This window comes from Lynx canadensis, chromosome D1, assembly GCF_007474595.2.
Source record: "Lynx canadensis isolate LIC74 chromosome D1, mLynCan4.pri.v2, whole genome shotgun sequence".
NCBI classification, from domain to species: Eukaryota; Metazoa; Chordata; class Mammalia; order Carnivora; family Felidae; genus Lynx; species Lynx canadensis.
Window position 1 is genome coordinate 88,599,949 of NC_044312.2, and position 111,863 is coordinate 88,711,811.

The following is a 111,863-nucleotide window of genomic DNA, read 5'->3' on the forward strand; positions in this document are numbered from 1 at the left end:
GGGGCTCGTGCTTACCCAGTGTGGGACTTGAACTCAACAACTGTGAGATCATGACCTGAGTTGAAGTCGGATGCTTAATGACTGAGCCACCCAGGCATCCTAGGAGGTTACTTAGTCTTTCTATATCTCAGTGTCATATGTAGAGTGAAGATAATAAGAGTTCATCCTTTATGGGGTTGTTGTAAGGATTAGATAGGTTAACATTGGGAAACACCTTTACAGTGGAGACTGGGACATAGTAGGGATGATGTAAATGCTTACTAAATAAATAAATAAATAAAATAAGTTTGAGGTGATGGCTATGTGGAACAAGAAGGTTTGGTTTAGGGCAGTGTTCTAAATATTCATCACAATGTGAACCCAGAGTTACACCTGCAGTGGTCAGAGGCAGTCTCTTCACTATAGCACACTCTATAGGGGTGGCTATAATATAATATGCTAATGCAAAGTTTGCTGTATTTCCTCAACAGCTGTAGCAGTCCATCAAAGAGGCATGTGGCGCTCAAGAGCAATAATGAGAAATACTGATCTAACACCCACTGTATACGCCATCTCTCTTTCTCCTTGCGACAACCCAATGAGGCCGGTTGTAGCAGATGCTCCCAGTTGACCACCAATATCCATTTTCCCTTTCTTCTTTTATCATAGAATGCCTGAGTTTTGTCAAGCACATGATTGCACAGCCAGTGACTACATTTCCCAGCTTCTTGTACAGCTAAGCATGGTCATGTGACCAAATTCTGACCAAGGGAATGTGAGCAGAAATCAAGTGTGCCATTTGATGTGAGCAGAAATCAAGGTTGTGCCTTCAAAACGGACAGATGTGTGCTCCATTTGCTCCTTTGCTTCCCTTCTCATGGTTGGCATGCAGTCATGACCAAGTGAGGGGGGACAACCGCCTTAGACTCAGAGATGAAGGCCTCATTTTTGAGGATGGCTTAGTTGCCTAACCAGTCGTGCCATCTAGGTCTGAGATGTTTTGTGTGAGAGCAATAAACTTTTACATTGTTGAAGCCACGGTATTTGGGGAGGTTCTTTTCATTATGGCTGCTTAGACTATACATACTACAGAAGGTATTGATAGCTAATTGTCTAATATCTTATTAATATCTAGAAGCTTCAAAGACTTGGTGGAGGTCACACAGTTTGTAAGAAGCCATAGTGGGATTCAAATCCCACTGCTCTGATGCTAGAGTTGAGACCTTTAACTGTGCATCATGTTGTTTTGCCCCTTGAAGCCCTGCTGGTCTATGATCTGGGTTTTAGGAAACAAGATAAGAGAGAGACCCTCCTCCTGGTCTACAGCCCCAGCTACAACCAGTAGTTCCACTCAGCATGTATAATTTATAACTATTCACTTCTCCATAGATACGTAAGTGTGTGGTCTCAAGCTATATTGAATTCATTGATTTATCTATGAGGATTTGTCATTTTTTTTGAATTGTCGGACTTTAAGAACCCATGTCTGGTTTCTGCATACAGACTTAAGCCCGGAGTCAAGCACAAATACAACACTTAACAGCACATACAAAGGAGGCAGTCAAAATATCTCAAAGACAGCAGCCCTGGAAAACAACTCAAGCCAGGCATAGCAATCCCAGTAGTTAACATGACAGATTTGCACAGGCCATGCAGGATCCCAGATGAGGAGGAAAAGTGGGTGAGCAGCAGAAGTCAAAGCCAGTCTGAGTCAGATACAGAGGCCAGCGTGCTTGGGCAAACTTCGAAAAGGCTGAACTCCAGCCGCAAATGTTTGCTTGCTCTCCCTATACTATTCAAGGTATCACAATACCATCAGTGATGATGTCAGACTTTCGAGAAAGAATGGAAGAAATCTCTTCGGCTTTCTGTGGTCGCAGTGGGGCTAAGATAATGCTTATTCTTGGCACTATACCTAACACCTGTTCATCCTTCAAGGTTCATTTGGCCTTTATTTCTTGAGGAAGCCTCTCACGACCTCTCAAGTTCAGGTTAGGTGACCTTCTCTGATACCACTGCAGCAGCTGTATTTTCTTCCTCAGAGCACTCTTCACATCATGTTATTTCCTGGCTTTTTGCTTGTTTTTGCCTATCCCCATCTCTTCACTACTATGTTCCCAAAGTCAAGCACACAGAGTGCATAGGACATTGTAGCCACTCACCAGATAGAATGAATCTCATGGGAGTAGGTGGAAATGGCTGAATATAATGCGAGAGGTGTTGTCCTTTCTGAACAATCTAATAAAATATGCAATGTATAGGTACCTAGAATCTAACAACTTATCCATCTTTAAAATTTTATTTCCAGTCCTTACTCTCAGTGCTGGTGAATGTCAACTATTTCAAGTTTTGCAGAAAAAACTGACCGTATGTCACAAGGGACTTCAAATATGCATATGATTTGAACCAAAAATTACTTCTAGAAGTGGGTCCTAAGGAAGTAAGTACAAATACAAATAGAGGAAGGATGTTCACTATACTGTTATTTACAGTAGGAAAAAATTAAATGTTTCCAGTAAGGGAATGTGTAAATAAGGGATCGGTCCTTTGATTGCACATTGTGCAGGCATGAGGGAAAAAAAAAAAAACCACTTTGGAAGAATATTTAAAGACTCAGGAACAATTTCATTCCATAATATTAAGTAAAAGAAGCAGGACTTTGGACATGGTTGATGTGCCACGGTGCCAGAGAGGTGGCAACAAGGTGGTGGACAGGGAGTTTGGGGATGTGTGGCAAAGGAGTTTTCCATCAGGAATAAGAAATTTAAACAAAGGATGTGGTGACCTAACCATTCGCTTTCTTTTGCAGGGAGCATTCCTGATGGACAGGCTTTGCATTTCAAGAAAACTGGAGATTCCGCAAAATTACAAGAAATTGCTACGGTAGGAAAAGAAGGCTCAAACCTCATAGGAATCCCAATTCACAGATGGATGCCTTGATAATCTGAAACATCTCTAGTGAGATGAAGAGGAAAGCTCAGGAAGCAATTTAGAAAAGCTAATCAGCTTTTGTCAGAAGAACAAGTTGATCAGCCATTGCCAGAACTATCTAGCACTGACCAGGCTTTGTCTGAAGAACATTGCAGAGGTGACCAGCTCAGCCAGAACAGCATAGCAAAAGAGTAAACCTCATTACTATTCTTAAAAAAAAAAAAAAAAAAGAGAAAAAGCATCAAATGGAAAAGCAGAAGAAAAACATGAATGAGTACAAGCTAAGTGTGCTGCTAAGAAACAAGAATTTGAGAGTAGAAAACGGGAGAGACAAAGTTCAAAGGCTCTACAAAATGAAAAAAAATGGAAGCGTTCAAAATGTTGAGCAAAAAGATTAAAAAGGGCCAACCAAACTTGAATTTACAAATGTAGTATCTTTAAAAAAAAAATACAAGAAAAGAAACCTGTCAGATATTTTGTCCTTAATCAAGAGTTAACCTATCAGCTGTCTATTGAGTTCTTCTGCATATGTCATGTACCTCCAAACAATTAACTGAAGTTATCACCATAAACTGGAACGCTAAGCTACACTAAATATAACATGTCTAAGTATTTTTGTTCTTGTAAAGGAAAACTTTCTATATACGATCTACAGAATATACTTTTGTTTCTTATTTATTTGCCTGTGAAGAAAGTTGGCCTGAAGAATGGAAAGAGCCTTCTATCTGGGTGACAGGTTTAAGCATGTAATGCTTTTGTATCACATGAAATTTGGGCCAAATCAAGTGTTTTGAAAGTTGAAAAAAAAAAATCAGCTTGTGGGCAAAGGCAGCACTACTTTTGTGGTCCTGCAAATTTCCACCGTGGTCTGTTGGGTGGGTAGGATGTCCCGACTCTGGTCCTTCCCCATCAGCCTCTTCACCCCCTTCCCGAACAACTTCACTTCCTGTGTCCAGGCCAGTGAGGAGAGGGCAGGGAGGGCAGGGAGACCCTCCCCCAGTATTAGCGGACCACGTAAGGAGAAGTCCTTTGTGCCATGGTCTTTTGGGGGCAGGGGGTGGCAGTAATCCTTCAGCTTTCATCTCCCTCAGAGGCAAGGTGGTGGAAAAGCACCCAGGCTCTTCTCTGGGCGTGGGGGAAGGGCTCCAGAGTGCCTGCAGTGCCTCCCCGTCTCTGATGGTGTGTCCAGCGCTCAGACTGTTGTCAACTGTTGTTGTTTGTATGAGCAAAATTATCTTTACTAAACAGATTTAATAGTTGGGAAAAAAAAGCGCACACAACAAATTACACATTCTGTATGATCCGTTATTAATCTCTCTCTCTCTCACACACACAAACACGCACACACACACATTGCATACACAAGAGAAAATATTGGTGGGAAAGATATCTATTTATTACTACCTGTGGATAATTGTTTATTTTATATACTATTTTGTATTTCCAAGCCCTCGTTAGGAGGCATACATTACTTTTAAAATCAGAAAAAAAAAAGTTAGGGTAATAACAAAATCCAAATTCTTATTTCTGTTTCCTTTTTTCAAACACCCATGGGGCGCCTGGGTGGCGCAGTCGGTTAAGCGTCCGACTTCAGCCAGGTCACGATCTCCCGGTCCGTGAGTTCGAGCCCCGCGTCAGGCTCTGGGCTGATGGCTCAGAGCCTGGAGCCTGTTTCCGATTCTGTGTCTCCCTCTCTCTCTGCCCCTCCCCCGTTCATGCTCTGTCTCTCTCTGTCCCAGAAATAAATAAACGTTGAAAAAAAAAAAAAAAAAAAAAAAAAAAAAAAAAAAAAGAAAAAGCAAACACCCAGATAAATAACATGGAACATGTAGCCTGGAAGAGAAAAAGCACATGGCTTTTTTCTCTCAGGATGTTCCAACTATGGCCATTAACAGACCTCAAAGGAGGTCTGGGCTACTTCCTCTTAAGTAATTGTTTTATTTATTTGTTTGTTTGTTTGTTTATTTATTTATTTATTTTAATGTTTATTTTTGAGAGAGAGAGACAGAGTGTGAGCAGGGGAGGGACTGAGAGAGAGAGAGAGAGAGAGAGAGAGAGAGAGAGAAAGAATCTGAAGCAGGCTCCAGGCTCTGAGCTGTCAGCACAGAGCCTGATGTGGGGCTCAAACGCATGAACTGTGAGATCATGACCTGAGCTGAAGTTGGACACTTAACCGACTGAGCCACCCAGGGGCCCCAAGTAATTGTTCTTATTAGAGCAGAAGTAATGTGTGGAAAAGCAAAATAGGCAAAGTAGAAGGTATGTGCCTGTTTTACACATATAAACCCATATAGCACCATTGTCACTTTCTGCAAATTGGCTTTCCCTCTCCTGTCTGCTCAGGACTAGTCCACAGTGGGTTGAAAACACATACCATTCTGTGGTAGTGTTCACTGTCCTTCCCTCACAGGGCATTCTGGGTTGTGACACATCTCTTCTCTTTTACACTCTTCCTTTTTTCTACCTCTCTCTCTATCCCCAGGTTACTCCACAAGGCTATTGCGAAAAGAATGAAATCAAAATATGTGGAACATTCTCAGTCCCTCAGAGGGTGGGTGGAATTAGAATAGAAATAATTATCTCAGTTTCCATTACTTTTCATGCTGCGCTATATTATATATCCGTCATCCAACAAGACACAGTTTCTCCTCTATTTCAAATACCTATGGAAGAAAGTTTGTCAATAAAGGTTCCTAGTTGAGTGCCCAGACTTTTGTCTTCAACATTTACTGTATGGCCTACTTTGTAAGTTTGGTTTTAGATTTGGTGAGCTCAGGAACAATAACATTATGTTTTGTGCCAGTATATTTTATTTCACTGGGTTCTGAATAATCAGAGAACAGTATTTTCTAAATAACAATTGTATTCAATACCAATGAAAATATTCACGTGTTTGTATTAATAAAATATAAAAATCTGGGGCCAAATTTGTTTACTGAACCAATCATTTGGGATTACCTAGGAGTCAAATAGATTCAGTTTAATGTATTTTTAAACTAGGGCTGGTTTTTAGGAGTGTTTTCACTTAAACTATAATTAGGTTATAGTTGTAAAGCCAATGAATATAATGCTACCAGTGTAGCTAATATAAATTCATGGCCATTACTTGTAAGCACATACCTTATTTTAATGTACAAGATTTGACATGATCTGAAAGTGTCTTGTCTCTCCATTTCTCTTTCACTGGAAATTCGTTAGGAATCCAAACCAACACTAAAGGAAACACAGAGAAAAAAAAAAAAACAGGACAATGTTCATGTAGAGATCAAGGGTTAACACATGACTCCAGGCCTCTTTTCATTTACTTGGTTCAAATTTATCCTAGTCAACACAGAAAATGATTAGTTTGATCTTTTCAACATTTATTTATTCAACAAGCCATGAGCCCAGGAGATGAACGGGGCTAGAATCCTGGCTCTATCCTTTAATAGTTGTGTAATCTTGGACAAGTTACTTATTTAACCTCTCCATGCCTCAGTCTCCTAAACTGTAAAATGAGGATAATATTAGTATCTTATACTATAACTTATAGGGTTGTTGGGAGGGTGAAGTAAGCAGGTGCACACAAAAATCTTAGAAGACTCCTTGGCATGGAGTAAGTACTCAATAAATTCTAGGTGTGCAGAATACAACACAGAGCAAGATGTGGCCCCTGCCCTCATGGAGTTTATACTCTGGTGGCAGTAGGAATGAAGTGGGTAGCAAAAGACACCACACAAATCACACAGCTAATAGCATCTTTGCAGTTGTGTTAGGTGTAATGAAGGAAAAATAACAGGGCACTGAAGATCAATTTTGGGAGCTGCTCTTTCAATGAACTGCAAAAGTTAAACTTGTAGGACTGAGATTCTTGATATCACACTTTTGTAAAATCAAGAACACCTGAAAGTTCCACTATCCTATATCTACCCATTATATGTAGCTTTATTGAAAAATATCAAATGTAAAAGTTGAGCACCCTTAATTTGAAGATCGTATGCATCAAGGTAATATTTAAAGAGAAATCGTAGCACCTGAAGGGGGAAAATCATTCAATCCATTTGATAACAATGACAAATTAGTCAATAACTCAAGATTTAATTTTCCAATATGGCTCTTTAAAGACATAGAATTCTAAAATTCTTAGAGTTTTTCAAAATTCTTATTCTTAGAAAGGCAGGATAGCATAGTGGTTCAGGACCCAGGCCCCCAAGGATCTAGGTTCTGACATTTTGCTGGCTTTTAAGCTCCATTAGGTAAGTTCCTTCACCTCTCTTAAGCCTCAGATTCGTCATATTTCAAGCGGGGGATAATAAAACTTTCATCACGAGATTGAAAAATTAAACGATATAGTCTGGCAAACATCTAGCAGCATCTGGCACACAGCAGATAGTCCAAAACGGGGAACTTCTAAGCCGAAAGGGAACCTAAAAGGCTGAACTTCCTTCCTAAGGATTTTAGACCATGAAGACCCTTAAGAACTTGTCAATGTTTCATTTTTTCCGTGGAAATAGTCTGTGATCCAGGAAAACTAACGTGACATTTGAGATTACTGGAATTCATCCCAGGATTTCTGACTTATTAAAATGAGCTGAGATCGTGTTTACGCCTCTAAGCCCCACCCCGCAGCGCCTAAGCGTTTCCTCAGCAAAACAGGCAGGCCACCAACCGTCGCTTCGCGTGGCAGCCTGAAGGATGCTGATAACCGAGGGGCAAGATTGAGGGCCCCCTAAACGGGGCCCAGCCCCGGGTTCACAAATCCCGCCGTTTGGGGGGCGCAAGGGCGGGGCTCCCCCGCTTTTCACACACCTCTCCGGCCTTTCCCAGCCCCCTGGTTGCGTCTCCCTCCGGGAGGCCCAGCGCCTGGCCCCTCTTCTCCCGCCCATATTTGGCTTCCAATCCCATCCTGCCTGGCGCTCGAGCGGCCAATCAGGAGGCGGCCCTCCCTCGGGGGACGGGGCGAGGGGCGGAGCTGAGTGGCGGAGCCTGTGGTCGCCTACTTCAGTGGAGCGGCGGTAGACTGGTTCTCCAGCGGAGGGTGGAGACGCGTCGCCGAGGCTGCCAGCAACGTTCTGCGAAGCCAGTCGGACACCATGGCGGACAGCCGGGATCCAGCCAGCGACCAGATGAAGCTCTGGAAGGAGCAGCGGGCCTCGCAGGTATACCCTGCGTCCCTCGAGCCGGCCTGAAGGTTTGCGCAGAGAGCTGGGCGTGGGCAAGTAACGGCCCGGCTTCTCCTGCGCTGCGGTGCGGAGAGGGGCAGTACCACAGATCACGGGCCGGGGTGGGCGCTGCTTGGGCGCTGCTTTCCTGTTTCGAAGGACTGTTCCATTCGTGGGGAGAAGGGGAGAGGTTTCTGGGGCTGGGCACACGCCTGCAGGATTTGTCGTCGGCCGCAGGGCGTAAGTGATTGGCTCCGATTTTTGCAATTCTGCCAGCTGGGACAGAGGTCGCAGCTTGAGGGAGGAATGAAGGCTCATGGGGAAAGAGGCAGAGAGCCACAGCAAGAAAGGAAGTGGGGGCGGGGGTGGGGGAGTGGGAACGGGGCTCCAGCCTTGACCTTGATCTGGCAATAACTACAAGCTTCCATATTTGACGTGGGGGCAGGGATCGTGTTTTATCATCTCGATGTCCCAACACTGCTCACGATACCAGATACTCGGTACGCACTGCATTGAACGACTAAACACTCCTAACATCCATTATCCATTTGCATTTTAAAAAAACACCATGCCTAACTTTGTAGAGCTAGAAGCGACAGTAGGGATTAATGGCGTTTATTCACACGTATTCTTTGAGAGCCTGCGTAATCACTGAGCCGAGACAAGGTGTACAAATGCCAGTGAGGCAAGAACTGTAGCATGGAGAAGCTCAAAGTCTAGTCAGGGAGACAACACAGAGAAACAAATGATTAACATACAGGGAGCGTGGTGAGGGCTCTAATATAGGTTGTCTGTAAAGTGTAAAGGGAATGACCGGACTTGGCTGGAAAATTTCCCAAAGCACGTGACATCTGAACGAGAGCTGTAAAGATGAAAAAGGCTTTCAGCTCAGTGGTGGTGGGTGAGGCATTCCTGGCCAGTATCCACAGGCGCAGTCTAAAGAGCATCTTTGAGCAGGTTGGATCAGTTGAGAGTGCATCTGATCCGAGTCTTGTCATATTGGCCCAGAGAGTCTGAGGGACTTGCCTAGTTCGCATGGCAGTTGGTTAATGGCAGAGGACGAGAGCCATGCTTTTTTCTCATCTTAATGCTCTTTCTCAAAAATAGGTTAGTATTCATGAACTGGGGTATTAATGCTAAATGTCCATGGGTTGCTTTATTGTTCCCTGCTCTTGAGAAGGCTGTCTGTCATTCTCCTCTAAGGGCCTGGAACATCTCTCTTCTCATTTTGTCCTTTATTATATGCCAGGAGGGTAGTTCAGTTTTTTATGAGTTCCTGAAGTGAACCAGAGGGACTTAGAGTCTAATTAAGGACAGGCAGCTAGTGGCAGAGTCAAGATTAGAACGTAGCTGGTGGGGCCAGGATTCCCTCCATATCCAGTGGTCACTAAATCCTGGTTCACACTGAAGTTTTCATGATACTCTGTGAATTGAGAAAAATATGGACTATATAGTGAGTTTTTCATAAGGCACAATTTATTCATTTTTAAAGGACCCCCCACCCCCCTTTTTTCTGAGACTAGCTTACCTCTTCGTTTGGAGAATCAGTAACTGTTGTTAAGTCATTAAGACCCTACTGGTGATTTTCTCTACATGGTTGCCTGTGTGTGAAACATCTGGCTCACAAAAGCACATCTATGATCGGGGGACTCATAGTCGAAATAGTGCTGTCTCCTCTGCCTGTGGTATGTCCATGCGCTGTGTATGTGGTCCTGATTGGCAGTCACTTCGATGTCTTGTTGCCCTTCACTCTTAGCTGCTCTGAGTGAAAACTACTTATTTCTTTGAGGTGATCCCCTCTCCTGATCGTCCAAAAGGAATTTCGCATAGGGAGCCTTTACAACTTTCCAGTGCTTTTTGTGGAAAATTTCAAACAGAGCAGTTGAAAGAATTGTGCAGTGTATACTTACGTATTCACCACATTTTGCTACATATCTTTCATTGTGTTATTCTATCTGTCCATCTCTTTGTTCATCCATTAACCTTCCCCTTTTTGGGGATACATTTCAGATTAGATTTTAGACATCAGTAGACTTTACCCCTAAACACTAAGCCTGCAAATGAACAGAGTGCAGTGTTTGATTGTGTGTTTAAGGTAATACCTATAGTGAAGTGTACAAATATTAAGTGTACCATTCCAATGTATTTTGATAAACATACACCTGTGAATTCTTTTCCCTCATCAAGACATATAGAAGGTTATTGTCACCCTGGAAAGTTCCTTCATGCTGCTTCCTAGTGATTTATTGCATCCCCTGCAATCTTGCCCCACACAACCACTGTTTTGACTTTTTTTTTTTTTTAACCATTGGCTTATGTACTTTTTTGTGTTAACACTTCTTTCGTACAGCAAAAATGTTTTAAGATTTAAAAAAAGAAAAAAAATGTTTTAAGAGTCATTCATGTTGTTGCATGTATCAGTAGTTTGTTGTTTTTATTACTGAGTAGTATTCCACTAGATGAATACACATCATCATTTGTTTATCCCATTGCTGGACATGTGAGCTATTTCCAGTGTTGGGGTGTTATAAGTAAAGCTACCTTGAGAAGTCTCATACAAGTATTTTTGTGCACATATGCTTTCATTTCTCTTAGGAAATACCTAGCAGTAGAACTGCTGGGTGATGGGGTAAGTGAATATTTTATGAGAAACTGCTAAGCCTTTTTTTCCGAAGTGTTTGTACCATTTTACACTTCCATCAGCAGTGTGTGAGAGTTCCAGTTGCTCTACATCCTGCCAACATTGGCGTTACCAGCTTTTTAATTTCAGCCATCGTTGAGGGTAGGAAATGATGTCTCTGTGGTTGTAATTGGCATTGTTCTGATGACGAAAGATAGCTGTCTTTTCATGTGCTTAGTGACCATTGGTATGTGTTCTTTTGACATACCTGTTCAAATCTTTTGTCCTTTAAAAATTAGTTTTTAATTGTTGATTCATAGCTCATATTTTAAATCATACGCAAGCTAAGTACTGCAATAATCTCCAAATCTCTAATGGTATAAACACATGAGAGATTTCTTTCTCTCTTACCTGAGGAGCTAAAGTGGTTTGAGGTTGAAGAGATGGGGTGAGTACTCTACTGCCACAGTTATTGAATGTTCCAGGCAGAACATTGTTCCCCCTTTGACAATACTTGGCTTTAAAGGTTGCCCTGGGCATCACAGTCCAGCCATGGAAGGTTAAGGACACGGAAGAGGGTATGTGGCAAGTTTAGGGACCAGGCTGGAAGTGGTGTAGGTCACTTCTACTCACATTCCATTGGCTGTGGTGCCACACCTGTTACATGACCACAGCTAACAGTGAGGGCACCTGGGAAATGCAGTCTACTTCTGTCCGGGTAGCCAACACTACTGTTTATCCAAACCATACATTCCATGTGAAAATCTGGCCATTTCTTAATGATGGGGTGATGGGCAAGCAGATATAATCTTTTTTTAGAGATTATGTCATTTTTACCTTCTGGCATTAAAATATTCTTTCTGTTAGAAAATTATGATAGTAATGGATAATGTGTGTGTGTGTGTGTGTGTGTGTGTGTGTGTGTGTGTGTGTATTTTTCTCTCTCCATACTTGGCAAATGCCTCTCTTTAAGTGGGCAGCTCTGTATCAACATCCTCCATTCCATTCCTTGTTTTTTTAGTTTTTTACTAGACTGTGAGAACTTGAAGTTTTGGAACTACTATAGGAAGGCACCCTGTTATCTCCTCCCTCAAGAGGAGTGCCAAGAATGCCAAGCTGGGCGTATCCTCCTTTGGAACCAAAGTGTCAACCAATGTGAAAACAGTTTATTGGGAATCTCTCCTTGTAGTCAGATTTTGTTGCTGAAAAGTGAATTAGAAGCTTTGTAAACCTTAATAAGTGATCACTGAATCAAATGTTATAGGTATGACTTGGATTTTCTTAAAAATCTTTATTTCAGGGCGCCTGGGTGGCTCAGTTGGTTAAGCGTCCGACTTCGGCTCAGGTCATGGTCTTGTGGTTCGTGGGTTTGAACCTGTGTCAGGCTCTGTGCTGGAGCCTACTCTTGTGTCTTCCTCTCCTTCTGCCCCTCCCCCACTCATATTCTCTCTCTCTCTCTCTCTCTCTCTCTCTCAGAAATAAACATTAAAAAAATCTTTATTTCTCCTTCTCTCAAAATTCATTGAAGGGAAGGAATTGGTTTTCCAGGTATTCCCAGTCACGTTGGATGAGCTTAAATAGGAACATTCTTGCTCATCAATTAGAATATTCTTCCTTTTGGATACTTAGGCTTAATTAGTAGCTTCTGATCCCTTTAAAATTGGAGAATTTGAACAGTTCAAGCTTTACCTTAAAAAAAAAATTTTTTTTTAATGTTTATTTATTTTTGACAGAGAGAGAGACAGAGCATGAGCAGGGGAGGGGCAGAAAGAGAGGGAGACACAGAATCCGAAGCAGGCTCCAGGCTCTGAGCGGTCAGCACAGTGCCTGACGCAGGCCTTGAACTCACAGACTGCGAGATCATGACCTGGGTCGAAGTCAGATGCTCAACCAACTGAGCCACCCAGGCGCCCCCAAGCTTCACGTTTTTTAAACGGTTCCTTTATTACCTGGGAGAGAGATTGGGTCTTAGTCCGTCCATTCCTATCACTGAGTCGTAAGACAGAGCCCATGAGGATTTATGTATCTTTCAGGGTAATTTGATAATACCTACATCGATATTACACTGCCAGCATTTGGGATGGAGAAGGGGTGATTTACAACTCCTTGTGCACATGTGCTTTTTTTTTTCTTTTGGGAATTACATAGGAGTGAGATGGCGGTGTCATTGTGTGGCAGTGAGAGAGACATGAGAAGTGGAATCAAAATTTCTAAGCTTTCATTTGTTTAGCCAGCATGTAGACCACTCTATATTTTTCTCCAGGTAAGAAAAGAGTGGCTGATGGCAAAAGGTAAAACAAGCAGATCTTTAGTTTTGTTTATTTTATTCTTGGTTTTGTTCTTTATTTTCCTCCTGAGTATTGTGACTGCTATGGTTTCTAATAAAAAGAGTCAAGGAATCATTTACATTTGTGGATCAATTATCCTTCATTTTTTGAGCCTTTTGTTACCATTTCCTCTTATTCCCTCTGTTTCGAAAGATTAAAGGACTAGGCCAGTTCTTAGTGCTCCTGTACTTATTTTAGACAGTTACCAAGGCAGAGAAAAACCTTTTGCAATAGCTATTATTTTGTGTATTTTAAAGGTTTTATTATTGATAGGATTATTCTAAATGTTTGCTAATGATTGAAAATCAATAGCAATATTTTGACCATTTCTTAATGGAGACGTTAACAGCTCACCAAGAAGAGAGAAAAAAACCATTAGCAACTATCATGACCCTTTTGCTATTACACATACTAATATGAAACAGCAAACAGCCTTGCTTGGAAAACAGACATGTCTCCTTGGGGCGGAGGAGGAGGTGTGTTCAGTGTGTGTGCGCAGAGATCCAGCCATGTGACCTTTAAGTCTGACATTTATCTCCCTTGTAAAAGGCAACTTTTGTTTCATTTCTTCTTGAATTAAAACTACCCACTAGTTCTCTTTCCTGGGATCCTTGGAATCACTTTTTATTTTCTTTCGTTGTTTGCTCCTCCTCCCTTCCCCCACTCAGTTCAACTCCGTGGACAGGCAATTCTTGTTGTGCCTGATAGATCTTACTGTTCCTTGCTCAGGGCATTGTTAGTCTGAGGCCATAAAGGTTGCAGATGTGGTAGGAACGCACTGCTGAAATGGCCTGTTCAGAAGCTTTCAGAAACTTTGTTTAGTACCAACAGGATCCCTTTGTGTTCTTTGTTAAGAACACAGTTGGGATATTGTAATAACATTGTAGGGTGACAGATGGTGACCACACTTATCAAGGTGAGCATTGAGTAATGATAGAATTATGGAATCAATATGTTGTAGATGTATGTTAATTATACTTTAAAAAAAAACAGCTTGATTTTTTTTCTTACCCTTTTTGGATTTCACTTTTTCCATGATACGTTATTTAATTTTTTTTTTTTTTTTGAGTGGCAACAGCCTAGATGGAGGATATAGGATAACTTAGACAATGAGTAAAATAAAATGAAAATCGGTCTTGCTTCTTGAACTCAGAATGACCAACTGGCATTGACTTTATACCATGGTGGCTTGACCATGATGAAGTCAGCTTGCAAAACAAAGTGTATCCCAGTGATGAAGTCCCCACGCCTAGCCCAGAAAGCATAGCTTTCACTCATGAAGGCTATCAGAAACATTTCCTAGTGCTATCAATTCACGTATTTTATGCTTGTGAATCACCCTGGTGTGATGTGGCATTAAGGGGGGCACCTTCTGATGTTTGGAATGTTTTAAGGTTAATTAAAAAAAAAAAAAAAAGCCTATCAGGCTGAGTCAGGAATTTAGGATTAAATAGCCTACATGGTAGTTAGGGTTTTCCACATTTTCTGGTGACGATAAGCCCTCTCTGGGCAGGAGCCAGCATTAACCATCTGGCTGATTGCCTCGTGTGTGTTTTGTGTACAGGGCTGAGCTCTGCTCTTTGTCTTGACCAAACGGTTTAGGGTGGCAGACGGATTCAATCCGGAGTGTGGTCAGAATGAGCACCCATGTGTTAGGGTGACTGATGCAGCCCTCCCTTTCTCTTCCTTCAACTTCTTCCTTATTTCTTTTATCAGACACTTCTCTTTGATTCTTGATTTAAGAAAACTCTGAAACTTTATATTGCGGAAGATTTCAAACCAGAACTGAAGTAGAGAGGATTGTGTAATGAGTCTCCCAAGTGCCTGTGTCTCCAAAAGATAAGGACTCTTTAAGAATACCATTGTCGCATCTAGAAAAGTGAGTAGTAATTGCTTACTGTCCTCAGCCAGTCAGTGTGTTCACTTACCTTGATCGTGCAGAAGAGAGTTTACCTATATACCAGAGAAGACGGTCTCTAGAAAGGCCTACCTGCAAGGGTGGCCCTGGGCTGCAGTCTGGAAGTTGGATTTCAGAACGGCTCCCCCCACCTGAACTGATAAGAGTGGCTGACCATGCCAAAGGGTGCAAACAATGTGGTTTATGTACCGAACACCTGCTTTCCTTCTGGGAGCCAGCGGGCACCTCCACGATCAGCTCCTTATGTAAATCCCTGGGCACTGAGTCTCTCATGAGCTTTCCCACTAGACAGCATTTCACATGTGTTGCTACAACTCGCTGGGGGATTAAGCCTGTCCCATGTGACTCCCCTGGGAGAGGACTCTGGAAGCTTGCGCTAGTTTCCTCCGGACTTCACTCCATTGTGCCTTTTCTCCTTGCTAGGGTTTTGCTTTGTATTAAAATGCTATAAAAATTATAGCCCGAGTATGACTAGCTGCGACCCCTCCTAGGGAGTCACCTAGAGGTGGGTGGTCTTTGGGGACCCTTGACATGTCTGTCTGTCTCTTTTAGAATGCTCTGTTCAGAATAAGGTTAACACGTTGCATTAATTGGTATGTCTTTTAAGCTCCTCTTTATCTTCTGGTGGTTGTAAACACAGTTTATGGTGGTTTAATGAAGCAGTGAAGGGTCAGGCTTTACAGTCAGATAGGAGTCAGATTATGGTCTGACTGCTTGTGGGCAGGTTACTTCACCTCCCTCCCCCATGGTTTCCCCATTTTAAAAATGGGATAATAATTCTCCCCACCTTGAAGGCTTGTTGAGGATTCATTTATGTAATATATATGCGTAAATTAATGTATGTTGATTACCCAGCACATAGAATGTCTACAGGACATGTGAGCTGTGTTGTTTAAAGAAATGTTATAGTGGTATGGTTAAAAGTTTGGGTTCTTGAGCCAGTTTGCTTGGGTTTAAATTCTGATTCTGACCTTTTCTAGGTGGGTGACTTGGAGGGAGTTGCATAACTTCTCTGTGCCTCAGTTTCCTTTATTGTATGATGGGAATTATAATAGTCCTTAATTAAGAGAGCTTGTGATAACCCAGGTCGAGTTTAGAACAATGCCTGCTTAGTAAGCTGTTATTACTGTTGTTCTGCAGTTTGAGAATGTCTAATGAGAATGTCTAATGAGAATGAGAATGTCTAATGTCACATGTACATTCCATACTCAAGCCGAAACAAGGAGTCAGTGGGATGAGTAAGTTCCAAGTGTGAATTGGAGATTGTGGCTTGGGAATTTTGGCCAAGAGAGCTTGCTGAGATTTTAACCCCTGTGTTGAATTTACTCCTTGCATGTAGGCAATGAAGATTACCAGGCCTCCCCCTAGGAGAGCAGGATGTGTGCTGAAGGATGTGTGCTGCCTGTGGCCATTGGTTTCTAAAGGGGAAAGGAGTGGGGTCCCTGTGCAGGCCTGGATTCTTTTCCCAAACTGCCCACTCAGGGAAGTCTCTCCCCTTCCATGGAATGGACCAGGAGGCTTGGAGCACTCTGCTATCTCTCCCACTTCCCCAGAGAAATTTGAGGGCCAAGACAGTCTTCGGTCTTCTGCACATGGGTCTGCACATTGTAGGTACTTGATGAACCTTTGTTGAATAAATGTAGTGTTTTAAGCAATAATTTTCTAGAAAATATCAGGCATATTCTGTGTTGGACTCTGAGAATGAGAAGCTGTGTCATTATGACTCCTTTGGGGCTGAAAGTTAGGGAGTGACTGTATTACCAGTCTTTATCTATTAAAAAACAGGAGAATGATATTTAGTGAGTTCTTGGGCCTTCTGTGAGCCGAGGGCACTAATAAGCGGAAACTACATCAATAAAATATTTTATCAGAGAAAGCCAACCTTACTCCTCCCAGGAAAATTTCTTCATTCATAGCTTAACTCCAGCCAAAAGATACAAAGAGCAAAGCCAAAATGGAATTTTACTTTGAGTCCCTACTTTTAATCATGGTGTCAGTTTTTAGCCAAGCCAAAGTACTTCTTTACCAGTTTCTGCAGTGGTTTTCATAACATTTGTCTGAAGGTGTTTGATCAGAATTTGAAGTTATGAATTCAAATATTTCTTGTTTATTTCAGGGAGGGGAGACGCAGGGAGAGAGGTAAACTATTGTTGCTTCCTCCTCCTACTTAGGGATAATCTTTCTTGGCCATTTTGGATTGGCCCATAGTTTAATTTATTCACACGTTGAATCCACAAGCATTTTTTTGTGTACTTGTTGATAACAGCATCGTGTCAGGTATCAGGGATATAGATGTAAAACAAGTATACTCTCTAGAGAGGAAAAACAGTGAAGCAGACCGGCAGTTATAAGGATTTTGTTCAGCGGGGTACAAGAAGATGCCCTTGGCCCAGCTCAAGGGATGGCGTAGGGGTGAGAGCAGGAAGAGTGGTTCAGGAGAAGCGTGTATGAATATCAGGAATAATTGGCAGCCAGAAGGATGTAAACACCTGAACAGGTACAAAAGCTGCTTTTCCTGAGAGAGAGAGAGCTCTTAGAATTATCCAGCAATTAAAAGCTTTTCTGTCATTAAAATTTCTAGTTCTAAAGTGATCTGAGTTTAAAAACAACAACAACAACAACAACAACAACAACATAATGATAATAATAATCAGCAAGTTGGAAGAAATCTCTTTGCCCATCCTGCTTCTTATATGTAACAAGTAAACCTGGGCTCCAACATTGAAATCTGTAAAATCAGTCAAAATCTCTGATCATACATACAGCATCACTCATTACATGGGAATAATAACATGTCTCTCACTGGATTATTGGAGGCTTAAGTGAGGTGACTTATGCAAAGGTAACTGGGATAAAGCCTTGCGTATGGCAGGTGCTCCAGAAATGGTGGTTATAAAGGGAAATTAGGAGTTCTGTACAGTTCTGTCAACTGCATTGATTCTCTGCCTTTCTTGATTAACTTTGGACTGGAAATGGCCACCCTCCATCCCATTAGCAGAGCAAGCTTAGAGCTTAGAGCTCTAAGCTTGTGATGTTGTTTGTGTTTAGTGTGTGTGAAGAAAGCTGTTAAAAATTAGGGCCTTTGATCTATTAGAGCAAGGAAGAGAGGCTGAGTGCTACATTTGTAACTTTGAAACCCAGGTTTCATTTCTCAGCTTGATCGGTGTTGTGGTGGACATTCTTGCACGGGGTGGGAGGGAGGCCAAAACGCGGGAAAATTCCGCCATTCCTGCTTCCAAGTTTCCATGAGTCTGGGCCATCAGGGAAGACCGTCTCATTCTTCAGTTCTTCACTCAGCCATTCATTCATCCACCTTACTATGCATGTACCTCCTCTGGGCATAGTTTTTATTCTTGAGCCTATCACTCTGACCTGGTCCACAGGAGGGGACATGTGATGTGGTTTTATCGCTTCCATGAGTGATGGAGGGATGTACGTGACACTGACCTGTTTACCTTTCCTTTTCCTGAGCTTCTTTTTATCTCCTGTCATACTTTCCTCCTTTATGCGATGTCCCCTCTATTTATTTATAGTTTTAGATTTCCTTTAGTGCCATGTTTATATGTTGAAAAGAGCGCAGGAAGGTGTGGACAAATTATTTGCTCAGATTCTTATTATTTTAATTGTAGTTCACCCCAAAGCTTTAAGTCAGTGGTTCTTAATCCTGGCTTCACTTAGGAATCATCTGGGGAGCTCAAAGCAATCTTGATGCCCAGGCCTCATCCGAACTAATTATATCAGAAATTTCTAGGTGGATGACCCAGCTGTCAGTATGCATTAAAAAGCTCCCCAGGTGGAGCGCCTGGGTGACTTAGTCGGTTGAGTGTCTGACTCTTGGTTTTAGCTCAGGTCATGATCCCATGATCCCAGGGTTGTGGGATCGAGCTCTGCATCGGGCTCTGTGCTAAGCATGGAGCCTGCTTAAGGCTTAAGATTCTCTCCCTCTGCCCCTCTTCTCTGCTCGCACTCACTCTCTCTAAGACAAAAACAAAACAACAACTTTGCAGGTGATTCCAGTGACAGCCATAGTTGAAAATCAAGGTTTTAGGTTTCAACTAAAGGTGAACTTGTGCAATTTCTTCCTTTCTTTTTCTGATTCATTTTCTACTTTATTTTTTTTTAAGTTTATTTATTTTGAGAGAGAGAGAGAGAGAGCATGTGTGAATGGGGGGGAGGGACAGAGAGAGAGAGGGAGAGAGAGAATCCCAAGCAGGCTCCGTGCTGTCAGCGCAGAGTGGGGCTCGTACCATGAATGATGAGATGATGACCTGAACACAGATCAAGAGTCAGATGCTTAACCGACTGAGCCACCCAGGTGCCCCTCAGTTTCTACTTTAAATTAATAATAATAATAAAAAGTATATAGTATCCCATGTGTTAGTACATGTGTATCTTCAAAAGAGAGTGTGGCACGATTGGGTGGTATCTGCTGATTAGACCCTTAAACTTTCTTATGTTTGGGAGAGTTTGCAGCTGGATGAGGAAGGGATAGGGTAAGAGAATCTGAATGGATGGCTGCACGTGTGCCATGGTTGTTAGAAAAAGATACCTAAAATGCTTTGCTTTTGTTATCAGAGCAGGTTCACACAGCCAGTAAAACGTTAGCATGTGTGTGCCTTGTGTGGGGCCCTCATTTGGCATGAACTTAGCATTTTTAATCCATGCGTTAACTCTAGGAGGTAGTTGTTTCTTGTCCATTTTACAGGTGAAAAGTTGAGACTCAGAAATAGTAATATGCTAGTACATACACAGAGCTGGAAGTTGGACCTAGTGCTCACAGTTCCTCCACAGTTCCATGTTGGCCTCTTCCTATTTCCATGTGAATAGAACTCCGGTGGGCAGGGGGGGTATCCTAGTGTGTGTATGAGTCTTGTTTATTAATTCTGCAGATTCCAAGATCTCTCTTATTCAGTGCATTTTCCCAAAGAGCTCATGGTATTTTTATAGTTTTTTAAGTGACCCCTCTCCTCCTCATATCCCCTTGTAGAGAAGAGACAGGTATTGCGTTTATTTTACTACTCAGAGTGGGTGTGTCTCGAGAGCAAAAGTTATCCACTCCATTTCAGGTTTGCGAAAATTCTGTGCATAGTGCTTTTCTGGGCACAGGAAGCTGGTATCGTGGACTTCCATCACTGGACCTTTTTGAGTTGTTCCCCTCGAATGGAGGTGGCTTAGCTCTGCTTCACCCACACATCTCCCCTGGTTTCCCAGAGGCCAGGGGAAGACGTTGGAGGACATTTGTCTCTGGTCAAGAGCAGAGTGTGTGACCATAAAGCAAGATGATGCTACGAGCTGTCCAGGATCACTAATTAAAACATACTGCTGGTCCCGTCCCAGAGAAGGGACAGCTGAGGGGCTTCCAGTGTAACTGATATTGAAGAATTGGGTGGATTAAAATGAATTCTTTTAAAAAAATGTTTTTTTTAATGCTTCTTTTTGAGAGAGACAGAGACAGAATGTGAGTGGCTTAGGGACAGAGACAGAATCTGAAGCAGGTTCCAGGCTCCGAGCTGTCAGCACAGAGCCTGACGCGGGGCTCGAACTCATGAGCTGTGAGATCATGACCTGAGCTGAAGTCGGACGCTCAACTGACTGACCCACCCAGGCGCCCCTAAAATGAATTCTTTATTACAGTGAAATAACCTGTCCCATTTCAGGGACCTTTGACATCTTTAGCAAGTTAATACTATAATCCATCTTGACCATCAACAGTTTATTTTCAGTGACAATAAAAGCCATTGAATTTTTTGGGTTTTTTTTTGTTTGTTTGTTTTGGAATTGAAAAGAGATATTGGAGATAGCTGGTGTATGCTGCTTGAGAGAAATGAGTGCACCATACAGGATGACCCAGTTTCACATCTGTAGCAGTCTTAAAGCATCCGCAAGCATTAGCCAGCATGGCTTCTCCGGAGACCATCTTCTTACTATCACTTGGACATTCAGTGTTGAGCACATATGATCTCTTTAGGGGGGGGTCCCCGTCTGGGGGTTTCCAGCCCACTGGTGGCTGTATCTAGAGCAGGGGCCGAGCGAGGTGGCAGGCTAGTGAGCCTTCTTTCCACTCTTCAGAGCGGATTTCTTAGCAGATTGGGGTTGAGATTTTTCAAGGGTTTCCAAGACTGGCCTATACATTTCAGGCAATGGCATATCTTGTAGTATTTCAGCAGTTCAGACAGGAAATTTAAAAAGAGCTGGAGCAGAAGGTATAAAAATTGGAAAGCGGTGTGCCCTCTGGCAGTGTAAATAATGGTTTGATTGTACTGAGTCTCTGCACACTTTTGTGTTCTTTTGTGTTTGTTCACTTTAGAAACCTGACGTCCTGACCACCGGGGCCGGTAATCCAATCGGAGACAAACTTAATGTTATTACAGCAGGGCCCCGGGGACCTCTTCTTGTTCAGGATGTGGTTTTCACTGATGAAATGGCTCACTTTGACCGGGAAAGAATTCCTGAGAGAGTCGTGCATGCTAAAGGCGCAGGTGAGAGCTATGTTTATTTGTTGTGAAAGGATTGTTTCATAACACCTGGGTTAAAAATTTACCTTTCACAGGGTTTGGGCTTCTTTATTTTTTAAAAAAAAATTTTTTTTTTCAACGTTTATTTATTTTTGGGACAGAGAGAGACAGAGCATGAACGGGGGAGGGGCAGAGAGAGAGGGAGACACAGAATCGGAAACAGGCTCCAGGCTCTGAGCCATCAGCCCAGAGCCTGACGCGGGGCTCGAACTCACGGACCGCGAGATCGTGACCTGGCTGAAGTCGGACGCTTAACCGACTGCGCCACCCAGGCGCCCCTGGGCTTCTTTAATAGAAGCAGCAAATCTCCATTCTTGGGAGAAAGGGAAAAAAATGTCCATCAGGAGAGGAGCTCATAATAAAATGATGGTTATTTCTCTGGATTGAACGTTATATGTAAAATGCTTCATTTTACTAAAAACGAAAGTAAAAGTAATCTTCCTTTTCTTCCATTATGCACTTTAGTGAAGAAATAAAAATATGAAAATAGAGACATGGGCATTCTGGAATTGTAGCTAGATTTAGATGGAGCCCTAATTGGCTACATACTGGGAAGAATGGTGCAAAATTGAGGATAGTTGTGTTAGGGTGGTAGATTTCTGGTGATTTTTCCTTTTTGTCCAAAAGTTGTGAAAACTTTTATCTTGCTTTTATTACAGAAACAAAAGATAGGGTGCTGTTTAGAATAAAGCCAAAAACTCAATTGGACAAGCAAGCTTGATGGAAAGGAAGAAAAAATTTTTCTCCTAGCTGCTTGCTTGGACTCCCGGTTAGAACTTTCTAGTTTTTTTATTTTTTTCTTCCATCCCTCTCCAGCTTTTTCTGTGTGGCTTTTCCATCACGACTTTGGTATGCTGTTCGGTTTGTTGTTTGGCCTGTGGTGTCTTATTTGTGTTTATCCTATTCTTTCTTTCCGTGTTTTCTCCTCTTCTCCCTGTTCTTCTCTTCATCTCCTAGGTCCTACCTGTACTTCAAGGCCTCCTCAGGCCCTGTGTCCTTGGGTCAGCCTTGACTTGCTACTTCCACCCCCACTCGTCTCTTTTTCTTCTTGGCTCCAGCTGTGTAGCCCTTGGGTTACCGCTGAGTGGTAACAGGACTTTGCATTTTGTCCCCATTCATTTTGTGTTTGGCCATCTATCTCCCCTTCTCCCATCATCTCAGAAGCTCCCAGAAGGCCAGTGCCGAACCATCGGCTTCCCTTGTCACCTAGCTGCCTATTGGGGGCCCAGTGGTCTGTGATGGTCTCATGATGAGGGTTTCTGTGTCTTTCTCATTAGGAGCTTTTGGCTACTTCGAGGTCACTCATGACATTACCAAATACTGCAAAGCAAAGGTGTTTGAGCATATTGGAAAGAGGACTCCCATTGCGGTTCGATTCTCCACTGTCGGTAAGTCCATCTGTTTGCGTGACTGGCACTGCGTAACTCAACCCTGTACCTTATTTTGGGCATTTATAACTTCATTTCAAGAAAAGCATATTAGAAGGTAGAAAAAAAAAAACACTTCTCCAAATTATACCAGGTTTTTACAGCAGAAAAATTGTTTCGAGCCATGCAGGAAGTTACTTTTAATTCTGTTTGTCGAGGTCTTATGAAATCACACTTATGCAGAGGCCACCACTGCAATTCTGTGACATTTGGAAAGAACCTTCCCACAAGTGGTTGCCTCAGATGGAAATGTGGAGTGGGAAGCTTATTCAGTAACCACAACAGCTACCCTTTATTGGGAATTAACTCCGTGCCATTCATCGTTGGGCACTTTACAGACATTGTCTGTAATCTCATCTGTAGGATCTGCTTTGCAGGGTGGGGCTACTTCTATTTCCAGTGGTTAAGTGATTTTTTTCAGTAGTACGAGTAAGAATTAGATCTATCAACAACATCTTAATACACCACGTGCATGAATAATTCCGTTTCTGTTTCAGTCTGTGTTTGTGCATTTTAAAAATACTGTGGATGGGGCGCCTGGGTGGCGCAGTCGGTTAAGCGTCCGACTTCAGCCAGGTCACGATCTCGCGGTCCGTGAGTTCGAGCCCCGCATCAGGCTCTGGGCTGATGGCTCGGAGCCTGGAGCCTGTTTCTGATTCTGTGTCTCCCTCTCTCTCTGTCCCTCCCCCGTTCATGCTCTGTCTCTCTCTGTCCCAAAAATAAATAAAAAACGTTGAAAAAAAAATTTAAAAAATAAAAATAAATAAAAAAATAAAATACTGTGGATGCAAAAAATAAATGACGCTAAGAATAAGAATCTATATTTTAACTCAGTTTCTTAATATTAACCTCATAATTTTGACAACTCACTTATTCTCTTTGTTTACTACCTTAATCTTTACAATTATTTTCTTCCTTCATTTTAATTTAAAATTTAATTACCTGTTTGAACTATGTTATGTTAAGTGGGTAATCTTTTCAGCTTTTACAGTTATGTAAAACTCTCCTTTTTTTTTTTTTAATGTTTTTTATTTATTTTTGAGACAGAGAGAGACAGAGCATGAGCAGGGGAGGGGCAGAGAGAGAGGGAAACACAGAATCTGAAGCAGGCTCCGGGCTCTGAGCTGTCTGCACAGAGCCCGACACCAGGCTCGAACTCACAAACCAGGAGATCATGACCTGAGCCGAAGTGGGACGCTCAACCGATTGAGCCACCCAGGCGCCCCAAAAACTCTCTCTTCTTAATCTCAATTATTTTGTTTAATTTGGGGACTGAATTGGCTGGCAGGTGGTAGAAATAATGGCTCAGGCACTTAAGTGACTGATTTCCTTCTAGGAAGTGGGTTGGAAAGCATAGATCCTAATGTTTTTTTATGACCTTAGGCTTATGCCTCATTTTTCCCATTTGAACCTTCTAGCTGGAGAGTCGGGCTCAGCTGACACAGTTCGGGACCCTCGTGGGTTTGCAGTGAAATTTTACACAGAGGATGGTAATTGGGATCTTGTTGGAAATAACACTCCCATTTTTTTCATCAGGGATGCCATACTGGTAGGTGATAAAGTATCTTGCACTCTACAAATGTTTGTTGATTTAAATTGGTTTCAGACAATCTGTTTCGACTGTCCTTTGAGGAGAGGCCTTGGGAAAAGCAGAAAGAAGAGAATTTGGGTTGGTTGGATTGCCTTTTAAAGCACATTTTTCTGTATTTAGTATCTTTTTATGAGATCAAGTAACAATTACTATTGGTCCTCAGTTTGGCATTTCAAGATTCACTGACTTAATGGGAATAGTCCAGTTTTCCATGTAATGGGGCTATTCCCATTAAGGCCATGAATGAAAAGAGGCACTTTGTCCTGGGAACATGTAGAGGGTAAATTTTGTTTTAGGGTTTGGCAGTGTGAAATTCTGGGATTATACTATTCAGAATTATCATCCAACAATTATAACAATTATATTGCTTACCTAACAATAGGCAATGTATAATGTAAGACACCATCACTCCGATAAACTTGATTTTTGGATTTTTGTCTCCTTTTCTGTTTAGTTTCCGTCCTTTATCCACAGTCAAAAGAGAAACCCTCAGACGCACCTGAAGGATCCGGACATGGTCTGGGACTTCTGGAGCCTGCGCCCTGAGTCTCTGCATCAGGTGGGGGCTCTCCTTTTTCACTGTATCAGAACATGTCACTGTTAATTATGCCCCGTAGTGCCATTTCTCCAGTGCTGGTTATCTCACTGCACTTGGTTTCTGACTTTCCTTTTGGGAGGCTTCCTCAGGTTGCTTGATCCTGAAGAGTTTTATAATCTGCATTTGTTCATCTTCCCTCATTCATAGGCCTTAAATGATCTAGAAACATTATCAATTGATATTTCCCAATACTAAGGATTAAAGCCTCTAGTATGAAGTAAAGCTCTTTGTATCAGGGAGAGAAGGGAAAAGTGGTACCAAACACGTTTACTGTTAAAATAGATTTTGAATAACAAGTTAGCTAGTTTTCAGATTTGCTTTTGCTTTTCTTTATAGAATTTTGAGCCATGAGGCTAATGATTTACATATCATTCTGCTTTAAAATTCTTGTTATTTTGTATAAATGATACTAATGATAACCTTTCCTGTGGGTACTTGGTTAGTGTGTCCCATGTCATTAAGAGATTTTTTTTGAAACTTAGGAATGTCTTAAGAATCTAGGATGTTTTGATTGAAACTGAAAAAATTTAGGCTTTATTTACTTTTCTGTTTCTTAGGTTTCTTTCTTGTTCAGTGATCGAGGGATTCCAGATGGACACAGGCACATGAATGGATATGGATCGCATACTTTCAAGCTGGTTAATGCGAGTGGAGAGGTAGTTTATTGCAAATTCCATTATAAGGTACGTGTTGCCTTTGGGGAAGAGGGGACAAAGCTCTCACCACCCATGTCTCCTTACTTCTCTTGAGGATTGGGCAGAGATCAAGGCCCTTTCCACCTTTCCCTTATGTCCACTCCGAAGGCTGGGAAGTATTGACTCAGTTGATCAGGACCATGACTCTTCTGTTGGCTCTGCCCAAATGAACAGGTGTGCACTGCCCTGTTAGGGGAACCGTGTGGGCTCTCTTTGGTCTCTTTCCATGTGGCCAGAGGGTAGGAACACACAGCTGCGGTCAAGCTCTCTTCTCCTTCTGGGGTCCTGGGAGAAATGTGTAAATATTTGGGAAAATACTCATTTCATGCTGGTTCTCTGGGTTAATGTTTCTGGTGCTGGCAGGTGCGTATCCATTCTCCCTGGAGAGGGAAGACCTAAGGTTTTGTTTTGGGCTCAAATGTAAGGAGATAGTACAGGCCTTCATGCTATATGAAAGGAGATTTCTACCATGTTTAGCCTAGCTTTCTAGACTTCTTTGTTGGAGTTTAGAGTCAAGCCTTAGCAAACAGTTAAGTATTATGTTGCTTTGCCTTTCCTAGCCCAGAGTCATCGATTTGAGCATAGATACCTTTTGTGGTCCAGGAGGGGACAGTGGCAGAAATGGGGACTTCCTGTCTGTAATACCAATCTCACCATTACTCTCAATGTCTGATGCTATCTTTCCAGAAACATTTCTTCTAAGTTTTTAACTCCTCCATCCATTTATTTAGCATTTATCAAGGGTATATTCTGAATAGGGAAAAAAGTAAAATCAGTTACAAATGTAAGAAAATAAAAATTCTGTTTTTTTTTCATTTACTTTCATACAATCATGTCAAATAACTTTCCTTCAGGGAAAGCTTTGAGAACATTTGAATTAATTGAAGTGTTTTAAAGGGCTCTTCTTTCTTACTATGATCTTGGCATTTGTTGCAATAAGCAGTATTCTCAGAGAACTCTAGAAGGTTATTTAAAGAATCTCTGGTTGCCTAAGAACATGTTTCCAAATACTACTGCTAAAATAAGCACAAACAGAAGTGGACTGAGGACAAATGCAGTCTCCCTCTTAATGGTATCTGTCCCAAGACCTGTTCTTTCCTTCTGTCCTGTTTTAATCTTTATCTGAACAACTTATGTATGTATATCAAACAGGAAAACTGTCTCCCCTCTTTATACTTATAACTTGGATCTATAATCTTTGGCAAGGAACAGTTTTAAGAAACAGTTGCCCTGCGGGCTTGTAAGTGCCAAGAGGAGAGGTGTAGTGTCACTGGGAGCCAGACTAAGTGATTGTGTCTGGTGCACCGGCATGGTGGTGGCTTTGTAGTTGGACCAGTCTGAATTCAACTCTTCCCTCTTCTAGATAACTGTGACTTGGTCTACTATTATTGAAAGTTCTCTGTGCTCCAGCTTTGTCACTCTAAAATTGGGATAATCATAGCAACTGTCCATGATCCTGCGAGGATTAGGTTGCTTATGGGTCTCTTCAGCAGAGGACCCTGGGATGGCCTGAGACCTACTTGGATGTATCAGTCTGGATTATTCTGACCTATGGTTAGTCTTTTCTGAGCCCAAGGGAATTCAATTAAAATCAGAAAAGTACTGCAATATTATTGCACAATTTAATGGATTCGCTCTCTGGGTGATCTGCAGACGGTGACCTCCAGTTTTAAATCTGGAAGGTGATTGTACTTCTGGTCTGATAGTAAGAAGAGTTCAGGTCTTGCCACTGGTTAGAGAGACTTGAGATTTCTGTGATAGAAAGAGTTTCAGAGTTCACTTTGCTGAGGAAATCTTTTGAAGCTTGGCTTGTGGGGATCTTCAGAATAAGATATAGGTGGAAATCTGTTGAAGAGCAGTATGGTGTGATAATAGGAACACTGGTGACAGTGACTAACTTATTTGGGTTTTAATGGCTTGCTTGGGAAGTCAGAATACTAACTTTGCCTACTCATAGTCAGAGAATTGGTTCAGAGTGGCTCTACTGAAGTTCTTTTCAGCTGTATGAAGTATGATTCTATGATTTCTTTTAAAAAAAGGAAGACAGTAGAGGTGGAGGGATGCTAGCTGAGCATAATCTCAGTAATTTATTTGAGCTATTATAAAACAGGGAGTTAAAAATTACTTCATGAAAAAAGATAGTCCTTTTATTAATTTTTTGCTCATTTAAAAAATATTTTTTGCTCTTTTTTCTGATTTGAAAAGTAATATGAGTATAACAATTGAAATAATAGCCACCTGGAAAATAATTTTGATGTTCCTCAAGAAATCAAACATAGAATTACCATATTACCTGGCAACTTTATTTTGAGATATATACTCAAAAAAATCTACTGAATTGGACACTTTAAAATGGTTAAAGTGGTACATTTTATGTTTTGTATATGTTACACCAAAAAGTTTTTGGCTTTCCTGAAGACAGTGTCACAGCATTCTTATTATGGGTGAGATGTTGAAAATCAACTATATGTTAAGAGTTAAATTTAAAAAATTCAGGGTACAGAAAGGGAAAGAGAGGACTAATTTTAAATATGAAATGCACCTACAGAATCCCTGCATATTTAAAAGAATGAGGATAACCAAGTGGAATTTCTTGTTGATAAATTCATATTTGGATCAGAGTTGAAGAGTGGAATTGTCACAAGGAAGGTCCAGTGTTTGTGTAGCATTGCTCATCCTCCTCAATGCATAACTGATTAAAGTTCCGTAACTTTGCCAGTACGTTTCAGTGTGAGCCTCTTTCTCTGATTCTGCAGACTGACCAGGGCATCAAAAACCTTTCTGTTGAAGACGCAGCACGACTTTCCCAGGAAGATCCTGACTATGGCCTCCGAGACCTTTTCAATGCCATCGCCACAGGCAACTACCCCTCCTGGACTTTTTACATCCAGGTCATGACGTTCAGTGAGGCAGAAACCTTTCCATTTAATCCATTTGATGTCACCAAGGTGAGTCCGTTGACAACCAAATTGTTTTCTTTTTTAAGTCTCTTTGTGCCTAATTTTACAGATTCCAGTCAAGCATTCATAATGATAGAGAAGTCATGTACAAAATGGCAGTGGTGCCTCTTTGGATTTTCCTAATCTGTGCATCACACTTCTAGTTCCTGTTTGTTGAGTTCACTGAGTTCTTCTAGGTGGCTTGATCTATCGTTATTAGCAGGGAACAGATCTTGAAAAGCTGATGTACTTGTGCCCAGGGAAGATGTCAATATTTACCATTAACTGTTGTGAAAGATTCAACCAATGTACTCAGTTGAAGTTCTTTTCATTTTATTGGATTAAAAAAATCACTATTTTCACTTATTATCGTGGGCTTCATTATATTAGTTTCCTGTAGTTGGTTGTCTGGTAATTGTGAATATGACATTTATTTTTAGGTTTGGCCTCACAGCGACTACCCTCTTATCCCAGTTGGTAAACTGGTTTTAAACCGGAATCCAGTGAATTACTTCGCTGAGGTTGAACAGATGGCATTTGACCCAAGCAACATGCCACCTGGCATCGAGCCCAGCCCTGACAAAATGCTTCAGGTAAACCCGGTGGATTGAGATGTTCAGAGGCAGGAGCACACACATATGCGTGCGTGGGTGCACACACACACACACACACACACACACACACACACACACACACTGTGTAATTTGGCCTGACTTTTGTATGAAGAATTAACCAAAACATCACTTAAATTTTCATCTAGGTCCTTAGTTTCCTCAGTTCCTGTGGGTCTGACTGAAGCATTCGTAGATTATAGTATTACAGTATAGAGCAAATTTCATAGTAAAGTCTTTCAGTATGTTAAGACTTTGACATTTAGTCTCTTAGTTTAAAAGAAGTTACATTAGAAAAACCTCAGCTATCCATAGAATAAAGCACTCTTTGTTCAGTCTGTAATTGGTGGGAGGGAATATTATTAATTGATTGTAACACCTTGGTCAGTATAACTTGATTCATTTCCTCTTCCATGGTGATGCTTGAATTTTTCCATCTGTAAAAGGAGACAGGAGATGGTTTTTATGAACTAAGTGTCTGTTGCCACTGATTGAAGGCAGTGGGTTAATTTAACCATTTGTCTCCGTAATGTTCCTACTCATTCACTATTTTTTTTTAAATCACTTTCCATTATGCTCTTTCAAGAGTAGAAAGAGTAGGGGAGCCTGGGTGGCTCATTTGGTTAAGCGTCTGACTCTTGATTTCGACACCTATCATTATCTCTAGGTTCATGGGATTGAACCCAAGGTCAGGCTCTGCCCTGACAGCTCAGAACCTGCTTGGGATTCTCTCTCTCCCTCTCTCTATGCCTCTTCCATCCCCCTGCCCAAAGTAAATAAACATAAAAAAAAAAGTAGAAATAGGGAAAAATATTTTTGGGGGGCCAGAAATCAGTAGGAAAATAATTGGTTTAATAATTAGTGAGTAAATCAATCTCTTGTGTTTTTGGACTCTGACCATGATACAGGGGTTAAAGATCATTACCCCAGATCAGACCATAGTGACAGATGGATGCTTCTTACATAAGTGTCCAAGTCCAGTTCAGGAGTCACTGTCCATGGAGACAAGCTAAGGTGCCCTGTATATTTTTTAATAGAACCTTGTTTGATTTGACATTGGGAACATTTGGGACTTTTATAGAAAATAAGTTTTTGTTCGTTTTCAGTTCAATTTAACTACTATAAATTGAATACCTCTGTGTGTGGCAAACTGCCCTGGCTGCTATAACAGATATAAAGACTCAAAATAACTATAATATAAAGCAGAAGGCCCCGTGAATCAGGAGAAATCTTGTCTGTTAGGAGGATGATGACAGAGTTTTGAGAATGAGCTATCATTTGAGATAGCTTTTGAAGGATGGATAGGATTTCAGTTTTCAACAGAGATGAAATGGGGCAGGAGAGAGACCTGAGTATAGATACAATGGTGGACCGTATTTAAATTGTAAGCAGTCACTTTTTCCTAAAGTAGAAGACGTAGGATTGGGTACATGGAACATACGTCAGAGGGGACTTCAGTGCTTAAGTAGAAGTTTGTACAGTTATACCTTTTAGGAAAAGAAGGTTTCTTCCGTTTTGAGAAATGTGATCTGTGATCAAATAGCATCGCTCCAGTTGGTGACAGAACAAGAGAGAAGTGAAGGTTAGGGAGGAGAGAAGAAAGGCCAAGCAGAGTGCAGAGGATAGGCAGAAGTGCCTGTGTTGAAAATGGAAAGGAAAGGAAGCCAAGACAGCATGACCCTGGGCCCTCAACCTCCCCGCCTGGAGTTGGAAGGCGGCTGGACTGTGTGAAGGAGGTTAATGGGATTTGTCAAGGCATGAACTTGGCATGGGTAGAGCCAAGACTGCATAGCCTTGGTATTGAGGAAACAGGGTGAGGAGCAAATGTCATCAAAATTCTTTTCACAATCCATGTCACCATGGGTCTCTGGGACCACAGTGAGACATGGAGACAGTTAACAACACCGAGTCATACAATTAGAAGAGCACTGAAGCATTGGGTGGAGGCCTAGGCCCAGGGGAAAGGACCACAGATCAAATACATGTTCTCTGCAACAAGAAAAAAATAAATGTCTAAGCCATTTCATTGAAACTGTTGGGAAGAGAGTCCTGAGAAAAGATGATAAATGAAAACCATGCAATTATATGGGTGAATTGAATTATATGAATGAATCATATAATTTCTATCAGCATTGTGGTTGTGGCAAACATGTATTTTATATTCAATGTGCTGTCTTTACAGTTTTTTAAAAGTGTGTTTAGAAAGTGAAAGGGCTTTATGTAGTGGGCGCAGTCAAGATATCAGTCCCTAGCCCAGTTTTTCCACAACTTCTCAAGTCATTGGCTGTGAGTTCTAATGCCTTGGAGCATGTGAGGAGACATGTAGGGAAGAACCGTGATACTCGTTTAGCCACTTGGTGACCAGTGAGGAAAGGTTTAAAGTAGGTAAGTAACGTAATCGGTGTGGGGCCTTAGGCCCATTCTTGTGGCGGGAGTGTGTAGGACGATACTGTCGGAGGAGGGGCGGGAAGCGGAGAGCCAGTGAGGAGAACTTTGAAATTACTCCAACGGGAGCTGAGGAGTGTCCGAGGGTGGTAGTGGTTGTATGGTAATGGACAGTGGGTTCAGTTACCTTTCAGCAAGGTCACGTTAATAAATTTTCAAGGGTCATCCAAAGTGGTAAGCCAGATCACCGTGAAAAGGACACAGATTCCAGTTAGTTGCCTACGATGTGATACATGTCTGAGAGTAGGAAGTAATATAAGACAGGACGCTAACTTGTTATTTGAAAAAACAAAGGAGTTCTTACCTAGAACAGTTGTGAAAATCTGGAGTTGTTTCGCTGTGTGACGTGGACGATTAAGAGCTGTTCAGTTAGGGAGGACTCATTTCATAAGGGAAGAAACTTTGCTGTCTTCAGGGGATAGTAGGCAGCGTTTTGTGGTAACCCGGTACAGAGTGCTTTGTGCTACAAAGTTGAGAATGAAGTTTATAGACCCTTCTGTTTTGTTTGTTACTGCACAGCACCAATGTCTGTTTCATTTATAACTGTAGGGCCGCCTTTTTGCCTATCCTGACACCCACCGCCACCGCCTGGGACCCAACTATCTTCAGATACCTGTGAACTGTCCTTTCCGTGCTCGAGTGGCCAACTACCAGCGTGACGGCCCCATGTGCATGGTCGACAATCAGGGTACGCCTAAGACATTCGGCTCACCCAGCGAGGGCAGAGGGCCCTGCTGAGCGGGGAGAGGGCAGGGAACGCCATGCCAGGCCAGCGGTTTGCCGTGTCCTGCTCTGTGGAGAAGACCCAGGGGACCTTCTCCTCTATGAAGCAAGGAAAGTTTATCTGTATACTTTATCTGATAGGTTTTATTGACAGTTCCCATCTCACATTTTTACTTGCTGTCCATCTGATAGTGAAAGGCAGGGAGGAAAATCCTTCACATACTGGCTGTTGTCGAGTAGCATTCAATTTAGGGGTTAGGTTTTAGGGACTTCAGAAAGTAGATAGTTTCTTAAATCGCTAGGACTTAGACTCTTGGAAGTGCAACAGCCAAGAGTTCCTGTTTCTTGTTCCTCTTTGCACTTTGCCGGGGCTGAGGAGGAGCAAATGTGGCTAGAGTTTAGAGGGGATGGGGCGGGTGAGATACGGGAGACAGAGTAAATCAAGCATTCTTCCCTTTTCACTAAGGGCATGTAGTTGAATTCATGTAAATCAACTGGTGAGATGAGACTGTAGTGCATCATTTTGTTTTTTGGAACTCATTTTTCAAATTTACGATTTTTTTCTTTTAACTTCTGTTTTTGGTGCCATGTACCAGCAGCCTCTATTTGTGATAACTTGTTCTAATTAGAGACTATTTAATTAATGTTTTTTCCTTTTAATATTTTCTAGCTTAATATAGATTTTAATTTTCTTTTTGTTTTCTATTTAGGACACATTTATTTTAGTAATAGGCTGCTTACATTGATCCCTTTAGAAATTTTACTGATGATTTGTATTTATATCTATGGCTATAGATGTCTATATTCAAAGATGACTTTTCTATGATAATAGTAATACATGTGCCCTAAAGAAAATTTAGAAAACATAAGGGAAAGAAGAGAAGGGAGAAGAAAAACCCACTTACAGCCCCAGCCCTCAGAGACCACAACTGTTGCATTTTGCTGTATTTCTTGCTGTATTTTTTTCTGTGACTATTTTTTATACACTTAAGATTATTTTGTTTATATGATTTTGTGCCTTGCATTTGTTATCATCATGACTAAGCCTTTTCTATGTATTTAACAAGTTTATTTACTCACTAACTGATTATATTAGGTGTTTGCAATACTTCTGCTTTCTGAGGTTTATAGGGCTAACGGGGTGTGTTATTACCCAAAGTAATTGTTACTTCCTTGTATCTGTCTTCTGTATTTTTATTCTAAAGTGATTTTTTTTCTTTCATATTCCTCAGTCCTTCTTTATTGAGACTACCTGTATCAGAGAGGTTCATGTAGATTTCAGAACTTCATTAATTAGTACCTGTTTCATGTTTATCATTCTTGTTTACCATTATAGTGGCACATGTATGAAAAAACTACTTAAGGATACATTTTGACACACCCTTTGCCCAGTTTTAAAAGCCGAGCATTTGGGTTGTGCTCTTGAGTTTTGATGAAAGAGCTTAATTGTTTCCAGTAGTCAAAGACTTGAAGACAACTCCTACTTTGAGAAAAGGTCAGAACTTATTTGGAAATAGAATTTTAAAATTACCCAAATAGGCACATTTCAAAAAGCTAATTCTAAATGCAGAAGACCACTGTAGTGGCTGGTTGTTGGAGCACAACACCTTTGATATAGATGAAGCTCGCCTAGAATGACTTCCAAGGGCTAGTAATTGGGCTCCGTAATAGTATGGTGCCTTCCTTCTTCCTACGTGCACTTGGTACCTTGATCAGTGTCATGTACAGGTGCATCTTGATTATTCATTCTGGATAATCTGTTCTGGCAGTGAGCTGGTTAAAGTTCCAAGCTCAGACTGGTTTGTTCAGAACACTTAATATGTTTCTAGGCCACTCCTATTTAGGCAGCATGTGCTCAGGTAACTCAAGCTTCAGCTAATACCAGTCAAAGCAGGTAGGAAAGTAAATATGCCAAAATGAAAAAGAAAAGCCTTTTTGTTTATTCCAGAAGTTGTAAAATATATTTTGATTGCATTTTATCCTTATTTTTTTTTTCAACGTTTATTTTAATTTTTGGGACAGAGAGAGACAGAGCATGAACGGGGGAGGGGCAGAGAGAGAGGGAGACACAGAATCGGAAGCAGGCTCCAGGCTCTGAGCCATCAGCCCAGAGCCTGACGCGGGGCTCGAACTCACGGAGCGCGAGATCGTGACCTGGCTGAAGTCGGACGCTTAACCGACTGCGCCACCCAGGCGCCCCTATCCTTATTTTTTCTAGAAGTCTAGATAAATGAGTGCTGACATACCTGAAATACCAAATTTTTTGAAAACCCTTTTTTATTCATCTGTGGAGGGAAGCGAAAGTGAAGCTAGAGCTGAATAAAGTCATAGTCAATAAAGGAAAGAGACTTTGAGAATCTTAAAAACCTTGAAGGAAGGGTGAAGGAGAGCTCTGGAATGGGAAATGGGAAGATGGTTGTGCTGCAGTGGAAGGCACAAAAAAGATCCCCGACACCAGCTCTGCCACTAATTACCACGTGACCATGCGACAGGCAGTTAACAGCTCAGGGCTCCATTTATGTGTCTGTAGATTGAAGGAGCAGAGCAACTTTCAGTTGCTCCCAAGAATTCTGTGATTTGGTGTTTGAATTGAGCTCAAGCCCAAATGCAACTCTCAGATTTGAAATGTGTCTTTGGGTCTCTTCTTCTGTGGGGGCCAGATCAAACCTGTATGAATATATTCGTACTGGTAAGCACCAGAGGATTTTAAAGGTCAGATCCCTTGAAGTGTTCAAGCAACCTTGAGATCTCTTCAGCAAGACCCAGAGTGGGCCTGCCCATGTGAGAGCATTTGGAAGCTGGCATTGTTCTTTAAGAATCTGAGTCCTGCCTGTAGCTAAACAGAAGACCTTAAAAATAATAGGTACATGGCATGCACATGTATTGTGTGTGTATATACGCAGGCATGTGTGTGTACATATGTGTATATGTAATTGCCACTTGAATTATATCTTATCACGTTGACTGTTTTCACACTTACTTCAGTTTTCATCTCCCTAAGTGAACCCGTATGTTTTTTTTTTTGAAGGTGGTGCTCCAAATTATTACCCCAATAGCTTTAGTGCCCCCCAAGAACAGCGCTGTGCCATCGAACATAGCAGCCGGTGTTCTCCGGATGTGCAGCGCTTCAACAGTGCCAATGAAGACAATGTCACTCAGGTAATGACTCCTTTGTCAGCTGTGAGAGTCATTAGATCAGTTTCTTGTTAGTGTCTGCATATTTCCCCCTCCTAAAGTGTCTAATATGTCTTAAACTGAATTCATGGAAGACATCCGTAATCATAAATCAGTCCCTTTATTAGATGGAGTTGGAGAGCTGTGTTGCTATGCTCTTTCAGTACAAGGTATGGAGACTCATTTCAGCTCCCCCAAATTTTATTGAAGGGGTTATAGGTGGGGGCCATTGGGGAAGCAGTGACACATAAGAATGTAAGAGATGGGCAAATAAAGCAAATAAGTACAACCACATCTAAGAAGATAGGCAGGACAGCCTAGATTTAAGAGGCTAGAACTTGATTCACAATAGCTCTAGGAGCCTCGGTAGCAAAAGTATGCATGTTTCCACCATAGGGCACCCTGTTCATGTTATTCCACTGCTTTCCACCTGTCGTCTTCTGTTTTCTAGAACTGATTTCTTATTCTTACCATGTCCTCCCGAGTTTCTCCTCACCACCTCATAGCTTCTGTTTTAACATTGCTCTGACCATGGCCTAACCTTCTTTATGGCTTCTTTCTCCATGTATTACTTTTTTTTTTTTTTACCATTTCTCTCTCTCTGTCTCTCTCTCTCTCTCTCTCTCTCTCTCTCTCTCTCTCTCTTTCTCTCTCTCTGCCTCTCAATATTTATATATCAGTTTCTGGAGAGAGGAAGTCTGATTGATTTGACTGATCTTTTCACTTCAGGTTGCATCATTGGCCTTTGGCCAGCCTATGGTTGACTGCCCTTGGTCAAGTACCCACCCTCTTTGCAATCCCCTGTGGCTGCCTAAGAGCTGTTCTCTCTGTGGATGCACTGCAAGAGACCCTTTGACTTTATAGAGCAGCCTCCTCATTAACGTGCCCAGTACAACTTATACCTCACACAAGAGAAGAATGAAATTAAAGAGTCTAGTTGCCTTAAGAGCTCTGTTTGGGTCGCTGGTGTTAAACTTAGTGTATAAACTTAGAATAGGACCTATATCTAGTTTCTCAGTTTATAAATGTGGGTTCCAAGTAAAAGATATTGAAATACATGAATTTATTCACTGTGGAGATACCTTTATTTGAAAGGCACATATGTGTATACATAGATATGTGTCTATAATAAAGAAATTACTTTATAGTAGGATATAAACCACATTTAGATGAAGTTAAACACCTTCTAAAAGCCTTTTGTGGTAACTGCATTATTCTTGGTGAGGCAGGTGTTACCAAGTATATTATAATACAATCCCTGCCTCTCAAAGAATTTTGCCTGCATGAGGCCTATTCCAATGTTAAACTAGCTAATACAATGTCTGCAAAAATTAATTTAGATAGTAAGTGGCTTCTAGAGTGAGAGAATATATTTGCATTTCATCTAACTAAAGACTCATGTCCAGAATATGTAAAGAACTTCTACAGAGCAGTGAGAAAAAGACAAATGAATCGAAAATGGGCAAAGACTTGAATAGGTACTTCACAAAAGAGGATATGCAAATGACTGAAAAACATACGAAAGGTGGTTTATCTCAGTAGTCATCAGGGATATGTAAAATGAAACCACAAAGAGATAGCACTACATATGCTCCAGGATGTCTAGAATTAAAACGACTGCCCATTCCAAGTGTTGAGAGAACGAGAAACAACTCTAACTCTCCTGTGAGTGTAAATTAGTCCAGCTGTTTCAGAGAACTGTGTATCAGGATCCATTAAAGCTAAACACGTGTGGGTCTTTTCACCTAGTAAAGTACACTCTTGTGTGGGAACCCAATAGAAATGTGTACATATGAGCACCTGAAGAAACGTACAGGACTGTTCATGTTACCAAATGTTCAACAAGAGCTTGGATAAGCACATTTGGCAAAACACAGTTAAAATATTAGAAGTCGAGGCACCCGGGTGACTCAGTCAGTTGAGCATCTGACTTTGGCTCAGGTCATGATCTCACGGTTTGTGGGTTCGAACACTGTGTCAAGCTCTGTATTAACAGCTCGGAGCCTGAAGCCTGCTTCACATTCTGTCCCCCTTTCTCTCTGCCCCTCTCCTGCTTGCGCTCTGTCTCTCTTTCTCTCTCAAAAATAAACATTAAAAAATTCAAAATATATAAATAAAATATTAGCAGTCAAAAGAACTGCCTTTAGGGAGGCAGTTGGAGGGGAAAGAAAGTGACTGGGAAAAGGGACTACAGTGGGCAGATTTCTGAGTGTGAATGATCTGGGTGGTAGTTACATAGTGTGTTCACTTACAAATCATTGAACCTCACACTTATGGTTGGTGCCCTCTACTATAGGCCTATTATACTTCAATTAATAAGCTTACTAAAGAAAAAAATCATTCTCTCACTTTGTATAGACTAGTAAAAATACCAGTTTTCTGGGGGCACCTGGGTGGCTCAGTTGGTTAAGCGTCCGATTTTGGTTCAGGTTATGACCTCGTGGTTCATGAGTTTGAGCCCCATGTTGGGCTCTGTGCTGACAGCTCATAGCCTGGAGCCGGCTTTGGATTCTGTGTCTCTCTCTCCCTCTGCCCCTCCCCTGCTCATGCTATGTCTCTCTTTCTCTCAAAGATGAATAAACATTAAAAAAAATGTTTAAAAAAATGTTTAAAGGGAATTTGGTCAAAGGTCTGTGGTTAAAGTGTTGGAGCTGATAAAGCTGTTCAGAATCCTTATCTGGCTAATAAATTAGAACAGCCGTCCCATGTGTGGAGTCCGTGCCACCTGTAGTGAGCAACTGTAGATGGTGGTTGCGAGCCAGGTGTAAGAACATGCAGATCACAGCACCCTGGAGACTTCTTCAGTTTGACTTCCAAGTCCCAGCCTGCCTTTGACCTGAGTGGTGTGAATGCTGAAGCCAGGCTTAGATGGTAAGGGTTACATACCATTTACATTGCAGTCGTCTTGTCCGCATGATAAGATAGGGGTGCTGTTCATCTCTGTTTGTACGTGTACTTTTTAAAAAACTTCTTGGAGCTAGACCAGCCAGATCCTAGGCAAACAAGTTTTTTTGTATGGCTTTTATTCAGTGGTGTGTTGATAAATATTAGCAGTTGTGTGCGGGGCGGGCAGGGGAAACCCTGGTTTATAGTGCTTGTCAATTTTCTTGATGAAGATATTCCCTGGAGCTGATTTTAAGCTAGCAACATGGTGTCACTGAATCTGTGGCATTGGGATATGATGTTCAGTATTTCCACTGTAGAGATACAGCAGACACAAATAACCTCAGGAGCATAGGTTACATGTATTAATTGGGAAATCATACATTTTGGGAGTTTATTATTTAAAAAAAAATTTTTTTAATGTTTATTTTTGAGAGAAAGAGAGAGAGAGACAGAGTGCAAGGAGGGGAGGAGCAGAGAGAGAGGGAGACACAGAATTGGAAGCAGGCTCCCAGCTCTGAGCTGTCAGCACAGAGCCCAGTGCGGGGCTTGAACCCATGAACCGTGGGATCATGACCTGAGCCAAAGTCGGACACTCAACCGACTGAGCCACCCAGGAACCCAGGAGTTTATTATCTTTGTTTGTAATATAATTTATTTTATAAGTAAAGTTTATAATGTAAGTTTACGTAATTGAATTTTTAATAATGGCTATGGTGAACAGGTCACAAAATTTGTAAAAAGATGACAATATGCCCGCATGAGCAAGCGGGCTCCAGCATACTACTGAAATTGCAGGACCAGATTCCTTTCAGTTTGATGGTGATTGATGGGACACAGGATGCCTTACTTCTACTCATCACACATAGACATGCTAGATTTAAAATTTTTTTAAAAAGTAGTTGAGCTGACAAACAAAATTAAATCTCTAGGAATAACAACAGTGTGTGAACATTGAAGGTATATATATTACGGTGTGTAACCAGACCCTATTTATGACTTAAGGGGGTAGGAGTTTAGGCTTCAGGCTCCTTGTGTTGCAGAGAGCTAGAATTGGGCTCTTGACATGGTGAGAGCCAGGAACCACCAGGAACAAACTATCCACCAAACTGAGGCTGCAGCTTGTGGCATGTGGGCCCTAGATTTCCTGAGAAATTGGGGGTCCCACTCTTCTGCTCCTCTCCTCTAGGTGAGGTCTCTGTATTCTTGTTCCACTTAGAACCATAAAGAAGCCCTGAAGTGGGAGACAGTGGGTCAGTGAACCCTGCTAGGCTTCTGCAGAGATGGTGAAAATATCACAAGACACCTTCATAACTTGGATATAGTTGGTTCTGCAGAAAACTCCTGTTGGACATGAGTCACAGGGAAAAATTACAGTACATATAGGGAAATCCATCGCCCTGAGAAATTGCATATGCAATAGATGGAAAAATCCTGTACATTATAGAATAATCTAAAAGGGCTTTAAAATAAGCATGTATACAGTATTCAAGGAGATACAGAAAGGAATATGATTTACAAGATAAGAATAGGATGTGAGAAAACAAAAACAAATAGATTTAAGAAAGATCCAAATAGATATTTTTAGAATCAAAAAGTACAATTTTTCAAATAAGAATTTAATGGATACGGGGACTCAGTGGATGATTAAGCAATATGTTAGATATAGCTAAAGAGAGAATTAGTGAATTGAGGGAGAGATCTGAGAAAATCCCCATAATGCAGTACTGTGATTGGATTGTCTTCTTATCAAAAGTCAGATTTTTAAACTTTGGTATCAAACGTAAACTTTGCTCAAATTTTTAAACAATGTTTTTATGGCTTGATATTTGATAACATATTTAGAAAAGCTATGAACATTTTGACATTTTATGAATTTGATATTTTGGATAATGGGATTTTTTTTTAACTTTATAAACATTAATATAAAGTGCATAGAACAGTGCCTGGTACATTATAGGTACTCAATAAATAAGTATCGGTTGATTGAATGAATGAAATAGTAAAATCAAATCATAGCTATTACCTTGAAATGGTTGATTTCAGAAATGAACAAAGTCCATTAGGGCTCCTATACCAATACTAAGCTCCAATTTTCCATTTTAATCTATTGATACTAATTTTAGAGGTGAGCTCAATAATATAAACAAAATATCATTACTAACATGTATCTTCATAAAAAATTTTTTTTCATTTTATTTATTTTAGAGAGAGGGAGTGCAGGGAGGGGCAGAGAGAGAGAGAGAGAGAGAGAGAGAATCCCAAGCAGGCTACACACTCAGTGTGGAGCCTAATGCGGGGCTCGATCCCATGACCCTGAGATCACAACCTGAGCTGAAATCAAGAGTTGGGCGCTCAACTGACTGAGCCACCCAGGCACCCTGTGTCTTCTCCAAGAAAGCTTGGCTTCTGAAAAACTAAGGATATATATTAATGAATTAGAGTTTTTTTCCTCTGTGGTTCTGGGTGAATTGAACAAAGGTTGTATTGTGCTGAGTTTCTATGTGATGACAGCTTGCACACTTTGGACTTGGCAGTGTTAAGGTGTGGTGGGATTCTTAATTGTAGACTGTATGGTTTTCTGTTCATAAGAGATTTACAAACACTGACGAAGAAGGACGTTATTAAGAAGCAGTTGTGGGCTCTGATCAACTGAATTCTTTCTGCTTTGCTTAAAATAAAACAAAAAAAAAAGTGAGGAACTCTGCACAAATGACAATTTTAACTAGAAGTTTAAATTATTTTTAAATTCTAAAATCGTTTTCATTCTTATGCCAATAAGAAGTCTTACTTTTTCATTTCAAAAGTGGCCCATCGGGGCGCCTGGGTGGCGCAGTCGGTTAAGCGTCCGACTTCAGCCAGGTCACGATCTCGCGGTCTGTGAGTTCGAGCCCCGCGTCGGGCTCTGGGCTGATGGCTCAGAGCCTGGAGCCTGTTTCCGATTCTGTGTCTCCCTCTCTCTCTGCCCCTCCCCCGTTCATGCTCTGTCTCTCTCTGTCCCAAAAATAAAAATAAAATGTTGAAAAAAAAAAAAAAAAAAAAGTGGCCCATCGGGTGAGTTTTGTTCATGATAAACTGGTTATTTGATTCTCTGCACTGTGCATTTTCACTGAGCAGGTGCGGACCTTCTATATGAAGGTACTGAATGAAGAGGAGAGGAAACGCCTGTGTGAGAACATTGCTGGCCATCTGAAAGATGCACAACTTTTCATCCAGAAGAAAGCGGTGAGTCACGCTTTGTAAGCCGACGGGTGACATCTGCTGGCCGAAGAGAGTGCAGCTGTGTGAAAGAGCCCTTAAAAGGAAGTGTCCTTTTTATTGTACTTGAGCTAATTGGACTTAAAAAAAAATCAATACTAATCCCCAGCCAACCTCTGATCCTTTTCTCTGTGTTTTATCTCCAGTGAGTATGGTGTATCCATTGATCCATTAGCTCCTTGTCCAGCGTATAATAATTTAGTTGAGTTCGGGTGAATTCTCTCCTATGCTCTTTATTGACTGCAGCCAAATTCTGTTCAAGAGAGTACTGTCCTATATAAAAATGTGGGTCCTGCCACAATTTTTCTTAGACTTTAGAAGATAAGAAATATAGGAGTGCCTGGGTGGTGCAGTTGGTTGAGTGTCTGACTCTTGATCTTGGCTCAGATCACAATCTCTCATATTTTGTGAGTTTGAGCCCTGCATTGGGCTCTGCACTGATGGTGTGGAGCCTGCTTGGAACTCTCTCCCTCCGTCTTTCTGCCCCTCCCCCGCTTGTGCACATGTTCTCTCTCTCTCTCTCTCTCTCTCTCTCTCAAAATAAAAAAATAAACTTAAAAAATTAAAAAAAAAGAAGGTGAGAGATACAGATTGCAACTTTATATCGTGAAGCCTGTCTGGGTGTCATGACCCTTGACCCTCCTTCAGAAGCAACTAGAAATTTCCATGCTCTCTGGGGAAAACTGAGCTGCTTCCAAAACTCAGGCTGAACTTCTGAGCGGAGGTGCCGTGGTATTTCTGATGGCAGTTCACTGTGCTACACGGAGCCTTCTCACTTGGCAGTTTTCTGGCCAGCCGCAGGGCTAAGCTTCACGTAAATTTAGGCAACCCCAGTTTCCTCGTCTCGTGGTTGCTGCTTTTCTGTTCAAAGGAGCAGCTGGCCGGCAGCTCTCTGGGATGTGTTCAAAGGCCTGGAGACAGGTACCAGCAGGCTGGGCGCTTTCTCTGTAGGCAAAGTTCTGTGTCTTTAACTGTCTTTCACAAGTGAGTGTATGAAAAATAACCCTTTAAATTCCTGAGGCACTATTTAATTATTGCCTCCTGCAGCAGAGAGCTGGACAGTTGCTCTGTGAGATAAGGGGGTACGGGTTTTAGCTCCTCTTACTGATGAGAACGAGTGAGACAGTGTAGAAGTAGCAGAACTGGGCTCGGACCCTTGGCGTTCTTGGTCTCACATGCGCCAAAGCCGGGAGGCTTCATGTGGGTTCCTGGTGCCCTACCTCCTGCTGTCTGCTCAGGATCAGCCCCCGGTGAGGAATTCCTGCTTGAAGTATGTGGAGTTGTCCAGCAGGTGCCAGTGTCTTTGTGCACGTCACTTAAAATTCAGGTAGCGTCTGGGCCCATTTCTGTACACGAATCACTGTGACTTGAGCCACTCTGAGGTCAGTTCATCACGTCGTTAGCGCAGCTCACCTCGTATGTGTTTTTCTTATAATGTTCTGTGAGGTAGGCTTAATTATCTCACTCATTTTATGGGGAGTGGACACTGAAGCTCAGAGGAATGACTTATCCAAGGTTGCTCAGCCAGTATGGGCCAGGGTTTTCCCCAGACCCCGCCCCAATCTTACCCCATGTCAACAGAGCCTGTGCGGTTCTACCCTTCCTTCCTTCCCAACGAGTAAACACTGTGAACCGGACACCGGGGTCTGGCCTGTTAGGGGCTCGGGTAATATTTGCATCATTTTCATTTGGTTTCAGGTCAAGAACTTCAGTGATGTCCATTCTGACTATGGCGCCCGCATCCAGGCTCTTTTGGACAAATACAATGCTGAGAAACCAAAGGTGAGCCCAGTGCAGCCTGGAGGTAGAGGAAGGGTATCTAACTACGATTAGACGAGGCGTAGTTTGGTTTCCTCTTACAGTGATTCTTCTCAGGGCCAACTATTAGATTTCCGAAGCTGTCCGGACCCTCATTTGCCACGTAGAGAACTCACTTGCAAAGCCCACACTCTTCATTTTAGCTCTGGACGATATAAGGCAGTTTAGATAAACGAATTCCCAATTGTTATTATTTTAGTGTGAGCACACATTAAAGCAAAGACGAAAACCATGTTGCTGCTGAGGGAGTTAATTAACCTGCTGGTCTTGTTCTTTTCAAACAGAACGCCATTCACACCTTGATGCAGCATGGGTCTCACTTGGCTGCCAGGGAGAAAGCGAATCTGTGAGAGTCGGCGCCCTGGTCCGGCCCCAGGTTGCTCTCCACCTGTGAAGCAGAGCACGGTGTCCACTCTTCGCTGGATAGAGCCTTCTCATGTGCTAAGTGTGCAAAGGCAAGCTCATGCCTTTAAAATGATAATCCAGGTTTCTATAGCAAGTAATGCAGCAATGGCTTTTAATGCTGTTCCCCTAGAAGGAAGTGAGGGTTAGGGCTTAACCGGTCATATTAAAGAAAATGTATTTGCTTTGACATTTGGATTATTCACTTAAGATGACTGGAATGAAAGTTTCTAACAGAAAGATGATTTTATTTGATAAAAAAAAAAATCTTGCTGAAGTTAGTATGTTTACATATCATCTCATGGCCTTATTAAATAAAAATATGTCTGTGATTATATAAGAAGAAAAGATAATCTGCTCAGAAATTTTAATTTTTCTCAGTTCCCTATAGAAAAAACACATTTAATGCATTGATGTTTTTTGACAATAACTTCAGTGACATCATAGCTTAATGCTTATTCCTGCTTGGAACTGCTCAGCCTTTTTTAAACTTGGGATTACACTTATGCTAATATAGCATTGATTTTACAACAGACTGATTTGTAATTGTTACATTTTTACAATAAAATAATCTGTACATAAGAATAGAAGAATGATATTTGATTTCTTTAGGCTCTTTCTGGAATTTGGACTCTTAATCCGAGTATCATGTGTTATCAGATGCTTACCCTTAAAATTGAAAATAAACCAATGTCACAAGGATGCTATTGTTATTTGTTTAAACCAGTAGCCTTCTGAGACACTGGGGACCAGGACTTTTTTTTTCTCTAGGGAAAATAGCAAATTTCCTCAAATTTGAAAATTGCCGAGATCTCTTGTCCATTAGCTCACTTGCTTATCTTTTCTTTCTTTTTTTCTTTGACTCGTCTTTGCCTGTCATACCGAAAATCAAGTAGAGTGCTTTGAAGTACTCAGTGAAAACCTGTTTTCTTTGAAAACCCTTATTCCCTTCATCTCTGATCTTGAAAACCAGTTTGCACTCTGCTCGCAGGAACTCCCTGAGATCTTTTCAATCTTCTAGTTCAAACTTCTTTAACCCCCCACCCCCACCCCCTGCCAAATCCTACTCCCTAAATTCTTCCTGTGTGTGCTTTGAAACTATTACATTTGTCAACATAGAAAGTAAGATTATCTGGGGCGCCTGGGTGGCTCAGTTGGTTAAACGGCTGACTTCAGCTCAGGTCACGATCTCGCGGTCCGTGAGTTCGAGCCCCGCGTCGGGCTCTGGGCTGATGGCCCAGAGCCTGGAGCCTGCTTCCGATTCTGTGTCTCCCTCTCTCTCTGCCCCTCCCCCGTTCATGCTCTGTCTCTCTCTGTCTCAAAAATAAATAAAAACGTTAAAAAAAAAAAATTAAAAAAAAAAAGTAAGATTATCCATATGTACCCAGTGGTGAATACTTTCAATATGGTGACCTCACTACAGTTGTCTTTCTACAGTACATAAAAGATAAATATAAGTATATGTATCTTTATGATATAAGATAAAGTCATACAAATTAATATAATTTGACAGTGGGGAAGGAGTTGATTTGAATATTGGTTATAAACACAGAGATGGAGTTTTTGAGATAATTTCCTGTTTTGGTTTATTCTGTCATCTAGAAATAAGTCAGTAGTTAAAATCACGTGTATTTAACATGTTTCCTGTATATAAAAATCTGACACCTGGAAGTGTCTCCAGTTTTGCTCTGGAGACGTCTTACTGTAATTTTCAAAGATAAATATTGATGAGGTTAACTTCCCCAGTTAGGTTTTCCTTCCTGGGAAGTAATATCTACTTGTATTCCTTTTAAGTGACATTAAGAGACATCCTTAGAGTTTCTGAGCCAAATTTATAAGGTGACTAAAATTAGTGAGACATGGTGTGTTATCACCTGTGGATATTTGAGTAAGTTGCTTTACCTCTCTGAGCACTAGTTTCCTCATCTCGAAGTGGAGTCAATAATTGTTCTTATCTCCCTAGGGTTGTATGGTGGTTATTCAAAATATTTGACTTTGACCACCACAGCTTTCCAGTTCAGCCCCCTAGGACTGTGTCTTGGTCAGATTTTGCATTGTAACAAACCACTTTAAAATTCAGTGACTTAAGTCAGATATCACCTATGTGTCCAAGTCAGCTAGGGATTGGCTGATCTAGGCTGGGCTCAGCTGGGGCAGCTTGGCGATGTGACTCTGCGTCACATGTCTCTCAGCCTTCTGGGATGCATGGTGATGGCTAGCCCATAGTGATGGCAGAAGTGTAAGAATGCAAGAAAAGGAAACCTCTTTTTCCTTTCTCTGGAAATTGAGATTGCAAGAGTAGAATCCCAATTGCACAAGGGTTTTGAAGCCTTTGTTTGTGCCATGCCCACTGATATTTCATTGGCCAAAGCAAGTCACATGGCTACGCCCAAAGTCCAAGAGTGAGGAATTGTATTCCACCCCTGGAGGTGGAGTGTGCGCGCGTGTGTGTGACTGTATCTGAACATTAATTTACCATAGACTCCGCCCCCCATTAAGTTCCTCAGCACTACTAGAACATTCAATCAGTTCTCAATGATCATCACCCTGTTCATGTCCTCACTTCCCTTCTTACTCTGTTTAAATTTTATGTAGTTCTAAATCATAATTATTCCAGAACCCAGCTTTGGTAAGGGACACCTCTCAGTGACTCAGTTCCTGCACTGGAAATGACCATGACTGGAGCAAAACACAGCCCTGTTGGCTGGACTTTTTAAAATTTGACCCCAAACCTCAGGTGGGCCTTCAGCACTGCCTGGAAATCTGTCTTTCCCTCCTCACTAAACTCTCCCATTTGGTTCTTCCTTTCCCTCTGCCTCTCAGCTCTTTGTTTTACCAAGGATAGAATAACTTCCTTAGTTTTTCTCCCACCGGAATCTTCCAAACTGCCAGCATCGACATCCACATGCTCCCCTTTCCTTTCTATTGACAGAGGTGAGCTCTGCTCCTACTGAAGGCCAGTCCCCTCGTGTGCACTGACCGCATGCCCTCCCTCCTACTCTGGGTTTTCCCTGTGCTCTCGTCCATCACCCCTGTGAGTATGAAAACCTGCTGCTCTAAGTCAAATCGTCTCTTGCCCTCGGAGGGCTCTCCTGTTATTGCCCCCTTCAGTCGGCAGTTCTCCTTTATGGAAAAACATCTTAAAAGAATTGCCTTTCCTTGCTATCCCCTCTGTCTTCTGTCCTCCCTTGAACCTACTCCAATCAGGCTGCCCTTGCCAGGGTCACAAGTGGCTTCCATGCTGCTAAAATCCAGTGGTCCCATTCAGCAATGCCACTTCTGGGTATATGCCCCAAAGAAGTGAAAGCAATGACTTGAAGAGCTGTGTGTACACCCTGTGCTCATAGCAGCGTTATTCACAATGTCCAAAAGATGGGTAGAACCCAAGTTTCCATTGATGGATGAATGAATAAACATAAGTTGGTATATCCAGACAATGGAATATTAGGCTTAAAAAGGAAGGAAATTCCAACACATGCTGCAACATGGATGACCTTTGAAGGCATGATGCAAGAGAAATAAGCCAGCTACAGGACAAATGTGGTATCATTCCACTTATATGAGGTCCCTAGAGGAGTCAGACCCTCTAGACCTAGAGTGGAATGGTGGTTCCCAGGGCTGGGGAAGGGGGAAGTTAGTGTTTAATGGTCATACAGTTTCAGTTTGGGAATAGGAAAAAGTTCTGGAGATGGATGCTGGTGATGGTTGCACAACGCTGTGAATATATTTAATGCCACTGACTTGGGCACTTACCATGATTAACTTATTAAATTTTGTGTTTACGTATTTTACCACAATGAAAAACAAAATCCCATGGTCCATCCTCCTTCCTTCTCCCACGTGGTCTCTTAGCCGTGTTTGACACAGTGGATCATTGGAACTTTTTAAAAAAAGGTAATAGGGGCGCCTGGGTGGCTCAGTCGGTTAAGCAGCCGACTTCGGCTCAGGTCATGATCTCATGGTCCGTGAGTTCGAGCCTGGTGTCGGCTCTGTGCTGACAGCTCAGAACCTGGAACCTGTTTCAGATTCTGTGTCTCCCTCTCTCTGACCCTCCCCCGTTCATGCTCTGTCTCTCTCTGTCTCAAAAATAAATAAACATTAAAAAAAATTTTTTTAAAAAAGATAATAGCTTTTTTGAGACATAATTTACATACCATAAGATTCAGGCAATTAAAGTATACAATTCAGCGGCTTGTAGTATGTATACGGAGTTGTATAGTCATCATAATTGATTTTAGGACATTTTTGTGCCCCCCCCCCCCGCAAAACCCTGTACCATTAGCAATCACTCACCCTGCCCCGAACTGAACCTTGCCCCAACCCTTGGCCATCATCAGTCTACCTGCTGTGTAGAGATGGGCCTGTTCCACACGTTTCATTTAAATGGAGGCCTACGACACACGGTCTTTGTGACTGGCTTTCCCTCAGCATCGTGTTTTCAAGGCTCTTACATGTTGCAGCGTGTACCGTGCTTCATTTCCTTTTATTGCCAAATAATATGCCACTGTACGGATGTGCTGTGTTTTATTTACCCGTTCGTCAGTTGACAGACATGTGGGCGCCTCCACTTGTCGGCTACTCTGAATGATGCTGCTGGGACCGTTTGTGTGCCTGCTTTTGTGCGGACACGTCCTCTTCAGTTCTCACATCCTCACCTTCAAGGGCATTTTCCCTTCAGCTCTGGCACACTGCTGCCTGAAGATCCACTCCCGGTATTTTAAAATCGATGATTTGTTCTCCTGAGAGGAGTACTTGGTCGGGGCTTTTAAGCTCTGGGAGGGAGCTCCTTGTTCTTGTGAAATCCAGTGTCAGAATTTTGATGCAAAAACACATTCATCTTGTATTTCCCTGAGCATGAGCATCGCTCCAATTATCTACGAAGGAAATGAGCTTTAAGACCTTAGCACGTGCGTTTCTGAGAGAAAAGCGGGCAGGCTCTGTGGCCCCTTCTTGGCCCCTTAGTTCCTGGCACCACAAAGCAGATGGCCGAATTCCACTTTCAGTGAGCTGCTGAGACAAATTGAAGGCTTTAAGGTCCTCATCAGAGCTTCTAACAACGTGAAAGGTTAGGAGAGGTGAACTCAAAAAGTTCTGTATACTTTTAGATTTTGGACAATTTTCAACAGTCACGAATATACTGAAAGTTTTCTATCTAAAGCTCTACTGTGATCTTTTTTTTTTTTTTTTTTAAAGCAACCTCATTTGACTCTTTGAATTTTGCATTGTCATTTTTAGGGTTTTTTGTTTGGTTTTGGTTTTGTTTTTTTGCTCTGGTATCGTTTGCTGGCAGTGTGGTATTTTAAGCAGCTTTTCACATTTTCCGTTCTTTAGTGACTTGTGTCACGGAGCTCTACGTTCAAGTAAAGCTCACATTTACATTTTTTTTTTTACTTTTTTTTTTTTTTTTTTTGAGAGATAGAGTGAGACAAAGCGTGAGCAAGGGAGGGGCAGAGAGAGAAGGAGACAGAATCTGAAGCAGGCTCCAGGCTCTGAGCAAGCAGTCAGCACAGAACCTGATGTGGGGCTCGAACCCACGAACTGTGAGATCATGACCTGAGCCGAAGTGAGACGCTCAACTGACCGAGCCACCCAGGCACCCCGTAAAGTTCACATTTTAAAGAGTATAGTGGGTTGAATTAAGTCCTCTAGAAGGATAGCCCGTGTCCCAACTCCGGAAGCTGTGAAGGTGACCTTATTTGAAAGGAGTTTTTGCAGATGTCATTAAGTTAAGGGTCTCAAGATACAATCATCCTGGATTATCCAGATGGTTCCTGAATCCAAAGATGAGTATTCTTCTAAGAGACCAAAGGGGAGAAGGAGGGGCAGGCCACTTGCAGGTGGAGGCAGAGGTTGGAATCTTCGAGCCCTAAGCCAAGGAGGCCTGGAGCCACCAGAAGCAGAATGAGGCAAGGAAGCATTCTTTCCTAGAGTCTAGGGAGGGGGCATGGCTCAGCCAACACCTTGGTTTCAGACTTCCAGCCTCTAGAACTGGGAGACAATACATCCCTCCTGTTGTAAGCCACCAAATGTGGTCATTTGTCATGGGCAGCTCTAGGAAACTAATGCGAAGAGGATGCTGGTTTAATGATTTTGTAAAGGGAAAACTTCTTGAGTGGCAGAGGGATAAATTCTTTTGTTCTGTGAATTGCTTGAAGCCCCCCCTCCAGGGCTGGGCAGCATCTCTTAGGTAGTGTGTTACTCCTCCCCCCACTCCCCCACCCCGCTCTGACCTCCACCTCAGTCCCCGCCATCTCCCCCCGCCTCAACTTCTTGGTTCTGCTTCTGCCAAACTCTCTGCTGGAAAGTTCCCAGTTCTCTCCCGTCAGCAAATTTCCAATTTTCTGGACAATCTCTTCTTTCAGTGGGACTGTGGGCTTTGATCCATCCACTGCCATGGCACTTACCTCTTCAGATGGCCACGACGGAGGTCCCAAGTTCAAAACGTACAAGCATTCTGGGTGTATGGAAACAAATGCCACAATAGGGCGAGAATAGCTGAATGTCCGGAAGGAGGTATGAAGTGGTGACCAGATGCTTTGCCCGAAGGGGGCAGTTTCTACTTAGCCCCAGGAAATTATTGCCACAAAGCATGGAGAAAACTAGTGTGGCCGGATCTGAGTTTTTAAAAGAAGCTAGAAACCTGGATTTTTCAGTCAATCCCCTGATTTTTAGATAAGGTAACTAATTCAGAGTGAGAGACAAAACCAAACCTCAAAACGAGCAAAAAAAAAAAAAAAAGTGTGTGTGTGTGTGTGTGTGCGCATGCTTGCACGTGGATACCAAACAGAAACATATCCGTAGGTCCCACTCACCTATGTATTCCATTTTGTTAGGGGAACCTCTGCCTTAGGATGTAGAGGTGGTGGGTAGGGTTACTGCATATATTTCTTGCATCTTCTGGGGCTCTTTACACGTCCCAAACGCTAAGAAACAGAAGTGTCGTCAAAGGTTTTCCAGGTCGCTAATGCTTTGCCGAGTCTGCCTTGTGGAATTTAACGACACAGAGACACTTTAACACGTTAAATATTTTATTCACATTGTTTACAAACTATATCCACCTGGAAAACACGTGAATCCAAAAATAGATTATTTTACAGTAATTCACATTTTTTTAAAACACGTTGCTTTTGAAGTTAAACTCTACGCACGGAGGTCCCCAGCCTGTTTCCTGTTTCAGTGCCTTGTCACATGGAAATCCCTGCTCGGGTGGAGAAGCAGTCCTGGGGCAGGCCACCTCATTGTAGGTCACTAATGGCCCCCCCCCCCCCCCCCCCTCGCCCCGTGAGTAATGAGAAGATGTCAGTGCAGACTCAAACCTGTGAACATTTACTGGTATAAATTCACTCTCGCTACTTTTGTCAAGGAAATGTGTTTTAGAGCTTGAGTACATGCCAGGAAGACAAAACAAAAGAGGCTTATACATTTAATCGGCCATTACAGAGTGGTCAGGGCACTGCCGGGTCTATAAATAGGTTTAACGCCTTGGCCACTGACGGAATCAACGAGTTACAATTTAGTGGCACTGACAGCTGGAATCAGAAACAGCGGTGATTTGGAAATCGGTACAAGTATCTGTTGATTAACTTGGCTGCCCCCCACCAGGAGGAGAAGAGGGGGAATAAACTCAGCAGGAGTAAATAATGTGCCTAATTTTAAGTGTGTTGCTCTAGAAAGATGGCCATGGGAGTTTTGCTGAGCGGCGCAAGAGATGCTCTGGTTCAGAAACTTACTATTAACCCATGCTAAATCCAGTCACGTCCCAGCTTGATGGATTAGCTCCTTTATTAATTAAGAAACTTTTCTATGGCATTTGACGTGAACGACTTAAAATCTACAGTATGTTTGTCTCACCTACGTCTCATCCCCTCCCACTATACTAACTGCTTTTCCTTTGTGAGCTGCCACGGTTAAAAATGTGAAAACTTCTGAGCCTTTCGAACGGGAGCATTGGACGAGTCTCCAGTGGCAGAACTGGATCCTTTCCTCCGAATAGCACCAATAGCATGGGCTATTGTGTGTCTGCAACTCTTGATTCGGGAAGTAATGTTTCATCAAGGTACTGCGAAAGATCACCCCCTCCTCCCCCTTGGGTAAGGAAAAAAAAAAAAAGGAATTTCTTAAGAGCTGCTGCCGCTGTCCCCACGCAGATGACAACAACTCTGAATCCAAATGTAAGCTGACAGGTGGAGAAATTTTATCAGCACATTTGCAGGTTGACAACAACAAAAAGACTTTGCAACGTCTCTGGTGATCCGATTGTTTTAGAAGACAGAGATCCGTAAAACCGAGCAGATCATAGCTTGTCTTCCTGCCACCCGTGTGCATTTTTGCCAAATTTGTACACTAGCCTCCGGTCGACTCGTTCCAGAATTCCCGTTTTGTAGTAGTACCTGAGAAAGGCAAGCAGAAGAGGAATGTGGGGAGGTTCGCACCCCCCGGAAAACAACAGAATACAAACCCTGTCCTTCATTCCTCTTAGTTGAGCAGGCTGTCTTTGGTTACCCTGGTATTTTCACACCCTGCTATCAGCTTACACTTAAACCTTTCCCAGACATCTTGAAGACTGAGCCTCCCCACTCTCAGTTCAAAGCGCGTTTTGTGTGTGCATGTGTGGGATGGCCTGCACTCAGCATGATCCCCGGGGCCACTGCCAAGAATGCGAAGGACGGCGTGTCCATTTACAAACCATAATCCCACCTGTAACTAAGAACCACAGTGTTGTCTCATGACCTTTCGATTATCAAGGAAAGAGCTGCAAACACAGTTTAATCCTCTGTGGCTGGCCATTTTGTATAACTCTGCCCGAAGGCTCATGGCATTTCATGCTCTCAACTTACCTCAGGGCTCTGCTCAACTTTTCATACGTCATTCTGTCATTTTTCTTCCTTTGTCCCCACATCTTTGCCAGGGCTTCTGATTTTACCACCCGAAAAATACCTTGTTCCCTATCTTCCCATTCCAGAATGCCACAGTTTTCCTCAGGAGATAGAAGCAGGTCTCGCACAAATTCCCATAGATGAGAACTTTGGAGGCCTTTTGAGAAGGAAAAAAAAAAAGTTACTTAAAAATTTTTTAAGGGGCACGTAGGTGGCTCCGTTGGTTGAGTGTCCGACCCCTGATCTCAGCTCAGGTCGTGATCCCAGGGTTGTGGGATTGAGCCCCATGTCGGACTCTGTGCTGACAGCATGGGGCCTGCTTGGAGCCTCTCTTTCCCTCTCTATCTCTCTGGCCCTCCGCCCCGCTCATTCTTTTCCTCTCTCTCTCTCAAAATAAATAAATAAACTTAATTTTTTTTTTTAAATTCTAAGAGAAGTATACAACTTCTCATTAATTTATGAGAATAGCTGCTTCTTTTATGGGGTTATTTTCCATCGTTATGACCCAGTGCTCCACTTGGAACCTGACTGAGCCATGAAATGTCTGTCTTCTATGAAAGCAATCAGAAAACACACATACGGGGACGCCAAATTTAAACTGACTAGAAACACCGTGGCTCACACACTGTCCTCGCTTCGTGGAGCTATGCACTAATTCTTAGGAATTAATTAAATGACAGTCAAATGGGCCGACAGGCATTATGGTTGTACTCAAATCCCATAACCCTACCTCTCTGGGCAGACCAATCCTACAATTTTGTTTTTCATGAAAAGCTGGTATTTCTCTTGTTTTCTTAACCACTTAACCACACTTTTCCATTGTGGTTAAGACTGTCTGGAGAGTTCAACCACCTGGGTTTGGGTCCTGAATTCACCTCTTCTAGCTCTGTAATCGTGATCTCTCTAGTTATCTGTGAAATGGGATAAGAGTACCTACCTCCGAGCAGACGTTGGAGGATTATGATTTAATACAGAGTTAGTTTTGCACTGGGTAGATTTTAGGGCCAGGAAAGGCTAACAGAACTGCCAACACCTGGTGTTTTCTCTACTATTGTCCATGAGTACTTCAGAGAGAAAACTCCCCAGTAGACCAGGAGAAATAGACCCTTATTCAGAAATTCAACACGGTTAGAAAATTTCTTTCCTTCCTCATTTTAATTCTTGTAACACGATGTCTAAGTGAAAAGCAATGTGATTTTGATGCCATAAAAGTCAACTTTTCTGGTACCTTCTTCGGGAAACAACTGGTCCCATTCAAACATTTCAATTTGAAAGTGTATTAGAGTGCTTGTCTCATGAGTGGTTATAGGAAATTAGAAAGGAGAAATGGCATCTCCACACTTACTCGTTCGACTATGACTGTGACAGTCTTGACTTTTGGTGCCACTGGTTTTCAAACAGTTGGAATCGGCATCTGAAATAGAATGATTTGTAGCGGGAGAAGTCACTCAGAGCTTAAATCACACCAAAATGAGCAACTCTTAACTGGACGCCTTTGTGGCAGCCAAGGCGCTTTGGGGGTAAATGGTAGGTGCAAGGTGTTTGCCTGCAGGAAGCGTTTGTACGCTGACCCGCCGGGTGCCAGGTTCTGGGCTCTGTGCTGGGAACAGGAGACAATGAGACAGACCTGGTCCCTGTGCGGGTGGAATTTAAGGACCCACAGGCAAGGCAACACACGAGTCAAACGAACAATCCACCTATTTAAGGTGTTGGGAAGGAAGCAAGACATCAGATAGAGAACAAATGGGGGGGGGGAGTGCCCACTTTAGGTGGGGTGGCCAGGGAGGGCCTCCTGTGCAGGAGGGATCTGCGCAGATGTGAGGAGGTGCGAGAGTGTTCCGGAGGGAGGGAGCAGCATGTGCAGAGACAAGCATGCAGAGAGAACCAGTGAGGCAGGCATCTGTGCCCAGGGGAGGGGCAGACAAGGATGCTGGGGAAGCCGGCTGCTGGCGGAGCCCACAGGGCCTTCCTTACAGGCCATAGTAAGGACTCGGGGTTTTATTCAAAGAGTAAAGTGAAGACTTTGGAGTTTGACAAGATCCACATTTAAAAATTTTTTTTTATAAATGTTTTTTAACGTTTATTTTTGAGACAGAGAGAGACAGAGCATGAACGGGGGAGGGGCAGAGAGAGAGGGAGACACAGAATCGGAAGCAGGCTCCAGGCTCTGAGCCATCAGCCCAGAGCCCGACGCGGGGCTCGAACTCACAGATTGTGACCTGAGGTGAAGTCGGACGCTTAACCGACTGAGCCACCCAGGCGCCCCAAGATCCACATTTTAAGAAAATTTCTCTGACTCGGGTGTGCAGAACAGACTGGAAGGGACACTAGCAGGAGCAGAGAGAGACCAGAGCTGATGAATAGCATAAAGCAAGGCAGGAACTCAATACAGAGCTCAATTAGAACTCACGCTGTAAGTAACCGCTTGAGACCCTCGCACAGTATCGTTTCAAAGTAGTATATGGTTTACGGAAAAACGAAACAGGTGGTACCAGATCTCACCCACCCACCCCCTGCCGCTCCCCTTGGTCACTTTGCTCCAGCCACACTGGCTTCCTGGCTCTTTCTGAAACTCATGTGCACATTCTACCCCAGGGTCTTTGCACTTGCCCTCCCTCTGCCCTGAGTGCTCTTTCCTTGGATATCCGTGGTTCGGGCCCTCCTCTCCATCTTTGCTCAAAGTCGCCATCTCGGTGGAATCACACACACACACCCCTACTCAGCATCCTGTATCCACAATCCCTTATTTTATTTTACTTTTTTTTTTTTGCCTTAATATTTATCACCATCGAACCTGATCTTTTATTTAGATCTTTTATTTAGAACATCTTTTATTTAGTTCACGCTCTATTCCCATCAGAAGTCAGGGATTTGTGTCTCCAGATGTATTGTCCCCCTGACACCCAGCCCAGGGCCTGGAGTATGATAGGTACTCAGTAGGTAGTACTGAGCAACCACTATACCACATGCCATTCTGTACTAAGCATGTGTACTGTGAGTCTAATAGGTATACTACGTTATAATCACTGGATGAAAGGGTAAGTATGTTGTCAAGGAAAGGAATGGTGTCCTGTGTACCACAGTGCTGACCAGGTCAATCTGTCTCAGTGCTACTGGGTCATGTCTCTCCCTGGCTTACCATCCTGCAGCAGCCTCCTCTTGTCTCCAGGATGAAGCCTGCCACGTTAGTCAGGCCTTTCACAAACCGACCTCCACCCAGCTCTCTAGCCTTCTGTCTTGCTGCTTCCCAACTTCTTCCCTTCTCTTGAGTTAGATAGTCCCAATGCAAATCGGCTTTCTCCTGCCTCAGGGCCTTTGCATAGGTCCCTGCTCCCCACTTCCACCAAACCCACTCTCGCTCTCCAGACCTCTTCAGGAAGTCTTCTCTGAACTTACCCCTGGGTCAGGTCCCCTCTCTGTCTCCTAGCGACTGTGCGTGCCTTAGTGTCACAGCACTAGTTCCACTCCACTGCAGTGGTTGATGTGGTCTCTTTTCTGCTCTACCGTGGAACGCTTGCTAAATGCCAAGTGCTTGTTAAGTGCTTCGCGCAAACTATCTTATTTAATTCCTGCAACCACCTTGTGTGGTACGGTTGCTATGTCCACTTTATGGAGGAAGAAATGGAAGCCCAGAGAGCTGAAGGATTTCATCCCGAGCGGTGGAGGCAGGACTTGAACCCAGGGCAGTTCCGTTCCAAAGCTGACGTTCGGAGCTATTACCCTAGCCTGTCTTTCATTGTAGGTGTTTGACAGACGTTTCCCGACTAACTATGAGCTAAGCTTGTTGAGCGTGTGCTGTGGCCGGGTACTCACCTCACCCACCCTCGTGGTGACCGTCTGTTCCTATCCCCACGTGACACGGAAATAAACGGCGGCGCAGGGGGCTCGGGGAGCACACTGCAGGGCATTGGCTCGTTTGTTCGCGAGTAGTGAGCCACCGCACGCCCACGCCACGAGGTGCTGGAGGCACGGCCCAAAAGAGGTCCAAGTCTCTCCTCTGAGACCTCCGAGTGGGTAGCAACATCTCACCAACAAGCCAATATGGACCATTTTGGCCGGTGATAAACGCTGGCAATATTGAAACGGGGCGGGGGCAGGGAAAGCCGCGCCCCGGATGGTAGGGGGGGCGGGGCACGGGGCAGGTCACGTGCCTGGCCAGCGCCGGAGCAGGCCGACCTCAGAGCCCTAAGCTCCAGCAGCCCCAGTGCATGTCCACTGGAGCAAACAATGAGGTGCACGCATGCCTTCAGCCTTCAGGGTCCCTGGGCCTCTTCACCCTTTCAGATGCTACAGCCTGGAATTGCACTGATGTGGAAAAACAGGCCCACGCACACGGGCAGGTATGTGCAAACCACAAGTGAATGCCCGGGCGAGGTCAGCGGAGAACGGGGACAGCTGCCAGGTGGAGAGACGTGAAAGCGGGTGAGCAGGACAGACAGCTGGCCGACTGCGACAAGAAAGACCGCTGCCCTTCTGTCCCCTCGGACGCCATGCTGCATGCACAGCGTCCCCCACGGGGCAGACCTGTTGTTGGGTTAATTTAATCTTTTAAGAAGAGAGAAAGCAACTGGAGTGGTGAAAATAGACGAAGGTGAATTACTAACCGGTGAAGAGACAATAGGCTTTCGCTGAAATGCCAAAACGGCAGGAAGAGGGAGGGGAAAAGTCGCCCTTTTAATTTTTATGATTTCTTCCATGTGTTGCAGATGAGGGGTATTCGGCTGGCTGGGGTGAACACAGGATAGGTCAGTGTGAAACGGGGTTATGTGGACTGTGGGAGCCTCTCCTTGTGGGTCTTGCCAGACATAACTCTGTTTTATCTGCCCCCAGTCCTCACTGGTGGCTTTGAAGCCACTCACGGGTCCCCTAGACTGGAGGTCTGGCTTGGCAGGGTGGCAGTGGGGGGCCATGGGGGCAGAGGCTCTGTGGCCATCAATGAGATGGCCGGGCAGAGGCAGGTTTCCAAGTCAAAGCCTCCACTGATGCCAGCCGGAGGCCACAGCACCCCCCACGAACCCGCTGTATTGCTTTGCCAGTGGTATTCTGGGGGACACTTCTCCCTGTCTCAGAACTATCTTTATCTCGAATGTGTCCCCGCAGCTAGGCTGTGCCAGTGTGGGGTGACTGGGACGTGGCCTCGGTTCTCTGCTGTCTCTGGGATTTGGAAAGGTTCGGTTGCCTTGAGGCTGGAGACTGCTAAAATGTGGCCAAAGGATACATTCTCAGTCATTGACTGAAGTCCAGAAGCCAATATGGGGCAGGAGAGGCAGAGTTTCCAAAAGCAGCTCATCACATCCCCATGACGTGAGCAGTGCCATAGAGCCCAGTCTCCGTGTCAGGAGGAGAGATTCTGAGCCTAGAACCCAGGCCTTCAGGCTTTGTTTTCTGGCGTTTCTGCAGTGGGGGGTGGGAGGGGCTGGGGCGTGTCACTTGGGCCAGTCCAACAGTTTCAGAGCTTGTTGGGCCTGGGTCCCTTCAGCAGGTACTAAGTTGAAAATCATCTCGTTCTCTGGATCACTGCAGAGCTGGGCCCAGACCCAGAAGATTCTTGAGCCTTGGGTCTCAGCTGAGGGGGCAACAGAATGAAGAGAAGGGTCTAGGCGCTTGTGCACGTATGCATGTTTGCGTGTGTGTGTGTGTGTGTGTGTGTGTGTGTGTGTGTGTGTGTGTGTGTTTGGTGAATGGCATAGCGTATACAAGAACAGACTTGGAGAAAATGAATTGGAATCCCATCTTATTTGCAAGTTATTGCTCTTCTGATTTCCTCAGGTGTGAATGGGAGTAACAAAACCACCTGTTGGAGTTTGAATGAAGATTAAATGGGCTAAAGCATGTGCAGTACTCTTCCTGGCACCGCTCTGGGCACGTGTTTTACAAATGCCAATGAGTGATGTTAATGTTTACCAAAGACTCATGGGAACATTACCTGAAGCCTCCGGGATGCCAGTTGTCTTGGTTGGCCAAGGCCTTGGCCTCTGGCTGGCACAGCTCATTTCTGGGGTGGATGGTGTCTAAGATCGTGAAACATCACCTGGGCCGTGGGCATCATGATCATATGTCCTGGACTTTCTAGAACAGGCTCCTTATATGATCTGTTCCTACTAAACTGTACATTAGGGTTTCTGTTTGGGGAAATCTGTGAGAGAGCCAGGGGCCCAGTGGGAAGGCTGTGGTTTCCTGGCTGTAGCCGTGGAGGCTGCAACTCGGCAAAGCTGTGGTGCTCATTTTCGGTTGTACTCACCAGACCACATGACCCTGAGTTCAGTCTAGAACTTGTGCCTCCCTGATTGCAGCAGGCTGGGCAGGGCATGCACTGGGAGCGCTTGTCTCCATGGGTGCGTGTGCCAGAGAAGCCAGCTCAGAGTCCTTGTCTTATCACCACCTCTGCCTCCAGAAACTTCTCTCTGTCCCTCCCGTCACCTGGTCTGGGCCACCATCACCATCACTCTCCTCCTGGACAATAGCCTCCTGGCTGTCGTCCTTCCTGACCTAGACACCGCAGTCTGGGGGATCTTCTTAAAATGCAGATGGGATCTTACTGTTTCCTGCATTAGTGGCTTTCCAGCCTGCTCAGAATGACATCCAGACTCAAGAGCTGTACATGACCTGCCTCTGCCCTGCTCTTGGCCTCAGCTCCCACTCCTCCCTCTGCTGATGTGGCCAATGATCTACCAAGGTGCTGTCCAAGAGAACTTATCATGGTGACAGGAAGCTGAGCAGTCCTGTGTGGTAGCCACTAGCTACCTGTGGCTATGGAGCACTTGGAATGTGGCCAGTGTGACTCAGCAGCTGAATTTTAACTTTATTTAATTTTATTTAAATTTAATAGCCACCTGCGGCTAGTGGTTACCATATTGAGCCTCCTAGTGTGAGAGTTTCTAGCCTTTTTTTGATTCTTCCTCAAGGGCTCCAAAATTGATCCTGCCCCAGGGCCTTTGCACTTGCCACTCATTCCCTGGACCCTTTTCTTCCTTCTTTTCCTGGCTAACTTTCATCCTTTAGGTTTAATTTAAAGTATTTCTTCTTCCAGGAAGTCTTCCCTGGTCCCTAATTTAAATGCAATCTTTCCTCCATCACACACACAGCACCCTATCTTTTTCCTTTGCGATATCGTCATACTTAGTCATCACATATTTATTATGGGGATTATTTGCTTAATGTCTCTCTCCCTCTCTTGCTTTATGAAGGCAAGACCAAAGTTATCCTCATCAGTGCAGCCATGGCACATAGTAAGTGCCTGGGCCTGGCTCATAGTAGGTGTTCAATAAATATTTGTTGAATGAATGAATGAAAAGGGAAATAAAAGGGGTGCCTGGGGGATTAAATTAAAAAAACTTAAAAATTTAAAAAAAAAAAGGGAAAGAAAGGAATGGGTAGGAGAGTAGGGGTTAAGGGCTTCAGATTTAGACACACCTGGGCTGCTCACCTTCCTAAACTTTAACCTCTAAGCTTTAGTTCCTATGTGGTACTAGGTCTTGTCTTACAGAGTTATTGAGAAGATTACCTAAAACAATGTCTATAAAGATTCTAGCACAGGGCCCAGCTCTTTGTAAGCACTCAGTAAATGCTAACTGCCATTGTTATTATAGCAATGACTCTAATTGGGGCTAGTTGTATACTCATGTAACAACTTCTTCTAAAGAACTTACAACACGCTATCTCTTCCTAGCTGTGAGGAAGGCAGGTTGGCAAAAAGACACCCATTTATAGGTAGAGACACTGACCCCTGAGAAAGGGTCAGGCAGGTCAGACTCATTGCTGCTTAGGAATACAGCAGGTGCCTGTCCCTGGGCCTCAGTGGGCTCATTTCTTCCAGGGGCTTCTCCTGGCCTGGGCTGGGTGGAGACAGCTGGGTTTGCACCCTGCAGACTGCTGCGGAAGGATTCTAGTGGAGCTGGGAAGCTCCATGGGAGCTTTGTTCCCAGACAGGGATGAGGCTATGCTCTGAGGCCTGAATGCAGGGATGCCTCATGGAAGGCAGACCTGCTCTTGTGAGGTCTACTGGGGTCCATGGGGCACCTCGGGCCTCTGTAAGCCTGCAGAATGTGGTTCATGGATGCAGCTATTCCTGCACTAAAACTCTGAATGAAAAAACCCTTCATGGGGCACCTGGGTGGCTCAGTCGGTTAAGTGCCCAACTTCAGCTCAGGTTATGATCTCGCAGTTCATGGGTTCAAGTCCTGCATCAGGCTCTGTGCTGACAGCGCAGAGCCTGGAGCCTGCTTCAGATTCTGTGTCTCCCTCTCTCTCTGCCCCTCCACTGCTTGAATTCTGTCTCTCTCTCTCTCTCTCTCTCTCTCTCTCTCTCAAAAATAAATAAATATTAAAAAATTAATTAAAAAAAAACACCCTTCATTAACCAGATAACCTGAATCCTCAGTTGATTGCTTGGGACTTTCAGAACAGAAACAATAAGTCATAAGAACCCATCTGTCTGTGTCTGCCCCTCAGAGGCCTCAGCAGTACCCATATGCTCTGTCCTGTCTCTGTAGATGAAGGAGCGAAGTCTATGGAGGGAAGGGGCCTGCCCAGGACCCAGCACCCACATCTCCTCTTAGTTCCCAAGCCAGGGCCGTTGTGTGGGACTTGGCAACTAAAAGTAATAACCATCATCGTCTTTAAGAAAATGAAAGCTCCAGGGGCGCCTGGGGGGCTCAGTCGGTTAAGCGTCCAACTTCGGCTCAGGTCATGATCTCACAGTTCGTGAGTTCAAGCCCTGCGTCGGGCTCTGTGCTGACAGCTCAGAGCCTGGAGCCTGCTTCAGATTCTGTGTCTCCCTCTCTCTCTGCCCCATCCCCACTCATGCTGTGTCTCTCTCTGTCTTAAAAATAAATAAAACATTAAAAAATTAAAAAGAAAGCTCCAAAGTTCCCTTTCCTAAACCTCCGTCTGCAAAAGTGAAACTGTGAGGGTTAGTTTTCAGAATCAATAGGGCTCTTGTAGGTCCTCCATCCCCTTGTAATTGAAAACTGCTTAGTGAGCTCAGATCTTGAGAGACATTTGCAGCTACAAGGCCCCCATGGCTAGTAATTATGATGATTATTGCTCACAGATACCAGTGTTTGGAGCGTCCACGTCGCTGGCATCTGCCAGCCACTTCATGTGCACTGTTTCTCCAACTCACCACGACCTGGCGAGGGCCACTTCATTTTGCAGATAGGGACACTGAGGCTGGGGAGGGCAAGGAATCCATAAATCCAAGCCCCGTGCTCTGCCCACCACATTTCTCCCTGCTGTCTTCTCCTGGTCTGTGACCGTTTCTAGGTCATCAGCTTTTCAACGTGGTCACAAAAGGCCCATCAAGCCCCCGTGCCCAACAGCAGCCTCAGCACAGCCTTGGGCAGCTTGAACTTGGTTACTTACAGTCTTTGATGGCGGCCTTGGTCTCTTCTGTGTCATTAAAGAAGGAGTAACCTAGGAAAGAAAAAGAAGTCCACAAACCGCACCGTGATCCTGGGTTCCCTGGCCAGGAGAGGGGGTGCGGGGAGAAGGGGGGACAGCTGTCCTCTCTGTGGGGTAGTTTTATTTCAGAAAGAATCTTGGAGACCACCTGTTGCTAATTGGGCCACCCTGAAGCCATCCTTGGGAGATGACAGTCTCCTGGTTTTTAAAGGCCTCCTGGAGAGGGCCCCAGGGCCATGCATTCCAGCAGCCTCTAGGATTTTCCAAGCGGGCCTAGACTCTGAGCTGGAACTTGTCACTGACCCCAGTGGGACCTTGCCAGTCACTCGGTCTCCAGGCTCGTGTTCCTCGCTGGCCACAGGTGACAAAACTACCTCTGAGCCCCCTTCCGCTCTCAGGGTCTGTGGTCTATGATGTAGCCTCTAATCCTCTGGGGATTTAAATGCCTGCTACGTGCTGGTCATGGGAAAATGGACGCAGGAGGCCCAAAGAAGTGCAAGGCCCGCTGAGAGGCTTTAACAAGGATTTGGGGGCCATGTTGGGGCCTTGGTTTGCTCCTCTGAAGCATGCGGTGAGTTGGGGGTGAATTCGGAGTTTCCAATCAAGTTATCATGTAGCAGTACAGGAAAAAGGACACCTCTGTCCTAGCTTGGTGGCCAGTGAGCACCAACTTCCACTGACTCAGGAGGCCGGGACAGGGCACATTTGGGACTGTTTATTCCTAGCGCCATTTTCTGATAGGTTCTGCTCGGCCGGGACACCTCGGTCCGCTCTGCCCACAGGGCCACCAGAGCACAGGATAGAGGATTAACCGATGAGGGACCCACTCCACCTCCACTGTGGCCCCCGCACTCCTTGCTGACCTCATCTTCCAGCAGCCAGCATCCCTGGGTTTCCAGGCCCTTAAATCTTACTGAGATACCTCCGAACCGGACAGCACGCTGGGTCCTACGCTGCCCCGTAGCTCCTCCCGCTGTCAAAACGTACTTGTTTTGTGTCCTATTCTTTTTTTTGTTTTTCAAAAAAAATTTTTTTAGTGTTTATTTTTGAGAGAGAGAGAGAAACAGAGCGAGAGCAGGGGAGGGACAGAGAGAGAGAAGGAGACACAGAATTTGAAGCAAGCTCCAGGCTCAGAGCTGTCAGCACAGAGCCCAACGGGAGGCTTGAACTCACGAACCAGGAGATCATGACCTGAGCCGAAGTTGGACGTTTAACCGACCGAACCACCCAGGCGGCCCCTCTGTGTCCTATTCTGCCAGAGTCCTAATCTGTGCAGTAATAGAAGGCCTAAACTAGATAATAACCAGATCACCATATAATTAATTAATTATCCAAATGCAGGCACTTTTGAGAATGAGAGACAGTGCTAGTAACAACTACTCTGGGATAATGGGTGAAAACGATGTGTCCCAGGCAAATTGGGCCACTGTGAAGTCTGGTCACAATACGTGTACTTCAGTTCACAATACACAGCACACATTCCTGCTTGAAGAACGTTGCTGGCCTGAAATTCCCCCGTTAGAGTTAGCTTTGTGACTCCAGGGATTCCTCAGAATAAGAAGGAGCCAAATATGGTCTGTTTGAAAAACAATTGTTTTGGGCTTGTTTTGCACAGACCCTGAGGCGATGGCACTAGGAATAGGGATTTGGGGTTGTAACAAATGTCAGGGAAGGGAGGTACCCATGCGAAGAGACCCCAGCACAGCGGCTGCTGGGGGCCTGGGGACAAACTTGATGGACATGATGTTTGGCTAAGGCTGGCAATGCCAAGCTGCATCCTCTTCCAGGATGGGACACCTCCCTCTCTGTGACCTAGGGGTTCTCATGCAAAGAGGTTCCCTCAGAAGGTGCTGGAGCCTGGAGCTCTACTCTGAGCTGCTGTGATTGACTCAGACTTTCCCCTTTTCAGGGAGGGCCCACTCTACACCCAGACCACTTCTCCTGGCAGGGCACTGTCACTGGCTAAAGAAGCCAGGACTGGACAACAATGGACAGCAGGTCTCTTTGTCCCTTCCCTGCCCCCGATGGGTCGTGGCTCCCAGGACAGAAGCTGAGCAGTGCCCCAGGGCCAACATCTATAGCTTGCCCGCCCTCAGGCACTCATGATTGGGGAGAGCAAGGGGAAAGCAAAGAATTCTTAGAGTTGGAAGGTCTTCTGTGGTTTTCTGCCCAGACAGGAATCCCTGCCCCAGCACCCCCATCGATCAGGGGGCTATGAGACTGCTTGATTATCTCCAGTGATGGGGAGCTTCCTACCTTGAGTATATTCTGAAGCAGTCTTCCCCTCAAAAAAGGTGCTAACCTTTAGAAATGTCTTTTCTTAAAATTGAGCTGAAATATGTTTCCTTTATTTTTAAAAATTTCTTCCCCTTGGTTATATGCATAATGACAAAAAAAAACAAACTGCCATTTATTGCATTTACACTTTTTTATACTGCTCCAGGCAATGTTTCATTGAAACCTGTCACCTGTGAAGGTGTATTATTATCCCAGGGTACAGACGAGGCAATGGAAATCCAGAGAGGGCAAGCCCTTTGCCAGAGGACCTATGGCTCCAAAGTGTTGGAGTCAGGATTGGAACACAGGTCTTTCTGAACTCAAAGCCTTTGCTTTCTATTGATTTTCCATGAATTAACCCTGTTTGCTGTATGACATCGGAGAAGTCACTTAATAGCTTGGGACCATAGTTCCTTTATCTGTGACGTGGGGATACAGAATCATACGTTCTCAAAAAGAAACCTATCCAGTTTTAAAACACCTGTTCAACATTCCGCTCTTGCGGGGCCTGTTGAAATGTTAAAGAATGCCACTGACGCCACCTTCTGGCTGTTTCTCCTTGACCGTTAGGAAAGTGATCACGAAATGTCAATGAATCGGACTCCCCTGGAAATGGGAAGGGAAAGGGTCTAGTTAACTTTCTCCTCCTTCTGCTTAATGAAAAGTCAAGCAGAAACCTCTTCTTCCATGGTTTATGGTTGCAAATCTTAATGAACATACTTGCTTCCCCTTAACTTGCTCCCTCTGACCTGCGATCTCTAATCCTAGCAAACTAGAACTTACAGGTATTGAGAGGTTTTGGTGACGGGGATGTTAGTGAACAGAGAGTTCCAGCGAATGAGATTTTGCCGTGTGAGTCACATCGTGGGGTCATTCGGTCCCGGTCCCGGGCCCCTCCCCTGGAGGCCCGGCCTTCTGGACACTGACCTTGCGAGCGGATGTTCTGGAGGATGAAGTAGAGGTACTCCCCACAGAGGCCGGCCGCCTCGGTGAACTCCTCCTGAGTCATGCTGCACAGCTGCGGGCCGCTGATGTTGAAGTGGCAGAAGGAAATGCAGTTGGCATCCAGCTTGTACTGGTCACAGCAGAACTGGAGCCATTCCCAGACGTGGCGCTTGGTCCAGTACTCGGGGTGGACGGACGTCCAGTAGGAGTCGCAGGCTACGCCAGAAGAGAGGGAAGTGAGGGACAGCCGCCCCCAGGGAAGCCTCTAGAGGGCCCCCGAAGGAGGCTTCGGTTGTGTTAACACCCCCACCCCTCTGCTGTGAGTTAAAAGAGCCTCTGGCTTTGGGGTGCTCTGGGGCCCAGGTTACCTACTCCACTGCAAAAACCAGAAGAGACTGGATCTTACAGGTGGACGTCGGGGCAGGAGAGAGGATGACGGGTGAGAAACCCAGTCATGGCTTGGGAGTGCCTGGACCTAGTCTCGATGCTTAGAAAGAGGAGAAGTAGCGGAGAAGGGGAGAACAAGGCCCTTCAGTGGTTCGGTTTCAGACAACAGGTTATCAAGAGCACACTCTTTGGGGCCTGACGAGCCCGGGTTCCAACCCTAGTTTGGCTGCTTGCGACTTGGGCAGGGTCCATAGACATTCAAGCCTCAGTTTCCTCATCTGTAAAATAGGTATCATATGCCCAACTCACAGGGCTGTGATGCAATTTGGAGTTAACGTACATAGGCTGTGTAGCGCCTAGAAAACTATCAACAATTCAATGGTTATTAAATGCTGACTGTGTGCCAGACACAATCTGAAGCTGATTTGATTCCCTCTGCTCTTACAACAGTTGCCAACACTAGCTGTTGGTTTGTGCGCTGTTTCTGGTCATCTAGGGCCGAGGGTTCGAGCTGGTGAGACATTGCCCGCAGTCCGACAGAGCTTGGATCACCTTAGCGGTCTCCTCTGGGGAAGAGAGACGTGGGGGAGTTGATTGTATTGTTGCTTCTGTGGTTTTGATGATGCTTTTCTACCCTGAGGCCAGAGCCCCGTCACTCCGTCAGAGGAGCCCCATACAAACCCAGAGAGAAGTGGGCACCGTCTTGTCTGGGAGGCTGGGAAGGGGCCATGCTTGGCTTGGAACAGAGACTGGGCGCTCAACAGCTCTGTCCCAATGCCAGGAGGAAAGGGTGGCAGACGAGTGTGGAAAAAGTGAGGAGAAAGGCAGAACGTAGAGGATGGCACAGTGACTGGCTCGGGCTGTGTCGACGACAGAAAGCGTCACTCAGGGTTAGACTCCACAGCAAATGTCAATGAGGCTATTCTGACTCCCTGGTAAATGCTGCATTTGCTGCCATTGTCCCCAGTGAATCTACGGAGCTTCCAATCCAAGGCAAGAGAGATGTTCGCTGCCTGTCAGGAGTCTTGCTCCTTCAGGAGCTCCTCAAGCACCCCTGGTGCGTCAGCTTCTCAAGGGCCTCAAATCCTCCCAAATAGGAATGATCAGGCGACTTCACAGAGGGGGAAACTGAGGCTCCCCCTAAAACTCAGAGCCCTTCCAGAAATCTCTTTCCCTACCATGGAGTGGATTGAGGGGTGGTCAACTTAAACAATAGATTTGTTTTCATTTAAGTTTGTAATCAGAATTTTATATGCATGTGGATAAAGGGTCGGTAGTCTGTCAAGATGGTCGAGATCAATGTTGTTGCCTCTACCTGGTGGGTGAGGAGAACGAGGAGGCCGCCTCACTTCTTGCTTGCTGGTCGCTGGCTGCGGCCCGCCCACTAGCCCGTGAGGGGCACCTTGGGGCCAATAGGGTCTACTGGGAAAATAGGGCAGCCATTCCCCTGTCTGGTCTGTGCTTTCATCTACTGATTTCTGGCTTGAGTAAACCTCAGGGGCCTTTGACATTCCTGGTATTCTGATGAGGGATGTTTATGAGCCTTGAAATTCTTCCACCCTTGGTCCCTAGCTGAGTCCCCAACGGAGATGGCTATCGGTGTGCAACAGTTGGAGGATACAGTTTATTTCTTTCCGTGGAAAGGTTTCGCCAAGTCTCCATTCCCTCCTCTTTCCACTTCCACCCCCTTGTTATTTTCTTTGGCACGTGAAGAGGGCCATGTTGTTTCTGGACGCTAAAGGGCCTGGAGGATTCGGAGAAATGCTTGGGTGGGGGTGGGCACTGACACGAGGAGGTGTTGCTGGCAGGCTCTGTTCCCCTCAGCTCTCTCCTTTGAAGCTCACCCACAGAGCAGGCTTTGTGTGCGGCTCCCCCTGGAGGAAAGCCAGAGCCAGAGCCAAGCATGGCGGGCTCTCTTCAGGGAAGGCCTTCCCACAGCCCCCGGAGCTGAGAGGAAAATGGCTGTTCTCACTACACAGAGGGCAAAGAGAGTCAGCATAATGGGGTGCTTTCTAGTTGCCGTGTGTTTCCATGGTCCTGTCCTCACTAGAGGGGTGCAGCGATGAGGCTGACAGAGGTGAGGAAGGCCTGCTTCCTCTGGCCCCTCCTCACCCTCTCCCCTGTGGCTCCCTCAGGATTGCTCCTGGGCCAGAACAAGGTCTCCATCTACCGTCTCCTAACTAATTCTTGCTCATCCTCAAGACCACAGCTCACTCCCCCATCTCAGGGAGCCTTCCCACGTCTGCACAGCCCCCTCAGGTGTCCTTCTCAGAAGGATTCATGCCTAACCACCCCCCCCCCCCCCCCCCCCCCCAAACATTGAACTCCACATGGCTGGCCAGCTCTGCTTTGCTCACCCTGAGCCAGGAGTGCACGCGGCCTGGCCTACCCCGCTGTGGGTGCTCAGTGAGTGGAACTGACTGGCTGAATGACCAAGGATTATTGTCCCCACTTTATAGTTGAGAAAAAGGAGATTCTGGGAGGCTATGTGACTCTACTAAGGACATGTGGGTAGTCAGTAAAGGAGTTAGGTCCACATCAACTCTTCCATCTTGCGTCATATCATGCCTCACTGTCCTCAGTTGAGGAGGACCCAGTCGGACACATCTCAAAGACTGACTAAAAAAGATTTGGACGAAGGCAGACTGAAGGGATAAACGCACATGATAATTATACACACACACACACACACACACACACACACACATATGTGTGTGTGTGTGTGTGTGTATGGTATGCTATATATAAAAAATTTATGTCTAACGTGTAATATGTAAAATATAAGATAATGTGAAATTTACGTATATATGTATAATATCATACATGTATAAAATTTAGTTTAAAAAGGTTTAAAAAATCAGAAAGAGGATGAGAGACTGATGATGACCAGATTTACAATCTTTAGAAGGGCATGAAGAAGACTCTTTTGCCACCTGAAAGACATGAACTCAGGGCAGATAAAAGAAAGGGTGGGGCCCCTGGATGGCTTAGTCGGTTAAGCGTCTGACTTTGCCCCAGGTCATGATCTCGAGGTTCACGAGTTCCAGCCCCGCGTTGGGCTCTGTGCTGACAGCTCAGGGCCTGGAGCCTGCTTCGGATTTTGTGTCTCCCTCTCTCTCTGTCCCTCCCCAACTGTGCTCTCTCTCTCCAAAATAAATAAACATTAAATGGTGTGAACTGAAAACAAAAAACAAAAAAACCGTAATGTCAGTTGAATGTCTGACTTCGGCTCAGGTCATGATCTCACAGTTCTTAGGCTTGAGCCCCGCATTGGGGTCTGTGCTGATGGCTCAGAGCCTGGAGCCTGCTTCGGATTCTGTGTCTCCCTCTCTGCCCCTCCTCTGCTCATGCTTTGTCTCTCTGTCTCTCTCTTTCTCAAAAATAAATAAACATTAAAAAAATTTAAAAATAAATTAAAAGTAAATTTTAAGAAAGGAAAGGGTAATGCACCCACAGAATATATTATCTTTAATAGGTTGTGTTGTCTGGAAATACAAAGCGTTTTTCTCAATGCATCTAGCATTTATAAAGTAATCAAAACTCTTTGGGGAAGCTGAGCATAAGCCCTTCTGCCTATGCGTGCAAATGACATCTCCTGCCTGGAAGACTTAATCTAAATGTCCACAGGCCACTATTAAACATCAGACTCAGCCAGCAACTTTGAAGTTGGAAGTGGGTCAGGACATTTGTTCAAGGGCCAGCTACGCTGGGAGGAAGAACTGAGCAGCTAAGGGAGTTGTCAGCAATTCTGGTCGTGGTTGGGGGGTAGTTCTCACAAGTGATGCTATAACCTGCGGTATATATAAACTCAGAGGGAAGACTTAACCTTGTAGAGCTGGGCTGACACACTCACATGCCCACATGGTCAGCAGCGAATGTCCATGGAAGGCACTTAGAAGAGAGGCAGGCGTTTATGTAGTAAGTGCTCATTAAATACCATCCATTTATACTTGTTAGTACTGGGGCTACCCATAGCACTACTTTGATTGTATTTCCTCAAATACTTCTAATAGGTTCTCTGCGTGTGTCTGTGTGTGTGTGTAGGTCGGCAGCTTTGTTCCTTTCCAGAGACTTGGGTTTATTTTCTTTATGAAAACAAAGGAAGTTATACTATAAAGCAAGCTAATTTGTCCTTGAATTGCCAGCGGGAGTTAAGCAACCAATGCTGTCCAAAATGTGGGGACACTGTGTGGTTTTGTAAAATGCTTGATGTTCAGGATGCACATGAGACCCATGCTTCCCCACTGGGGTGGAGGGGCAGGGGCTAAATCCCCACAGAGGGTGCCAAGGGTAAGGGGACCCACATGATTAATGTCTGGGCATCTCTGATGGTAATGCCAGAGAGTGGGTCCATTAATCCACTACTTCCATTCTTTGTTACAGACACCTGCTGTCTTCTCAATCTTATGCCAAGTGCTCTTAAAAAAAAAAAAATCTAGGTGAGTCCCTTTGCCATCTCTTCCACATGAATTGCTGCCCCCAAGCCCTTCCTACATAGAAATTCTGGAGCCAACACTATTCATTATTTTGGAGCCTCACTTAAAGCAAAAATCTAGGTGGGGGGAGATTTTGACTTTTCTTTGCTATGCAACACAATGTGAAATCTGCAGACTGTAAACATAGTTTGAACTTCGAGCTTTGAGTTATGTTCCCAGACCCTTTGTAGGAGAACTTGGTCTTTCTCCTCTGCTGATCGGGGAACATCGGTGAGAAGGTTTGTGAAGGTTCAATCAGACCCTTGTTCCCATCCTCCATTCTAACTGTCCCGTCAACTAACCTGATGTGGAAGGGACCTGAAGAAAAAGACCTGGAAGGGATTTGTGTGGATTAGCTGAGTTTGAGCTGCGGCATGGACCTTCCTGATTTGCAGTCCTGACTCTTCAGCATATTAGCTGTGCAATCCTAACTTCCTAACCTCTCTGGACCCCAGCTTCCTTCTGTAAAACAAGAATAATAATAGTGCCTACCTCTTAGAAGGTTTGCTGTGAAAAGGAAAAGAAATGCCTGTAAAGAACTTAGCCCAGTTATCTGGACAGCAGTAAGCCTTCAATGGAAGTCACCTGTAATTTGTTACTATTTTGGGACTGTGTTTGTTCTCAGGGAAATGAGGTCTTCCTTACCAGAGCTTCAGTCTAGGTGAGGAGAAGCAGAACAAAGCAAGCCCAGGGCTCGGCGTGGGGAGGCAGACAGTCTGGGTCAGAGGAGGCCCGAGTTAGACAGCCTGGACCATAATTAGCATGATTTATTAGCATAGGGAGTTGGGAAAGTTTTTTGCCTGGGGCTGCACTGAAGAGAGCCGGTGAGTGGACTGGGTAGCACGGGGGCACCATCAATTGTGGCTTTGTCACCGAAAGGAAGGACTTTATGAGGGGGGGAAGCCTGAAATGATAAATTGTTTCCAGGTTTCCTCCCAGAGATGGTCTAACTCCATCCAAGAGCCCTTCTTAGCATTCCTTCCAAGGCTGTGGAATGATTTAGACCATGAGATGGTGGAATGGGAGGGAAGCCCAGAGCAGCATAAGAAACTGGATGGGAAAAACACTGGAAGGGCTGGTGGCTATCAAAAAAGGGCTGTGGCCTGGGGCATGTGGGGCTAGGAAGGGACAGGGAGCAGCAAGCCCTGAGTGGTCCTGAGGCCACAGCTGCCCAGGAGGCTCAGGTGTGTGCCAGATGGGGTAGCGGTGGTGAGTGCTGAGGTCTGTCTCTAGGGGGTGCTCGTGGGGTTGTGATCACTGCCATGGGCTCATCTCCCACTTTTCAGTGGATTTTGTTTATTTATCTGGTTTTGACGTAGAAATTCTTAGACTCTATTTTGCGTGCGCTCTCAGACTTCTATACCCAGCACATGAATCTTGCTTAGAAAAGCCGACATGGGACCCACATGCCTCTCTCCCTGATCTTCTGGGTATTAATACCCAAAAGGTTTTGCACCTTTTCAGATAAAGTTCTTTCTTTAAATAAAATTTCCCAGGGGCGCCTGGGTAGCTAAGTCAGCTCAGCATCCAACTTCGGCTCAGGTCATAATCTCATGGCTCACGAGTTTGAGCCCCGCGTCGCGATCTCTGCGGTCAGCACAGTGCCTGCCTCAGTTTCTGTCTCCATCTTTCCCCGCCCCTCCCCAGCTCCTCCTCTCTCTGTGTCAAAAATAAGTAAGAACATCAAAAAAATGTAAATAAAATTTGCCCCGGTGTAACAATAGTTTGACACACGAGTGTTAGGATGTACCAGTTAGCATACGGGACTCTTTGTGCCCGTGGTATCGTCCACACTGTGCCACCAGGTCCTAGATCACATCGCCCATTTTACAAAGCAAACCAAGAAAGTAAGGCACAGAGAGGTGAAATCCCTCTGTCAGGTCACATAGTGAGTAGGCAGCGGAGCCAGCAGTAGGTCGGGTACGTGTACTTCCGCGTCTACACCTGAGGCTTAGCGACCACCGTGCTGTACTGTCTTTAACGTGCGGTGGGGATGGGAGGGGGAGCCAGAGCCTGGCCTTCTCAACTGTCACCTGAGGTCCCCGAGGGACCTCTCAGGAACCCCCAGAACCGCCCCGATCTAGAAACCGCTGCTGCCGACAAAGTATAAACCAGAATCCAGAGCAGAGGGGGTACCGCCTGGTGGTGTGGCGACCCCGCCAAACGGCGGGAGGGTGGCGTGTGGGGAGGTTCAGGATGGAGTGCCAGAAGCTCAGCGCGGGGCCAGGATACTCCGTGGCTTGTCAGCGCTTGAGCGGGGAAATCTTTCACGAAGTCTCGTATGCTTGTGAAATATATGCAGCACGCCTGCCACGCTTGCATAAAATTGTCCAGTATTTGCAGTCCTTTAGTTTAAGGGGGCAGGAGGGAACGCCAGGGCGAGTGAATGAAACCCTAGGGTATGTTGCAATCTGTGACCATCCACTCCCCACACAGAAGGCGCGCTCCGAAGAGCAGGTCAGACCCTTTGTGGTTAGCGCGGGGAGGGCACAAATTCAGCTGCTGTCTGCTAAAGCCATTTGAAAAGGTTGTGAAAACAGCTGGTTTTCCTGACCGAGCTGATTATTCCTCTCTGCCCTCTTGTAGACATCGTTCGTCCGGCGGGCACACCCTTTCTTTCTCCTTTTTTTTTTTCCCTTTGGTCTCCAAGTATCGAAGCTGTCAAACTCTGAATCGGAACGGATGAGAAGGAGACCTTTGTTGCTTTTGTTCACTGCGGAAACTGAAGAGAGGAGCAGGACCGTGAGGTGTTCCTGGCAACGGTGAGCACCTCCCAAGTGCCTGGCGTTTGACGAAACGCTTTCTATGTGGACTATCCGTCCTGCCAACCCTAAGAGGCAAAGGCCGTTCCAGCTGGGAAGGCATATCCCAGAGATGTTAGAAAAAAAACCTGCCAAGGTCACGGTGCTGGTGGTCAGTGAGAGCGTCAGCCAGACTCGAACAGGGAGCTGCCATTGGGACAACTGCGAATTCAAGATGGAGGCTGCAGAGAGGTCTCACTGGCCACAGAGTACAGGAAGTTTGCAGGGTCGTGTCCAGAGGTGACCGTGCTGCATCCTTCTCAGAGAGGGCTGCAGACACTCAGACGGACGCGTCACCTCTCTGGGTGAGAAAGGACAGAGAGAGGCCCTGCTGGTCACTCCTCCCACCGGTGGGAGAGCCAGGGCCTCCAGGGCCCACGCAGTGCCTGGGGAAGTGCTCTGCTACCCTTTCACATCCAGCTTCTCTGACCACCTTTGGGAGGTCAGAGACATTCAGCAACTTCTGGAATCCAGGGCGGGCAGGTGGCAACTCCAAAGCCGGGAGTATTTGGGTGCTCGGTCACTCCTGGAGGATATCTTGTCTTCACTGGCCGCATGCTTTGGTGGGACTTTATATTTTCTCAACGGGTGGTGGGAGAAGAAGGCTGCATCTGTGGTGCAGGAATCAGAGAAGCTTCTGGAAAGGGTTCTAGCAAAGACTTGGTCCATCCCCTTGTTACACTGATGGAAATGCAGGGGCCTCAGTCTTTTTATGTACGACTGTTGGATTTCAGCCCCATCGGCAATCTTATTAGTGATTACTTCTGTTAACCCTTCAGTTTTGTTTTGTTTTGTTTTGTTTTTACTGTGGTAAAATAGACCTAAAATTTACCATTTTAACCCTTTTCAAGTGTAGATAGAGTGGCATTAAGTACATTCACATTATTGTGCATCACCACTGCCTGTGGTGAAAACACCACTTTCTCATCTTCCCAAACTGAAAGTAGTCCTTTGTTTTCATTTATTTATTTTTTAGGAAGAGAGAGCTTGAGTGGGGGAGGGGAGAGAGAGAGGAAGAGAGAATCCCAAGCAAGCTCCACGCTGAGTGCTGAGCCCAATGTGGGGCTTGATCTCACGACCCTGGGATCATGACCTGAGCCGAAATCAAGAGTTGGGTGCTTAAATGATTGGGCCGCCCAGGCGCCCCAGTCCTTCATTTTTAATTTAAAAAAATTTTTTTTAATGTTTATTTATTTTTGAGACAGAGAGAGACAGAGCATGAACGGGAGAGGGTCAGAGAGAGGGAGACACAGAATCCAAAACAGGCTCCAGGCTCCGAGCTGTCAGCACAGAGCCCGACACGGGGCTCGAACTCACAGACCACGAGATCATGACCTGAGCGGAAGTCTGCCGCTCAACCGACTGAGCCACCCAGGCGCCCTGCCAGTCCTTCATTTTTAAATGCATGTGTATGCTTATCCTGTGCCTGACTGTGTCCCAAACACTTCACATATATTAACAAGTCACCCTCGCAACAATTCTACGAGGTAGGAGTTATAGCTATCTCCACCTTACAGATGAGAAGACTGAGGCACGAGAAATTATGACGGCACAGTCATTAAATATCAAAGCCAGACTTCACAGTTAGGATGCCTGGCTCCAAAGCCCGAGCTCTTGATGACCCCAGAAACTGTTCCAATGCCTGCAACACTTCCCCGGGGCAGGCAGCTGAGGTCATCTCCTCCGCCGCCACCCAGCTGCCACCTGGCAGAGAAGGCAGGGAGAGGGGGCTCCCAGGAATGCAGGTCTGGGTGATGCATGGGTGGAGGGAAGGACCTTCTCTCTGGGTCCTTCCATCGTGGGGCATATGGGGAGATGAGGCGGACAGGTAAGCCTTCACTTTCTTCCTTCAAATTCAGGAAACGAGGTGCTTCTAGGCCTTAAGGAGAATTGCAATATGTATCTGGCTGACTCAGGACCCTTCAGATAGAGTGAGAGACATCATGTGCATGCGTGTATGCATGGGTTGGTGTTGGGAGCCCGTGCAGGACTGGATTATGGAGGTGAGTGCCTCAAGTCTGTCTGTGTGGCCCTGGCCCCCGGCCTGGAGGCAGGGGCTTCCTTCCAGTGGGGGACATTTTGCAGAATCCTCAGAGGCGTGGCCTCTGATGGACCCACCTGCTTCCTGCCCCTGAGTGTGGACCACGCCAAGCTGGGATGCACAGGGTTAAGGCCCCTCGAGGACTGACAGCTTGATTAGGACTCGCATCACCAGCCTCGGGGTGTGCACCTGCCGAGATAGCCGTCTGCCAGGTTTGCTGTGATGTGCAGTCACCCGAGCACCTGGGGACAGAGGCCCTCAGAAAGATTCTGGGGCAAAGCTCAGCTGGCTTCCCTTTGGCAGATTTGCATAAGGCCCCATGCTTCCTTTTTAGGTGGAGAAGACCAGCCAAGAGAGGATGAGGCGGGGGGAAGGGAGGCCTGGGGGTCAGTGCAGGGATTCGTGTTTACTGAACATTTGCTTTGTGCAAAGCTACATATTTTACGCAGTTTGGCTCCTTTAATCCTCAGAGAGTTTCTCATCATCTTTAGGGATAAAGAAATAGAAGCTCAGAGAAAGCCAGCAATATTAATATCAATAACCACACGGTAATATCATTTGTAAGATGACCATGTAGGAGCGTTAAGGGAACAGGTGCTCAAGTCAACTCGTGTGAAGCTTAACCAACCGTAAGACCTCGTACAACTCACTTAACCTCTCTGTGCCTCAGTTTCTTCATCCATAAAATGGAAATCATAATTGTTTGTTTCTCTTAGGTCTTCTATAAGGATGGGGTGGGTGCTTGGTGCAGGGCCTGAAACAATGCTAGTACTCAGCAAATGTTAGCTAAAACCATAATGAACAAGCAATAACAGTCTACTAGGCTCCGGGCTAAGAGTTTCTTTCCACTACATTGTTTAAATATAATAACTCCAAGAAATTGGCATTATCATCTGCTAGCAAAAATGAGGCTTGAAGAAGTTAGTGGAGCCCCCAAGGCCACAGAGCTGGGAGGAGTTTGGGTGAAGATTCCAGTGCTTTCCTCTCTGCAGAAGCTGTCCTTCCTGTCGCCCAGACCTCCTCCAGTCCTCTGCCCTGCACACTGGTGAGCGCTGGCATTTTCAGGCCCCCAGCATGGCCTTGCCGCCTCCTGGAGGCCAGCACCACCTCCTGCCCCAGTTCTCCCAGCTCAGATGGGCTTCTCTGGATGTACGCACCTGTCTGATGCTCAAAGGCGGGATAATACTCTTCATTGCTGAACAGATCAGTCCACGACATCAGGGGGTCGCAGAAGGACGTGTTGGGCAGGAAGGTACTGTGTGTCACTGAGTCCAACATCACCCTGCAACGGCAGGAGAGGACTGTGAGGAGGCAGACAAGGGCCACGCTGCAGGAGCCCCCAGCTGGGCACACTTGTTTTTTTAATTTTTAAAAAAATTTTCTTTGTGCTTATTTATTTTTGAGAGAGAGAGAGAGAGAGAGAGAGAGAGAGAGAGAGAATGCAAATGGAGGAGGGGCAGAGAGAGTGGGAGACTGAATCCGAAGCAGGCTCCAGGCTCCGAGCTGTCAGCACAGAGCCCGACACAGGGCTCGAACCCATGAACTGTGAGATCATGACCTGAGCTGAAGTCGGACACTTAACTGACTGAGCCACCCAGGTTGCCCCACGCTTGGTTTTTAATAACAAACATGTGGCCTCCTAGGAACCAGGCACCCCTCTAAGTGCTCGCCACAATGACGTTATTCAGTCCTTGCCACATCCCGTGAGGTTTGTACATCTATCCCCAGTGTGTATATGAGAAAACATAGGCAGAGGGGTTGAAAAACAGTTGCCCACGTAACATGGCCAGTAAGTGGCAAAGCTCGGGTTTTAAGATAGAGACTCTTGTGATGTAATACTGCTTTTTTCTTTACTTTTCCTACCGGCTCACATCTGACCCCTGAACTCTGGCTTATACTGTGTAACGATCTGCTTTTGAAAGTTGGGCAAGAATTGCTATATGTAATATACCCGCAAACCCTTACCTACAATCCTGAAATCCAAAAGCTCCGAAATTGAAAGTACATGTGTGTGTTTGGTGCAAACTTATTTTCCAGCAGAAAAGCTACCCCCCTGCCAAACAGTTCTACATTAATGTTAAACAGTTTTATGTACGGCTATGTATATATTATATCCATACGTCTGTATACAGGCATAGAAAACTTCTACTAAATATATGTATACATGTATATGTATATAAGTGACATATTATACGTGTATAAACACATATAACTATAGTTATAGTTTTACTTATTCTACTTGATGAATATTCATATGATACATACAACACACATGGTTCCTATGATTCCTAGAAGGAATATTCTGTATTCTGCAGTATATATACTGGAAAACCTTCCTAATACCTGAAGGATTCTGAACTCTGCAGCACATCTAGTCTCGGGGTTTTGGTTAAGGGAGTGAGGACCTGTGGTAATCGGAACATACACTTACTACCTGTTGGGCTCTGTGCTGAGCATTTTACTACTTTATATTCATTATTCAGCGTCTCCTTGGGACAAACACTCTGAGACAGATTCAGATTCTGGTAGTGGTTCTGTGTGAGTGATGCAGACGGATGCTCTAAGATTTCAGGTAACATACCCCAAACCACCTGTTTGGCAGGTGGTGGAATTTGGGTTTGCCCATTTAAGAAGTCATGGTCCTAATCACAGGGCTGTACTTCCTGCCCACACTGGCGAGGAGGGAGATTTGGGAGAAGGCGTCTGGTCAAGGCTGGAAAGGGGGAATGGGCTGGGGGCCCTCACTCGTGTGCATTCTTGCCCATGCTGGTCTCATCTTTCAAGTTTGCTGCTTCCCATATTCCCACATTTTAGGGAAAAAAAAAAAGAATTCATTTTTGGTGGGTTAGAAAAATCTGTTTGCCTGACTTCTCTTTTCTGATTATCACAATAATGTTGACGAGGTAGGGTGCTTCTGTTCCCACTTTGCAAAGGGGACCCAGCAGCTCAAGATCACACAGCTGGTAGGTAGGTAAGCGTCAGAACAAAGACTGGATGCCAGGTCTTGGGACATTGAGCGTATAGAATTTTCAGATGGCCAGGAGCTTATTAACCATCTAGCCCCGTGTTTCACAAACTTTAGTCATTTGCCTACCATCCCGATAATTTACCTAATCCGTTAAAAAAATCAACTCCTTTTTTGTTTACTTATAGGTTTGTTTATTTCCTTTTAAATAAGCTTATTTAAAAGGAAAACTTGGTATCGCCATGATAAGTGGAAAGTCGGTATCCTTTTAACATGCATAAAAACAAAGACATTTAAATAAAAACTGTTGGCCCATGCAACACCTAAATCAGAGGTTAGCGAACTACAACTTAAAGGCCCATTCCAGGCCACCACCTATTTTTGAATGGTCCACAGCTAAAAATGATTTTACAGTTGTAAATAGTTACATAGTAAATGGTTATATAAGTACCTACCTAATACAATTGATTTTGCCTTTTGGCCTGTATATCCTAAAATACTAACTACCTGGCCCTTTAAGTAAAATTTTCCTACCTCTGATCAGATCTAGCTCTCGTAAGTGGTGTGAATGCCACATGTTGAAAAGTCCGGAATTAGTCCAATCTTTCCTTTTACCCCATCATTGTACAGTTGAGACAATTAAGGCCCAGGGACTGTGTATCTTGTTCAAGGTCAATGGGTGTCAACATTGTGTTGTAGAGAGTGCTTAAGGTTTCCGAATTTTGGCCCATCTGCTTTCTTTTCTAGAAACACTCACAGTCACATCTGCCTATAGACACACCCCTAACACACTTACCTATCAAATGGACCTCAATACTAAGAAGGGCAGGGATTGTGTGATTCCAGAATCAAAGGCCGATTCTTTGGGGGTTCTTGAAGATCTACCGTCATTATCGTCATCAAATGTGCACGAACATTTGGATATTAACAGAGAACAGAGAAATAGCCGAGTACAAATTCTCACGCTCTGGCACCCTTTATGGGCCATTATTAGAGAATCACCAGACCTCACTGGGAAGCCTCTTTTCTGATGCCCAGAAAGGGTTAATCTGCTTGGTGGGTTATCATGCTCATGGATCTCCCCCTGGGAGCCGTAGCAAACAGAGGTCAAGGCTGCCTGAGTTTGGACTCTGATTTTCCCACGGATTGGCTGCTTTTATATCCTGAGCTGGGGGTAGGATGAAACGGGATGGGGGCGGGAGCTATGAGGGAGCTAAGGGCCGCTGGAGCCCAAAGCCCCTTCTGCATTCTGGATGCCACCTCAGAAAAGCTCCCCTAAGTGACGGCTGAAGGTAAAGTCTCAGAAAACCGAGGAAGAGGATGGCGGACCTTTGACATGACCTTCACGGGGAGGTTTGGAGAAAGGAGAGGTGTCCTTTATATGGAAGAAAATAGAAAACTGTCCCAGGTCTTCCCCATCAATTAGAAATTTTCCAGATTAAAAACCACAACAGCAGGAGTGAGCACTTCTTCACTTACACCTCAAAAGTCATTTGGTAAATTGAATTTGATCATAAAAAATCAGGAATATTTTACATCAGTAGGATATTTACCCCTTTGAGGGTTTCTTTTCCATTTAATACCAACCTACTTACTTGCCCTGAAATTTCTCTACTGCTGTACGCAGCATCAGATCTGATTCCCTTTGGTAATCCCTTCTATGACAAATTATATCCATTAAGTTTTCTTAAAGGGCTCTCAGGTGTACCACGGGCTATTTTTTTTTTCTGTAATTATTTCTTGCTTCTTGGAAAAATGTTTTTTTTTTATAAAAGTGTCAAATTTAAAAAAAATTTTCTATTTTTTTGCTCTTACAGTAGGAGGGGGTATCATTAACCCTGGTCTTTCCACAAAAGACTCTGGCTACTTGGTCAGCATACGCTAAGGCGTGAGAGTTCAGGAATAATGACTAGTTGGTACCCAGTGGCCTAGCTTCCTAGGCCCTCGAAAGTCCTTGCAATAGTTGAACATTTTAGCTCTTAAGATTTCTTTCACATAGGTGGAACAGGGTGAGGGTAGGGGGGAAAAGAACCGCTATTTGAAGCCCCATTTCTCAACCAGTACATTGAGTTCCAGCAATAGGTAGGCCCAGGCTTGAAGTTTGACCGTGTGTTCCCAATGGGGGTGACCTTGACCCCCGAGGGGAAACATTGGTTCTTGGGGGTCAAAATAAATCTTAGACATTATTATGTCTCATGGTCCTCTGAAGGGCCACGGTACATAAATGATACACATAAACATAAACGGTATCTATGGGGGGGTGGTAATGCAGTAGTAATGACTATGAAAACATTATCTATAAAGCCTCCTTAGTGGGGACGACAATGAAAACATGGTTGAGGAGCCCTGGGTTAGACCTGGAGTCAGCCACAGGACAAGAGGGGAGATCCAAGGAGGGTCCTGGGCCTCCTGTTCTAGCCACACAGTTTTGTTTTTTGAGGTGCTGGCTGGTTTGTCATCATGGAAAGAACACGGGCCTGGGGGCCATGATTCTGCCTCTTGTGTCTCCATTCTTCATTCACTAAATGAACCCACCGATGAGGGGGGCTCTGAGATGTGCCCTGGCCCCATGATTTTCTCCAGGCACCCACCTGAATGGACCTTCACATCCAGACATGTGCCCACACACACGTACCCATACATGTTGGTGATACTGGATACCGTGGTCAAGCAAGCTCGCTAAGTTGGAGTAAAATCCAACCAATACAAATGGAGATTAAACTTTCAGCTCTGCCAAGTTCCCCCAGTTTCCTATTCTCCCTTCCCTCCTATGTCCGCTACTTTTAGCAGTGGGCTCTAGATATTCTTTGCCTGGGCTAGCCAGATCCCTTAAGCTCTTTGGACCCTCACTCACTGCCCATCAACACACCCACAGCTTTTGGAATCAGTTTCCCCCACGACTACCTTTGTAGCTGCCTAGTAAGTAGGAAAGGCTCAAGCACAATCCGCACAAGGGGAGGGAATCAGGTGGGTTCCCTTCCATGCACGAGAAAGGCTGGCCACAGGTACCTTTTGGAATGAGACAGTGATAGCAGGGAAGCTCAGATCCTTGATGCCTCTACTGGCTTTCTAACCCTTCTGAGAGCCGGCTCACTCACCAAATATGCACAGGGACGGTCCGCACAGTCAGAGGGACAGTCCTGTGGGCTTCCTGCCCCCACAGGATTCAGAGGCAGCAATCACAGGTGTGGTGCCCATGCCCTGAGCAAACAGGCACCTCTGCTCAGCCTTCCAGAGAGAGAGGAAGGAGCAAACCACCCAGGCTTGGCCAGTTTGCCAGAGGAGGAAAATTCCTTCCTGACCCTGGCAGAGATCATCAACTTTACTCTGGGCATGTGACCAAAAATCCACCCAATTAAGCATCTACACATTGGCTGTTTATGCACCAAAACATCACCAGGCAGAACAAGGCCATGAAAGTGGAAACCATGGAAAGGGTGGGGGGTGGGGGGCAAGAAGGGCCTTCCCTGATCCCACCACCTGGGCAGTCTCATTGGGACGAAGATGTTTTTTCTCCTTCAAAGCCTCGGCAACACCTAAGTGTCCACCAGGTCCTGAGCCCTGGGGGCAAGGCATGGTCAATTTCCGATGCTTTGGACCTTTCTAAGAAGGAACACATGGAGGAAAACTCAGTGGACTATTTTGACACTTGCTGTGAAATAATTGGGGTGCTTGAATAGTTAGTTGTTTTAGGAGAAAGCAGAGCAACTGCGAGAACAGACTTGCTCTTGTCTTGACAAGTGACTCCTCATTTTCCTCTAGCTTGTTTAAGGAGCTTGCTAGTTTGTTCTTAGTTGTTTTCCCGAAGGTGTGGCAAGACCTGCAAAAGGTAAGCCCCACGGTTTACTGTGGGTTCCAATCCAAAGCTCATCGGCTTTGGATTGAATCCTCTGGGGGTTAATTCTCTCTTTGCCACCCACAAGGACGAGGAACATAGGCCACATTTCTTACTACCCAGCCTGTCAAAATTCTTTATTTTTGTCTCATACAAGGTGCACTATAGAAAAACCCATGCCCTTCTCTGAACTCATCTTTAAAGTGCCTTACCTTTAAAATGGGATTTTAGGGTTGTCTGGGTGGCTCAATGGCTTAAGCGTCTGACTTTGGCTCAGGTCATGATCTCGGGATTCGTGAGTTTGAGTCCCTCGCTTGGGCTCTGTGCTGACAGCTCGGAGCCTGAAGCCTGCTTCAGATTCTGTGTCTCCCCCTCTCCCTGCGCCTCCCCCACTCATGCGCGTGCGCTCTCTCTCTCAAAAATAAACAAACATTAAAAAAATTTTTTCAATGGAATTTTAACACGCAATCCTCATTATGTCCCGAGAATTGAATAAAATCAGATAATATATGCAGGGGTCTGGGCATAATACACTTATTCCTGCGCCAGAGGGGGGGAAATCATCTGTCGCCAATATATCTAAAAGCTTGCTATTATGGTGACTTCTGAGAAAAAAAAGGCAACCAAGAGGTAGCTGTGAAAGTGCCTGCCTAGAAGACCTTGTGTTATGAAAAACATTCTCAGAGACAACATGAGGACAAAGAATTAAGCTTTCACTCAGGAGCAAACAACCCCTCTCCCTGGGCCTTTAGTCTAAAATACGAAGCTGTCTCCCTAAATCCCTTTATTTTTCTAGGCCTCAGTTTCCTCATCTGTAAAATGAAGAGGTTGTACTTTATGACCTCGGACATCCTTTCCAGTTTGTAAAATTCATAAGTTCGTCCAAACGCAGGGCCCCTGGCTTCAGGTGGAGAAGGGGGCATGTGCTACCAGTGGCTGCCAGCAGGGGGCAAATGCACACGAACCCCACACACAGGGCAGAGTCTTTGAAAAGGTCTGAGAATACAGTGGAAAAACCCTAAGCATTGCTTTTCTGGAAGCGGTCTATATACTGAGGTGGGAGGAGAGGGCAAAACGGGTTTCTTTTAAGCTATCATGTACAGACACATTCCTGAAAAATGCCCAAACCGTAATAAGGGAGCTCTCTTCTCTGTATCAAGGGGGAGCCACGAGCAGGCCAGTGGCGAAAGAAGTTTAGTAAGGGGGATGGTAGGCTCTCCTTGAAGCCGAATATTTTTCAGTGCGAAATCTAGCTTCCCTTCCTAAAGACAGCTTTAGGAAAGGGTAGAGAATTGAGTGCCTGTACATATTCTCTACCAGTTGCCCTTGGTTTGGTCAAGCGATCCGGAGCGCGTGGGGGTGCCTAGGAAGGGGGTGGTTACACAGCCTGAGGAGGCAAAACCGACTCTCTCGGGCAAGCATTTAAATCCCAGTCAAACGTTTCCCAGGAGGCATTGTGACTGATGGAACTGGCAAGGGGGGCTGGCAATGTGGAGCTGGAGACAAGATGAATGGTCCCAGGCCCCGGCCCGAGCCTCTAAGCCCTGACACCCCTTATAATTCTTCCAAAAGAGCAAAGAAAAGGTGCTTACGTGAGGACAGCGGTGACTAGGTCCAAAGAGGAGGCTTTCAAGGCAAGAGAAGGCAGGCGCTCCCAGCACCAGCATACAGTGGAAATAAAGGCACCTGTAGCCTTGTGATATAAGTAACACCTACAGACAGGTCCGTTTGGTTTTTCAGGTTTACGCACAGCCCCTTTGATGACGGTGACATACAGTGTGACACGGCTCCTTGGAGGGGGGGAATGGTTCTCACATGCAGAAAGTTTACCTTTATCCTGTTTTTGTGCCCAGCTCACTACCCGCCCCCACCCTCCCTCCCCCCCTTTCCAGGGGACTCAGTAAACAAGCTGAGAATTCTTGCCGCTGGGAGCTTTGCGGGGAACGTGCAGTGCATTTGCTGGGAATTCTCGTTCATGCAAGCTGGAGGGGAAACTCTGAAACTCAGCCCCGGTATCTGTCTCTGCCGCCTCCCTTCTGGGCTGGCGGAGTCCTGCACTTACGTATACCACGTCATTCTCCCTAACCCCCACGCGCCCCCTCTGCCCCCCCCCCCACCATGTGGCAAAGAGCAAGGGCAGGATGGGGCAGTGGTTAAGAACACAGGCTTTGCAGCTAGATGGTTTGGGATTCAAATTCTAGGTTCATCGTTTTCTAGCTGTGTCACCTTGAATAACTTAACTAGCTAGATAATAAGTGGCTCTAATGCAAACAACAATACCTACCCACTGGGCTGCTGGGGGTCACATGAGGCAATGCAGGGGAAGCACTGAGTAAGCCCCTTGTGAGTTATTTTCCTTGACAAAGCGCATCAATTAGAACCCCCCTTCTCTCCACCATTTCCTCCAACCTTATGCCTTGCAACACGATGAAGGCATTAGCCAGCTTGTAGACCGATGTGGGGACTTCCTTCTACCTTCTCTCTCAAAACCATCAGACACATGAACTTATTTAACTTCTACTGTCTCCAAATGCAGTGAGCCATGTGGTGGCTTTCTCCCTTTCGCCTCCCCCCCCCCCCGCTTATAGACAGAGGTTTAGTGGCCCAATCGGGTAGATGGAGAAAGAGGTTTAATGGGCCAGTCAGGTGTCGGCTGCTACTAGGCTGGGGGCCTGACTCGCCTGCCAGCTCCCTGGTGTTGCAGTGAGAACTACCCACTTTGTAGTACTTCCCCTCCGGAGCGGAAACTCGACCTAATTTAGGCTGTGAAATACAGTGTCCCCGGTGGCCTATGGGATGACATTTATAATGCTATGCCTTTTTTGCACTGTGCTTCTAGCTCTGTTGCATAGCCAAGCCACTGTGTCCAAACTGCAGACTCCAATCTTTGAAGTGAAAGCAGAGACTGGTTCGTTAGGTTTTCTTGGGAACTCTGGGCACGGGTACAAACACACAAATACACACACACATACAGTGTGGAGAAACAAAAGGCCGTTCATTGGAGGGCTCAGGATGTCATGGAAAAACTGTTGAAGGAAGATAAGGCCACCGACTTGCTGTGTAACCTCAGGCAAGTCGTGCAGCTTCTCTGGGCTTCATTTCCTCCCATGGTAAAAGGAGGAGTTTCGATGGGAATAGCGATGTTCAAATTCATTCAGACAATTCCCGGGAAACCCCAGGGGTTCCAGGGAGCCCCCAGAAGTGCTGCTGGGGATGGGGGGATGGGAGCCCAGTGGGTCAGGGCTCTAGACCTCTCCTCCCTGATTCAGTAAGGGCACCTCAGCTTTTATATAAATCTCCAGGGTAAGATTTCATTTGAACAAAAGAATCTGCACTTTAAAAGAGTTTGCAAAGAACTGGATTAGATGCTCTTTGAGAATCCTCTAAGCTCTAATATTCTGTGGTTTGCCTCTTGCTCCTTGGCGTCTAGGGAACTGAGATGGTCCCACACTGCTGGGACCCACCTTGTCGCTGGTTTCTGAAACGCTTCTCACGTTTGGACCTGCACACACGCACTCTTCTCAGTGGAGAGCTTTGCACGGAAAGCATAGTATTCCGCTGTTGTCTTTTGGAGGAATTACATTTCTTTTTCCTCTGCTGTCTCAGCTCAACTGTTTCAGAGTGAAAAGTTCTCTGGCAGTGAATACGTGTGACAACAAACTCTGCTTGTCTCATGGTCCTGAGTGTACAATACGGCATCTCCGAGGGCCTATGTGTGAAATTACAGGCTTCTGGACCAGTGGATAAAAGGGGTGATTAAGATAAAAACCAAAATAAAAGAGGAATTTGACTCTAATTAAGTCTAACTATCACATCGAACCTAAATTTGATTAGAGTGGAGATCTTAGATAACATCAAACCCTAAGTTTATAAAAACTGTGTTGTGAATGTCGGTCGAAGACAAGAGGCGGGGGTTGGGGACGGGGAAGAGGAGGGCAGAAGACAGTATGGAACATTTTAGAATTTCCAGCCTATCCTTCTGATGTCTCAACACCCAGTAACAACAGGTAACACTAATTAGGCTCATAAGAGCAATCTAGTGACCAAGACCAGATTATGGAAGGGGACTACTCGTGTTTGAGTCCCTGCTTGGCCATCTGCTGGCTGGGTGAGCCTGGGAAGCTTCTTTAACATCCGGACCTCCCAGTTCCCTCATCTGGAAAATGGGAAAGACGAATGCATCGCTCACAGGGTTGTGTGAATTGAATGAACTACGACCTGGGGAGTGGCTGGAGCCCTACGCAAGTGTGCGCTCTATTATCTATGTGCTGTTAGATTTCTCGAAGCAATTAAACAAGGATGGCGCTAGACTCCAGTGGCTCTAATGGCTGGTAGCCCGTGTCAGCAAACTGAAACCTAAGCTAGACTCGATTGTGAATGCACTGGGATCTGAAAAAGTGAACTTTAAAAACCATCAATCGCAAACAGCCCAAGTAGCCTTTCCCAAATAAGTCAAGTGCTTAAGCTATAGCCTATCAAATAATTTCCTTACTTTGCTTCCACGTCTGCTCTATAAAAGGCCTTCCTCTAGCTCTTGTCGGCTGACTACTTTCAATCTGGTGATGCCTGATTGGAGTTGATGTTTGCTCAAATAGACACTTGAAAATTTTGGGGCGCCTGGGTGGCTCCGTCGGTTAAGCGTCCGACTTCGGCTCAGGTCGTGATCTCGCGGTCCATGAGTTTGAGCCCCGCGTCGGGCTCTGTGCTGACCTCTCAGAGCCTGGAGCCTGTTTCAGATTCTGTGTCTCCCTCTCTTTCTGCCCCTCGTTCATGCTCTGTCTCTCTCTGTCTCAAAAATAAATAAACGTTAAAAAAAAATTTAAAAAAAAAAGAAAATTTTACATATGCCTCAGCTTACCTTTTAATACATTCATTCCGTTAAAATTCTCACAACTCTTTGATGAGGGGGTTACTTATTACGTCCATTTTACAGATGAGGGAACTGAGGCACAGAGAGGTTAAGTAACTTGCCCATGGTCACACAGCTAATAAATGGGAGAACGAGTATTTTAGTCCAGGCTGCCTGCCTTCAGAACCTGTCCTTTTAACTACTGTGATCAGCCTCTGGGTGTCCCTGGGGTGGTTGTGTGGGGTCAGAGAGGAAAGAATCATATGCATAGAATATCTATCACGTGTCAGGCATTGTGCTAGAATGCTTACCTGTCTTACCATGGTTATTTTTCATAATAACCCTGGGAATTGGCTATCACTACCCTCTTCTCAGGACGAAGAAACAGAGGTCCCAGGCTTGCTGGGTGTCACCCAGCTGGGAGGTGGCCAAGCCTGGGTTGAACTCGGGCCTGCCCAGGGTTAAAACCATGCTGTAGACAGAGGAGCTCAGGTCGGCCTGAGCCTCTCTCTCCTTTTGCTCTGGCCTCAGCACTGCCTTCTGAGGGGACCCTGGCCTCTCTGTTGGTTCAAGATCCCTGGGTCTTATGGCCATTGCAGACATAGTCTGTGTCTCACTGTAGAGTGGAAATTCTGGTACCTCATGGACTTCCTGTACTTAGTATGGCTCTTGGGACAGAGAAGGCACTGAATACATGCATGTACCATGGAAGTAAATTCAAAGACAAGCCACTTGACGTAGGGCTGGAGGCTCCTACCCAATTCTTTCTACTAGATGTAATAGATTCCGTGCTCTTCCTTGAGCTTGCCCTCTTTAACCTGGGCCAGTGTTTCTGTAGTCATATCTTCTCTCCCTCTATCTGCCGCTCTCACCACCCACCCCAACGGGCAGCGTAAGCTGAAAGCATGGCAGCTAAGAAACGACATTTAGGTAAATTCATGGATGATGCCGTTAGCAAGAGAGATTTGCAGGCTGACGGTGAAATGGATGAGTCTTGGACCAGGATTCCTGTCTCTATTCTCCCAGTACTATATTTAGAAAAGAGTCTTTTGGAGAAATTCTACTTTTTAATGCTCTATTGGCTCAAACGTTTAAGAATGAAAAGTGTTCTGTCAGTGAGTGTGTATGACCATAAACTCCGGGCACCTGCCACCTGGAAGACATTAGATGAGGCACGAACTTTGCAGGGCCTCAGTTTCCTCATCTGGAAGTACTTACTATGATTTCTGGTGCAGAGTAAGTTCTCGCCAAATGGTCTCTGGAGAGAAATGCAGATGTTGATCGAGATTGCTGACCTTTGAGCATTACCATATCAAGTAGGATAATGTTGCCCTTCTGCAATGAATAATCATAATCGCTACCATTTATCAGGCCTTTTCTAGGTGCCAAGAACTGTCTAGGCATGCTACATGTATTAAATCACTTATTTCTTACATCATTCCTCCAACACAGGCACCATTATTATTATCAAAAATTTCTAATGAGGAAATACGCATAGAGTGTTCAAGTAACTTGCCCAATACCACACAGCCAGTAGAACACAAAACAGAATTTGAGCCTAGGCAGATGCTCCAGAGTCTACAAGCTTCACCATCATGCTATGGTTTGTTGCCTCTGGAAGAGGCAGAATCTAAGTTGAAGAGATACCAGTTTTCTTAGGTATCCCAGGGTGCTGGCAGGATCCTTGAAAGTAAGGACAAGAGTTGTAAACCTATTGGCCCCTAAAACACCCAGCATGCACTTAAGCACAAGGAAGTGCTCAAGAAATTCTCGTTGATTGATTGTGTATTTGCCTTACTTCCTTTTTGGGTATCCTTCCCCAGTCCCCTATATCCAACTCACCCTTTAGCTCTTCGTGCTCTCCTGACCAGGAGCCCCAATTCAGTAGACAGCAACAGTGAGGTAGCTCCCCTGATAATCCCACCTTGGCCATGAGCCTCACAGAGGCAATGGGTCTTTGTGTGATTTCCGGCATTGAAGGCACAATGGAGGTTAAACAGAGGCAAAGTCCATGATTGGCAGACGCATAATGAAAATGAAGACAAGAATCCTGATTTTGTCGTTATAAGGTTAAATATGATAATGTTTATGAAAGAGCTATCACAACTGCATGACTGTATTTCTCGTCTCACTTTTTTTCTGTAAAGACACTAGTAATCAAACTAATCAAAGTTGCCATGCTTTGGGTCCGCCTGAATGAATCTAAAGCAATAATGGCTTTTTAAGACCTAGATCTGGGAGGCCCAGCCAAGGAATGTCTTTCTTCTCAAAGGGAGGGTTCTTGAAGACAGAATTTTCTTCCATTGTTTTCCTACCAAACATCAGTCCCCTACAACATAGACATGAGGGCTTGATTTCTGAAAGAGTTGTTGGGGGTGACAATTTGGGGAATGGGTGACATTGACTCCTAGGGTCAGTCCATGCTGTTGGTTGGGGGGCAGCATGGCGCTATGATGCCACCATTGAAATCTTGGGTGTCAAATGGACCGGTCCCTCCAGCAATGGCTAATTAGCTTGGTTAATCCAGGAACCCCACTAATGGAGGCGAGGCTTTCAGTAGAAAATAAAATCATTCCATCATTAAAGATTTACTCTTCCTACGGGTAGGCTGACACCAGATTTCCTGGGTAAACTTAACTATTTGAACCTCAGTTTCCTTGCCTATCAGTGGGAATGATCACACATGTAGTCCGATAATGTGTGTGACCAGACTGACTTCCACGCCTCCAGATTGAACTCACTTGTGCCACTTGTCATCCAAAGGCATGTCTTTCGCCGGGACAGGGTGTGAGGATAGAGGATGGAGGGTGAGGAGGGTTGCTAGGGGAACTTTGTGGTTGGATCCATGCCGACCTATCCTCATCAATCAACCAAATCTTATTTCTAAGATGCTGTTGATTATAATATACATCATTGACTTAGATAATCATCGTGGGGAGAAAGCATTATGTTAAATGTGCAGATAGATTATAAAGCTTATCTTGATTTCAGAAATATTAAAATGTGAATGTAGTATATATAGTTATTAAATACACACACACACACACACACACACACACACGACCAGTATTGTCAGGAATATTAAAAAAAAATAAGACCTAGTTGCGTCTCCAACAGAGAATTCATGAGGAAACTCTTAGAGGGAGTATATAATTCCAAGCCAAACTTTGAGTTAGGGGCTGTAGGTCTTCAGAGAGAGAGAGAGAGAGTGGTCAGTAAGGGCTGGAACAGTCAGAAAAAAAAAAAAAATTCCCGTGGGTTGTGGCATTTGAGCTGGGCCATGAAAATTGGCATGAGCAGCTAAAAATGGTTGCTTATTATGTGCCAAGCACAACAACTGTAGGAGTAGGGGCTGTTATTATCCTCATTTTACAGAAGGGGAAACTGAGGCTCAAAGAGCTTCAGTCATTTGCCCAAGGTCACACAGCTACAAGTAGCAGAGCCAGAATTCAATCCTAGGATTGCCTGACCACTATACTCTGTGATGTCCGGGATGAGCAGAAGGAGAGGTTCTTTCAAGCAAGAGGACACCTGCAAATGTGTAGGAGAGAATGAGTAGGGGATCTCCCAACACTGCTCATGGAGGGTTGGCCCTGGAGTTTTGGATCCTGGTTATGGACGGGGAGAGTCCCCGGCCAGTTGAATTTGAGGAGGCCTTGGATCTTGTCTGCTCTTCAGGGGAAAATTTGAGCAGGTCAGCAACGAGACCTGGCCAAAAACTTTGATTTTTCCCTTGTGTGTTGTCCACGTATTTTGCCAGCACCACACTCTTATTTCTTAGGGAGGTTATTGCTGGGTTTTCTTCTTCCACCAATTGCCAACTAATACTGTTTCCAAATAGCTGCTTCCTTGCAATCTCTTACTACTTCCCACAGTTTAATTCGCCATTAAAAAGGACAAAGGTCCACATTACACTGAAATTTCCTGAGTTTGGTTTTGGTCAGGAGCTCATGTAGAGAAAGAGTCTTGGTTGTAAACACAGAATGGCATAAGAATGTAGGCATTGTGCTTTTTTACAAAAGTTCGGTCTATCACTGTTTTGAATTTTCCGGATTTCTCCCTTTATCACAGAGTTTGTCATCATATCCTAACTGAAATCCAGGGGTCCCTGGTACTTATAAATCTGAGGGGAGAGGCCTCAAATTTGGAAAGCTGACCGGCCTCACCAAAGGCTCACACCAACACTCACTTCTCTACGCCTTGAACTTGCAAACCCGGGGAGGTTCCCAGTGGGAACTTGTCATTCCCCAAGGCGCGCGTCTGGGGTCGCTGAGCTATGGGAGTAGACAAGTGTCTTCTTTGGTTCTTGCCTGCATCTCTTTTCATGACATGATGTTTTAACTCCTCGTCGGTGTGTGAAGCCTGGTGGGCAGGATTTAGTTTCATTTTGAGTCAACAGCTGTCCCTTTGGTTCCAAAGAACCAGCGAGATATGGGACTTGGCTGAACATTGTCAGGTGATTCAACAGATAACCAAGGAGCAAAAGCCAGATGAGAAGGTAGCTAAGGAAAAACCAGTACTAGAAGGAGTGGGTGGATGTGGGTACCACTCTCAGTGCTGTCACTTGGTAGCCATTTACTTATCTCCTTGAGCCAAATTTCCTCATCCAAAATCCTGAGTAAATAAATGTTACTTCCTAGAATTTTGGTGAGGATTAAATGAGATAATGTAATACAAGAAATACTTAGCTCAGTGCCTGGCATATATTAAATACTTAATAAATGATGGCTGTACTACTACAAACTATTGTTATAATTTTTTATGTTTTTTAAGTTTATTTATTTTGAGAGAGAGAGAGGCAGGGAGGGGCAGAGAGAGAGAGAGAGAGAGAGAGAGACGGAGAGAGAATCCCAAGCAGACTCTTCACTGTCAGTGCGGAGCCCAGTGCACGGTATGACCTGAACCAAAGTCAAGAGTCAGTTGCTTAACCAACTAAGCCGCCCAGGTGCCCCATTATTATTATTATTATTTTTATTACTGCTACTACTACTAACCTTATCCAAGCCTTAGTGTCCTATCAGTAAAATTAGAATAATATTATCTACTCACTAGCCTAATTGAAATAATATAGGTGTATGCATCTGGCACATGGTAGATATTCATCCATCCATCCCTCCATCCATCCATCCTTCTGTCCGTTCATTTTCAGTCCCCATGTGGTATCCATCAAAAGTTTATCAACCTTGGGAGTTAGGAGAAGGCCACTGTATTTGGCAATAGTCCTTAATTATCTGAAATACAGCAATACTTTTATAAGACATTTATTCCCCCACCCAAACTTGTTTTCCTCGGTTCCAATACGACCTTCTGCGAACAAAAGAAGCTCCAGGAATCCCCACAGCTCGCTGTACTGGGTGGCCAACAGATCTGCCACATGGTCATGGAGCTGCCAGCTGGCCCACGTTACCTCTTTCTATGCGAGCCCTGTGCGTGTAGCACCTTCCTGCAGGGGAGAATGGATGCCACCTCCCCTTTGGGAGGGAAACAGTCACTGGGGCCTTTTAGCTTTCTGGTTGTATCCACCCCAGGCTAAGGCTACAGCTGTCACTTTGGGCGAGGTCTAGGTGGCACCTCTGCCTTAAGACAGAGGGCAGATTTTGCATGAGGCCTTCTGAAGGAGGAAATTACCAATTGGGGTCAAGCATTCCAGCCACAGCAAGCGGCAAGTTGTGCAATAGGCCAGCAGACATGGCCCCGGTCCTGGTATCTAATGTTGCAAGTAGACTGGGGGGAAGGTGGGAGATGGCCGGGCTGGCTCTGTGCCTGTTCTACTCTGGGCAATTGCTCACCCTCACAGAGGAGGGATCCTGGCCTGGGAGTGTTACCTGACACCCATCTGGCCACTCACTGTTTAACCAAGTTTAAACCAGAACGGAGACTTCGTGCAGGACAGCTTTAGTGTCTGGGCCCTAAGGAGTTCATTTCTCCTGCCCAGAGGTAGGTGGAGTTGACTTCAGCTCAGGCCAAACAATATTCAGGAGGAGTGTCAGTGCTTGCAACTGACAAACTGGTTTAAGGTGATGGACATTAAAGGCAAGCCAAGATAGGTCTGGAGATGAGATCTGAAAATTGCTGACAATTAGTGGCTAAAGAGGGCACCTGCAGGTGGAATCTGCAGTTGAGAACTCTCTAGACTGCAGCCAAGTACACACAGGGAAAAGTGTATTCTGCAGGGACAGAGTTCTGACAAATGCAAGTAGAGAAACAGGCACAATTTCAAGTTCAGCTATGTAAACCTGAGCACACACACACACACACACACACACAGGCCATTAGTGCTACCACATATACTCCCGTCTCTCCCTCATGCACAGAGCCCACATAAACCTAGTTACCACTCCCAGCCCCTCTCCCCCCCATATCTACCATGCCCCCTAATATCCCATCCTCCCCATAGACCAACCACACACATCACAGATTCCCCCCCACCCCACGCCATGCACACATTATACCCACAGCCATCAGATAAACACAGCCTCCTTAGGAAGCTGATTAATAAAACTATTTTATCTTTAATTACACTTGGCTGATAATAATGTCCTCAGAGCCTGCACGGTTAGATTGGCTCAGATTGTAACATCCAGATTAGGGTTGAACTCCCTTTGAACTCTGGCCACACTGCTGGTCTCTCCAGCTCAGAGGCTAGAAATGGCTTCAGCTGGATTCGCCCCATGGAACTAGGAGGGTAAGTAGAATTCCAGCTCTCCTCGGTTCTCTTTTCTTTCCGACGCTGTGCAGATGATATCTCTGAAAACACATGGCCAAGACTAGGAGGAAGGCCCAAATCAAGTTACTGCCTCCAGTTCACCACTGTGTAGACCCCTGGTGGGTCTACTTTCAAAGGAATGTCAGTCTCAGACTCCATGGAGGAAGTTGCCCTGAATGCTGTCTGGAAGACCTGACACTTGAAAATAAACAGTTTAATTCCTGGATCTTGGACTCCTGGGGACAGGCTCTAGTGAACCATAATTAACTCTTTAAAGTCTTCACTGTGTCCTGCAAATAGTAAAGTATCTGATTCTTTGTGATGTAACGCTGAATGGAGGCAGCGAGGAGGCCTTTTAGGCTAATTACATGTTGGAATGAGGTTAACAACATGCCAAAGATTCCTTGCACGGCTCCTCTGACATTGACAAGTCACTTGGTAACACGCTAGGGCTAAAGACAGCGATGGCTTTTAAAGAGGGCGGGGGCTGGAAACTGAGCTAGACAGGCCCCTGACGTCATTCCCCAATCTTGTGTTTCCCCTGGGATGACCTTCCCATCCCTCAATTTCCAGGAGAGAGGAGATCTGGATTTGAACCTGGCATTCAATGCCCTGGGCCTGGACACGTGCAGTGACACCTGCAGGGGGCTCATCTCTCTCTTACGAATTTTACAGTAGCTGAATTCAGCCAAGGATGAAAGCCAAAGCCACTATCGAGGGGATGCTTCGGGCTGAGTAGAAGGTATGTCGGTACAAATAAGCAAGGTGTGCATCAAAATGAACAGGAAAATGCCCAGTGCACAGGAACGAGTTCCGGTAGCAGCCAACTGAAAGAGCTTAACATCATTGTGATCCCATTCTGCAGGGGTGCACACTGGCGTGTCACAGTCACACGGGGACACCTGACCACTGCTCCTTTCCCATCCTTCTACTGGGGACCAGCCATTACTTTAGTCACCTGCAGGGCTGTCCCAAAGGACTCCAGCCTAGACTCAAGGGTGTCACACGCTGCTTTGCCAACTCCCCAGCATTCCCTATCCGGATGAAATCGGCTAAAAATGAGTCTTCTGGGGGAGACCGAAGGGAAAACCTAGCTATAAAAGACCGTGGCGCTTCGTAAGGAGACTTGTCCTGCCCCATAGGAGTGGTGACGGGGGCTGGCTCGGAGGTTAGGAGGTATGAATAGGAGCCTTGAAGTTTCCTTGGCACCTGAAAGCAGATACTCACTTTTCCTCCCTGGAAAAGGAGTCGCTCCCCTGTCTCCCCTGGTGGAAGGACTGGGGCAAGGTGAGTCCTGCCCGCTGGACGCCGGCCTTCCCGCTCCCACCGGGGCCCTTTCCTCTCCCTGCACACCCAGACACGTAGCACCCACCTTAGCTCACTTGTTCCGCCAGGCTGGGCTGGGCTCAGGTCCTCTGATGTTGTCATCACCCTGTCCAGAGAGGGCCCTGGTTGGGTGGGCCCCTCCTCCTCAGCGAGAGGGACACCGCATGGCTGCCTCCAGGCGGAAGCCGCCTCCTCTGGGTGCCCCAGCCCCACGCAGCCTCCCAGGTGCAGCAGGGTCCCGGGAATGGCGGCCGCAGGTAGACTTCCCACCTCCGCGAAACCCAAGGGTTAGCAGAAGGGTAGGCGGGTTTTGACAGGAGCTACCAAAACAGAGAGACAGACACCTGAGGAGTGATGCCTGTTCGCTTGCTGAGCCTTGTGAAGCGTGGCTGCAGGGGGCTGCCCACGGCCGTGGTCTCCAGCGAAGGCGAGGTGTGGCGACCAGAGGAGCCAAGGAGAAATGTGTCAGACAGAGTTTGTCAGCACCTCAGCACCCTGCCAAATAGTAATTACTAGAGCCTCGTGCCACCCAGCAGAGGGAGGGCAATATTTTATCCCCATTTTATAGAAGGGTAAGTGGAGGCCCAGGGAGGTCAGGCAACCACTTCAGCCAGTCAGTCAGAGGCTAAACTTGGCCCTGAGGGGGGCTGACTCAGAGGTTACCAGGGGAGCTTGGGTGAAGCCAGGCCTGTTGGGGGGGGGGGGAGGACAGCCAAAGGCAGGGCTGCCTCATGGCAGCTATGGGCCTCCCCAGTTTTGCAGCCTTCTGTTCTCTTAGAGGTTCCCTTATCTCCAGGTCTGCTTCTTCTATAGCTCTTATCTGACCCTGCTTTACATACTGGCCCATTTGGCATTTCTCTAGAACATGGTTCCCCTTTCCAGGGAAATGTTAGTCTCCTGAAATACTGTGTGAAGAAAAATGTCCCCAGCCAGCTAAGTTAGGACGGGCATGTCAGCCTACTAAAGCTCTGAGAGGTCTTTCAGAAAAGAAACCTGTTTAATTTTTCTTAACCCAGCGTTTCCCAAACTTCTTCGAGCACCTTTTTCTAGTAACACCCATTAGCACCGCACCCCCCCCCCCCAGCTAGTGTCCCACCAGACACACATTGGGAAATCCTAATGGAGACGGTCACCTCCCCAAGAGAAGGGACTGTGCCTTTCCCCAGGGTGTTCCCTGCCCCACCCCCTCATGGCAGGCTCAGTAAATTGGGCAGAACTGAGTAGCACTGTCATTTCCCTACCTACTTCCTCAGACACGGAAGCCTGAAGTCCTCTTCAACATTCATTCCTCAGAGCCCCTGAATAAAGCCAGCCACCATGTCATGTGGATTCTACCCCCCCCCCCCCCCCCCCCCCCCGCTTGCCACCCTCATGATATTTCTTTCACATGTATCTGTCTTACAGTCAGTGTCAGGTGACCTACCACCTCCACAGAGAGGCTTTTTCCTGACCCTTTCTAAACCATAGCACCTCCTGTCATGTTGGCCATGTTGCTCAACCCCAGGGGGTGCCATTGCCCGGAGACCACAACACCAACGGTGCCTGATGGAGTTATGAAGCAGGGCGTCCCTCTGATTCTCCTTGCCTTATTCACATTAGTTTTCCTTACTGTACCTTATCTACTTAACATGTATTTACTTACATATTGATTTACTTACCGATCATCCTCAGGAAATCACCTAATTGCTGGTTGCTTCTTGCCCTCGGGGACTCGGCCAGGCATTGTCTGGTGTCCTTGTATCCTTCCTGGGTCCACATCAAGATGGCACACTCGTGCATACAGTAAGGGAGAACTGGTGGAGGTCCAGCCTGAGCTCTGCTTTCTCAGCCGAGTGTCCTGCAAAGGGGCTGCATCGTCCCCTACACGTGCCTGTATTCATTTGCACAGAGGGATATCTCTTTGTCCACTGTGTACCTGTGGGCTATGTCCACGCAGCAGGGGACCCTTTGTCTAACTTACACAAAGGTGCCATGTAGGGTAGCCTCCCGGTCTATTCTACAGAATGTAAAAGCCCCACGAATTGGGTGATCATTTAGTTTTTTTATTATCCAAAAAAGGGCAAATGTGAAGGTAAATAAGGCACCATTTAATAATTATGTGGGGACAACGGACAAAAACTGGGACTGTCCTGGGCAAATCAGAACAGATGGTGACCCTGTCCATGTGGAGCAGGCTTGTTTATTGCTTTATCTCCATTGTCTAGCCCAGTATGTGGCACAGTGTATATGTGGAATAGTGATTGAGAGAATGACTCCTGCTCTCATCCCCAAACTGCCTGCTTCAAGTTCCTCCCCTCTTCTCATCCATCCTACACAATTAATTCTCCTAAAATTCCACTGCATATGCATAAGCCTCCCACATGCATCTTTAAAGCTACTGAAGCTCCATTCAAAGTGTCTTCAAGGAAATACCAAATCCCGGCACCTGGCTGGCTCAGTTGGTAGAGCATGAGACTCTTGATCTCTGGGTTATGAGTTCGAGCCCCATGCTGGGTGTAGAGCTTACTTAAAAAATATAAGAAACACTAAATCCAGTGTGATGTGTTAAAAAAAAAACAACAAGGGTGCTATGGGTTCATATTTGGGAACACTTGTGTACCCTCAATGATATGGTAGAGGTGAAAGGAAGAATTATAGGAAGGAAACTTGCTGAACTTTGTTTAGTTCAGTGATCGAAAAATGCATATGAACCTGGAATTTCTGTGTTTTTTATTAAAATTTTTTTTAAATGTTTATTTTTACTTTTGAGAGTGAGAGACAGAGCGTGAGTGGGGCAGTGGCAGAGAGAGAGGGAGACACAGAATCTGAAGCAGGCCTCAGGCTCCAAGCTGTCAGCACAGAGCCCAAGGCGGGGCTTGAACTCATAAACCGTGAGATCACGATGGAGCGGAAGTATGACGCTTTACGAACTGAGCCACCCAGGCGCTGCTGGAATTTCTGTTTTTGACTTACTGCATCCAATGGAGTTGGATAGGAAACTTGGAATATTCAATATGCCAAAATCCTTAATTTGATATTCAAAGGCAGTCACAACTGAGCCCACGTATTTTTCATACTGAACTCCTCCAAGTTCTCCTATAGGAAACCTTGGTCCATTCATTCATTTAATAAATGGGTTTTTTTTTTTTTTTGGTTTTATTTTCTTGTTTTGTTTTTTGTTTTTTTGAGAGAGAGGGGGGCAGGGAGGGGCGGAGAGAGAGAGAGAGAGAGAGAGAGAGAGAGAGAGAGAGAGAGAGAATCCCAAGCAGGTTCCACATGGTCAGCACAGAGACAAATGTGGGATTTGAACTCATGAACTGTGAGATCATGACTTGAACCAAAATAAAGAGTTGGACGTTTGATCAGCTGAGCCACCCAAACGCCCCTAATAAATGTTTCCTGAGCACCTACAATGTGCCAGGCCCTGTTCCAGTGGCTGGGAACACAGAAGTGAACAAAGCAAATGAGATCCCCATCCTAGAGCTCACGGTCTAGATGACTAGGAAGGAAAACGTATCCCTGCTTTAGCTGGTCAGGGAAGGCCTCTTGGAGGAAGTGACAGTGGAACTGAATGTCACCTGAACGGCTTTAGTGTTAGGTGAATTGGTTTGTTCTCGGTTCCCTGAAGACCTCATATACGTGCTGTCCATCTCTGAGCATGAGATCCCACTCTCCTTTAAATTTGGGCTTTTCTCCCTTTTATCCTTCACTTCTCTAAGTCTTGTTTTTCCTTCAGTGTCTCCCTGCAGTCAGCAGTCTACATTCTTGGAGACCTCTAAACTCCCCCAACACGCTGATGCATCACACGTTTGGCCCTCAGCACGAGGCTACCTGGTATTACCTTGTATCACCTTTTTATACTTCCCTGGGCCCAAGACCTAGACTGTAAACCCTTGTATACCTTGGGGGCTCGATAAATGTTTGCTGCTAATGAAAATATATTCTCCCACAGAGGCTAGATGAGACATGGGAAGCAGCTTTAATGTCCCACGTCAAATTGGACTGATGGCTATTTCCACCTGCGGAACTGTGGGAAGGGGCCTGATACTGTGTGGAAGGAGGGTCGCACTCTGTCAGCAGTGCCTTTCACGTGTGTGTGTATGTGTGTGTGGCAGGCAGAGCACGGGCACTCCTATTTACTTTTCCTGAACTGGGCCTTGCAGAAGGTCAGGGTTATCAGCTCACATGGGCTTCCGTGAGCGTAGGACTGAAGGGATTCTCTTGTGGAAGATTCTCAGGTTGCTCAGCCTCTGTGTGTGCTTCCTGTGAATGTTCTGCGTGCCAGAGGAAAGACAGGCAAAATGAGAGGAGACACCCTTCTTAAAGTATCAGTCTCTGGCTTCACTTTGCCTTGTGGTGAATGCAGAAAAGAAAATGCTGCAGGACACCCTTTGCTCGCTCGGCCTCTCGGGATGGAGCCTAAGCCAGGAAAACTGGCCTCCCTTCCTGAACTATAACGCTGGGCTACGGGAAGCTTTTAACATCCTAGCTTTAGATGGACAACTATCTGAGCAAGGGCAAAAGAGAGGGGAATACCTTTTAATGACACCTGAAAACTGTAGAACTGTAGTTACAAAAAAATATTGAAGAAATGGGGCACCTGGGTGGCTCGGTAGGTTAAGTGTCTGACTCTTGGTTTCAGCTCAGGTCAGGATCTCAGGGCTCCTGGGATCGAGTCCCATGTTGGGCTCTGCACTGACAGCATGGACCCTGCTTGGGATTCTCTCTCTCTCCCTCTCTCTCTGCCCCTTCCCTTCTCGTGTTCTCACTCTCTCAACATAAATAAACAAACTTAAAACAAAATAATGAAGAAAAATAAAAAAGGAAGAAAAGTCATCTATAGTTTCTTATCCCGAACAAAGTACCTTCTCTGGGCAGTTTCTTCATCCCCTCAACAAATGTTTACTTTGTGTCCATCATGAGCCAGGCACTGGGCACTGGACTAAGATAACACACAGACTATTGAGTATCTAAAAGGAAAACGTTAGATTTCTTCTTGTTGATTATGAAGTACAATGGTGGAAAGGTAGCCCCTGCAAAGACATGTCCATGTTCCAATTCCCAGAACCTGTGACTGTTACATTGTATGTTTGGGAGTGAATAAGACGTGACTAAGTTAAGGATCTTGAGAGGAGGAACCTGTACTGGATTGTCCAGGTGGGTCTTAGGTGCAAGGATCACATTGACGCTTTATCAGAGAGAGGCAGAGGCCACCTGGAGACAGGTGCACAGAAGAGAAGAAGGTGATGTGGAGACGGGAGGAGACAGGGGTGTTGTGGTCTCAAGCCAAGGTACACTGGCAGCCCCCGAAGCTGGGAGAGCCTCCAGATGGAACCCCCCGCAGAGCCTTTGGAGGGAGCACGGCCCCACTGATGCCTGATTGCAGGCTTCTGGTCTCCAGAACTGGGAGAGAATAGATCTCTGTTGTAAGCCACCGTGTTTGTGGCAACTTGTTAGGGCGGCCCTAGGAGTCCAATATACAAAATAATAGTACTCTCTGTAGAAAATGCAGACAAATCCAAAAAGAAGAAAGGTCCCAGTAATTCCACACTTAAGTAATTCTGTGGTTAAGGGACACACACACACACACACACACACACACACACACACTATGGGATTATTCTAAACACTTTTCCGCATCTTATTGTCTTTTAGCATGATTTTAATGACTTGCACTCTATTCTGTCTTATGCACATGCTATGATTAAGCTGATAATCCTCATGTTAGATGTTTGGGTTGTTTCTATTGCCAAAACCAGTGCAGATCTTTTTGATGGTAGCAACTGGGGCCACGGCAGGGTCGGCACCTCTCCACTGCCCGGGCTGTCGTGAGCTTCCTGAAGCTGAGCCAGGGATTGGGCAACTGGCAAGAGCCTGGGCGGGGTTGGGGGTTGGGGAGGATGTGTAGGACTGGTCAACATTACTAGCATGAGGGAGTCGCCTCAAACCCACAACAATACTTTTTTTTTTTTTAATGAGTAGGATTAAGAAAAGATTTATGACCCAAGTGAGAAGAGCAGAAGGGTGTTTTCAACTTTGGATTTAGAGAAAGGAAGGTAGATTTTAGATTTATGGGTGAATGTAGATTTATGGCTAGGCAGTGATGTTGCTTGGAGTAAATGTTGGTGAGAGGCTGTCTGTTGCTTCAGCTCTGCCTCACCCCATGGGATGCAAAGCTTAACAAAGCCATTTCCTGCATGAAACACATCTCTCCCCGAAGGGGCAATAGGTGGCCATGTGGCCTTCAGAAGAATTTGGAGCTATCACCGAACGGTCTGTACGGAAGACTGCATTACCTTTGTAATCAGGAAAAAACCATTTTGTGTTTCTTTGGTGTGCGGTCACGGTCTTGGGTATTATCATGTCTCCATATTTCCATTTGGGAAGAGAGCGACCTAAATTGGAGGTGTAAATGACAAACGAGCTTAGAAAGAAGTGGTCAGAGACTGAAATTTTGACCTATGCTACCACCATGAGACCTAGGATGAACCCTGAAGACATTACGCCAAGTGAAATTATCAAGTCAGGAAACAACAAATACTGTATGATTCCACTTGTGTGGGGTCCTTCGAATAGTCAAATTTATAGAGACAGAGAGAAGAATGGTTGCCAGGGTGGTAGGAGAGGTGGGGTGCATAGTTCTTAATAAGAATTTCACTTGGGGAAGATGAAAAATGTCTGGAGATGGTTGGTGGTGATGGTCATACGCCATTGGGAATATGTTTAATGCCGCTGAACTGCACACCTAAAAGTGGACAAAATGGGAAATTTTGTTCGGTATGTTACAAAAAAAAAAAAAAGAGCTTTTTTAGGAGTCCTGGGCAAGAAGGTAGAAAAAGAACAGAGGGGAATAGGGAGAGAAACCCTGTAGACCAGAGTCATAGGACAACTACCCTAATTTACACATCAGAGATATGCTAAGCACTTTATATGCCCATCTCATGAATTGTATAGGAAGTAGGTGATGATTTTCCTATTTTACCAACGCAGGAACTGAGGATTAGTGAGGTCTAGTAGCTTCCCAAGGGGGCACTGTAACAGAGCTGGAATTCAAACCCAGGTGTGGTATGTCCAGAACTCACTCTCATTACATTTATGGAGTCTTGACCACTATAGGATGTGCTTTGCACATTTGTTTTACTTAATTCACGTAACAACTGGGTCAGTTTGTTATTTTTGTCTCATCTTATAGACAAAGACACTGAAGACTTGGATGTTAAAAGAGGTTTGCCTAACGGTACAGATAATGAGTAGCGGAGTCTGGCTTTGAACCCACACCTTCTGGGATTTGGAACTGAAGTGAGGTTTTTCTATGGCTTACTGGCTTAGACAATGCTCCAGGGTAGAGTTTCTCATCCTTTCTCCTTTCAGTCTAGCTGTCTGCTGCAGCAGGAGAGGGGAAGATTGTTTACTGTTGTTCTCTTAGATTAAAGATGGTCTCTGGCTGTCTTTATAGGGTCTTTTCTCTAACTACAGAAGTTGTGCAAGTCCTAATTTGCCTGCCTTCATTACTTACCTGAGAATTCCTGATACCAATACCCTTTACTCTGAGACATTGTGTTACAAAGATTTATTGACTCATCTGTCTCGTCTACCAGGTTATAGGCTCTAAGGGCTTGTGAGCTCTGATTTCTGTTTCTTTAGTGTCTACCACTGTGCTCTATACCTAGGAAGGGCCCATTAGATGTATGTTGAAAGAATGAATGAAGTAAGCCAGGGGGTCAAGGAAAGATTTTTATTAACTCCTCAACATAAGACTGATCTGGTCCATTAATAAAACAATCTATGAAGAACAGCGGTCTGCTCTTGCCCCTGACCTTGGTGTTCGCCTCTATTTATCTGAGAGATATTGACTGAACCCTTGCTGGGTGGGCTGGGAAAGCAGAAATGAATATGATAACCCCCTGCTTTTAAGAAGCTTACAGTCTAGAAGGTGGTGCAAAATTACACACAAATCCTTAGAATAGTGGTCACAAGGTTAGCAGTGTTGAGTGTCCTGCAGAGAGATGGGATTTCTGGAGAAGGACAAGAATGGAGACAGAGTGAAGTTGTTAAGATCCCAGGCGTTTATATCCAGGCTCCTTATGAGCTGTGTGACTCTGGCAAATTACATAATCCCCTAAGGCTCAGTTTTCTCCTGTAAAAAAAAAAAAAAAAAAAAGTGTTTGTTTTTTGAATTGTGTTCCCCCACAAGGGTTGAAGTCCTAGCCCCTGTCAGTACCTGTCAGTGTGACCTTATATGGAAATAAGGTCTTTGTTGATGATCAACTTAAGGTGACGTCATTGGGCTGGGTCCTAATCCAAAATGACCAGTGTAGTTATAAAAAGGGTAAGTTTGGACTCAGACACAGGCACATACAGAGGGAAGGCGATACGAAGACAAAAGAGAATGTTACCGACAAGCCAAGGAATGCCTGGAGCTACCAGAAGTTACAACAGATTCTCCCTCTGAGCCCTCAGAAGGAACTAATCTGTTCAACATCTTGATTTTGGACTTCTGGCCTCCAGAACTGTAAGATAATAAATTTCTGTTGTTGAAGTCACCCAGTTTGTGGTACTGTGTTATGGTAACCCTAGGAAACTAATTCGGGGCAGTAATAGTGCTTATCTCATGGAGATGTGAGGATTAGATGAGATATAAGCAAAGGGCTTAGCACAGTTCTTGGTACATAGTAAGTGCTTGATGATTGTGGGTAGAACGAACACCCTTGATGTGGGGGCAATCGAACAACGCCTCACAGGAGCGATGGCATTTGCCTTAAGGCTTGAAGGCTGGGTAGGGTGTGGGCATTGAGAAGGTGTAGGAAGAGGGATTCATGGAACTGTCATTTGCAGGGACATCTCGGCCCCAGAGAAGACTTAGGCTGAGCCCTGAGGTTCTTGCCTTCTGGCCCAGGGGCAAGTAACCGTTGGGGAATGTGGAGGATTCCTGTTATTTTTACATTCCTTGTCTTTTGATAACAGCCACTCAGTCTTCCTTTGGAAAAGTCACCCCTCCCCTGCTCTAATCATGGCTCTGTCCTTCCTCAGGCCAGTGAGAGGTCTCCAGCCTGCTGGGCCTCATGAAGAGTCCAGGAGGTAGCATAAGCCCAAACAGGGCCAATCAGAGTTCTCACTAAGGATAGATATGGATGGTGAGAAAGGGAGGATCTCTGATCCTCTGCCATGGGGAACAGTAAGGACAATGAACCTGGTGCTTCTTGGAGCTATTTTCCCTGACTGTGTCGAGGAAGCCGTCTTTGGGATGAGGGGAGCAGGCTCATGTGCAAATGGAAGTAAATCTGAGAGTTGGAAAGTGATGGAGATGGATGGATTGATGGCTGGCTGGCTGGCTGGCCGGATGGATGGATGGAGAGAGAGAGAGAGAGAGAGAGAGAGAGAGAGCAAGAGATCTGAAGGCAGTGATACAGTGTTTGAGGCTCAGGAGCCAGCATTCCTGAATCCAGAGGTCCATGGACCTTAAAGTAATGAAAACAAATACTTTTTTTCCCCCTTACACTACTTTGTGTTGGGGTTGATTGCATGCATCCAGGAGAGTCCTGACTTCGTCATTATCTTCAGGCACCAGCCTTACCCCAGGGCAAGCAGCTCCTGGGTATGAACTTTCAAGAGGGTGATGTAGGTGGTCATGGTGGTGACAGTGGTGCCTGTTACAGCCTAGTGGGTCACAGAGGCCAAGACGGGCCTCCAGTGCAATTTCACATCAAGATTGGCTTCCGTCTGTGACTTTCCCTCAAATGTCCTCACTGTGTACTGACAGGTATTTGCTTCTTTCTCTTTTGACCAAAATCCACTGTGGGGAGTAAGGCTAGTCCTGCAAAGAATTTCAGAGATTTTAAGAAGGCAGAAGCCTTACTTCTCACATCGAATGGAGAATTCCAAGAGTGTGAGTTGGGAGACCTTCAGGACCATTGGAATGGGTGTGGAGAGGCATCCCTTTTCTCTTAAGGTGTCAAGGAGCTAGATCTTCTTGGCATTTCCACTCAAGCTTAATTTCTAGTCCTCCTCATGTGTGCACCTCAGTGCTGATTTAGTTGTTTTTCTCATCCACAGGGATCACAAGAAGCTCTGGGGTCCAGATTTTACACGGTCGCCTGTCACCCAACCACGTGTGCAAATACTTGTATGCAGATAGAACTCGAGTTTGTCCAAAGACCAATCATCTCTGAACGTCTTCTGCTAAGAATTTAATATATATATTTCTATTTAGCCCTCTAGTCTAAAGGTGAGTTGTTAGTATGCGAGGTTCCTGATAGAATTGAACACTTTCAAAATTTTATTTTTCAGTAACTAGTTAATGTGGGAACACATAATGTGTACTAAATTGTACAGTTACACTTATGTGTATCAGTTTTGTGCCAGGAGGGTTGAGGGAATGGTGGGTACATCATGGCTGCTTTTCACCCATTGAAAGTGCTATGCTCCAAGACTTCTTGGGAGAATTAAGACTATAAAGCTGACATAGGCCAGGTGACACAGGAACACATAGTGAACATTTGTAAGCTTATGGCAATGACTACCATAGTGTCTTTACAAACTGGTTTTGACCACATGTTCATAAAAATCCTAGTTACTGACTGAGGGCAATCAGTGGGTTCTGCCCTTTTATTGTCTACTCAAACCAGATACATTGTTTATGGCTAGAATAGTGCCCAGCACAGTGTAGGCCCTCATTAAGCAGCTGGTGGATTCCTTAATGGGTATTGGTAGTGAACTCTGTTTCTCTTCTCTCTCCATGTTCCAGCTCTGTTGGACTTCCCCTATTAGTTCCCAGAATGCTCTACACTTTTTTTTACCCCTCGGGCCCTTTGCACATGCCAGTCCCCCTGCCTAGAACACTGTGCACTCATCCAGCAAGTATTTATTGAGTGATAATTATGTGTTAGGTAGGCATTTGTACAGGTACTGGGGCTCCCACAGTGAACAAGACGATGGAGCTTGTGTCGTAGCTGGGGGAGACTGACGATAAAGAAAAATCAGTACATATATGTTATATCAGATGAAGAAAAGATCTGCAGAGAAAAATAAAGCTGGGAAAGAGGAAGTTGTGTCTATGTGGGTAGGGGCTGTTGTTGCAAATTTTAAAGAGAAAGTGACAGCTGGCCAACTAACTGCTACACCCCCTTCAGGCCCTCTCTGCACCCCTAGACTACGTGAACACTCCTTGTTTCAGGTTTCCAGACCATGTGTACTTCCTTTGTCATTACGCTCTTTATAACTGCGGTTGTTTTATGGAAACTTTTTCCCTGCTGGATTGGGCTTCACAAAACTGGGGCCATGTCGTCTTATTTACCACTCTGTTGCTGCCCTCGGGGACGGCCTTGCCCGTGACAGACATTCTGTGGCTATTTACTGGGTGAACAGATGAGGGAAAATAGGACATCACTTAGAAAACATCCTATGTTTTCCTGCTTGCTATGTGTACAGTAGAAATAATGTATTGACTCTTTGGCCGTTGTACATATTAGGAGCTTTGGAAAGCAAAATATCAAATAATTAAGTGAGCCTAAAATTAGTGTAGAGCAGGGCTTCTCAAACCTGAATGTGCACACTAGCCACCTACAGACCGTACTTTCCAGAGATGGCTGGACGGCACATCCCAGCCCACGTGGTCTTCTTATGGTAACGTTGACATTTCTCCCATTGAGACATGGGGTCTCTTTCTCTCCCTTCCAGTCTGGGTGGAACCATGGCCAGAGGAAGTGACACTGTGTGACTTTTTGAAACGTCTACTTTTGGAAATCATGCTGTGAAGAGACTTGATCTCAGGATCTTTCTTGGAGCTCTTGGAAAGTAATTTCCCTTTCTTATGAATGTGTAAGCCTGGAGTTGCTGAGGGTCCCTCATGTGGTAGCAAACTGCTCAAGAGTGAGACCCATATGTAGGGAAGCAGAGCTGACATGGAGAGACCAAATCTTGATGATTGTCTGAGCTGCATGATCCGGATATACCTGAAGTCCCCTTAGAGTTTTCGGTTAGAAAAGCCAATAATCCCCTTCCTTTTTTTTTTTTTTTTTTTTTAACTACTTCAAGTTGGGTTTGTGTCACCTGCATCAGATGAGGGGTGCCTGGGTGGCTCGGTCGGTTAAGCGTCTGACTTCGGCTCAGGTCATGAACTCGCGGTTTGTGAGTTTGAGCCCCAAGTCGGGCTCTGTGCTGACAGCTTGGAGCCTGGAGCCTGCTTTGGATTCTGTGTCTCTCTCTGCCCCTCCCCCACCCCCCCAAAACAAATAAACATCAAAAAAATCTTTTTAAAAAAAGACGATTCATGATGAATATGAATTCGTGCCAATATCCTTGGCAACACAGTCTATAGACCTAGCTTTTGAAAACTATTTAGCACTATAAAAAAACAAGGATATTGCTGTTCCTACTTCCCTAAGAATATCCTCGAGGAGCCATATCCATCAATTACTATTAATGAGCACATCCCAAATTCCGGCCCTTTGATGATCTGGGCACCCTCGTCAGGTATTTCCGCCCTCTTCCCTCCGTGACCCCTGCAGTTTCCCAGGCTACCCTGACTCCAAGATAACCTACACCTGTTCTCAGCATGTCCTGCAGGGACCCAGGCGAACCCCTTGGAGATTCTGAATGATTCATCTTGTACAGAACCCTGGGTTTGCCTGGGACTCTCAGGGGAGCCGTGTGAGAAACTCTAAAATACACATGAATGAGTAAATCGGGACTGAGTGCCAATTTGGAGCGATTAAAGGATCCCGTGAAAGCTGAACCCCTGGAGAGATGTACATGCTTCTGTTGTATAATCCCGTAAGTGCAAAGGGGCATAGGAGTAGCCTCTTTTGATGGAGCGCCTGTGCACACCCACTCTTGCCCCTTGGGTCCTTGGCACCCGCAGAGCTCCTGTCAGCACGGAGGCCAGCCCCGGGCTCTCTCCTATCACCCTGGGAGTGTCTTCTAAAGAATTCCTCCAGAGTCGTGGTTCTGGGCTGCGCTGATTACTCCTAGTAAGGTTAGCCCTGGCCCCTGGCTCTTCAGGGCAGGAATGAGTTGCCAGAAGGGTCACATTCTTCCTCGGAGGCAGTTCACTGTCCTTTCTTTTAGCAGGGGGTGGTGATGTGTTTTTCCCTACGTGCCGCTCCTCTCTCGCTAAATCTCCATCTAACCTCAAGACTCTCGGATGCCACCTTATCTGGGAATCCATCCCGGGCCCTCCTTTTTCACTCAGGCCTGTCTAGCTTCTGTAGCCTCAGAGCTTCCGGGACTCGTTATACGGGCGTCGTTAATGAAGTTTTGGGCACAATGTCTGGTACAGTGCTTCGGTGGTGATGAGCCGGGATTCAGAACAGCTTCTTCAACTCCCCTCTTTCCCGGACGGCGTCTAAAACTGTCCAGCGGGCTGTGTTGTAACCCCACGGGCTCCAGCCGATGGGAAGTCAGGATCTCACCTCCCTCCCTTCTGGAGAGCTGGGTGGCTAAACCCTGGAGCCCAGAGACCTGCTCTGTCCCTTGGTAGCTCGCTTCTCATTACCTTACTTTTCTTATCTGGACAATGGGGATCACGATGAGTTCTACTCCTCAGCATTGTCATGAAGAGTAAATAAAGTATCCAGGGACAGCTAAGTTTCATAGAGTGCTGGGCACATAAGAACTCAGCAATGGCATGGCTCCTATAACGTCATCAACGAAAATTTAATGAATATCGAATAGGAGACAGGGCAGAGTTTTAGGTTCCAGCTCTGGGCCTCGCGTGGAATTGACTTCTCGGTGACTCGAGGTGGTGTCCAGACCTTGCTGTGTGTGACCCGTTGCCTGTGTTCATCCGCTCAGCAGCTGTTCACTGCCTGGCTGTTCCTCGTCTACCATATATAAGCCACAGCTCCCATAGTGGCGTTGTGGGAATCGGGAGTGAGGCCGGGAAAATATTTTGCAGTTTTGGCTGAACGATGGGTTAGCATTCTAGACTGTTTATTTTTCTTCCCGAGAATTTGCTTTGCCAGCTCCCAGCCCTGTGGTCAGGGGCAAGAGGTCTTTACTTGCTTTAAGAGAAAGCCGAGGGTGAAAATAATACTCCTGTTTCTGCTGTTTCTGAAACAGAGGAACCGTAAAGGAGGCTTCAGAGAAAAGTGTGTGGGTTCAGACAATGCTTTCTGGCTGGTAAGGAATGAAACCACAAGGATTAGGAGGCACATTGCACTTAAAAAAAAAAAAAAAAAACAGGAGCGGGCAAAGGACTTAACTCTACATGTACTGGGGTGAAGTTCAATGTTCGTAATCTAGTCTTTGGCTATTGTAGTATAGTGTTCAGTAAATATGTATATATATTTAGCATGTATTATGTGTAGAATTCAGCACCCTTTGCCTGACTTTAGATGGAGGGGCATTTGTTATATGTAATACTTTGACCATAGAGTAGGATTCTGTAAACAGAACTTCCCCCCTTGAATTCTTTCTGCCCCTTAGATTCTGCCCAAATATTTAATGGCAAGTATCCTATAAAACTCTGGCAGGCTGGGGTACCTGGCTGGCTCAGTCAGTAGAGCATACAACTCTTGATCCTGGGTCACGGGTTTGAGCCCCACGTTCAGCGTAAAACAACAACAGTGGCAACAACAACAACAGAGAACTCTGGCAGGCTGTGGTTCAATGTGCTGACCGTTGGTCTAACGGTCGTTCAATGTTGGTTGCTTACAATTTTCTATCAAATCTGAATGCTGTTGGCGTTTTAGGTAGAATGACTATTCTTTTTTGCTGGAGTGTCCATTGCATTCCCACTAAAAGTCAGTAACGGCCTCCAGTTGTTACAACTGAAAATGTTTCCCCCCATTTCCAAAAGCCCCGTAGGGGGACTGTGCTGCCCCCCATTGAGAACCACTAGATCACATAGCATCTTGTTTAATGATCACACGGAATTGAGTTCAGAACTTTCCCTACTAGACATGAAGCTTCATGAACGCTGCACAGACCCATGTCAGGTGTTAGTCTCTGATGGTTTTTTTCTGGTGCTTAGAACAGGGCTTGACCCTTAGTGGGTTCTCGATAGATACTGTGCTGGGATGATGGCAATGCCATATAGTACACTATCAATTTTACATAACTTAGTCAAACTGCATTGCAGAGTTTTTTGTAAGCAAGGGTGATATTCAAAATATTTAACAAATAGGGGCACCTGAGCGGCTCGGTCGATCAAGTGTCTGACTTCCGCTCAGGTTATGATCTCATGTCTCACAGGTTTGAGCCCTGAGTCGGGCTCTGTGCTGACAGCTTGGAGTCTGGAGCCTGCTTCTGATTCTGTGTTTCCTTCTCTCTCTGCGCCTCCCCCGCTTATGCTCTCTTTCAAAAATAAAGAGATAAACATTAGAAAAAATATTTAACGAATAATATTGCACACGCTCTGACCAATAAGAACTTATTGGAGAGTCTGGAGGCCTTGCTGGCACAGGAACCTTTAGTTGCTGGCTCATGGGACAGTCCAGAGGGTCCCAGGAATAGGAGACAGGGAGTGAGGTGATAGGAGGGGACAGTGTCAAATTTCAACAGCCAGCAAGGCACTAGGAGAAGATGCTTCTGAATATCATCAGAGTGGCTATTGTGTAGAGTGCAGCATACAGAACGTTTTCAGGACACCCCGGGAGCTATTCATCCGTTGACCAGATATTGTGAAATATCTGTACAAAAGTTCTCTGGCTTCCAGGCTTTCTCTACTTTTCCCCCCAGAAGTCTCTCTTCATTTTGTTCAGTCAATGCCAGACCAGATTGTTCAAGAAAAGAGTGAGAAAGAACATGGGGGTGCCCCCTGTATTTCATGCCCATAACCCACAGGCAAATGCGTGTTCCTCGGGAGCCTGGCAAGATTCCCTGTGTTAGCAGTGCCTTCCCACCCACCTGGCTCCTGCGGCTGAGGCCCTAACCCTTTTTTCCAGGTGAGCCTCGTAGTCTTCTAAGTCTCTAGAATTTGGCTCAGCAGTTGACTGTGTAGGAAGGACAGTGACAAAGTTTTGGATTCTGGGACACCTGGGTTTTAGTCCCGCCTCTTCCCTTACCGGATGGGCGATTGTAGGCAAAGACAAAAAAAAAAAAAAAGAAAAAATCACACACTCTGCGTTGGGTGCCTGTGGACAAATCACGTAGCCCCTCTGTTTCATTTACTGTAAAATGAAGGATCCACACTGGCTGCTCTCTAGAACTCTCCTTGCTGAGTCGTTAGATCCCCTGGGTTGTGGAGGTGGAAGGCATGTCCTTGTGTGGATCCCAGGCCCACTGCTCTGGCCTCACTTGTGTGGCAGGGACCTGGGGGCCCGTGCATGGGATCCAGGCTCTGTCCGCCCTCTCTTGGCTTAGGCCAGAGGGCCTCCAGCCCTAGAGCTTAGCTCTGAGGTTCTCCCACTGGAAACGATGGCCACGACCGCTTCCTCCTCCGTGTCCTCCCTTGCACCCCTCTCTCCTCCTCCCTCACTTTCTTAAGCTGTTGCTCTTTCTCTGTTCTCTCTCTCCTTCTCCATCCTTGGGGGGCCTCATCCCCTCACCTGCTTCAACTCCAAGGAAACCAAAACACTAAGGCCCCCGCCCTGTCGTCAAACTGGGTCCTTGGGAAGTTCCTTAAGCTCTGCTTGACTCAATTTCCTCATTTAAAAATGTGATAGTCCTTCCCACCTCAAAGGGTTGTTGGGACCGTTCAGTGAGACTGTACGTGTGAAATACTACAGCAGTGTCTGGCCAATGGGACTTGAGCCTCCTTCGTTAGTATTTCCCTTTTCCCTGCAGCAAGTTGACTTGGCTCATGGCATACATATGGGTGTGCTATGATTAATCTGCCCTGGAAAGTTTGCATTCTCTTTCCTTCGAGCATTAAAGTGCGTGAGTAACCTACTCGCTGAGCTTTCTTTTTTCGTGCAGCCTCTTGCCGTTCCCATTCCTTCCTGCAAACACACACATTCTTCAGCTTGATTAAACTATTTGGAGTTCCGGGGCGCCTGGGTGGCTCAGTCAGTTAAGCGGCCGACTTAGGCTTAGGTCACGATCTCACAGTCTGTGAGTTCAAGC

At 45.2% G+C, this 111,863-nt stretch overlaps 2 protein-coding genes across 2 annotated transcripts; one reads left to right on the forward strand and one right to left on the reverse strand.

Annotated features, from left to right (window-relative positions):
* Positions 1-7,858: 7,858 nt before the first annotated feature.
* Positions 7,859-44,697, forward strand: CAT (catalase). Its single transcript, XM_030331751.2, has 13 exons — positions 7,859-8,048; positions 21,224-21,395; positions 22,709-22,819; positions 24,277-24,407; positions 24,904-25,008; positions 25,605-25,730; positions 28,499-28,690; positions 29,122-29,274; positions 32,287-32,425; positions 35,489-35,619; positions 41,635-41,742; positions 43,474-43,557; positions 43,878-44,697. The coding sequence occupies exons 1-13, from the start codon at positions 7,983-7,985 to the stop codon at positions 43,941-43,943; spliced, it is 1,584 nt and encodes a 527-aa protein (XP_030187611.1). The 5' UTR covers positions 7,859-7,982; the 3' UTR covers positions 43,944-44,697.
* Positions 44,698-51,008: 6,311 nt separating this feature from the next.
* ELF5 (E74 like ETS transcription factor 5) lies at positions 51,009-81,413 on the reverse strand. The gene is made up of 7 exons (XM_030333517.2): positions 81,263-81,413; positions 76,357-76,481; positions 65,478-65,711; positions 62,235-62,285; positions 54,217-54,285; positions 52,833-53,028; positions 51,009-52,385 (listed from the first exon to the last, which is right to left on the reverse strand). Exons 2-7 carry the CDS (start codon positions 76,475-76,477, stop codon positions 52,289-52,291), a joined length of 768 nt encoding a protein of 255 aa, XP_030189377.1. The 5' UTR covers positions 76,478-76,481; positions 81,263-81,413; the 3' UTR covers positions 51,009-52,288.
* Between the last annotated feature and the right edge of the window lie 30,450 nt (positions 81,414-111,863).

Bases quoted from the DNA above. Each gene is read 5' to 3' on its own strand.
- CAT (XM_030331751.2), top strand. From the start codon at position 7,983: ATGGCGGACAGCCGGGATCCAGCCAGCGACCAGATGAAGCTCTGGAAG. The intron at 21,396-22,708 runs GTGAGAGCTATG...CTTTCTCATTAG, and splicing joins CGTGCATGCTAAAGGCGCAG to GAGCTTTTGGCTACTTCGAG. The intron at 41,743-43,473 runs GTGAGTCACGCT...ATTTGGTTTCAG, and splicing joins TTTTCATCCAGAAGAAAGCG to GTCAAGAACTTCAGTGATGT.
- ELF5 (XM_030333517.2), bottom strand. From the start codon at position 76,477: ATGTTGGACTCAGTGACACACAGTACCTTCCTGCCCAACACGTCCTTC. The intron at 65,712-76,356 runs GTGCGTACATCC...CTTCTGGCGTAG, and splicing joins CGCCTTTGAGCATCAGACAG to CCTGCGACTCCTACTGGACG. The intron at 52,386-52,832 runs GTAAGTTGAGAG...TGCCTTTCTCAG, and splicing joins AAGTTGAGCAGAGCCCTGAG to GTACTACTACAAAACGGGAA.